The sequence below is a fragment of the Balaenoptera musculus genome, chromosome 1 (assembly GCF_009873245.2).
Source record: "Balaenoptera musculus isolate JJ_BM4_2016_0621 chromosome 1, mBalMus1.pri.v3, whole genome shotgun sequence".
In the NCBI taxonomy this organism is placed as follows: Eukaryota; Metazoa; Chordata; class Mammalia; order Artiodactyla; family Balaenopteridae; genus Balaenoptera; species Balaenoptera musculus.
The window spans coordinates 106,994,655-107,129,182 of NC_045785.1; the positions used below are offsets into that span (position 1 = coordinate 106,994,655).

The 134,528-nt window shown below is 42.6% G+C and overlaps 1 protein-coding gene across 4 annotated transcripts; it reads left to right on the top strand.

The window, feature by feature from the left end:
- Positions 1 to 30,273: 30,273 nt before the first annotated feature.
- On the top strand, positions 30,274 to 114,312 carry BCL9 (BCL9 transcription coactivator). Of its 4 annotated transcripts, XM_036873758.1 has the most exons (11): positions 88,789 to 88,943; positions 92,539 to 92,674; positions 92,791 to 92,835; positions 94,566 to 94,657; positions 98,837 to 99,149; positions 100,118 to 100,434; positions 101,638 to 101,827; positions 103,063 to 103,162; positions 106,946 to 109,187; positions 110,372 to 110,632; positions 111,969 to 114,312. In XM_036873758.1, exons 5-11 carry the CDS (start codon positions 99,097 to 99,099, stop codon positions 113,084 to 113,086), a joined length of 4,281 nt encoding a protein of 1,426 aa, XP_036729653.1. In that variant the 5' UTR covers positions 88,789 to 88,943; positions 92,539 to 92,674; positions 92,791 to 92,835; positions 94,566 to 94,657; positions 98,837 to 99,096; the 3' UTR covers positions 113,087 to 114,312. The 4 variants fall into 4 exon arrangements, with proteins under 4 accessions (XP_036729645.1, XP_036729653.1, XP_036729637.1 ...); XM_036873750.1 differs by lacking the exons at positions 88,789 to 88,943; positions 92,791 to 92,835 and adding an exon at positions 30,274 to 30,539; XM_036873742.1 differs by lacking the exon at positions 92,791 to 92,835.
- Positions 114,313 to 134,528: the final 20,216 nt, after the last annotated feature.

Consider the following 134,528-nt stretch of genomic DNA (forward strand, 5'->3'; position numbering starts at 1 on the left):
CAGTTCCATCTCCAGCTTGGTTCAATCAGCAGCTGCGCCAAAGCCTTACACTCACCCCTGCAAACCTATAGCTCCATGCTGGTCTAATCCAATTCAGTTCTTTAGGCTGATTCTCCCCACCCTTGGGAGTCTTAGTGATTGCCTTTGCACTAAGGATAAGTATCTCTGTTCCTAACCACTCTAACAATCCCTCTTGCTTTCACTCACTCCAGAAACGTTGGAAAGGGGATATTATAACCCGAGGTCATCCTGGCCACTGGAGAAGTTGATGTGGAGAGGAATAGAATGCTGAAAGAGTTTTAAAGCAAACTCTCAATCCATGGATTACAGGGGAGAGAGATTGGAAATGATATGAGAAAAGGGAGAAAGAGAAACAAGGAGTATATGTGAGGGTAGAAGAGTTGTTGGGTGAACAGCATAGTAAATCCATCCTCCCTGGTCATACACTGTTCCCTTGACAACAGTCCATCTCACCAAAGCAGGATAATGTCTCTGGCTAGCTCCAAACAGAGGTGGGTGTCCCATTCTCATCTAGTGCTACCCAACACAGGACGTACATTTGATCTCTTATGATTTAATCTGGAAGCAGAGTTGCTTATTCAGAACCATTCCTGAGCTTAGAGGCCAAAAATCAGAGATAATGTCAAGTGATTTTTTTTTTTTTAAATCACCACCAGGTGTATGTTGTGGGAAAGTCAATCACTGTATCAGTTGGCAGTTTCAAATTATAAAAACAATTACAATAGCCAAAACCCTATTGCTTCATTCACATAAGAAGAGGTTATAGAAGTAAGTGCCTTCTTCTCCACGTCAACACCCCCTCCTTAGATTAACACCCTTTGTGACTTCTTGAAAACTACCCTGGATATTGATTAACCTGACTTTACCTGTAGAAATGTGTGAGGAGAAAGCAGTTAACATGATCTCCCTGCACCATCCATATCAGGAATGGACAAGCTTTTGCTACCACAGATGATTGTTTATCTGGCAGTCTAAACACTGGAAGCATCCAAACACTGTACATATGCTAAATGTCTTTTTTTTTAAAGGTTATATTCATTTGAAATTAACATATCTAAACTCCACACACAGTACCAGTTGGATGCTCCAGGTGAACACTCCTCTCCTATATTCACATGAATGCAGGCACCTTCCCTCAGTCCCTTTATGTCTCTCTTCCCCCGCTCCCCTCTGGCTTCCCTGTGCAGAACCTCTGTCCACCCCTGAACCCCATCCTGGGCCCAGAAGCAGCATTGCTTGTATAACACTCAGAGTGCTAAGCTTACCTTCACCTTTTTCTGTTTTTACCCTGTAATTTGGGGAAGTGACAGAACTGTCATAATGTGTATGTTTAAGTCTCTGAGTTTTAAATTCAACAGAGAAGAAAAGGAGGGGGCTCGTGAAGATGAGAAGGGGAGCAGGTGCATTTTACAATTTTTCAAGATATTCGTCCCAGAGCCTCATTTTTTCACCCCCGCCCCCCAAAATCCCTGCATAACAACTAGATAGAATGATAAGCAGTGACAACTTGGAAGGCAGCCAGTCTAACAGTATTAGAGAGATAATATAATTTTAGAACTGAAGCGGGCCTCAGACCTGATTTAGTCCGATGCTCTCATGTTAAGATAAGGACAGTGAGACCCAGGGAGGTGTTGTGACTTGCTCAAGGTCACATAGGGAGTTTGGTCTATTACCAGCCCTCTGGACAGCCAAGGCCACACTATCCACACTCAGGTGGGACTTGAGTAGCAACAGCAGCGTCTGTGCAGAGGGCTGGAAGGAGGCAATGGTAAAAGAAGTGAGGGTGCAGGGTACTGGAAGAAAAGAAGCCAGGAAAGGTTGCAGGGGAAGATGCTAGAGCAGCACAATTTCAAACCGAATGGTCAAGCTTGAGACATCTGGGCATGAGAGGTACCAGATGGGCCTGGAATGGGCAGCAATCAGGCACAGGGAAATTCACTGGGAGTCAAGGCAACCGGAAGAAGCTGAGTCAAAGAGGCTGATTTGCAAACAGCATAGGGCTCTGCATACAGAAGCTGCAGCTGCAACTCAAGGACAGCATTTAGATTTATGGAGTGTAGATAGGACTTTTGGTCAGCATCAGTCACCTCAGCCGGGCCTGTGAATCACAGCCAAATCTAGATGAGTTGTATAATTGACCATGATAATGGGAGGATGAATGGTGGCTGTGATTGCCTGTACCGCAATCAACCCTTAAGATGGCTAGAAATTTTGATCTGGCATCCCTTGGCCCAGATAATGATGTCCCAGAGACACAATGATCACCGAGAATGGAAGCAGCTTCAAAGACAAAGGCCACGATGCACAGCCCTGTGATGGAGGAGCCCACTTTGTCATGGGTCAGAGACCAGGTTAACACAGACCTTAGTTGGGGAGGGGTAGGCAGAATGAGGAGAGCAAAGACCTGGAGAATGAAGAGAACTGAATTGACTGTTTTCATCTCACGGATGCAGAAGCTATCGGTAGGGCAGTAGCAAAACATTGGTGCTACAGATACTAAAACGGCAAACCTCTAAACAATTTTACTGCCAGTATATTCAGAAGATTTTGTCACAGGTCTTGAGAAAGTCACTTAACTTTGCTATGTGTCAGGCTAAATCAACACAATGCAAAAACATCTGGATGAAAATGAAATGCCTCTGTCAGTTGTCTGGGTGTTTTGTCTACCTGACGTCAAACAGCTGGATTCTTGTAGACATTTGGATGACGCACTGAATTTTTCATTTTTCATTCAGATCACAAAATCATAGACTCTCCAGCTTGGCAGGAACTTAAAGGTCATCTAATCCCTGATATTTGGCATAGCCTCAAATGACCTGTTTTGTATTATTGTGCACATCAAACACTAAGATATGGGGACGTGTTACTTCTAATTATACATATTGTATTTTATTTAAACACATGTTTATTTTAACATTTTGTTCTCCTTGGCTGTTTAATTGAATTGCAAATGAATCATTTACAGAGTAAACTAGATTATTATATGTATGAAAATACAATGAAATTCTGTAATTAGCCCAGACTTGATTAAAAAAAAAAAAAAAAGCTGCAGGTGTGCGTAAATGTGCGTGAACCTGGGTGCCACACTCAGCACAGAGCCAGGAGGCTGCCTGAGTTACCTTCCCTCCTAGAGCTCCCTGCTTAGTTTCAGAAAGAGAGTGGTTTGCAGAGAAGTTTGCTTCACCTCTGTTTCACTTCCTTACTTACTCCTGCCACTTAACGAGCTCAAACCAGGTGTCTGTTCCTAGACTGAGACTGAAAGCAAAGTGAGGGCAAAGGACTGTGAAATTCATTAACTCCAGAGATCTGTTTCAGCGTCTGAATCTTTCTCATCCAGATGGCCAAGGCTTCATCCCACCCCACCCCCCCTCCATATTCAGAACATTCCTTTGAAAACTTTCACCCAAATACAGCTTTACAGAAGAGCTAAGCAAGCTTTCCCTCTCATAGATTCAGCTTATGGTCTAAAGTATGTGTTTAATTTCCCTGACAGTCTGCATGGAGCTTTCCATTTTTTACAAGTGGCTCTTGGAGCCATTGTCTCATTTATACAGTTAGGCTCCATAGAAATGGGTACAGCCAAATTAAGACACAGGAGCAAATGGGAAACATTTTCCACAACTAAATAATGTGTTCATTGACTTAAAATGATAGTCTGGGGAGAAAAACGAAGTTAGAAGGTCCAGGAAAAGGAAGAAAGGGTGAAATGAGATGGTGAGTCAATGAGGCAGGGAGATCTAGGAAGACTGTTCTGGATGGCAGGAGATGTAGATAAGGAGGTTCTTATATTTGCAGTGATGAAAGCTTATAATGGGCTGGAGGGGAGGTGACAGCAAATCACTCAGTCAGCCCGCCAGCAGCCTTTGCTGGGTACCCACTGTGCACAGAGCATTCTTGGTACTAATAAGTGCAGGGAGTTAGCCAGACTGTAAAAGACCTTCTAAGATGAGCTTGAATACTGGTGGAAGAGACCACCGCAGAAAAACAACAGCTCTGTGAATGTGAGAGCAGAATCATATTGAATAGTGAAGATAGCTGTAACCTAAGCAGGCAGCAATACAACCACATGCACAAAAAATAACTCAAGCAATCTAGATAGTATAGGTTTAATATCTATGTATGTCAGAGTTAACGTATATTGAGTGCTTGCTATGTGGCAGATATAGTATTAAGCACTTTATACACGTTACATCTTATATATGAGAAATACGGACAAGCCAAAGAAATCTAAACATCAAGTAATATGCCTGTTCATTTGGTATGAAATGAAGTAAATGCAAGGATATGGATTTGAGGTATAAGAACTTCAGCATTCAAGGATTTGACATAACCAGTTGTGACTATTCATGAGCAGCCCTTGAAGTGGAGGACATGGATTAATTTGTAATTTACTCAGATACCAGAATGACTTATGCTGGGCAATGATTCTCAGCTTTTGAGAGACAATTGTTCACTGCCCACTGTCTACATCTCAGTACAACTTGGTTGTTCTATATGTTTCATTGAGTTTGTCATCATTCTTTTGAAATGATGCTTTACTGCATTTTATGGGGGCATAGTATAAACTATTGTTTTAACTGAGAGCTTGAAGACTTGCAAATATCTTAAGAAGTATAGTTCACAAAGGCAAAGGGTTTCCCGATTTTAAAGAGATGTGGAAATACCCCACAAGTATAGATAAGTTCTCCAAAGTCTTTTTATTATCTAGTTCTAGGGTAGGATGGTGATGGAGTCAGAAGGGCCTGTATGTGCAGTTATTTTAGAGCAGCTGCTGCAACAGCTTTGCCCTTCTTAAGTCTCCGGGGGGAGTAACATCTCAGTATTATTCAGAGTTTGGAATGGAGAATTATAAAATATATTTTGGATGGGTCAATTTTTTCTTCAAAGGACAACTGGCTTCATCCTTCCATTCCTGGCTGTGCTGAAAGAAGAAGGCCCTGGCTGTGCCTTGAATGAGGATGGCCGTGTTCTCTACCACGAGAGCCTTCTCTCTGCCCTCTGATCGAATGCAGAGTTGACTCCTGATATAAAGTCAGGCAATCTGAATTTTGTCAAGTAACCCCAGTAGTACACGAAGTTCTGCAGCAACAGGAGTGATGATTAAATAGGGCAGTAAAGTTCTTTCAGGAATTTGAACTGGGAAACTCCCCCCCAAATCAATCAGTACCATGAGATGCATCAGATGAACACAGAATGAACACAGAAGAGCAGCTGGAGAGAACAGCCTGGTCATGCTTGTGGTGAACAGTACAGAGATGAAGGACCACCTCTTGGGTTAGTCCTCCCACTGCCCATATGGCATTTCACTCACTGTTGCCAGATGCTCCTATGATGTGTCTCTCTTCTTATTGCCACAGGTATGCCTCAATAATCTCCCACTGACTGAGGTATGCTAAGCGAGTGCTGGTTCCTGGAAAACAAAAAATCCCAAGGCTGTCAGAGCTGGTTAGGAATCACCTAGTCAGTGCTACTCAAAGTGTGGTCCAAGGACCAGGGGAATCCACCACCATTCCAGTGTGTGGGAACTAGGAATAGAAACTGAGTAAGCATTTGAAAACTTTAATAGCAATTTGACCTTGCCCCAACATCCAATTTTATGTCTGTTGAATCTAATAATAAAAATTTGAGCTTGCATTTTGTAAATCTGTGGGGATTTTTTCCAGTTCATTTTTCTAGTAATTTACTTTTCTTGTGTTTTACAAAATTATCAGTACAATTGACCTTTGAGCAACAGGAGTTTGAACTGCGTGGATCCACTTATATGCTGATTTTTTTCAGTAAATACGACGACAGTACTACACGATTTGGTTGGTTGAATCCTCAGATGCAGAACCACAGGTAGGGTGGGCTGGCTATAAAGTTATACCTGGATTTCAACTGCGTTGAGTTGGCAACTTTAACCTGGACATTGCTCAAGGGTCAACTGTATATGAAGGACTGGAAATTGTAAAAAGAAAAAAAATTCAAAATGAGTTCTTCACAACAGATAGTTTGAGGAGCACTGATCTGGTCCCCTGTTTTCAAACTGTGAATCTTTGATTCATGAGTGGGTAGCAACCCATTGATGAGTCATGAAATTAACTTGTGTAGGTACCAGCATTAACATGAGAATAGAAAATATCAGGATGCATTGCACGTAGTAAGGCTAAGTATGTACTTAAACATTTTGTTAAACTTTTATTTATATGTAAACACACGTGCACGTGTGTGTGTGTATATATATGTATGTGTATATATATATATATATATATATGTATACATATATATATGCAACAGGGAAAGGATCCTGGGATCCCCATGTTTGTTTGTGAAATGTGTCTCTGCTTTCCTCATAGGTGTAGGAAAAATTTTTCGCATCACTGGAAAACTGTATGTTGTCTACAGCACACCATTTTATGTTATCTGATTTTGATTCAATGGGAGCTGTATGTTATACAACTCTGTACATTATAGATAACTGATAGCATTGCAAATATAATTCTTGTCTATAGACATGCAAATTTCCATCACTTCTGGTAGAGGTTCGAATGACTCCCATGCCCCCTGAGGAAGAAGCTAGTTTTGTTTCTTTTTACACATTCATGTCAATATGCCTGATCTAGAAATGGGTCTGTTCCCTTTCAGATTCTTTTTTGAACCAGTTGTAACATCTACCTAGTTCCCTCACTGACTGAATTAAATAAAATCTCTAATGAGTGTTCATTCTAAATCTGTTAAGAGTCATGATTCTACCTTTCCTTGAGAATCATGTTTTAAACAGAGGACATAGTAGACCTTTCATACCACCATCAGGCTGTGGTATTTGTTCAAATTTAGGTCATTTCTAACGAAATGGGATCCCTTGACAGGAAGGAATGTCTGGGTCCTAAGCAAGGCTGAGGGCCTTTCACCTGGGTTAAGTTTCTGCTGCTGCCCTGATAGGAATCGAAAGGGGTTTCAGCTGTGAAATGTCTTTCACTGTGAACGACCACGTGCCATCAATGATTTTGATTGCTACACGACAAAAATATTCCTCCCATGCGTTATTCCTGTGATATTTTAAAGTACACACCTCTTTTACTACAGTTCAGAAAAATCTGAAGGTACAGTTTGATGCGGACTGGGCACATTAGAAGTACAAGGTTTCAGATACAGCAAGAAAGAACACTAGCTTGAGAATCAAGAATCCAGATTCTAAGCCCGGCTTGACCCCTAATTAGTTGTATGATCTTAAGCAAATTCATCTCTCTGGCCTCGGATTCCTTATCTGTATATTGACCTAAGTCAACAGCTTTTTGCTTTGTTTGTTTGTTTGTTTGTTTGATACAACAGTTTTTTCCAAAGAAAGCTTGCACACAATGTCCCAATTTCCAAACCAATGATGGACACTCTGTTCAATAGAGGGTGTCTGCTTGGTTTCAGTTCCCCACACTGTGGTGGCCTCTATTTACGAGGGCCCCTCAGAACTCTGAGAGGCACGGAACTCAAGAGCACTAAAATTCTTTCTGATGTTGTGACGATGTTACAGTCAATTATTTCGTCTCTGAGTTAAGTGTATTAAAAAATACCTTCCAAGCTGTTCCACCCTTTCCTTCCTTGCCCCACCTCCAACCCCTTGACTGTCTCCAGTTTTAGTTCTGACCTTTGGAGTCATCTCCCATCCTCAGTTCCTTCATCCCCTGGGATCCACCCCATAGCTTCAGTTCAAAAATATATCCATTGTATTGTAATAACGTTTAATTATCTGCTTCCCCCACCAGACTGTGAGTTCCCTGAGCTGCAAGTCATGTGTCCTCACCTTTGCTCTTGGGTCCAGCACAGTGCCTGACCCTCTCTTCTGTCCTCAGTACACACTCTACCCACCACTGCATCTCCTGTTCAGAGCTCTCTCCTGAACTAGACAACTACTTGCCAGACATTTCCACTTTGGGTATCTCACAGACTCCTCAAAATCAACATGCCCAGAACTAGCCTTAGCTTCCATTCAGAATCCTTACCTCCTCCTGAAAAGTCTTATCTCTATGAAGGATGCTGCAGTCTGCTGCCCAAACCAGAAATCCTCAACACCTTTCTTTACTTGATTTCCACATCCAAACAGTCACATGTCCCTTCAATTCCTCCTCCTCCCACAATTTTTAACTCCATCTACTTCTCTCTATTCCCACTGCTTCTGCCCTAGGTCAGACCACATGGATAATAAGAGATAGTTTTGATGGTGTTTTCATGGTGCCAAGCGTTATAAAAAAAATAATAAAATCCTCTTCATACATTAGATCCCTCAATGTTCATGCCTACTCTGAAAGTTTAGTACTGTTAATAGTCCCATTTTACAGTTAAGGAGATTGAAGCTCAGGGAGAATAAATAACTTGCCCAAGCTGGGAAGTTTTGGCACTGGAATTTAAACCCCTACCTCTCTAATGCGAATGCTCTAGCCCGTAACCATTACGTTAAAACTGTGATATTGACTGGTGTTGCGTCCCTACCATTAGCCTGGCCCTTTTAAGTTCTTTCTCCATTCTACAGCCCAGGAATTTTTTTTAAAAAAATGGAAGTCTTATCATGGTGTATCCTCTGCTTAAAACACCTCATTGTTTTTCCTTTGCCTGGGTACAGTACAGACTTGTTAGTAGCTCACCAGGCCCTTCATAATCTGGACCCCCTTAACCTCTTGGGTCTCTTTTCTTGCCTCGGCTTCAGTCATGCTGAATCCTTTGCAATCGTGAGGCTGAACCTTGCAGTGTCTCCCATTTGTACCTCCATGCCTCCTTTTTCTTTTCCCTGGCAAATTCTTTTTCCCACCTCTTTACCCAGCCAGCTCGGAGTCACACTCCAGTTCTCAGCTTAGAAATTTTCAACTCTCAGAAGCCCTCTGTGAGCACCTGTATTCCCAGAACACTGTGTATTTTCTGACGATATCACCGTTACTCTACACTGGTAGTACCTTTGTCGGTATCCTCTAGCGAAACAAGCTCCCGGAGTGTGGAGACTGCTGCCGATCTATTCAGTGTTGCTGTTTGCCTTCGGTCGGGTTCCTTAGAAGCACAGCCTGAGACGAAGATTCTTATGCAAGTGATTTATTGAGGGAGTACTTTCAGGTGAGACCGTGGAATGAGGGAAACAGAATAGGGCAAGGGGAGATTGGCTGTGGGCTCAGCTGAAGTCTAGCTTAAGTCTGATGGGGGGAGGGGGGAGGGGGTTCTGGGTCTTGAATAACAACACAGAGTTGTCCCACCTTGAGGCAAGGGGGTGAGTTTTCACTACTCCCTCCCAAACATCAGTCATTTCATCATCTGCAGGCTGCCCGCTGAGTATGTGTAGGTGGGGGTGGGAATGAGGGGGCATAACCTCCCAGGTATCACTGCGGGCAGTGCTTTCCACCTACGGTCTCCAGTAAAGGGTGCAGCTGTGGGTCCTCAGTGGCTGGCAGATGGGTACACCTTCCAGGTGACGAGGATCTACTACCCACCCCAGCAGCTAGAACATATCCTGCCCCATCACACTCAGTAAATGTCAAAGGAGTAAATGATGGGACTTTCTCATTCATCTCTCAATTTTTTCATTTATTCCTGGCTTCATGATTTTTCTAATGAATTAAATCCCCTAATCTTCCCAGTCTTGATTTTTTTAAAGGTCTCCATTTCTTTTTTGTCAAACTTCTCTGAACTCTAATTACTTTACAGGGTTCCCAAACTTGGATAACTCTAGTTTCTCACTTAATGAGTTTTGTTACATATTAGCCAAACATGTTCATGACTGCATATTTCTACAACTTAATTAGTTGTAAAAGGTCTGACTGGTCCCCAGTCAGAATGTACATATCTTCTCAAATCAAGTAGGATTTGTGGGGAGAAGGTTTCAGTCATACCAGCAAATTTGATTTTTAAACCATTTGTCTAGAACAGTTTGCTCCAAAATATCTACATATATCCTATTTGGGGGCTACCCAAATATATCTGTCAATTCTGCATAAGTTGTATACACATTATCGAGGTTTGGGGTCCCTCACCTAGTGGTTAGCTGCTGCCCATTCAGATGGCCTAACATGGGCAGCCCCCTCCCTGGCTAGGAAGCTAGAGAGACCCCCATGGAGGGAAGAAGAATTATTCCACAAGAAGGTTTGCTTCTGCTCAAGTGGGCTGGGGCCCTGACTTTGTTCCTCAAGGACATTTTTCTCTCTGGGAGAAATTTAGCCCCATCGGGCTCAGCCAAAAATTTAAGAGCCTTAAAGGTAGAGACTGGGTCCTGTTCATCTTTACATAAAAACTAATAATACTTCAGACTCAACTGTTTAAAAGTACTTTCATATATAATATCTCACAAAAATCCTAGTGAACAAAAAATTATTGTCCCCATTTTACCCACGAGAAAACTAAGACATTTGGAGGTCAAATGACTCACCTAAGGGCACGTAGATATTAAGTGGCAGAGCCACCATTCAAACCCAGGAATTCTGATACCAAATATGATGGTCTTTTCAGAGCACCTTCCTGTATAACACAAGGCCTGGCACGCCATACGGTCTCATTAGCTGTTTGTTGAGTTGAATTACCTATGACTTCTATTATTCATGTCCAGGGCTCCCCTTCTTTAGTATAGATAACAAGGAGTGTATGATGGACTAGCCTGTGTCAACTAAGGCATTGTGCCAATGAGGTCAAGGTCATTGGTTCAATTCTCAAAAGACCAGTTACCTTTGTCTCAAGAAGTAGCAATCTTAGTTCCAGTGATACAGGCCACTCCCCTAATCTGCTATTTTGCCCACTAGTGCCTTGGTCAACAGCAAGGAATGGGCAAAAGAATTTGAGTAGAGCAGAGCAAATCCTTCACTAATTCTAATTCTAGGAAGCATGGGGAAGAAACTCTTGTTATTTTTATTTTTTTCCCAGGAGAAGGGACAGAGAATCCATGGAGTTACCTATAGAAGGCTCTGGGTCAATATTCAGTGACTTGAGTAGATCTAGCCCCAAAAAGGCTTTACGAAGGAGGGAGGGAGGGAGGGAGCCATGCTGAAGTGATAGCAAGGGCACAGGAAGAAATGACCAGCTGGGACATTCAGTCCAGCACATGTCATGTCTTCAAAGAGGAGGTCACAGGGTACATTTTCTGCTAGAGATAAAGAATTTGAGGAGTAGGAAAGTGTCACGGTTCCAGTGGCTAAGTTTATAATCTAGAGCCCTAAACAAAACCTTCACCCACATTCACCTCCTCCATCCCTACAGCTTAGTCTATGATGCCAACAAAAAGCAAACGCTTTCAAACAGATGCTTGAAAACTGCAGAGCTCTTATTGCTAATAATGTTTATACCATTCAATTCAACGGACACTGATTGACAGGCCTGTTTTACATCTACTACTCTAAAGGCCCTAGGAGTGGGGTGAATTAAGTCTCTGCCTTCAAGTTATAATCCAAGGAGTGAAAGCTTTATAGTATATAACATAAATCAAGCAAAAAAAAAAAAAAAAGCTAATTAAGTGACTGTGCTCCGGGAGATTAAGGAGAAAAGTTGGCTATGATGAGATTCCTTTGGAAAATCTTCATGGGAGAGGACTGAGCCGAACTTTGAAGGATTTGGGAGATCTGAATCTGAAGGCAGAGGGAGTGGAAAGAGAATTCCTCCTCTGAATTCAGTGCCCCACCTCCATTTCTGGACCCACCTTACTATTTCAGCCATCGCTGCAGCAACCAGCTGCAAGCCAGAGCAATCTGGCAGCGTTGTAGCTTCGGGTGCCCTGAGCAGCACTGGCTTTCTCTTCCTGGCTTCTCTGCTCCAGCCGCCCGCAGGAACCTGCTCAGCCATTCTGACACACAGGCAAACCTGGAAGTGTGTGGATGTTAACACCAAAAGAACAACACTTGATCAACAGGGAGCAGAAGCTTGTGGTCTAATACTTCCTTCTTCCACCCTGCAGGCTGCCAACTCTGAGAGGCATTGTGCAAGGGCTCTTCAGAGGGTCCTATGTAGGACTGAGCTCTGGTTGCCCACAGTGATGATCAGATAACAAAAGTCTCCATGGATTGGCTTCTCTTTCTTCCCTGTTTCGATCTTCACAGACCTCCCTAACCCCCACCCCCCAATCCTATTCCTTAGCATCACGTCCCCTAATTAACCACCAGTACACAAGCCCTGGTCTTGGAGGGAATCTGGACTAAGAGTGAACTCGGTGCTATTTTCTGTATATCCCTGCAAAGTAGCTGTTTCAGAGACAGGAGTAAGTCACACAATATGACACAGGGAGGGGGCGTGGATTCTCTCTACCACACCTATCAGGCCTCTGACCGGCTCCCTCTTTTGCGTTAGTCCTACGGGGACTTGACTTAGAGTCACCAGGGATCTTCAGAGAGCTCCCTGAGACCTGAGTAATGGGGAATACCACATCTGTGGCATACAGGACACTTCACTGAGGGCAAAGCAGCCAAGCCCTGTTCCCTCCCCTCTCCCCAGATGTCTGTGAAAGCTGAAAGGGGTTCTTGTATTCCCAGGCCCAGGATTGCAGGGAGGAGTAAAGCTGAACCTCAGCCTGCCTGCAGTACCCTTTGTGGGACTCCTGTACATCCCTCCTTCCCTCTCCAAGTCTCCAGATCTCAGCACTCAGGAAGGAAGGCTGAGATCGCTCCAGGACCCTCAGCCCATCCTTAGATCAGCACTCGCTCGGGCTACAGACAGCCAGGCTCCCCAGACCCCTGAGCCCTATAGCATCCTCACCAGAAAGTGTGCTCAGAAGGGCCATCAGACCGGCTTCCTCTGCTCTTGGCAATAGGCCTGATTCTTCCTGAATGCAGACCATGTTGGGTTTTGTGCCTCACAAGTGAAGCATGATAATAGGAACTTGGAGCGGATGTCACAGGGATATGAGTTTGAGAAACAGATCTAGGCTGGATGCCTAGAGGAGCAGGAGTGATTCAACTTAGTGAAAAGGAAAGATGTGCAGGGACACCAGCTGTCCCAGTGACTCAGGCAGACTGACTTAGACCAGTGGAATGGGACAGCGTATGAGAGATTGAGGTCGGATGGAACTTCTCCCTTGTAAGGACCATGAAGGTCTTGAATTTGGTGGGGAGGTGGGGGTGGGAAGATTGTCAGGAAGACTGAAGAGAGGAAGATTACTAAATAGTGTTTCTGGTCATATTAAAAAGAGAAAAGATAGTTTAAAGGTGAGAAAAGCAATACCCAGAGTCAGCAGTGGTGCTGGGCTTCTTCTCCTCAGCAATCTCTCTGGCCCTGAGTGCCTCCATCAGAGGTAAATTCTACCTTTGTGCACTTGAAGGTGCAGGAAAGTGATAAGGAGAAGGAGGAAGGAGAGAGGACAGTGGGAAAGGAAAGGTGAAAGTGATCGCTGTGGGTACAGCTCAGTGTCACCACCCATTGCCACCTCCAGTAATCCTTACAAGGTCCTCCAGGCCCTTTGATATGGACTCTGTTCAGAAAAGCAGTGGTGTCTAAGGTTAAGATCATTGGCCTTAGAGTCAGACCCGAGGGTCCCAGCACTGTTGTATTCAGCCTGAACAGCAGTACTCGCCCAGCAAGTACTTCCCAGCCTCAGTTTCCTCATCTAGAATGGAAGCCCCATGAAGACAGGGACTTGGCCTCATTCACTGTAATATCCCTAGAGCCTGTTAGGACACCTGGGAATACCTATTTGCTGAATGAATAAATAAACCTATAAAATGAGAATAATATTAGCACTACTCCATAGGCAATAAACATAGTAATGAAGAACATGGACAGTAGAGCCAGACTCCCTTAACCTGAATTCAAACTCAGCCACTTCCACCACTGTAACTTCAGCAGGCTAGTAAATCTCTCTATGCCTCTCTGTACCAGTTTCCTCATCTGTAAAGTGAGGATAATAATAGGACATCTACCTCAACAGATTATGGTGTGGCTTAAAATAAGTTAATATATGTGAAATGTACAAAATAGTGCCTGGCTATTTATTAGTTAGCTATTATGATTGTTAGGAGAATTACTTGATAAAATCCAGAAAAAATGCTCAGCATTTGATCTTCTTTTTAATTAAAAAAATTTTTTTTAATTGAAGTATAGTTGATTTACAATGTTGTATTAGTTTCTGGTGTACAGCAAAGTGATTCAGTTATAGATATAAATATATATATTCTTTTTTAGATTCTTTTCCATTATAGTTTATTACAAGATATTGAATATAGTTCCCTGTGCTATACAGAAAGACCTTGTTGTTTAGCATTTGGTGTTTTATTCTATATACTCCTAAACGACACAACTCTCTTATGATGAAATAGAATCAGATATTATTATTAAATATTTTTAAATATAAAAATATTTTAAGCAGTTAGCTCATCACCTGTCATGTCATATTGCAAGCTCTCACTAAACGGTAGCTATTATTATTGTTGTTGCTACTGTTTTTGTTATAAGAAAATCATTCTGATCTCACCAGGCCTGCAGGCTGATGATAAGGCCACAGGTTCATCTTCAGGGTTGACTTTGAATAGGAGCAGGCAATGGCAGGCATTAACTGAGGAAGGATCCCCAGGAAAACTGCTATCCGGTATTGAATAGGGCGAGAGTAGTAGGAACTAAGCTGGTTGTAATGTTTAGCCACAGGCTAGAGAAATAGACTTGAACAAGAGTGGAACAGGAGAGAAACAGTGACGTGAAGAAGCACGACACTGGGTAGAACGTGTTGTAATACACCAGACCAATTTCTCCTTCTGTATACAGTCTGTTACTTCCATTACTAGTCAAAGGGGCTGACTCAATTCCCTAAGAAGTATTTACGAAATTTGTACCATTTTTTTTCAGCACAGTGATAAGGGTTACGGGAAACAGAAAAGCAGTGTAAAGCAGTGTGAGTCTTGGGCTTACAATCTCTTGCAGAGAGAATACATGAGATCATGTATGAATATATCCCCAGATGTTTCAAAACAGGTAACTGCTACAATAAGTTAAGACAGGTGAGACATTAATTCATTTGTTCCTCCTTGCATACATTCATTTACTGACTCATCATTTCATGGACACTGAACACCCCTTGTGCTGAAGGCCATAAAGGATAAGGAGCTCAGGAAGCTAAATGCTGCCCTCAAAGAACCGATACTATAATAAAGAATTGGTGGTGATCTGTATGAGAATGGCTCCAATACAGGGCAGAACACGGTCATGCCCAAGAGGCCTGCTTGGTGTTAACCAAGGGGTCTAGTTGAATAGTCTCATGTGGCTTTCTGAGGATGGTGAGACTTGATTTGATTTGAAGGCTTGGTATCATCTAAACGGATGGGGGTACGGGGTGGCGTGCCAAGCAGGAAGTCGCTAGGAGGAAACTCACGTTAGCAGGGATGAACACGGCTTTTATTTTGTTGATTCATCAATGCATTGAACAAAACTTTTTGGAAATATCCATTATGGGTCTGAAAGATGAATAGGACATTATTCCTTCCCTCAAGCAGTTTCTGGTCTAATGGGGGAGGCACACACATGAAGAACAAAAGTATATTAGAGTGTGATGAGTGTAACAATAGAGGTCTATGTAAAGTAGGTGCAGAAGGATGTCATCCTCCTGGGGAATGAGGTGGGGGCTCAGTGGGTCACAGGGGAGCCAAGGCCCTGCATCCACGAGGGACAGCATGTAAAGGCTCTTTAGGAAGGACATTGGAGGCCAGGGTGGAGGGCGGATAATGACTGATGACAAACAAGGTAGTCAGACGGGTAGAGATCAGATCTTGAGGCATTTAGAGGACATTCTATGGAATTGGGGCTTTATTCAGAGGGTGAGGCAATCAGTGAAAGATTTCAGAGGAGATGACATACCACATTTGCACTTTGGAAAGATAATGAGAACAATGTCTCACAGTATTTAGGGCCAACTGCGGTTTATAAACCTCAACCTCATGATGACCTTTATCACCTCCAGAGGTGGGTACAAACTTGCTCAAGGTCACTCAAGCAGTAGGAGCAGTAAGACGATTTTTGGTTTCCAAGACCAAACTCTTAACCCCTACGCTCTGCTACCTCTCTGTCTGCGGGGTGGGAGGGCTGGGGAGGGGAGGGGGGAGGAGGGGAGGAGCCAGAGCCATAGTCAGAATAAAAGATAATGCGGCCAGAGCTTAAGCGGTGGGGGTGGGAATGGAGAGAAAGAAACAGAGTCCAAAACCATTGAGGAAATAGGTCCTACTGGGTGTTGTGATTAATTTGATGTGTAGATAGATTAAAGACGAGAGAGAACTAGCATGACTCCCAGAGCTCTGCTCCTATAGCTGTATTTCTTGTGGGGCCATCAGCAGTGACAGGACCCAGAAGAAGGAAAGGAGGAGTGTATGAGATAATGCATTGAGGACATCGGGGTGGAGACCCTAGTGGGTAGTGGGCTAGCCTCAGCAGGAGCTCAGGAGCCAGGTCTGGGCTGGAGGAAATCTTATGGACTGGCTAGGATGCGTAAAGGGCTGATTAGACAGTAGAGAGCCTAGATGACAGGATGACATATGGACTTGAGTGTGAAGACAGTAAGAAGTCACTGAGGCCCTTTGATTAGGGAAACAACATGGTCAGCAACAGCTTTTTTTTTTTTTTTTTTTAATATTTATTTATTTATTTATTTATTTATGGCCGTGTTGGGTCCTCATTTCTGTGCGAGGGCTTTCTCTAGTTGCGGCGAGTGGGGGCCACTCTTCATCGCGGTGCGCGGGCCTCTCACCATCGCGGCCTCTCTTGTTGCGGGGCACAGGCTCCAGACACGCAGCCTCAGTAGTTGTGGCTCACGGGCCTAGTTGCTCTGCGGCATGTGGGATCTTCCCAGACCAGGGCTCGAACCCATGTCCCCTGCATTGGCAGGCAGATTCTCAACCACTGCGCCACCAGGGAAGCCCAGCAACAGCTTTTTAAATGTCAAGCATCAAACTAAAATATCCAAGAACCAAAACAGAACTTTTATTTCCAGCCCCCCGTTCCACCCCGTGGTGAAAATAACACCTCAGCAAGGATGGGCCAGCACGGCCATGCGCAGGGTGGAGACCAAGTTCTGTGAGGCTTAGCAAGCCCTGGGGATGGCAGCTGATCCTCGGCTGTTGTTACTCTCCATGCTGGGGCCACTGACACATCTCCATTCCTGAGGTGTGCAGGCCCGCTCCACGAGGCGCCCGGCCACATGCTCCTTGTCAAGGCTGTGATGTGTGTCCGGGTTTGGAGATGGTGAAAGGCTGGAGGAGTCCCAGCTTGTCTCTGTTTTTTCTTGTTCCTCATACCACTTAGTGACTGAAAGGTAAAGGATGAAAAGAAATATTGGGAGATGAAATGGAGTAGGAGAGATAATATCTTGAAATATTATCCTGCCATGTAATAAAAATCACATTTTGGGAAAACCAGTTCACAACAGTGGACAAGATCTAACGGAGTGTGGAGAGGATGGAAGAACAGGGGAGCGATCCAGAGGCCACCACAACACCGGGTGTCATACGGTCTGGTGTCATTTACAATGCACTCTTACCTCTCATTTGATCTGCATGGTGACTCTGTCAGGTGGTATTCATTATCCCCATTTTACAGATAAGGCACCCAAGAGAAGATAATCGCATTAGACCAAATCACCTGGCTAGCAGACAGAAGAGCTCAAACTTAAAACCTCAGTCTTCTGGGAATTCCCTGGCGGTCCAGTGGTTAGGACTCGGCGCTTTCACTGCCGAGGGCCCAGGTTCAATCCCTGGTGGGGGAACTAAGATCCCACAAGGCTCGCAGCCAAAAACAAACAAGCAAACAAAACCTTGGCCTTCTGATGAAAACTTCTAAGACAGAAGGAATCCCTTGCGCATTCATCACCCACTGCACATTGCATAACGTCAAGTTGCTTCTCCAGGAATAAGGTGCTCTAAACATCAGAGCCTAAAGGTGCGTTTGGAGGGTCTGTCTTGAGAGAAGGTCCCGCTGGGAAACAAGGACACACGGCCTTACAGCATTCATCTGGGCTTCGGGAGGGACTTCCCACAGACAGCTGCTTCCAACCACACCGTCAGCCTTCCGCGGGGCCCTGTAGAACTTAACCGTGAGGCTCAGTGAAAAGCCGGCTCCGAGGACCGTCCTCTGATTCATGCTGAATGAATCCCTGGTTCGCACTGTCAGAATCTAAGAGGCAGGTGTAGCTCCCCTGACGCTTTCAATAGGAACTTGTTCAAATCATGGAGCCTCTTTAGGAACATTTTTTCAAAGGAGTGGTTTATAATTTCTCATCTGTAGCAGGAGTGAGGGGGCGGATTCGGAGGAGGAAAGAGGAAGTACTGATGGGGAGGCCGGGAAAGAGACCATTCTGGATCAGAGCAGCGAAGATCAAAGGAGGGGGGCGAGTCTCTCTTCTGGAGATGAGAGGCTGGGAGAGAATGCCTGTGAAGGTAAAGGGGAGAAAGAAATGGGATGTGGGAGGTGGAGCCCTGTCTATAGAGAGAGCCAGAAGAGGTTTCTATTTCCCCACAGGAGAGCTGTGTTTAAGGCTCCCTGGCCCCGCCCTCCTCCTCTGCAGGGACCTCCCCTGCGGCCCGGCTGCCGCTCCTGGTTCCCCACCTTCCTCATCCACCATACCCTCTCCCTCCAGCCTTTATGTAGTTTATGGATTCCAACCCCTATACTTTCACTCACCCGGTTCATCCTTCCTGGATCACCCTCTACCCTTCGCTCTGTCTCATTGAATCAGATTGAAGTACCCAATGCCCCATGAGTCTGACCTGATCCTCCAGACCCAGGGGTCCCTGTTGCCTACACCACTGGGTCTCTAGACTCTGCATCAGGATCTCCTGGAGGGCATTTTATTAATTATTAATTAATTAATTAATTAATCTCTAACCTGTTGGTTCCATTTGGCTTAAACTCAGGTCCCACTTACTGTTGGACAAAATTCGAGCTATTGCAGAGTGGCAGCTCCTGCTCCCACACCAGTCATCGTGTACCCGTGTCACACACTAGTTTATGAGTATTGTTAACAATCAAGTTCCCAATTCAATTCAGATCCTTCCTGCTCTTCAACCAGCAGAGAAGTACGATTAAGTTTGGAAAGGATCTGAAATTGTCTACTGGTTTACTGGAGAGCATTTTAAAACACAGATTGCTGGGATCCCCAGTCTCTGGCTCAGTAGGCCTGGAGTGGAGCCTGAGAATTTACCTTGCTAACAAATTCCAAAGTGATGCTGATGCTGTGGTCTGAGGACCACACATTTATATCATTCGTTCAGCCTTAATCACGCACTGCTGGTATTGATACCTTCATTGAGTGTGTATATCCTGCCTCCCAGATGAAACTGTGAACAATCCAAAGGCAGTGATGTGGTAAGTATTACTAGACGGTATCCCCGTCCTGTACCTAGGTGGCATACTCAGAAAAGGTGCCCAGACCAATATAACTTGTTTGTTGGTGTGAAGGGTTAGCATTGATTTTAGGTAAAAGTATGGAATAGGCAGTTTGCCCACAGGGACCTCCCACTTTCCTCTCCTCCTTTCCTCAGCCTATTTCTGTGCCACTTACTCTTCCTGCTCCAGGATGAACCAGGTCCCCCAAAACATATGCCTGCCCTAAAAACCTGGAGTTCTGTGGTCTGCCCCTTAGTGTTTATAGACAATTCTCATAAGAAGTTTGGCTGAGAAGGAAAGAAGCGAGGTAAGGCAGTAGTAGTTAAGAGGGGTATGAGGCCCAGGAGGCTTTTTATTTCATTTTATTTTTTAAAATGAGGGAGACCTGAGCTTATTTAAATACTGATGGAAAGAAGCCAGCAGAGGGGGAGGGGTGACGGTATGGAAAGGGAAGGTGTAAGGGATAAAGGGAGGTGTTTGAGAAGGAGGGTGGGTGGGATTCAGAGTACAGGGAGAAGGATTAGCTTAGACAGGAGCAGGGACACCTCTCCCATTGTACAGGGAAAAAGAAAAGAATGGGTTTAGTGGTAGGAACAATGAGGCTTTAGACTCTACGAGGCTCCTAGCTCTAACATCTTATGATTCCATGAAATTAAATCGCTACGGTGTCAGTGGCTTAATGTGTCACCTCTCCTTGGCAAAGCTTTAACCCAAAGGAATGAATCTTTCATGAGAGATTCTCAGGCTATGGGAGGCCTGCCAGTAGGGCAGCAGGGCCTTCCCCAGGGGCCTCGAACACCTACCATCCTGCTACGCAAGGGGGAATTGGAAAAACAGGACAAATATGCCCAACTGTGACAATGTAAGGTCTAGAACAAGATCACAGAGCTGAAAAGTAGATGCTGGAATCAGACTAGAACCCTTCTTCACTGGACCCCAGCTGCCATTTGGTTCACCTGTATATACCTGTTCATTCCCAGGCCACTTAAAATGGCAAGGAAATGGGGGAGGTATTAAGAACAGCTTCTCCCTAGCCCTTGGAATGGAGACTTGTGATGTCACGCTCCATCCCAGACCCACACAGCCCCAGCCCATCTCTGGGGCTCTGAGAAACACCTGATGGTGATAGGAATAACAAATTATCAAATACCTCCTCAATTAAATTAGCATACAAAGTGCCTGGTACATTGTACCAGAACCTGGATCATAGGAAGAGGTCAATAAATGTAAGTTATCATCATCATCTCCCTCCTTATCATCATCGTCGTCGTCAGCAATCACTATGTGCCTAGGCACCATGCTATATATTTACATATTTATTTATAAAGTATGTGTTTTTCCTAATTACAAAAGTAATAGATGGTCAGAGTTAAAAAGATCTAACAAGAAATACATAGCAAAAGAAGTGCGAGTGTGGTGTGCTGGAAAGAGAGAAAGCACTGGATTCAGACTACCTGTGTTTATGTTATGGCTCTACCAATACTAACTGGGTGATCTTGGACATGTTACTTAACTCTTCTGTGCCTCAGTTTCCTCATTTGTTAAATGAGGGCAATAATACTTCTCATAACATAGGGTTCCTGGGAAATTTAAATAAGATATTATATACATAAAGCACTGAGCACGCTGCTTGGCACACAGTAAGCAGTCACTAAAGGTGATTATTATTGATATTATTAATGTTGCTGTTTTTATAAATAAAGTTCTCCATAATTCACATCTCAGAAGTAATCAATATCAATAGCTCTTTGCATATTTTTTTCAGTTTTTTTCCTATCTATACCGATATCTCTATATCTATGTCTGTATATAATATGGGATCCAAAATACGTAAACTATTTCACATCTCTTTATTCACTTGACAGGTATTATGGATGATTCTCAGAACAACCCTACAAAGTACATACTGATACACCATTTTGTCTATAAATGGATATTTGATGTACCCTCTCTGAAGGCTACAACTTCACATCCCAGATGTTCAAAGGAAACCTCTGGAGGCTGAGGTATAGGACATGGGTCCACAGCCTTTTTCTGCAAACGGCCAGATAGAAATAGTTTAGGCTTTGCAGACCATATGGTTTCTCTTGCAACTACTTAACTCCGTGATCGCAGTGTGAAAGCAACTGTACACAACATGTGGAGGAATAAGGGTGGCTGTGTTCCAATAAAACTTTATTAACGGAGAACAAAGTTTGAATTTCATATGATTTTCACATGTCATGACCATTATTCTTCATTTGATTTTTTCCAACCATTAGTTTAAAAATGTAAAAATCATCCTTAGATTGCAGGCTGTACTGTACAAAAATGCAACGGGCTGGATTTGGTCCACAGGTCATAGGGAGCAAACTAGCTTGCCATTCTGGAGCCTGGTTGAAAATTAGAGAGGCAGTGAAGCGTAGAAGTAATATCTTAATACAACCTTCCTGCCTTCTCAGAAGGAAGCACCCTTTCCTCTGCTTGAAATGCATTATTCCACCAAATCCACTAAAATCCTACTCAAGGTTTAGATCACGTGCTCATCCTCTGTGAAGGCTTCCCAAAATTCCCTTGAAGAAATGAATGCTGTTCCCCTCTCAGATTCTTTTAACACTTCTTTTATAGCACTACATACTGTACTTTTCCCCGCTACCAGAATCCCTACTAGGCCTCAAAGTCTTGTGAGTTCAATTTATTTGGTGTGCATCTGGAACTCATACAGTGCTTGCCAACTGAGAAGGATTGAACCGAATTACTGAGCTTCACTCTCACTCTGTTGGGTGCAAGAAAAAGGAACTCATTAGCTCTAGTCTAGGAGGAGGGAGGGAGGGGGGTGATTTAGAATCAGGAACATCTTAAGGAACCTAAATTCAGGAAGCCGCCACCAGAGCTAAAATCATGGTTTCCAAAGCTGACAACCAGGGATCTTCTTTCTTTCTCAGGCCACATTGACTCCCATCTCTACCGTTCTGACTAGACTGATTTCATTACTTTTCTTTTCTCAGCAGTCCTCTCAGTTCAAGAGCTCACAGATCAACTCACTTCTGAGAGTCCTAATTTTAAATTTCTGGGAGAGAGGATCTTTTGGCTGGGGGCACTGGTTGCATGGTATAAACATAAGTGCTGAAGCTTATCTGAGTGGGTAGTCCAGGAGCTACTCGCCAAGAACGGAGGGAATGTGTTGGGCAGACACCTCAGAAGGCCTGTGATGCTTGCTGACTTCATTTATCACATGATGGCTTGTGGTTACTTGTGTGTGTGTCTCTCTTTTCCATTGTCTAGACAGCGTGCTCCTTTAGAACAGGGGCAGAGCCTCACTCATTTTGGGGTCCCCAGTTCCAGTACAGTGTTTTGCACACAACAGGTAATAGCAACTGCTATTGAATTGAATTGAAAACATCACCTTCTATTCAGTCTTTAAGCATCTTTCATCTTTATGAAAGGTACACATTCCATTGCTAGGCAAAAGACTTGTGGCGTAAAAGATAAGTTTTCTTTTCCTGGCTTCTGGTTTTTTTTTTAATTAAATTGTCTTTAGCTCAGGTAATTGCATTATTTCCATTCCAGGTTTTCAGAGGTCAAACAACCTCAGGTCCAGATGTACTATGAATGCAACTGTAATAGTTTCAGAGCAATTATCTCCTTCCAGCTCTGCAGGGCGGAACAACTTGAGCTCTGGAGCCAGGCTAGTAAGAAATCCTGTTATATGTACCCCTCTCAGAGTCAGCCCAAAGTGAACTCAAGGCCAGTTTGAGCAGAGAATTACTTAGCTGTGGCTAGTGGCCTAGGTAGCTGCTGCCTATGCTGGCTTCTAAGCAGGCCTGGGAGCAGCTGAGTGCCCCAGATCATACCTGAATCCCTCTGCCCTTTTACCGAGGCCAGGGAAGCTCAGCCGCTGCAGCCGCCAAGGTCAATCAGGAGAGGCGGCCCTTTCCTGGCTGACTTGTAACTGCTGGAGAGTTTCTCTCCACCGTTTATTATTTCTCCTCTGATCTGCTCCCTTGGGGGAGAAGTTGGCTCATTGTTTACCAAACCCAGTTGCTCCCACCCGTAGCTCTGCTGCCTCTTTCTGCTCTGATGAGCTGCAAGCTTCACGCAGAAGCTGATCTCAGGGAAGAGGCATTACAGACACAGCCCAAGGCAAATGCACCATGTTCTAGTTTGTGCCTTCCTTGCCTTGGCTGACATTGATTCTTGAGACCTTTCTCAGGCTCTTCTAAGCTCCCTTCTACGTCCTGATTAGAAGGGAGAGGAGACAAGACAAAATGGATTTTACGTCCCACTAAAATGCCAGTTGTATTATTACATATATACTTTGTTCATAACGGACAATTTAAGACTTTCAATGTTGGGGTACTTAATGTAGTTCAAGGCTGATCTTTCTCCCAAGAGGACTGTGTGTGGGTGTGCACATACATATGTGCCACATCTCATGAACTGCATAGAACTCAGTTTATCATTAGTTACCCCACTTAAATAACAATTATAAATAAAATCAAATACATATGAACTCAAGCACATCTCTGACTATCCTTGATCACCTAATCAGACTCCTTTAAAAGCACCCATGGGTCTTTGGCAACAATTAAAGCTTTTTCAGAAAGTTGCCTGGAGAAAAATAAAATAAAATAAAATAACTGTACTTTAAAAAAATGGTGTTAACATCCTGATCTGATTCACAGGCCAGTTCTCATGTCTGCCCTACCACAGCCAGAGTCCTCTGAGAATGGTATAGATAATTTCTTCTGCGATTCATAGTTATTCTGAAAGGTAGTGTTTTCACAAATGTTTATATACAACCTTTGGTAACTATAGCAAATAGCATGTAAATTATGTTGTACTTTTTGGTGTGCAACATCCTTTTTATAGTCTCAAGTATAAAATCTGGTTGTATTACTCTCCTGATTCTGACAATTAAAGTTTCTAATTCATTTAGAAGGACAAAAAAAAAAAATGCCGTTAAGACCTTGGGGCATTTAATCTGTTGGTCACTTCCAGAATGGTTATCCTCTCAGCGTACCCACATGTGGGTCCATTCTTCTGATTTATTGTTGTTTAAAAAGAATGAAGAAGCTATATTCATTTATTCTGAAGGAGAGGGGAATTTCTATTTCCCACTACAATGACGGTCTATTTTTACCTGCTATCTCTCTTCAGAGTTCAATAATGTGTATCTCTTGTTAATACGTGTATTTCAACTTGTGTTCCTTTAAACATTTATTTTTTTTTTCTGGCCTGTAAAAATTGTAGTTCTCAATTTTCTACCCATCTCTTAAAGTTTGGGGGGAGGCATATTATAGTTTGTGGATTACCTGGATACCTTATTTTTCTTTCTTCTATACTGTAGCTTTTGGCCACTAAATGCTCTTTATTGACCTGAAGCTTAGCTAAGAAAAGATGATGAGGGAATTCCCTGGCAGTCCAGTGGTTAGGACTCTGCACATTCACTGCCAAGGGCCCAGGTTCAATCTCTGGTCGGGGAACTAAGATCCAGCAAGCTGCGTGGCACGGCAGGAAAAAAAAAAAAGAAAGAAAGAAAGAAAATTTTAAACTAATAATTTTTAATTTCTAAAACATGATTTGTCACAGTACTTTTCTGAGATGCTTGAACTCTACTCTGGATTACTTTGAGGGATCTTTTCAAGTAGTATTTTTAAATGATAACATTATTTCTCTAAGATGTTCTGTCTGGAAAATATTTTCCCTGAGTGCTTATGTTTGCAGACTAATAGTTCAAGTGGGAAGCTAATAAAGGTAAAACAAATGATGATGCAATTAGTATGTCCTTTCAATTATCTGTGGTTCAAAAAAGTCGATGGTGAGATAGACAATATAAAAGAACAGGAGCTTTGGATCAAACAGAACCACGTTTTGGGCCCCTTATATTTATGAGCTGTGTGACCTTGGGCAAAGCACTTAATCTCAGCAAGTCTGTAAAATGAGAACTAATATAACATCTAACATTTGTTGATTACTTGTTATGGGCTGGGCACTGTGCTAATTATGTCACATGCATTCATTATCTCATTTCATCCTCAAAATAATCCTATGAGGAAGGTACTATTAATATCCTCATTTACAAATGAAGAAATTGAAACTCAAAAAGGTTGAGTAATTTGTCCAAAATCACAGAGTAGCAGAGTCTGTAACTCAATGCCATGTCTGGCTCTAGAGACCAAGTATATAAACACCACACTATATTGTGTCCCTATCGTAGAACTCTACTCATAAAGTGAGTTATGAGGATTAAATGCGATAATGCAGGAAAAGAGCATGCCTGGCACATAGTTAGTTCTCTTATTCTTATTACATGTTATTACATATTACCAGCAAAAAGTTGTATAGCACTTTACTCTTTATAAAGCTCATTGACATAGTAGATCATTACTTCATGATATCATGTGAAGTATCATAAAACTGTGGCTCAGAAAGGTTAAAAGACTTGGCCAAGGTCATTTAGCTTATAAGCACACTGATATGGGAACTCAGATCTTTTAATTCCAGAGCACAGAAACTTCACTGCCTTCTAATCATGGGGGGGGGGTATATTTTTATATAATTAATTTAAATTATTATTAGAAGAGGTGGCTATTTCTAGATTGAGTTCTAAACTTTCCTGCCTCTAAATTGCTGCTTTATCTTAGTAAATCTTGAAACTTGTTTCTTGATTCTCTCCTTTACGTCAGACAATTCACCTTTGAGAAATATGAAGAGAAAATCCTCTTTTTCCTGACTCCCACATTTTTTTCCCCACAGTTAAATGTATTGATAGATATCATGTAGATATCTATTATGAATCATACACATATAGACAGATATCAAATTATGAATGGGCTGGGTGTTTTAGGGTGAATTTGTAAGTTGGATGTTTAGAAAGCTGAGCATTTTTCCTTCATAAAAACCATCTTTTAGATGGAACTTAAGCCCCACAATGACCCCAGAGGAACCTATCATAAGTATGTGCCAGATGCAGGGAAAGGGGGGTAAAGGGTGTAGAGGGAGATAAAGCAAAGTCCTTCTCCCTCCTTTAACTCCAGGCTTGCCCCAGAAGTAATTTTGAAACAGACTATTTGCTTTTAGTATTTCCTCTCTTTCTCATAGTTTATGCCATCTCTTCATGCCCCTTTATCTTCTCTTGCTCTGAGCAACCTCCAGATCAGGCCTTCCTTACACCAAGGAGTCCTCTAAATTCTAAAACTAGCTACCTGCCCCTCCCCTGGTCTTTCCACTTCACCTTCCAATCTAAATGGCTGTTGGATATGAACTAGGTGTTTGGAGGAAAGCAGCCTAATGAAATAATTCACACTGAAGTATAAGAGACTGATTTTCCTTATTCCCTCTAGAGTTTTGCTTTTTAAAAAGATTATTAGTTTTAGACTCACAGACGTAGAGATCAGACTTGCGGTTGCCAAGGGGGAAGGGTGGAGGGAGAGGAATGGACTGGGAATTTGGGGTTGGTAGATGCAAACTATTACATTTAGAATGGATAAACAACAAGGTCTTATGGTATAGCACAGGGAACTATATCCAATCTCCTGGGATAAACCATAATGGAAAAGAATATTTAAAAAAGAACGTATATATGTATAAAATCGAGTCACTCTGCTGTACAGCAGGGATCGGCACAACACTGTAAATCAATTATACCTCAATTAAAAAAAAGGTTATTAGTTTTGCATGTACATTTGTAATTGGTGGAAATTCTAGCAATGGAACCAAACAAAGTGAAAATAGCTACTATGTAGAAGGTATTTTGGAAGTGATGTGCCATAATATGGGGAGACCAGCCCAACAAGGGTCTTTCTTGCCCTATCCTTTTATGCCACCAACCTCTCCAGTACACATACGCACACATGCACACAAACACACATCTCATCAGCTACCTTGGCTGCTAATCTTTTCCTCATCAACTGGACAATTATTAGAATGATGGCATTTCAGTGCTGGAGAGGGTTCTAGAGCTAATGTCATTAGCTCATTTTATAATTGAGGAAACAAAGCTCAGGGACAAGGGCTTGGTGAGTGGTAGAATTGGCACGAGGTCTTCTGCCCAAGAATCTAGGGTAATTTCTTCTACACTCCATGCTTAACATTCAGAAGTCTTGCAGAATAAACTTAGAAACACTCATGATTGACCTTGTTCACTTATCCACTTGGATTCTCTTTTCTCTCTTTGGAGTTGGCACGTAGAAGCCATCACTGCTGGGGGCAAGAGAGTCTGACCTGCTCTTCCTACCAACCTGCTCTGACCCAGAGGCTGGAGATTCTCTGTCCTCTGCCAAGTGGGACTGTGGAGGAATTAGAAAACTGGGGCTGTTTGGGGGCCCTGGTACATGCTTTCTTCTTCATTAGCTACTCATGGAGAACATGTGAAAATATGAGGATTATTATTGCCTCTCTCCCCTTTCTCTCACTGAGCGCTTAGATTTTCACTCTAATAATTGGAACTACTCTTTTCACTCCCTCAGCAGTACAGCAGAGTGGGGGAGAGCACGGTCTCTGGGGAGGCAGGCTGCCTGGGACCATAGCTCAGCTAGCACTTCCTGACTGAGCGAATGTAGCATGTTACTGAACCTCTGTGCCTCAGCTTCTTCTTCTGGAAAATGGGAGCAATAATAGTTTATACTTTATGGGGTTGTTTAATATAGATACCTGCTTAATACATGTTAGCTCTCGTCATCATCGTCATTACCATCAACACCTTGTGGGTGCTCTTAGTTTGCTTTGTAAATTTTTTTAAGGAAGGGAAGCCTTTCTGGTCTTAGCTGCCTTTCTCCATTGCCTGGCAATCTGTAAATCATACAGTCATTAAAGGTCAAGTTGACCCTTTATGCAATTCTTGACTAGGAGGCCTCATTGTATATAGTGAGTCACCACCACTTGGAAGTGGACGGTGACTCAGTAGCCCATTAAGGAGAGGTCAGAAGGTCCCCTGGCTCAAAGTGAGAGGATCCAAACCTAGCTCTGGGGTGCAGAAAGAAACCGTGCACTTATATGGCTGAGTGGACTTGGGGTGCCATGGAGAACCTGTGCTACTCAGGTCAGAGGACATAAAATGGTGGGTAAATGCTGGAGCTTTAGAATCACACAGACCTGAGTCTGATTTCAGCTCCATCTTTACCTTGCTGTGGGACCTCAGGCAAGTTATTTAACCTCTCTGTGCCTCATTTTTTATCATCTGTAGATAGACGTGGTCTTAATAGAAATGACTTCATGGTAAAAAATGCTTGAAAAATGCTGAGAATCAAGTAAATACTCAATCAAAAGGAATTATTTTCATTATCATCACCATTATTATCGTGAATATGGGTCGGAACAGACAGTTCTAGGCATCAGCCATAATGGAGAAGCAAACTAAGGGGAAAAGGTAGCAGGAACAAGGATGTGTCTGATGTGGTGAGTTTTAGGTAGTGACGAGCCATTTAGCTAGTATTAAATGTAAAAAGTCATAATTTATTCTTTATTGTACCCCAACGAAGGAATGAGTGTTGTGTGTTGACATAATTTGCATTTTGTAGAGGAAGCGTCAGAGGACTGGAATATAAATAACCTTCCTGCAAAACACCGATCTGGTAGCTCCAGTTAGGAGCTGAGCTTCCATTCAGGTCTTGCTTGTAGAAGGGTAACCATCCCGGCCCAGGCGAAGAAGACCTTGTCAGATTTATAACTCCACAACTGGCTAAAAATATGAATGTCACATAATCATCCCGTCCTTCTTCTTGATCTCGATTGGCCCTCCTGACTTCATGCCATCTGCAAATTTGCACATCCTTTGTGCTCCTTTTTGCTCACGTTTTATGCCTTCTTTTGCCATCTCATTTACTCCGCATGTTTCAATCTCTGGGCTGCCATTTTTCTTCTTCATTTTTAATGCGGTGGTTTTTCTCCTCCTCTCTTTCTCTTCCCTCCTTTACACCCCCACCTTCCTCCTCCCTCCACACCAATCAAATTCCTGCTTGCTTCTTGCCATGTTCATTATCCTACCTCATTCCCCCCTCATTCCTCGAAAACTGCTCACAGAGACTCACCCTTCCCCCCTCCAACTCTCAGTGCCCACCCTCCATAAATTCCAGCAGCCTGGCAATCAGTAACTTTAGCATCACACTTCACAGCTCCCAGAGTTTATACTACTTGTTACTACTCTCCTTGCTACTGCTCTCTAGGGTTTCTGCTAAAAAAAAAAATTTTTTTTTAATTCCATTTAAAAATATCTTGGGTACAAGTTGAACCCACAGTTAAGTTTACTCACACATTTACCGGATTTCCTGGTTTTATTTTAACTAGTAGCTCGGTTCTAGACTCCATTATGCAGTGAAGAAAGACTAGATCCTTAGGGAACACATTTTTTTTTCTACTGTGAAGAAGAAAACCACCTAAACATTCAACAGAAACCCCAGCCCTGGGTCCACCCACTCTCTTATCTCCCCACTCCCCCAAGCTGCAGCTGACGGGACAAGGCTTTTTCCTTTGTGGAGTCATTGATTTCACTCTTCCTGGAGCTCAGACTGCCTCCCAGTGTGTGTCTGTGTGCACACGTGAGTGGCCTCTGCTGTTTTTGCAGAGGGCTCACCTCTCTTCTGCCATTTTACCAGGACACAGGAGGCTGCTCTCCCGCTCTCCCTCTCGCTTTCTCTCCCTGCCCCCAACTCAGCCTAGGCTTTTTCCTGTCTCTTAACTCCACCAGTGCAGCAGCAACTAGCTGAGCTGCTTGCGTGAGAGAGAGAGAGAGAGAGAGAGAGAGAGAGAGAGAGAGAGAGAGAGAGTGTGTGTGTGTGTGTGTGTGTGTGTGTGTGTGTGTCTGCGTGCGCAGCTAGGCCAAGCCTGCGAGCCTGCCTGTCACTGGAGAGTTTTAGTTTGCATTCAGAAGAAAGGAGGAGGGGAGACGGGGGTTGGGGGGGGGAGGAAAAGGTGGAGGGGGGAGGAGGGGGGGCGCGGAGAAGGGAGGGAGAATGTCTTGTTTGTGGCTTGTCAGCAATTGCTTGAGACAAGCTTCCATGTGTGAAAGCTACTTGGCATGAATGCCTGGGCCGTACCAAGTGTCACCGCAGCAAGAGGGGGAGTCAGAAGAAAAACAGATCAGACCAGAGCAGACAATAGGCCCCTAAAGTGTTCCCCCTAAGTTGCTTTGATGTTGTCCTAGTGTCTTGATACCAGGAGGCCAGGGATTGCAGGAAAAGGGTCTTTTTTGTCTTCATTCACTTTCCCCCCTCAGTTTCTGAAATGATTCTCCAGAATTTCTCCTCATAAAAAAGGTAAGAGCCCTAACAATTCCTTCTTCTGTGGCAGGCTGGTTCGCCCGTGCCTGGAAGTCGGGGTCTCATTTCTGCGCTGCTCAGGACGAGCGCTGGGGTCCTGCAATTGGAGCTCTAGCCTTGCCCCTGGAAGTCTTCGCAGGCGCTCAGGGCTGGGGATGGCCCCTCTTTCTAGGGAACCCCAGTAACACGATCTGTGCCTCTGGGTTGTTGGGGGAGAAGGGGTGGATGGAGAGGGATGGGAGGAGGGTGTGAGGGTGGAGGGTGTGAGGGGGAAAAAAAGAGAGAGAGAGCAGCCTGAAAGAGAGCGAGAGAAGGGCAGAGCCCTCGTTCAGAGCAGCCCCAGCCCGGAGCCCAAGGAGGCCTCCTTGCAAGCTTGAGCTGTGCCTTCTCAGGCTGAGCAAGGGCCGTCTGAGGCTCTGCCGAGTGCCTGCAGAGATTGCACGGAGCTTTGTGTGTGCGAGTGTGCCTGTGTGCGTGTGCGTGTGTGCACTTCCCACACCCTGCCCTGGCGTGGCTCGTCGTGAAGGGGAGGTACCCCAATCCTTACCACCCGAGCCCAGACGCTCCGAGGAAGAGCGGCATGGCAGGCTAGGAGGGAGGGCAAGAGAACTCTGCCACCAGACAATCCAGAAACTTTTCCCGTCTCAGGGATTTCTCTGGTGGTAGGGACCGTGAAGCAGCTGTGGGCTGCCCCGTGCCTCAGTTTCCCCGGCTGTAAAATCCAGAGAGCCGACTGGGGATGCTGCATGCCTCCCTGGGATTTGGTAAAACGGAACACATAACCATTCTGTCTCAAACGCGTGGAGAAAGCTTCGAGCTAGAAATGCTGTGGAATCACAAAGTAGAAGTGTTATCATTGTTCTTGATCATCATCATCACGATAATAAAACCATCATTAAGACACCCTGAGACAAATAGACCGGGGAACACAGATCAAGTGTCTGAGCATTTCTAAGGAAACAAAAAGCCTTTTTCCACCTGTTGGCTTCTGTCCTTTTCTCTTGTGTCTTTTCGTTAGATTTATCGGCCGATTTGTACAGAGAATGGGGTGGGAGGGGTTGGGTTTTCCCCTTTCCTCCTCCTTGGTACATATTTTTTTTAAAAAGAAGGTCAATGTAAGATGCTTGAGACAGAAAATATGCCTCCCGTTATAGGAGTTTATTCAAGACCTTGTGTTTTCTGGCGCTGGCAGGGCATTTAGGCACATCTATAAACTCTACCTTGGAGGTTAAAGATTTTTATTTTGGCTTTTAGAGATTAAACAAGATTTATTTACAATTGCTGTTTATCAGAGAGTAAATATCTTACTGTGTGCGTGAGGGTAAGAATGTGAAGGCTGTTTACTCGCTGGTGGTTTTGTGGATAAAACCTGTGCTTTTTAAAGTGACATCTTGAGAGATGGGAGTAGAGGACTAAAATCGGTGCCTAATAGTCAGATAAAAAATTTTTTTAAGAAAAAAAAATGTCTGCTTATTTTCTTGAATTGTGGGTTTCCCTTCCTCAGTTCTTATAACAGTGATTGTTTCAAGGCTCTCAGTTGTAGCTCTCTTTGAATTCTCTGAAGGAATTTTGCTTTCTTACCTAATTCTAGGTTTTCTGTGACTCTGCTACTTGTCCAAAAAAAAAAAAAAAAAAAAAATCTGTAAAAGTCTGGGAGGCTGTGCTTCCTTCCATTCTAACTGCAAATGTTTATCAGACCGACTCCCTGTGATAGCTAGAGATTGAAGCAAAGCGCCAGCCCTGGTTGAGAATATTTATGTTCTTCCCATTGAGGCCTAGAGAACCTGACTTCTGGGTGTGGGAAAGGATGAAGGGAAGGTATTAACCGGCTTGGATCTGGCAAGAAGCCACCCCTACCCCCAAAAAATGTTTCATTGAACTAGAACGGAACTTCATAGTTTAGAAATTAATTGTTTTCTACTTTGTAAGCAGAAGGTCTTACCATGGTTTGTCTCTGGCAAGATTTCAGGGTCCAGATATCTTCCTAAATGGTTAGAATTTCAGAACTGCAAGGGAAAAGACAGGTTATTCCTCAAGTTTTAAATGAGGGCACTAAAGCCCGGGAAAGATCAGCACCGATCTGAGGGGGCTCAATGCAGCTGTGGTTGCATCTGGATCACACCCTGGGGTTCAGAGTGCCCTGCGTGTCAGTCGTTATGCCAGCCACCCTTACCTGGCCTCCACACTTGACTTTGCCTACCCCAGCATTGGGCCAGCCAAAGATAGGCACCTTTTGGAGTTCTTTTTGCTGTGCTCTGTTATAACAGCACACTCAGCCCTGCTCAAGGCACAAACGTGGCAAACATGTGTCACAACATGAATTTGCATGAATTCATTCGTGTATTCATTTGTTTATTCAACTAGTATTTTAGGAGCACTTGCTATGTATCAGGCACCTTGCTGAGCACTGAGGATGTAGGAAAGAACAAGGCAGATGCACCCTTGCTCTCAGGGAGCTTGCAATCTTGGTGGTAGAATCAACGTTAACTGCATAAACAAATTAGTAGTTAGAAGATTGATAATATACATTGAACAGCATGCAGATACGATAATGCAGGGCATAAAGTTGTATAAGTCATTGACCTGAAGTTTGTAACTAGGCATAAGCTAACTGTCTTTTTGCCGTTGTGGTTGAGTTCTTCTTGCCCTGGCCAACTTGCATTCCGCTGGTAGCATTCCTACTCACATGGAGTCCAGTGTTTCCAAAGACAGCGGAAAATTCCCTCTCTCTCTTTCCCCCCACCCTCCTCCGCACAATACAACAGAGACACAAATAACGTCTGCTAACCCTTTTACACTTGTACTATTAAACAAGTTCACACTCATTGTGAGCCAGCCTATATAACTGTCATTATCTGGGTGATTCACGTTAGCTATAGCCTCTGTGCACTGTTAAACCAGATGCGCATGGGCGGGGGACATGTGGTTAGTGAGGCTCTTGTCTCACTGTACTTGTTCCATAGTTCTTCCAGTTGATACGAAACACTTAGCTGCAGGCCACTCCACCGTTATCACTGTCATCTTGGAATTGCAAAGATAGTAGTGTAATGAAATGGCTTTGCCCATCCCTACCAACAAGGACACATATCTATAAAGGGAGAACATTTTTAAAATCTCTTCCATGGGTCGCCTTTCGGTTGGGTTATGAAAATCTTACTCGTTTTATGAGGTCAAAGGTAGGAGCACCCCGACACCCCACTTACGGTCTTGTTTGGAGAGAATATTTGATTGAAATGCCAGTTATTTCCTTGCAGGCAGATTTGTGTTAACGCTTGTATCACTATTTTCTACATCGTGTCTTTCTCAGTACTCAGAGGTGTTGTCTTCAATGTTGTCAATCCATTTTTTTAAGATTAATTTCATAGTTTAAAAGGAGGACAGATATGCCCCCCCCCCCCCCCACATAAATCATTAGGTCTGGCGCCTATACTTTGAGACCACACACAGGTTGTGTGGTCAAGTCGTGTGAATAAGAGTCATTTCTACGCACCCAACATTGTTACGCAGTGAGGTTGCTGACCCACATTGTCGCAACTGCCCTGTCCGGCGCTTGGGTAGTCGCCTGCATTTGGCACCTGTGGCCACTGCCTTCTCCTGTGAGCTGTATGACTTCATCTGCATGTATTTGATCACTTCCGAGACACTCCCCCCAACCCCGCTTGTTACTCACTGGGGAGCTGCCTTTGGGGGAGGCGCTCCGAGTTGCCTTGGAAGAGTAATCCAAAGAGAGGGGTAATCTGGGTGGGGAGTTAAGAAGTGAAGAAAACAAGAATCTGGTTGGGGAAAAGATTGAACAGAACTGGGGAGCCAGGCAGCAGTGATCCCAGTCATCCTTAACTCGGGGGGAATAAGAATGAAGACTGTGATGCTATTGTAAAAGGTACAGAGTGTGGATACTTGTATAAATAAAAGTGCTAGAGCCTCTAGTCCTACTGAAGTTAAGACCAGTACAACATGGAAGACAGTACCAAAACTCCTTGGTTACAAGCACTGCTTTTGCATGTAGTTTTACTGAAGGAAATTTTGTGGCCCCGCCCACTCCCAAAGAGACATACATATAAGATGTAAAATGGAAATTTTCTACATTTCCTTTAAGTCTTGACATTTTAATGCACTTTAAAATGATATCGCTTAGTCCTTTCTTGTAATTAAATAACATTGTTTAGTTAAGTATATTGTTATCCTTCTGTTATATTTGAGTAAGGTTATGTGTCTCATCCAAGGACTCACAAGAACATAAGGGGCAAGATGGCCAACTGATTAAATCTCCCCATTAGGTTAAATCTCTTCAAGAGTTGAGAAGCAAAGGAGTGAGGCAGTCACCAAATCACCATGATATTCAGGTCAAAAGTACTGTGTTGACATGGCATTAAAATAATTGCTTTAGTTTTGGCCCCCTTTTTAAAGACTAAGATTTAGAATGTTGATCAGAAGAGAGGGATCCCCAATTCTTATTTAATAATTACATGTTTTTTTACAAAGTACATTGGACCAGTTTCTGGTTTTGGTTTTGCCAATCTATGACCTAGGACTCCCCATTCTTCTTCTCCGGACCTCTTTTAGAATGAACGGGTTGGACTAAATCCTCTCTGTTTCCTTCCAGCTGCATTATTGAGTATTTCTCTGATTCTATGAATAGGATCTTCCATGAATCCGGTCTTTTGGTCACCTTACACAAGGCCCAGTTCAAGAACTATGGTTACCACAGGGGAAATGTGACTTTTGTGGATATATGGGATTAATTCCTCTACACCCAAACTATGTTGACATTTTGAAGTGAAAAGCACAATAGGAAAAAGTGGGATTTTAACTTATGGATTTTAAGAGAATTTGCCAGTCAGCATGCAGGCACATGTGCAAGGAGACTTAAGAACCATTTTCAAAAGAATCAACTATTTTGAATGCATGTCTTCCTGTATAATAAGTATGAATTTAAAATGGACGGGCACTGGGTACATCTCTTAGCTTCACCATTCTCACAGCTTTTTCACAGAAATTGTGCTGTTCCTTTTTGCATTATGCTTACATGTTGTTTTGAGGATGCAAGGGACCAGTTTAAGCAATTATAGTGTTTATGATACATGCTGTATGTTTAATGTTATGCTTTTGGGGATGACAGGACTGTTGATGATCTTTATGATATGCAACTCCTGAAGGATATTGCTGAAGACTTGCTGATAGAATGATAAATAAATAAATAAATGTATGTGTGCATATATATATATATACATATATATATATATATATATATATATATATATATATATATATATATATATATATATGATGCCTTTAGGATGTGAGTAATAAATTGCTTCTGAAATGTGGCCAACAGTGGGACAAAGAGCATTCAGAGTGAATGACATTTTTATTAAGCATGTTTTCTATGCGTAATTCCAAGCACTATTCATTTGAAATTGGCTAAAGCTTTGAAAAGATATAATTTAAAAATTTTACATGGTAGCTTTTAATGCAATTTTTAGAACCCCAGAGTAAATTCTTCTGCCATGTTTTAGAAATATCATCTTCCTTGTAGCAAGGGGGACCAGTTCAAGGCTGCTTTGATGATTAGTAAATCACTGACTCTCTTTGAATTGGTCTTATTTCTATCTGGAAAAAAATAGTATATAATATATAATTACTTTCTAACTAGGGAAGAGAATTTTGAAAACCACATATAATAATTTTTTCACTTATATTGTTCTTTTATTCTTGATAGCTTAAAATTTCTGACATTGGATATCTTACTTAACCTTATATAACAATCCTTGGAAGGAGATACATAAGAGAAAGACATTATTGACTTTAAAGATGGGAAACAGGAATAGGTTTGTGAAATAGTATACCGGCACGCTTTTTAGAATGTAAGAATATACTCTCTAGAAATATGTGTAGTGTTTGGTTATTGATAAATGATAAACTATGATGGAAAGTAATACTCTATGTATTATTGCTGTCAATCTAATTTTTAATGATATAAATAATTATCAAAAGCATTTTTATGCTATTCACTTAAAGATTCAGCATGCCTCTAATCTAAAGCTCTGGAGAACTGAAATGATTTCCATGAAAACCAGAATCACTCTTTTTCTTGAAAAATAAATTCACAAACTCAAAATTAACAGTAATGGTGGTTGAAAGAAGCCAAGCCATCATTTGCTCAGAAGAGAAACTTGTGAATCTTGAGGTAGCTTTATCTTGCCTAATACTAGATATATTGGACTGTCTATTATTACCCTTGGGGCTTGTGTAGTCAGTATATGTTTGAGGAGGAAAATTTCACTGAGGGTCTGTGGACAAGGGACTTTTTGAATGCAGGTCAAGGGCACACTTGCTCTGAGGAGTGGTGATTTATTGTATAGAAATCCATGACATACTGGGCTGTTTAAGGCAACCATACTCTAAAGAATGCAGGATTTTAGCTCTTGTGCTGGTGCCCAGGCACCTCTGCCTGCAACATTCTTCTGCCTTGTCTTTTCCAAGCCAACTCCCGCTACTCCTTTAAAACTGATCCTGGGCATTTCTTCTGGAAAGCTCCTTAGACCCAAACCACCCTACCTCTGCTCCACTGTTCCTGGGCTAAGCATTCACTTATGTGGCCCTTATCACGCTGCACTGGAATCATCTGGCTCCCACTCTGGTCCGTGGCCCCATCAAGGATTGGGGCTGTCTTTGGCTTTTGTACCCCTAATGCCTAGCATAGGGTGAAACAGAGCAGGTGATCAATAAATGTTGTTGAATGAATAAACAGTTTATATTGAAATATAGCTTCTTAATAAATTTAAATACAAAAAGAATGACAGGTAAAAATCTTAAATTATACAATCTTATGTCCCACATTTTAAAAAATGGAAACTTCTTATATTAGGGTATTCACTCTTCTCCCCCTTTGCAAAGAATAAGTTACACATTCATAACGAAGTATTTTTATACCCTTGAATCCTCCTTTTTCTGATGTCCAGTTTTTCTCCCCTACAGCTTATTTGTCATGTTTCCCATTCTTGGATCTTGTGCTTCCCTTACCTAAGAGTTTATTTTTTGTTTCAAAGAATCAGGTGATAAATGAGTTGGTGAAATTTGTCTTGATATTTAGGTAGTAGCTGAAGACAACTTTCTTCTATCTCAGAACAGGGAAAATATAGAAATATTTTGAGGAAGTCGGGAAAATCAGGGTAGTAAGGTGAGTGACTGACTTCTATGAATCCGCAACTGTGACCCATCTGAAACAAAGAAGGGGAACAGTACAACTTAACTTTCATCTTCTAAAAAAGGTTTTAAGTGCTGAACCCTCTAGAAAAGGCATGCCGGTTGCAAAGAACTGACTCACTGAAATTTCCTCAAGAAAAGGGGCGTTCATTGTGAGGATGCTCACAGATGGAACCTGGAATCAGAATTAGAAATCTTTCAGCTACTGAAGCAGCTCTAGGGACAACTTTCTGTCTTCTATCCATCCCGTCCTCTCACTGTGTGTCTGCTTTACTTGGGCTCCTTTTGCTACCTGCTGGTTTGGTCTTCTAGCTTTATTCTGAGTAACCGCTCTCAATCTCATAGCTTTTGCTTACACAGAATTGTTGCTTCTTTGACTTGCCAAGATCCCCCATGTCCAAAACCCTACCATCTCTACCTTACTTCCTTCCTGGCTTCTTCCTCATAGCTTCTGTCCTTATATTCTTTCATTTGTAGTATTCCCTGTTAATTGCTTCATTCTCTCAGAATTCCCTAATTCAGATTCCCAAGAAAGAATCCAACTCATCTTTCCATTGCCCTTCCTTACAGGACTTTAACCAGCCTGTGATTGGAGTTGCCCAAGGGTCAGAACTACATCTCTAGTCCAGGGTGTTATAGCAAAAGGAGGTGGGTGGGAACGGGGGATTGTCGTTCGGTACAAAACTGGATTGCCTTTTAGTAGGAACTATGGAAGGGCCATCTTCCCTTCCATGTAGCTGGCAACAAATGTACTTGACATGTCTATTATGAGTCCATTATGGAAGTCTAAGAAATTAAGGATAACCAGATTATTAAAAATTAAAATGTTTCATGGATGATGATTATTATAACTGAAATAAGAAGACCGTGGGAACAAATAGCAAATTTATAACCAGGAAAGAAATTGAGAGAGGGAAGTGTATTAGAGTTAGTTCTTAATGAGTGACATCATTTCATATATTTATTAAAAACGAAAGTAGGTGAATAGTGAAAGGGAGACTATATTGGTATGGATCCCAGAGGCTAGTTTAAAAAGCAAGCATCAGGACTTCCCTGGCAGTCCAGTGGTTAGGGCTCCATGCTTCCACTGCAGGAGGCACAGTTTCCATCCCTGGTCCAGGAACCAAGATCCCGCATCCTGCATGCTGCAAGGCATGGGAAAAAAAAAGCAAGCATCATCCTGGAATTGGGGGCTAGACGACAAATAGAAATACTAAGGTTAAGGAGTTTCTGCCTATATTCTCTTCCTGTATTTTCTTCCTCTGCTTCTCTGTTCTGTACTTGATTCCTCTTATCTTTAGCTTCTTCTGGAATAATCTGTCATCAACTAGTGATGTGACCTTGGGATGGTTATTTATTCTCTCTGAAACTCAATTTACTCATCTGTAAAATAGGGCTAATGATTATTATTTCAATAGCTTATTATATGAATTAAATTAGATGGCATAATATATTTAAAGTGACTGGTACCCATTACCTAGAATGTAATAGGTGCTCAGTCAATTGTAGCAATTATTCTAGCACACAGGAAGGAAGGAAACATTGACTAAACAATGTGCTGGGCAAAATTTTGCTTGTCATATCATTTATTCCTTATAGCAGTCCTGCAGGTCTTGTATTATTATTTCTATTTTTTATTGAGGTACAGGTACAGTATTATATAAGTTTCAGGTGTTATTTCTACTTTATGAATGAGGATACAATAATAATACTTAATGGAGTATTTGCTATGTGTAAAGCACTGAGCTAAACCCTTCCATGTGTTGTCATATTTAAACCAAGATAGGTGCTATTCATGTCTTCATCTCATAGTAGAGGAAACTAAGGTCTAGAGAGTTTAACTTGCCCAAAGTCATACAACTAGTAAGTGACAAATCAGAGCTTGTGTGTAAGTCTATCTGAACTTAGGTCAGTCTGACTCTAAAGTTTTCCAAAATCACAGAGTTGATGAATGTGAGTGTGACTAAGTCAAGATTCAGGTCTGGTTTAGGGCAATAATTCTGCAGTTCACTACCAGAGAAACATGCTGATTGATGAAGAATAGTGGTAGCCATACACACACTTATGCTGCATCTGAATCTGAGTGCCGTGATTAGACAGCAAGGGCGAATTTTGGAAAGGGTTCAAAGGGAGAATTTTTTTAATAATTAGAATATGTCAAAATAAGGTCTCTCAGACCTGGGGAAATGATTTAACAAACATGTGTTGAATGTCTATTGTGGGTCAGGCAGTGAAAAATAGTCTTGACACTGTGGAAATGCAAAATGCATAAGGCTGAATCCCTCTCTTTAAGGTGCTTTCATTCTGGTGGAGGGAGATAGATGCTCACGCAACAAATGATAAAGCATATAGCAATGGATCGAAGGACTGTGGAATCAAGAGAGAGAACATTAATTTGGTGGTGAAGGGAATGGTGGTAGAAGGAACTTGGGAAGGCTTTATGATGGAGATGGCATTTGCAATGGTCTGTGAGGGGACGAATATCAAAGTACTAGAAGGCTTCTATAGCTTCCTTTTTCTTCACGTCAAGGGTTTTATAAAGGGTGGTATAAAGTAGCTAACTACTGTGGTAATATATTGTCAGACAATAGAGTTTTCAAAGATTAGGCTTTTTGACTAAAAGTGGAGAAACATTTACTCTGATTAATCATAGAGAATAAACAACAAGGTCCTACTGTATAGCACAGGGAACTATATTCAGTATTCTGTGATAAACCATAATGGAAAAGAATATGAAAAAGAATGTATCAATATATATATGTATAACTGAATCACTTTGCTGTACAGCAGAAACTAACACAACATTGTAAATCAACTAAACTTCAATTAAAAAATGTTTTAAAATTTTAAAAAATTAAAGGAAAAAATCAGAGGCATATTGGCATTTTTGTGGTCTATACTTACCTATATTTTTATTGAAGGAATCATAAAATGGAATCCTCTATTCTGTGCATCCTCAGTTGGGGATCTGTAGTTGTCCAGCAAACCAACAAGGGCCTGCAAATCCCTCCAATGGCCAAATGGTACACCAGTATCAGTTCTCAGCTGTACTGAGTGGTATTAAGTAGTACTAAGGTACCGGCAGATAGGTCATTTATCCATCTACACTTTGATTGGAGATTTTTCTCTGTAATTGGGACTTCCCAATTTTCCTTACATACAATACCAGGATTTCTGGAATTTTTTTGAGACATCCTAATTTAAAACATTCTGTCTTGTCTCCATAAGTATATTCATGATTGGTAGTCTATGTGTTCTGATTGTTATTTCAGGTTGTTAATTAAATGGAGTTTCCACATGTTAATCCTGTTTATAGAGGCCAAGTAGACATCTTCTGCATACGTACCTTATCCACTTGCAGTGAGAATGTCCATACTTGTCTTTACGCTGTGAGGTAGAAACCCAGCTAAGATCTATTGTTTTGATTTATTTTGGTTCTTTGCTCAAGTCCCCTTTTCCCAAGCTCTGTCAATGGACTTTATGCTCATCCTTTTTTCAAGGCCTGGCTCAAATGTCACAAAGTCCTCACAAGGTCTTTCTCAATTCCTAGAGCCTGAGAAATCTCTTCAGCTCCATGGTGTCCATGTTACTTGTACTTTTCTTGGAATGATCATAATAGCTATACATATGTGTTCACTATCACAAATCCCTTAACAGGTAATAAACAAGAGGACAGGGCCTTAGGTTCTATTCACCAATGTGTCCCTCAAAATACCCAACAGGGTCCCAGCCTTACAAGTGGTTGGTGCTCAGAGGTGTTTATTGAACTGAACTGAGTCGAATTCTTGGCTTCGTTGGATTGGCTTTGGGTATGGTTAACATTGATATCCGAGCCCCATTTCCCTTTTAGAAAAGAAATGTTGCTTTAAAAAAAAGTATCATCTTACTGATTTTAGAATGAAAGAAACCATGTAATATAAACAGTTATTGTAATTATTATTAATAAGCATTATTAAAATAGCATGAACTGATAGGATTACTTCCTTCAGGCTTGGTAAACAAACTGGTCTTTTCCATCTCCAGTATCTGTGATTCCTTGAAATTTTATGTAGACAAGTACACGCTAATGTACACTGGAAGGAACAATTGAAACAGCTCATACTCACTGATGGGCTCTGAATTACTCTACTTGTAAGTGCTCAGGAAAAAGATCTCGGATTCATTGTGGATTGCTCAATGGAGACATCTGCTTGCTGTGCAGCCGTAGTCAGAAGAATGAATGAGATATAATAGGCTGTATTAACTTTGAGAATGGGATAAAGAATAATGCAGAAAATAATATAGTGCACATAATTTGGCATTGACTATTTCTGTAATTACAATAAAACACTTTAATGATATACATTGATGTTATGACTTCACCTTAAAATCAGAATTCGGCATTGGGTCCTTTCATTTCAAAGAAAACAAAGCAGAAATACAAAGGATCCAGAGAAAAACAACAGACTGTCTCCAAGACATACAAGGGATTTGCCTGTAATGAGAAACTGAAAAGACAAGGACATTTTAATTTGGATAAAGGGGGGAAAATGACATTGTATAAATTTATTTAAAATTAATGAAAGTTTCAGAAAATTGCTAGAGCTAGCTTCTGATTATCCCTGGTAATGGAGGTCAGAGATAGGCAGGATAATTGAAATCCTTGATAATCTCCAACCCTCATTTTAGCTATTAGTTGCAGCATCCTGTCCTATGAAAAGTTTTAACAGATGAATAAATACAAGACATAGCAGCCCATGGTTTGTCAACTAAATGGCTCATGAGAAAGACAGTCTGGGGTGTTGGGAAGCACACAGAATTTGGAATAAGGTGAGCAGGGTTCTATTTTATCATTTCTGTTTATCATCTGTACAACCTTGAGTGATATGCTTAACTTCTATGAGACCCAGTTAGTTCCCTCATCTGTAAAATGAAGGATCTGTAAAATTATGGGTTTGCTGGGAGAACTAAACAAGCTAGTGGAAGTGGTTGGTGAGCGGTAATGTATGAATTTGAGAGCTGGTTGTCAAGTGCTCCTGCTTTCCTACTTGTCTTGCCCATCTCAAGAGCAGACATGGCTCCCAGCACCTGGGGGCTTACACCACACCTTCCCTTCTCTTGAATCTTCTACTGCTTGTGCTCATGGCAGGAGATTTTAGAAGAGGTATGCAACATTTCCATCATCTCCAGAATCATCTGCAGCATGCCTATTCCCTTGCTCCCAGAAAACCTTAAGATAATTTTGCATCTGTTTTTATTAATGCCTGATTATTTAAAGGTCATCTCCGGTAATTTTCTCAATAGCCCTTTGAGGTGCATACTGCAATTATCCTCACCTTCCAGATGCAGACGCTGAGGCACAGACAGCTTGCTTAGAGACAGATAATAATGACAGAGTAAAGAATCAAACCTATGCTAACTTGCCTCTGGGTTGATTTTAAAAGTCTAAAAATAGACTCATGTGACAGTATCTGCCCTGGAGAGTGACTGGCTTTTCCTTATTTCCCTAGGAACTCCTACTCTATCCTCGGGCACACAGTTCAGTACTCACCTCCGTCATAGAGCCCATCCTAAGCCCTCTCCTCCCTTGGAAGAAGTCATCTTGTCTACCTGCACACCCTGTATTATAGCTCTTAACAGGCTGTTATGTTAACAACAGTAGAAACCCTTATACCCTATTCAGTTAATAGTTGCTGACTTAGCTGAACAAGTTAGTTAAAGCAAGAATCATACAAAATGATGGAATCATTCCTTAAGCCTTTATTTCAACTTAAAACATCCCTCAAGTTTTTGATGTAGGGCCAAGGCCTGTCTTTTGAGTTTAGGGCCTCCCATTAGTGCTTTGCATCCTACTTCTCGTATAAGCCACACCTCCGAGGCTTTCACAATCATTTTGTCTCAGTTTCTTTAAAGTGGAGCGAGATCTTAAAGACATTTTGTGAGGCAATCCGATTTTTCCAGATTTAATGATGTTTTACAGTTGGCTCTCCCACGCCTAAGTTGAGAGTACATTTTCAGTAACTCACCTTTTATGTGCCTTTCCCAAACATTCAACTTGGATCTTATAGAAACAACTTATCTCTTTTGCACTCATATTTCATTACTTTAAGTAACTTTAATTAAATTGTGTTAATTACGATAATAGGAAGAACTAGCATAAACAACTTTGGGAACAAACAGATTGGCTTCTGGTGAGCAGACAACTCCACAGGTGGGAGTAGCAGGGTGCAGGCCTGCTAGAGTAGCCACTACTGGCTGTGATCACGCAGCATGTCGTGGGCCTTGTCTTTACATTTGCAGAGGGAATGGAGACCACAGATTAGTCAGTTAAGTGTCAGCCACTTAAGAGAGCCCTGGCTCAGTATGTCTTCTGTTCCATGTCTGGTCTAGAAGATGAATACCTTGAAGGTCTAGCTTTTATCTTTCTGGTTAGTTCCAGAACCTAGCACAGTGGTGGGTGTATAGTGGGCCCTCAATAAATGTTGATAAACTAGCTAACTGACTATACCATCAAAAACAAAACTCAGCTTTGCCGCTGCACATCTTCTGGTGAGGGTCCTAAGCACCAATCCACTGGGCAGAAGTTGGATTAGAGAGAAAGAGCTAGCAAATGAATTCCTAATACTGCTGTAAGATGAGATGATATATCACCATTAAGTAGTAAAATGGAAGGCAGCTATAAAGAAGTGAATTTTGTGTAATATGTAATTAACCCAGGTAACTCACTAACACAAAATAATAGTGAGACAATACACTTGATAACATCTTATAAAGGATTAGATAATATTCTTATATGAGGAAAAATCCACATTTACAACCACAGTATTTGACTATAAAAACCTCTCTGATGATTATGTTCTGGACCAGCTGGGTCAAGAAAAAATTTCCCTGACTGATGTATCCTTGCAGCACTGAGTTTATTATATGCTTCTTGTGACAAAGTAAAGCATCTTGAATTGAGCACCAGAAGAGGAAAGAAGTCAGAGCTGAAGGATATTAAACTTGATGGTAGGTTTTGGAGAAGCGGGTAGAGTGTTGGTGATGGCAGGGATATCCTCTTTCCTAAGATAAAGTGGGCAAAAACATTTAGCCTTACGCTCAAAAAATGTGTGAAACAAAATAAACTGAACAAGCACAGTTGGAAAAGTACAGAAAGTTTATATGACAAGGAAATGGGATGAGAAAGAGTATATATATACATATATAGTATATGTGTATGTGTGTAGAGTAGAAATAACCCTCCATAGGATCTGGTGTAAACCTTCTCATTAATTCTTTTAAATTAATTTTTAATTAATTAATTTATTTTTGGCTGCGTTGGGTCTTCGTTGCTGCATGCGGGCTTTCTTTAGTTGAGGCGAGCAGGGGCTACTCTTCATTTCGGTGCGTGGGCTTCTCATTTCAGTGGCTTCTCTTGTTGCAGAGCACGGGCTCTAGGTGCCCGGGCTTCAGTAGCTGCGGCACATGGGCTCAGTAGTCATGGCTCGCGGGCTCTAGAGCACGGGCTCAGTAGTTGTGGCGCACAGGCTTAGTTGCCCTGCAGCATGTGGGATCTGCCCGGACCAGGGCTTGAACCCATGTTCCCTGCATTGGCAGGCAGATTCTTAACCCCACTGCGCCACCAGGGAAGTCCCAGTATATATTATATGTGTGTGTGTGTAGAGTAGAAATAACCCTCCATAGGATCTGGTGTGAACCTTCTCATTAATTTTCTGTATTGAGAATCTGTAGGCCAATTCCAATAATTAATTCTTGAGGCCCTCCCTTCTCCTCAAGAGGTTTTGAAGCAGTTGTCTAGAAAAGGAAGAATGGAATTAACACTGTATTGAGCACTCATTGTATGCCAGTTATTATGCTAAGTGTTTAATATATGTGAGCATATGCCTTTGAATATAAGTTGCAATTGATTTTTGTAAGATCCACATTACTTTATGTGCCACTATGAAAGAAAAAAAAACTTCTCCCAATTAAACCATGGTGTACCGTCAATGTTAAAATACATCTTGATTTCAGAACTATTGAACGTGAAAAATATGCATCTTAGAATCAGTGAGATGTGGTACCTCATTCAATCCTCCCAACAACCCTTAAATTAAGTATTAATATTGCCGGATGAAGAAAGTGAGGCTCAGAGAGGTCAAGTCATTTGCCTGAAGTGAAGTAGCAGATAAGTGTTAGAGCTGGAGTTTAACCCAAATTAGTCTGTCTCCAAATCCAGTACCCTTTCCATAGTACTATGCTGCTGATGGAAATCAGTGCTTGCCCAGGACTCAGAGATTTTAGAAAATAAATAATAAAAACAATGTATTCTAGTAAAAGCAGTTACTTTTGGACTTGTCTCTCCAAAACCTTTTCTCAGGGGAACACTGAGAGACCCTGGAGTCAAAGAGAGCCATGGATTTCTAAGAGTAGAAGGACAATCTGAGTTCCTCTGGTTCAGTCTCTGTCTGGTGCTTGAACCCCGAACATGACATTCCCCCAAGGAGCCCTGTGACCTCTGAGAAGCACCAGCAGGGCAGGGCCACTTGGGCAGCTCAGTGCACCTTTTGTGAGCTTTGCTTTCATCTACTCACTGGTCCTGGTTCTATGTGTAGAGACATCTAGAGTTAGCCTCATTGTCTTAGCACCACGTGGCCCTTCCCGTATTTGAAAACAAGTATGAGGGCCCCTCCAAGACTTCTTTTCTCTAAGTTGAACAATCTGAGTTCCTTATAGGACATGGTATAGAAATCTCTCTGGCCGCTATTCTGATGTCTGTATTCCTTTTAAAGAGAGGCATTCAGAATTGATCATTTTGTTTCGTATGGAATAGAGAACTATCACCTCCCTTACTTTAGGTACAATATTTCTCTTGGTACAGCCTGTGAGTACATTTGATGTTTCCAGCACCTCATCAGGGAAGTATAAACTCCTCCTTCCACAGCCCCTTCTTCTTTACTCTCCTTCTCTATTTTTTTTTTTTTTTAAACACCTACTGCTATGTAGGCAACCTGGACTTTAAAATTTATTTTGTTAGGGGCTTCCCTGGTGGCGCAGTGGTTGAGAATCTGCCTGCCAATGCAGGGGACACGGGTTCGAGCCCTGGTCTGGGAAGATCCCACATGCCGCGGAGCAACTAGGCCCGTGAGCCACAATTACTGAGCCTGCGCGTCTGGAGCCTGTGCTCCGCAACAAGAGAGGCCGCGATAGTGAGAGGCCCGCGCACCGCGATGAAGAGTGGCCCCCACTTGCCGCAACTGGAGAAAGCCCTCGCACAGAAACGAAGACCCAACACAGCCATAAATAAATAAATAAATAAATAAATAAATAAAATTAAAAAAAAAAATTTAAAATTTATTTTGTTAGAGTTGACTTTCTAAGGATTTTTTACTTTGGACTTTTGTTTTGTTTTGTTTTGTTGGGGTTTGTTTTTTGTTTTTTGTTTTTGCATTTGACACTCATCTCTCCCAATTTTGTAACATCCACAAATGAGATTTTTAAAAAAGGTTTTATAGAGCATTAACAAAAATATTGCTATACAAATTGAGCCAGACAGAGCCAAAGACAGAGCTGGTTGGGAGGTCGTAGGAAATCTTTTAGTTGTTCAGTACCAATCCACCAAATTCTTCTGTCATAGCCTGTATTTCTCTATCTTGTTTATAAGAATATCAGGGGCCTTACACATGCCATCCCATTTAACCTGGGCAAAACGTCCATGAACCAGATATTACTGTTCCTGTTTTACAGTTAGGCAAAATGAGCCTGAGACAGGTGAAAGAGCTTGCCCAGGATCATTTGTTAGAAGCAGAACCAGGATTTGCACCCATGTTTTCACATCACTTCTCCTCTACCTGTGGATGTACCCCTTGCAAATTACTTTGCTGAAATCCAGAAATGGCATTTTTACCTCATTTTCCTGAACTACAGGAGAGTACTTTTGACCTCAAGGAGCCAAACGTCATAAAAGAAATGCACTCTCTTCCTCCTTCCCCCGACGAACCACAGCTAAGAGAGTGGATACCTCATTCCCCTCTAAGCATAGGTAGGACTCACACGCTTTCCTTCCTGTTGATCTCTCTTAGACACAAAAACAGCATTTGAAAAAAAAGATTCTTTCCTGGACCCTCTGGGCAATTGAACAGTAGTTTGTCCTGAAGGCCAGGAGCTAGGCCCAGAGAAAACAGAGATTCTAAGAAGCTGGTAAAAGCTAATTACCTAAATTCTTTGTAATAAAGTCAATTTCCATTCCTCAGCACATGCTATGAGGACTTCATATTTCAAAATAAATTACAGTTGTAAAGTTAAAAAAGAAAGGAAAAGAAAACAACGGAAGTGATGCACAGAAGATCCAGGGAACCAGCCATTCTGCTCAGATCATGACTGGTATCCAGCTTGTTGGTAGGGAAGAAGGTGTGTGGGCACGGATGGGATTCATAAGGGGGCGCCACTCCAGCGTGAGGTGAGCCATACACTGAGGAAGTGTTGACTTCCACGTTGCTCTCTCGCTGAGGGACTGATCTTTGGTGGATTCCTTAACCTTCCAGAAGGAGTCTTTTTAACCATTAAATAGTGATAAAAACAAGGCACCATTAGTTCATGGGAGCGTCATGATTCTCAGACATAATTAATAACCGATGGTTTGCAACTAAACAATGCACTAGCAATATGTATAATTTAAATAATGGGGACATCTGATTATCCTCCTTCATAAAGAGAGTCAAGGTCTGTGCATGAAGCAAAAGATAGTGAATGAGGAAAGGTTGCCCTGTTGCTTCCCAAGCAAGCGTTGTGCCCATTTTCTACGTAAACAGAAGGCTTTGCTCGGTGAGGAAGTTCATTCAGTACTTTTCTTCCAAAGCAATGTCGCTGAAGATAAATGAACTCACCGACACAGCTGATTGAGGTAAACCCCAACACACTAATTCAGTCTTTCTGGAATGCTAATATAGTACAGTGAAGAATTAGGGAATTAGCTGAAACTTTTATCTTTTTTTCTAAAAAGGAACTACTCAACTCAAAATTAATTGCTAAGGGCAATGGTTCTACATTATTTCCCATAAACCTACCTTGGGGATTGAAGGACTGTGGGTAGTGGGAGCCACAGACACAGAATCTGTGTCCTAGGGCACTGTTAACACAGCGCAGGATTTTCAGGCAACTCCCAAGTGACTTTTTCTCACATCCATTCCATGTAAAACAATGGAAACCTATTTCCATGCTTATTTGTGTTTCCCGGGAGCCCTTAAATGCCATGGTGAAGATTAGAGGGCTAGGCCCTTCTTATTCCCTCTAATGATTATTCATAATTTTCTAAAATCATCTTATTGAACGACGCCACCTAAAGATGAATTTTAGGTTTAATTGTCTATTTGTTCATTCATTCATTCAATAAATATTTATCAAGTACCTCCTGTACACTATGTTCTCTGCTAGGGACTAACAAGCATAAAAAATGAATAGGATTCAGTCATCATCCTCCAGGAGCTAATAATTTCGTACAGAGTAAGACATGGACACAGATAACTATAATACAAAGAACAATTTAATAAATGCTTTAAAAAGAGTCAGGCAAAATCCTGTGGGAGGTTCACATCTAGTCAGAAAGAGCAGAGAAAGCATCACGAAGATGGTATCATTTGACTCCAGGGATTGAACAGTATAAGGCATCTCACAGATGTAATTGGAGGAAGCATCCGTTCAGACCCAGGAAACAGCATAAATAAAAGCAAGCCATGTGCCAAGAAGAGTAAATAGACCAGTTTAGCCAAAGCATAGGATGAATGTAGGCACGTATGGAGAGAACAGTAGCTTAGGATACATGGTGAAGGATCTTAAACACTGAGTTAGAGAATTATAATCGAGTTTCTTGGGCAGTGGAGAGCCATTGAAAGTTCTTGAACAAGAAAAGTGACATAAGCAGACCTTTACTTTTGGAAGATTTATCTGGCAGTGGTATGTGGGGTGGAAGGGTCAGTCCAGAGTCTGGAAGACCAGTTAGAGAGCTACTAGAGTAATGGCGAGAAGTGGTGAGGACTTGAATTAGGGTGACGGCACTGGGAATGCGACGGTGGGATTGAACTTCAGAAACACAAGAGGCTGACTTGATAGAATTTGGCAACAGATTAAATGGGGGTGGGCAGAGACTCATGCATGACAGGTAACTGGCAAAATGATGATGCTTTTAAGAGAAACTGGATGCATGCACTTATGTGCTTACATTTATGTGTTTGGGCGAGGGGATGGCAGGATTAGGAATAATCTTTTTAAAAGGCAAATCAGATCCCATTGCTCCCCTGCTTAATAATATCCAAATGGCCTTCCACTGCATTTAGCATGAAATGCTAACTCCTTACCATGGCCTAGTGTAAGCTCTACATGATCTGGCCCCTGGTTCACTCTAACCTCATCTCTTGGCACCCTCTCCAGTACTTCAGCTTTAGCCACACTGGCCTTCTTTCAGTCCCTGAAATGCACCAACTTTATTCCTGCCTCAGGGCCTTTGCATTTGCTGTACCCTATGCCCAGAACACTCTGCCCTCACATAACTGGCCCGTCTTGTCGGTCAGGTCTCAGCTTAGATGTTATCTCCTCAGAGAGGCCTTTCCTAACCAATCAATTACTGTACCCTTTGCCCACAGCCACTCTTTATCACGTCATCCCGCTTTTATTCTTCACAGCACTTGCCATCCATAATCTGAAATGATCTTGTTTGTGTACATTGTATCTGTTCCCCTCTAACAAAAGTAAGCTCCAAGACTGTGTCCATATCATCACTATATCTCAATTATCAGAATCAAGCCTAGCATATATGAGGTGCTTCATAAATAGTTGCCAAATGAATGAATGAATGAATGAATGGATTCTCTTTGGAGAATGTTGGCTTTTTATTCAGGTGTCACATTCGGGTAGAGATGGGCAACAAAGACTTGGATATGTGGGACTAGAGCTCAAGACAGGCCCAGGTTTGACATCTGTCTTCCAGGAGATGAAAAGTCAGGAAACATATTACAGCTCCAGGGCCTTTTTGAGCAAAGGCATCACTTTAATGTTTCAGCCTCAATCGCTGATCCTAAAGCTACAATCTCCGACTCAGCCTACATTGTCCAGGTGAGTGTATTCTGTCCTCCAGAGATTGTCTACTTGGTAGACTTTAGCAAAAATGCTACTTTGTCTGAAATAGTTTTGGAATACCTTTTTAGAGTTGACCACAGAGTCTGTAGCACCTTAATAATAATGCAAAATATTAATAACTTTCATTCACTAAGCACTTGTGCCAGGTACTGTAATAAGTATTTTCACATATTATCTCATTTAATCCACCTTAAAACCTTGTAAAGTAGGTAAAAAGGCTCCCTAATTTTGCAATTGAGGAAACCAAGACTGGAAGCATTAAAATCCTTGAAAAATGTCAAAACTAAAGTTTAAATTTAGTCTCAGTGACTCCAAAGCCTGCATGCTTACCCGCTTTGCAGGATGCTCTGTGGTGAGGTGTGTGTATGGGGAGAGTTTGTGGGAGGGTGGGAAGGGGGTGGGAATCTTTCTCTTCCTTTGAATGTGAATGTGACTTCTGAAAACAGCCAGGAGCTGTAGAACAGAATCCCGGTTGTACCACTCTATAGGCGTGTGATCTGAGACTAATAACTTTATCAACGATAAAATGCTGCTGAGAATGCTATCTCATAGAATTTGTTCTGTCACGTACAATCTGCAAAACACTTGGCACACAGTGGGACTTAACTTTTCACTCCTTCCTTTTTCTCACAAGAGACACAACTAACTTTTGATTCTTTTAGGGTTTGATGGTCTAGTTGGTAGATTATTGAGTCCCTTGCTTTTCCTCATCTTTCCTATTATCATATTTAAGAGTATTGTATAATTTGTTACCACTTCCACAATGAAGTTAGGCAAGAGGTAGGTTTGGAGGTTGTACTGTCTGTGAAAGGAACCAGAGAAATGAAGTCTGTATTGATTGATTTAAATTATTGCTTCATTACTGTTTGAAATCTGTGACCTTAGACAAGCATCCGGGTCTCAATTTGCTCCTCTGTAAAATGAGATCATATTATTTGTCTTCTACATCACAGGGTTGTTGTGAGGACCAAATTATTGTCACGAAAGAACTCTGGAGAGCATAAAGACATATATAAGTGTAAGGTACTATTATTGCCTTCATTACAAAATGAGAGTCCATCCTTCTTTTTAGAAGGTCTAAAACAATAATAGTGCTCTGATTGTAAACTGCCTGAATTAAACTCATGCCTTCTTTTATTCTTCTATTGAAGTAATTCTCAAACCACTCTCTTATTCTTTTGTTTTTATAAAGTTCTGGCTTAAATGAAGTTTACATCTCCCCTATCCAGTATGGTAGCCAATATTCACCTGTAGCCATCTACATTTGATTTAATAAAATTAAATTCAGTTCTTCAGTCACACTAGCCTCATTTCAAGCACTCAATAGCCAACATGTAGCTAACGGCTACCAAATTTGACAGTGCAGATAGAGAACATTTCCATCTTTGCAGGAAGTTCCATTGGGTAGCACTGTTGTTGATTTTCTTGAGTTCCATTTTTCCATTCTTTCTCATAGCCCTATAGCCATGATAAAACCAAGCTAGATGTTCTTCAGATGAGGAAATTGAGACCCAATGTAATTGCAAACAACCATATGATAGAATATCAAGGATCGAAAGAATGTTGGCCATCATCTATTCCAACTTCCTAATTTTATACAATAGAAAATTTAAGCCCAAGGAAGTGAGATCACTTGCTTGAGCTCATACAACTCTTCAGTGGATTTCCACTGTTCTTTTCACAGTTTAACTGTGGACACAGAAGTAGTAGAGTAGGCTTCTTTTCCTCTTGCAGGGATGCTAATACCATCCATCTCAGAAGAAAATATGCCTGAGACAAAATTTACAAGTTGCTTGCTATTGTCATTCAGCATCCTTCTCCTGCCTGGCCAAATGCTGCTGGTGAGCCCTTCCTATGTCACAGTGAAGATATGCTGAAAGCTGGGGAGCACACCCTTCCATGACTGCCTCTGTTAAGTTACATGGGCCCTAGAAGGCTGGCTGCCTTGAGAACCAGAGTATTCTGTGATTGAGAACCAGAGTATTCTGTGATTGAGAATTTGAATAAATTCCCCAGATCAGCTCAAATTCCATGAGACTGGCCTCACTTCCTCTACACTCATTTAAATCATGAAAATATTGGATCTTTAAGCAAAGTGCAAGGGAATTTAAAATGGGGATTGTTGTTCCCAGGGTTATATGCAATATGGTTGTAAAATGGTAAACAGCTCTTGGTATATGGTAGGTGCCCAGTAGACGTTTAATTCCCTTCACTCCAGCTCCACCCACTTCTACCCCCATCCGCTTACCAGCTGCTGGCCCTTTCCTAGATAACCAACATAACACTTGCAATTTCCAAGCTGCTAGAACCCTAAACTCCTGTTTCGTTTTGTTTTTTAAATTCTTATCCCTTTGATCAACCTTCTTTGAGAGCCTACAATCAAGGGCCCTGTATATGAACAGTTGTAAAGGTATGCAGGGGGGAGATAGTTTAAGAATTTATCAAGGCAAAGGATGTGGTTGGTATAAAAGCATGTCTAGAAACAAGAGGGTACATTTGAAGTAGGAAGCATACCAGAAAATCTGCGCTGTGTGGTTGCCCTGCCCCTTCATACATCTGTGTGGATTAAACAACTGTGGGTTCCATTCTTCAGGTGAAATGGCCATTGGGGCCTTATTGGGAAAGGGGTTAGCTGGGTACTTGAGAATCAAATATATGTATAGGCAGAGGTGGGTCCAGGTTTGGGGGAACTTGAAGTTTATTCAATTTGGGGGACTCTCCTGAAGAAAAGAATATTCAAAATTAATTAGGCACAGGACCCTGGAGGGGAGCTGTGAAAGTGAGGCTAAAGCTTCATTGTCTTTTGTCTTTTGTTTATAGGTTTAAGACCTAACTATGAGGGTTTCTTTATGTTTCTGATATCCCATGGGGGAGGGGGAGGCGTAGTGGGGATGCTGGGAGAAAGCTAATCAGAGAAGGATTCTGGATATGTGAGGTTATTGCATCAGGCATCTTTTATTAACTAATCTTGTATGGAAGCTAGAAAAAAAGGCTGAATTGGACCCTGTGGGAAATAGAGTCTGGGTGGTTAGGAAGCTGAAGGGGTGAAAAGAACATCTTTCAATGTGGGAAAGGGGCAAATACTAACATTGTCTGTTTGCAGTTGTGTTTGACTCAATGAAGTGATATTGTATTCTTTTTTTCCTCTCTTGTTTTCTAAAAAAAGCAACCCCTTCCTAACCCTCCCTCACCTGACAGACACACACACACACACACACACACACACACACACACACACAACTCCAACAAGTGGATTTTACAAACCCATTGGCTTTGATAATGAATTCTTGTAAAAGTGAATTCATTGACTGTACGGAAGCTAGGAAATCAGGGTAAGATTTTTAAAATCTCCTTAACATGTTACTATTACAATAGCAATTCTACTCTGGCCTGCTTTTCACCATCATAGATAATTTATTTCCAAAATATTCTAATTGAGTTGACATTTCACACATACTTGATGTATGTCTAAGGGAAATTTAGGAGGGAAGACCAAAATGGAACCCATTCATTTTTTTTTCATTTATTTTTGAGTCCAGTAAGAGCAAGGAGAAAATATTTTATTTTAAAAAACCAGATATGTTCAACAATTAGTGGTACAAAAATCAATATTTTTTTAAAGCATCAAACTTGGCTTGTAACTGACACTCAGTAGGGAATAATGCCTAACTCTGTTGAAAGAAAATATGTGAGGAAATAATGAGAATCTAAGAAGTGAAAGCGGGCTTCCTTGGTAGCACAGTGGTTAAGAATGCGCCTGCCAATGCAGGGGACACAGGTTCGATCCCTGGTCCAGGAAGATCCCACATGCCGCGGAGCAACTAAGCCTGTGCACCACAACTACTGTGCCTGTGCTCTAGAGCCCGTGAGCCACAACTGCTGAGTCCACGTGCCGCAACTACTGAAGCCCACTTGCCTAGAGCCCGTGCTCTGCAACAAGAGTAGCCCCCACTCGTTGCAACTAGAGAGAGCCCGCGTGCAGCAACGAAGACGCAATGCAGCCAAAAATAAATAAATTAAATAAATTTATTTAAAAAAAAATGAAGTGAAAGCAAGTAGTGTTCCTGCATAATGAAACCTAAATCCGTTCTTGTCCTACGACCTCCACCCCCACCCCAATCTCAAGAATCAATCTCTTCCTCCTCCTAATGCAGAGATACCCTTATTTACTTTGAGGGTGGCATTGCTAGTGACCCAGCAGGTCTGACTGCCTTTCTGCTCAACTGCTGGCTATCTATTTCAAATTTTATGTTTCATTTCAGCTCTAATAATCTCGCACTTTCAAATTGCACGCATACTGCTCTGTAACTCACTTGTGCACACGAACACTGGTAAACCCCATTCACTCTCCTTGATAAAGCCTGCTGTCTCCTTTCTTTTGGAAGGCCTTGCGTATCAAGCTTTTGATATGCTAATGATCCCACTGACCTCTGTAGCCAATGCCTTATCTTTTTAGACTTCCAAGGGACCCACTCATCCCAAGAAAGTTCTAGTCACGTTACTTCTCCCAATAGGGCTCTGTTTTAAGTGCTTTAGGGAAAAAATGTGGTCGAATTATCTCGTAAAAGGTGAGTTCCACAGCCTTTAGAGGCTTTATAACCTAACAGAACAAATTCTTCCTAACAAATACCCTGTTGACCATTTAACCTAGAATGCTGGACTTCATGGAATCACAAAATTTCAGAGTTGCAAGGAATCACATTTGGTCCAACATCTCACTGAATGCTTAAAACCCTTCTCTCATTAAATTTCATACCTGGGCAATGTTGAACCAGAAAGCTTGTTGGGGAAAAAAGGCAAAAAAACAAGCCAGTCTCTTTGTCATTTTACTTGGTTCCAAACAGAACAAAAATTAATAGTTTGTGATTTCTATACACCTATCTGAGTGGGAACCTTTTACTTTTTTTTTTCTTTTTTTCAAATATAGAAATGGATCAGATGAAATGGGAGGGCAAATTCAAGAGGACTTTTAGCAGACTTCTTTTACTCGAAGTCCCTTTTACTTTAGCTTCCCTCTTTCCCACAGTCTTTCTAAAAGACATAGTAAGTGAAATAATTAGACTTGAGGACATCTTTGAAGAAAGGCCACCTTCTATCTAGGCCCAGAGCAGAGGTTTTCCAAGAGAAGGTGCATTTCTTTATGTGTATCGTTGTATACATGCTTACATTTCTCCCACGGCTTTTTTATACGTGTGTCCCGTTTCCCATCATTCTCGTCCATTCATTCATTTATTCAGTCATTCCCTGAGTACCTACCACTGTTCCAGGTGCTAGGGATCCCTAGGAATCATAGATAAATTGTCTTCCCTTCAGGGAGAGTACTGTGTAGTGTATGAATAAACAGTCCAATATAAAGTGGCAAAAATGATAAACAGAATCCTGGAGGAGGGAAGGTGACCACCAGGCAGCTGGGGGAAGCAGGGGAAGAAGAAAACTCTTACAGTGAGCTTTACAGGTCTAGAGGAGCCTTCTGGGTGAACAAATGGGGAAGGGAGGCAAGTGGAGGAAGGGCACCCACTAAGGGGGAACAGAATGTGTGAGGTCATAAAGCCACTCGAGAACCAAGCCTTCTTAGTAAATAATTATTTTCTTAAAAAGGATTCTTTTTGGGGAGAGTAGACAGAAATGAGCAAGGGGCCAGTAGAGAAAGGATCTGTCCCACAACAAGGACTTTGAAATTTATCCTGTAAGATCATTCTGACAGCACTTTGGACCAAGGCAAGACTACAGCCAGAGATATTAAATAGCCGACTCTCACAGTGAAACTGGGGGGGAAGGGGTGAAGGTCATTGGCAGTGAGAATGAGGAGGAAGGGGTGTATTTAAAACATTTTGGAGGTAGAATCTGAAAGACAACGTGGTAGTGAGACAGTAGATCCTGGGATGACTCTGGACGCTGGTTTAGGTACCTGGGTATTAAAGGTACCATCTTCTGAATTTAAAAAAAAGAATAGGGGTTAAAAAAGGAAGATCAGCCGCAGGAGAAGATTACTTCTGTTTATGCTGAATCTGAAGACTGTGGGACATCCTGATGTCCTAATGCAGCCTGTGGTTGGGAAAAGTCCAGCTAAAGCTCAGTTAGTTTCCACAGACAAATGTTGATTATATACTTTCTATATGTCACCTATTGTGTTCAGAGGATGTCTGGGATAGAGATATTGGTTTGAGAACCATCTGTTTGTAAGTGGCAATTGAAGCTATGGGATATCACCCAGGAAGAGCATGTTGACTGAAAAGAGAAGTCTTGAGATGGAAGTCTGGGGATCCCTGATACTTCATGAAAAGTAGAAGAAAGCTGGGAAAAAATGGGAAGTGAGAGGAGAATTAGAAAGGCGGCATCACAGAAGCTACAGGGAGACAACTGCAAGAGGCCTTGAGGAGTCAATAGTGTGAATCAGGCAGGAGATAGGGTGGAAAGTGCCTTCTGCAGTTGACAGTTTGAAGCCATTTGTGACCTACATGAAAGCAATGGGGTAGATGGGAACTTTGCATTATCTTCTTAGGGTCAGGGATCATGTTTTCAAATTCTTCTATATTTATGCTCTATGTTTGCCTCTCTTCCTCATCCTATCCCTTTGCACCCCCCTCCCCAAATACAACATTATTTTCTGATTTCTCTCCTGAATTCCAGACACATTTACAACCACCCATGGACACCACGAGCAAAACAAAATGCATGCACTTTCATCTAAAAAGCCAGAATCTCTTCCTGTATTCCCTTTCCTACTTAAATAATCCCACATTTCATCTGGTCCCCTAAGCTAGAACTCTTGGGCTCATTGAATTCTTTCTCTTCCTCACCTTCTACTTCCAAACAGTCATGAGAATCTACTGACTCTACCTTAAAAATATATCCAAATTCAGCATTTTCTTTCTCTATCTAGCACTATGTACATATTTCTTCTAGAACTTATTTCATTTCATCATAATGTTGTATATGTTCATGTTTCTTTCTCTAAATCCTGGGATCCTTGAGAATAAGGTTGTCCACTTATTTAATCTTATAACTCTGCCCCTAGTGTAGTATCAGGCACCCGGTAGATGCTCAACACGTGTTTGTTGAATGAATGAATGGCAAGACCTTTTCATATTTGACATTTGCTTCACTGTCCAGAAGCTTATGGAACCCATCCTCTGCCTGTGGTCTGTCCTTTTTGCTCTCTGATCTGCCTGCCAACCTCCCTCTTCACTTTAGCTCCAATTGGATGACATGTGACCTTTGCCTGAAGATGATCAGATGCATTAAACCAACCAGTTAAAATTTGCCCCTCTTCACCCCTCCAACAGAGGAAAACGTTTCTCAGATAAGAAGAGGGATAGATAATCTAGTCTTCAGGGGTATAGAGGTATGGGTAATTACTGGAGAGTAATGACCCCTTCATTTCAGGGATTCTGTCTTCCCAAAGTTACCCTATTTTGTGGCTCAGAATAGAAACCCAGTAAGTGCCAGGTGGATGAATGAGCAAAAGCTTGAATACAGAGAAATGTCAGTCAGACCCCCAACCTCAAAGAAGGACCACTTTCTTTCTACCAGGGAAGACTAACTTCAAGGACTTTTAAGGAAGACCCATTTTAAAGTTAGGCCTCATGGTGTGGTTCTTACTAGGGAGATTCTAGCCCTTCAGTCCTCCAGATGTGTGATCATATTCTTTTAACAGATACTTGAAGCAAGAGTGGACCATATTTTCAGGGACAGTCATAGTCGTTAAAGGGGAATGGATGGACATACGTAGTCCTAAAGATACCAGCCCCATTTGGGGCTTTTCCTGGCTAAATGGGGTGAAAGAATAGACAAGACACGGTCTCACTGACACCTCTGCCTCAGGCGACTTCCCGGTACCTCTGTCGTTTGTAGGAACCAGTCTTGGGTTGCTCGGAGGCCCATATTCACTGGGCCATTTCTCTGACGCCTTTAAATGGGAGGCCTTGTTTTTTGGCAGCTTCGTTGATTTTTGTTTTCCCTTCTGTAGCAACAAATGTGAAACACTTTTGTTTTTTTTTGCCTCAGATGAGGAAAGCTGGTATGTTTTCTCAGGCAAATATCCCAACATGCTGTCTTCAGAGGGGCATAGTTCTATGGACCTGGGCACATCATGTAAACTTTCTGATCCACAGTTTTCTTTCTTTTTTTTTTTTATAAATTTATTTTATTTATTTATTTTTGGCTGCATTGGGTCTTTGTTGCTGTGCACGGGCTATCTCTAGTTGCGGTGAGTGGGGGCTACTCTTCGTTGCGGTGCGCGGGCTTCTCATTGTGGTGGCTTCTCTTGTTGCAAAGCACGGGCTCCAGGCACGTGGGCTTCAGTAGTTGTGGCATGTGGGCTCAGTAGTTGTGGCTCACGGGCTTAGTTGCTCCGCGGCATGTGGGATCTTCCTGGACCAGGGCTTGAACCCATGTTCCCTGCATTGGCAGGCGGATTCTTAACCCCTGTGCCACCAGGGAAGCCCCACAGTTTTCTTATCTGTCACATGAAGGGGTTGGCTGACTTACCCAAATTCTCTCTTAGACCTGCTATGCTGTGATTTGGGGATTCAGAATATTTCCCTCACCACCCTAGCCACAGAGGCCCTGGCTCTCTGTCTGGCATGCCCTAGATAGCACCAGAAGCTGAGTTATCTCAGCTGTATTAAGAAAACAAAAATGATACATTGAAACTGTATTCACACAAAAGACAAAATGAGAATCAGGAGAATGGCATGATGATTCCTCTTATAAAAGGTTTCTTCACTTTACCCAAATATTTACTTATTCATTAATATATTCATTTTTCATGCTCAAATTAATCACCTATTATGTCTTAAGGCCTGTGCTAATTTTTGCTCCCTTTCAGGATTCCTTAAAATTGTGCTCTTCTAATATGTCAAACTGGGGTTCCCTGTGACCAAGGGCCTTTCTCTAAGTCCTTCACTTGCTAGGGTTGCCCATGCTCTTAGGAATGGTAAGGAACCAATCCTTGTGACCGGTAGAAAATAAGGAAGGACTCCTTAGCTCCCATAGGTCTTCAGCCATATAAACCCATCTCCAGCAAAGTAAGAGATGGAGGCCAGGAAGGCCTTGTGTGTGCCATCGGCTGCTTAGGTGTAAATCTCTGGAAACATCCTGCCAGATGAGCAGCCAAACCAATCTCTGGCAAAGACAGACTCACACTTGGTCTCAGGGAACCTGCCTGCGCATCTCCCATCCACCAGCTATACACCATGGGGCCCACCCAGGTGTCCCTGAGGACACAGTGGGTCACAGACATTCCTAAGCAGGTCCCATTACAATTAGAGACAATTAATTAGTGGGCAAGAGGTAATAACTCACTGTTATGTGACATTTGCAGTGTGCGGTCAGTTGTAGCATTCATTACCCCTTTTGGTCCTTATAACTGAAGTGGGGAGGATTGCTTTTATTATCCCCATTTTACACAGGAAGAAAGTTAAGCTACCCAGTCTGAGACTTGAGTTTTCTGCTCCCAACTCCATTGTTTCTTCCTTCTCTTTTTGCTTTCTGACCAACCATAACTAAGGCTCTCACCTTGCAAGTGAGGAACCAACTTGACATTGCCCCTGGGCAGTCTATTTCAGACAGAGGCAAGGGTAGTTAAGTGTTTTTCAATCTCCAAAGAGTTAGCTGCAGACAGAGACCCACTTTTCCATCAAAGCCAAGCTCCTGGGTTGCGAAATGCTCAGTGTTCTGGGCATTCAGGCAGGGTCTACCCACCAGCCTCTCCGCAGGGTGATGTTGAGGTCCTTGGATTCTTCCTCAGCAGGTGAGAAACCATCCTCTTCCCTCATCCCATGCCATTTTACTCCACTGAGAGACCCTGGAGCGAGGGAATCAGACCCAGGGACTGCCTTCACCACAGGATGTGGCCGTGGGCAGCTCTGCAGACATAGGAGTCAAAGAACAGCCCAGACTATTTAAGGTTACCTCCTGAGGAGATGCCAGAAGCGTGCACTAAAGGGGAGGAAAGATGCACCTTCCCAGAGCTCCACATGTCTGAAAAGGTGTAGAAGCTTCTTTGGTTTTGCCCCAAACTCCTGCACTGGAACCCAGTGCTCCACATACATTTATTGAGCATCTACTATATGCTAGTCTCTGTTCTGGGTACTGGAGATGCTAGTCTCTGTTCTGGGTACTGGAGATGAGCATCTACTATATGCTAGTCTCTGTTCTGGGTACTGGAGATGAAATTCTGTCCTCCTGGAGTTTACATTCTAGTGGGGTAAAGACTGGAGGCCAGGTTTAGAGCAGGCTTTTGCTGCAAAGGCCCCTAAGAGTCAGGTGGCCAATGTGTTTCCATTCCAGGCTCTTCTGGCAACAACAGAAATCACTTCCGAGATAGGCTGCAGGAAATTCTTGATCTGAGCTGACCATAGGTGACCAGCCAGCCTTTGCATTTTGATCACCTTAACACTTCTCTAGAAGAAAAGGTGCCTGGTTTGAAGGTTTCAATTCTCTCTATTATTTAAGAACAGAGGTTTGGGCTTTATTTATGGGTTTTGTTCCCCCCAATAGAACGATCCAGCAAAGATCTGTCTGTGTATAAGTACTCAATATTTATGGAGTCTCTGATTAGACTCTGAGGATAAAAGAGAACCAGAGTCCCTGGTTTCACATGAATTTTTTTCTCAGAGGGAAAAAAACAAAAGCCCCAGTGGCAGAGCCCAAAGAAGATAGCATAAGTGAGGATTTTCCACAAGATGGAAGTTAGTTTCATTGTTGTGAAAAGAGTTAAGATATGTAATTCTGATAGGAGCAAACATTTGTCAAAGCACAGGAACTCTAAGGCAGGTAGTCTAATAATGAAGTTCGTCAGGTGTTTGTGTTGGGGAGGGAGCATCTTATTTTCCCTAGAATGCCGTCTATATTAGACACACAATAAAGACTTCATAATTGATTAGTATTGCTGTCTAAGAATAAGGTGGAGAGGCTCACCCCATTGGACAGAACCACAGATTCTCAGAGAAGCCTTCTCTAGTTGCTTCAGTTACAAATGGGAAGGAAAAAAAAGGCAATTCAGTGTAACAGTGATTAAGAGGGCAGGCTCTAGAGTAAGACATGGGTTCAATTCCTGACCTTGTTATATAACAACAGTGACAGATTGTTTTTGTTTTTGAAAATTATTTATTTAGGTCTCAGATTCCTCATCTCTAAAATGAGGAGTATTGCTATAAAGGTTAAGTCAAAAAATTCATGTGAAACAGTCAATACTGGACCTGGCTCAGTACATGCAGCAAATGTCGTTATTTTCCAGGAAGGAGAAGTGACTTGCTCAAGTCACACAGCTAGTTAGAGATAAACCTGAAAATAACTAGGTTTCCTAACTCCCTGTCATGTGCTTTTTCCACCATCGCTGCACCATGCCAGAAAAGAGTAGCAAGACAGGTAACATGAGGACTTAGATCAGAAGTGAGTATTATGGTGGCTTAAAGAAAAAAAAAAGTCCTATTGCTTATTGAGGGCTACCATGTGCCAAGTACCATCCTACATTCCGTATGTGTTACCTTATTAATCCTCACAGAAATGCTGCATGGCATTATCATTAGCCCTACACTAGAGCTGTCAAACTGAGACTTAGGTAGAATAAATAAGTTACCCAAACCCATGTCATACTGTATGCTCTGAAGACTGTGGTAAGACTGTTGATTGTACATGAAATGTACGTGGAAAGAAAAAGGGACTCTGAACAAGGCTGTGAGTAGTCACCCTTTGCTACTGTCACTGATCTCAGTGGCTGCCCCTTCATGGGGAGATGACTGTCATCTATGGAAGGACACAGCATGATGATTTGAGTGGACAGCATTTTTACAGTATTTGTTTCACTGTGTAGGAGAATCCGCGTAGACAAATGAAGAACCTGCTGCCATCTGGGACCAGAATTCCAGAGGAGTAAACTATCTGCACACCTTGGTGGCAGGGGATGGTGTTTCATTTCCAGTGTGAAATGCCAAATAGTCCAGGAATGATAAAATCACCCTAGTTTTTCTTATGAACTCCTAGAAGTCATCTTTGTTGGTATAAATGAGATCATTTAGCCTAATTAGTTCCAAGCTTAATTAGCAGTAATTATCCCAACATGGGAGTAATATCTGAGCAGGAAGTGCCGAGTCCTCGATTAGATAGATCTCTAATTGGTGTTACAATATTGTAATTAAAGCGTGTTTGTACGCCTCTGCCGCAGCACGCCATTTGTTTCATGTCTGATTAAACAGGGAGACCCAGCAGCCTTTTAGGGGGCCAGGACTTCAGATCTGACTCATATAACATGTTAACCCTGTGACAAAGAAGATTTGGGCCCCTGCCTCCACGGTCACGGCGAGCGTGCTGCCCTGAGCCTGAGGGCATTCCTGCCGAGAGGATGTGTACTTGGCCTGCTTATCCCTTCCCCTCCTGTGTAGCACGTGCAGGAGAACATAAGTATTTGGCTGAAGGTTCATTTTGTAAGTTTTACACTTTTGAGCACAGCCTCATATATAAACTGGAGAAGGCTGTACAAAATGAACAAATAATAATAGCTATCGTTTATTGAGCATTTACTATGTGCCAGATGCTGCACCAAATGCTTTAGATATCAAAACGCATTAAATCTTCAGAGAAAACCTCTGAGATAGCAGTCATAATCCCTGTTTTACAGACAAGGACCTGAAGATAAGGGAGTTGCTTCACCTGCTAACTCCAGGTCATCCTTCAGGTCTTACCTTGAACATCACTCCTCCAAAAGGCCAACTCTGACCCCTAGACTAGGTTAGCTCCTTGTCACGTTCCCTCACAAACTTTACTGTAATTTAATTGTCCATCTTCCCCACCAAATGATAAACTCATTTCTCCTTTGTTCTCTGCTCTATGCCCAGTGCCCAGCACCCAGCGAAGTGCCTGCAGTATAGCAGGCATTTAACAAATAAGAGCTAAATGAATTGTCAAAGACACCCAACTAATAAGTTGGGTGATTTAGACTTAGCTCTGTGTGGTCCTGTAGTCTGTGTGTTTTCCATTGCATCATGCTTCCTTTTTTTAGTTTTTAAAATTCCAAGGTTAAGTCTCTAGGCGGTACAAGTACAACATTGGAGGGGAGGGTTAGGGGGTTTTCTTTCCTCTCATTTTAAAATGCTGTATTACAATTTTGCAATAAGTCCCTTAACCATTCACCATATTTATCTATTCAATGCTTCAACCTTATCTTACAATTTAGAGATTTTTGCCCATAGTCAAATAATTGGTAATTGAATCTAATAAGCCCAAGAGAATTGGAGTAAACCAGATAAAATTTATGTGCATTTATATACCACTGGATTCTGCAAATTTTTTAAAATGTAACTAGCACTTTCAGAATCTGTATTTCATTGATTCCTGACTACAGTTTTGGCACACTCCAAGAATGTCCAGTTATTTTGAACAGTGACACACAATTCTTGGGATTTTTTTCTTCAAGTTAACTTTGCTGGATGTTTAAAAGGAAATGTGGCACAAGAAACATTGTGGAGGAATAAGAGGCAAGCTAGATCAGAATGGAGCCAATGCCTTTAAAACTTTGGAAATCAACTGCTATTTAATCTTGGTCACAGCTGCAACATATTTGGGGATTAAGAAGCTCGACAAGAATATTTGTTTATTCATTAAAAAATTTTAAACGTATTTTTCAAATGAATAGATGATACTTACCCAAAGTATAAAATTCACAAAGAGATAAAAATGAAAAGGCCCCCTTCCACCTTGTCCCATCCCCCAGCCACTTCAGAGATAACCAGTTTTCCATGTTTTTCTGGAGATAGTCGATGAATATGCAAATATATACATTTTAAAAGGTATTATTTCTTTTTTTTTTAATTTATCTATTCACTTATTTATTTTTGGCTGCGTTGGGTCTTTGTTGTTGAGCGCAGGCTTTTCTCTAGTTGCGGCGAGTGGGGGCTACTCTTCGTTGCGGTGCGTGGGCTTCTCATTGCGGTGGTTTCTCTTGTTGCAGAGCACGGGCTCTAGGCACGCGGGCTTCAGTAGTTGTGGCACATGGGCTCAGTAGTTGTGGCTCACGGGCTGTAGAGCGCCAGCTCAGTAGTTGTAGCGCATGGGCTTAGCTGCTCCGTAGCATGTGGGATCTTCCCGGACCAGGGCTTGAACTTGTGTCCCCTGCATTGGCAGGCAGGTTCTTAACTACTGCGCCACCAGGGAAGTCCTTAAAAGGTATTATTTCTTGATAAAACAGCATAGTACACACTGAATCATAAAAGTGAATTAGCTCATTTCCTAGTCAAGGCAAAAACAGGAAGTGAGAGGGAGGAATTCAATATATAGAAACCAAAAGCACAAAGCTCTGTAAGTCTATTTTCTTAGAAACTACTACTAAACATCACGGTTATTGAAATTTGAAATATGGTCCTAATGAATGAGAAATGCTGCGTGACTTAGGACAATAATGACATCATCAAGTGTGAGTCCTGCATCGGCCTGGGTGTTCTGTTCTAACTCTTAGGATGATGTTTCTATATGGCTGTTTATTCAATATCAGCATAATGAGGCAGATGCCATGGGTTCCAGTCACTTAACGTTAGCAACTTAACTTACTGCTGGTCTCTGTCTCTAGAGGAGTTAGGTGAGAAAATGAGTATGAATTCATACAAATCTATTATCATCGAAAGAGAAATGTCTATATAAAGGACATCATCATTATATATTATTTTGCAAGGACAGGGCTTGATGCATATCTTGGATGACTTATTTTAGTGCAAGAATAATCCACAAATCTCCTGGCAGTTATTACACTAATACTGGGGAATTTTTTTTGTTTTGGCTTTTGAATAATGAGAAATATCTAACCATGATATTAAAATAATTGGATTTGCATTTGTACAAGTAACAGATAAACAGGGTTAAAATTGCTGCTGTACGAGTATCTTATGATGCCCAAGGAATGCCCTGGCCAAGGTCATCATCAGTTTACTTTAGTTTATATTTAGAATTTATTGAGCCCTGAGCATGTTAGGCTTTGCAGAAAATCTGATGCCCTGGGAACCGATACTCTTATGTTATTTATCATCTCATTTTGTTTATGAAGGACTTGCCTGTAGTCCCTCTAGCATTTCTTTTCATCAAGGGCTCACCTTGGGTGGAGACAGACTCTGTCGCTTCTCTTATGACTGTGGAAGTCTCTCATGACTCTGAGTAGTGTGTGATTCCCTTCTGAAACGTGCCTTTGGCAAACAAGAGGACCAACGCAGTGGAATGTTCTGGAAGCATCATCAAGGACCACCGTAACCTTTTGTTTTTATCTTAAATATTCTGTTCCATTAGGCCTATAAATGCTCTTGTATTTTGTGTCCCAATTTTTGGCTTAGAAAATATTAGCACTAGGGCTAGAACAAAGTGGCTCTAGTTTTGGGCCCAACCCTTTCTCGCTTTCCTTAGTGAAAAGGTAAGTTTTTGCTTTGTTTCTCTGGACCTTAATCTTTCCATTTGTAATGAGACGTTGGACCAAGTGATCTCTAAGTCCTCTTGTCTTTAGCATTTTACTAGTATGAGCTTTGGAGCAGTGCTTCCAAAGTTTTCTACCTATTGTCTCATTGTGGGTTTTAAAAAAAATGTCTCCATGATAATCAATCTCTGAATGAATCTGGCTACGATCATGTGATGAATCAAGACATTATGTCTATAAGGACAAACTCCAAAATTTCTGAAATCTAAGTTAATTGATTGTTTCCCTTTTACCCAGCTTAAATTTAGAAAAACTTGCCTGTCTGTAAAACCTTAATACAATCTGAATTCTCCCTCTCACTGTATATTTCCTCATGGTTCCTGGCCAGCTTTTCTTTGCCATCACAATATTTCCAAGAACCTGCTTTTTCCTCCTGCTGTCTTATAACTGTCTGTGTAACTTACTTCAGTCATTCCCCTTTTACCATTAATAAGTTTAGTTAGTACTGCTGTCTTTTAGGGCACGCACTGTGATATTCATTTTTTGGGCTTCCTCCTCTATATGCCAAGTGCTTGGTACACATTAGGCACTCAGAAAATTGTTGTTGAATTAAACTGAATTTCTGACAATTCCTACCAAACACATCTTCAGAACTTCCTCCAAAGAAACCTTTCTGGACTAAGTCAATTCAGACTTTGCATTCCTTTAATTTGTCTTCCACAGTACTTCTGTACACATGGTTTGTATCATATTAACTTGTGTAGTTATTTGTTCTAGCTGTTCCTTTTGAAGTATCAAAAATGAACCATAAGGGAATGGTACCCAGACTTGGAGTTAGGAAACGTTGGTTCTATCTCTGCTAATTTACTGGTTGAGTGACCAAGGACAGTCAATCAGCCTCCCTAGGTTTCAATGTTATTGTTGTTGTTTAATCTAAAAGATGGAGGGAGGGAAAAGTTGAGAATGAATCAAATGATTCCAGCCTTAGAACTCTGATATTTGGCATACTGGTTCCCTAACAAAATTATAGACTTCTCAAAGGCAAAGGATTTCCTTTTTCTACAATATGGAATAGATAATACTGCCTGACATTGATGGTGCTTAATAAATTCTTCCTTAGAAAATGACCGTTATTCTACGCCTTCTGGCAAGAACGTTAAACCCGAGTGTGCCCCTCTCATATCACAGCCCATGACCTGAAAGGGCTCTCAGATCCGCTCTGGGAATTTCTATTCTGGACTCAGGACATCGGCAGCTAAGACCAGCACACGGTATTAGTCATGAAGTTAAGGGGTACACCTAACAGCTTTGCCTTTTTAAGTAAATGTGTTTATGGTTTGTGCTGCTTTCCTCAGTAAGATCATTTCCTTACAAGTAATGAGAGCTGTGTGTGATATGGTTGAAATCCCGTCCCTCGGCTGAGATGGAGAACTCACGTGATGCTGAGCGGGGCCCATTATCCCACCGGCACTCACAGGAATGCTCAGTCTGGCAAATATTAACTCAGGAGCCACAGCAGCAGTTAGGAGACAGCAGTCTGCCCACCTTCCTGAACCTACCACTTTTGGGGTATTTTTTGATTATCCTTTACTTGGCTTGAACATTGTGCTTATTTCCCCTTTCATTCATTCTTCTTTCCTCCTTAAAAAAAAAAAAAGCAAAAACAAAACAAGACATTCTATTTCCTCGATTTGTCCCCAACTGAAAGCCCTGATGTCCTCATTCATTTCAGAGCAAGGCTTTTCCTCTTTTGCCTAAGTGATGTACAGTACATGTATTCACCCTCCCTGCCTCCAAGCCACAGGCCCGGGCTTTGGAAGAATTCTGGAGTCTTCCAGAGGTCTCTGGGAACAGACCGGCTCTGGATAGAATAGATGGGTTGTGAGAGCAGCTCAAAACCATTCCTGTGTGCTGGAGAAGCTTTCTTTGGAGGGAGAGAAGCATATGTTGTTTTTCCATATGGCAGGGAAGGGAATGACATATTAGGTGGAAGAAAGCTAACACACATCTGAATGTATGTAAAGAAAAGACATAACTAACAGGGAGGAGTTGTGGTTTAGGTTAAAACCACAAAGGAAGTGAAGGACGTTACCACCTTCCTCTTTGTGGGTAGAAGATTCTCCTTTGGCTCATCTCATGGGCTCTGTGAGACTGAGTCTTCCTATAGGAATATGTTTATTGCTCCTACCCTTCTAGAAAAGCACCATGCACCGTAGTTTGTGGTCTTAAAGAGTTTAGACTTGCTTTTTAAAGCATGAACCTGCCATTTCCAAACTTGCTGTCCCAAACATGCTTCCCTTATCTTAAATAGAAAAGAATTAAAGCTCTCTGGGAAATGAGGGGAAGGAAAAGCCTTTTCCCAGGTTACCTTAGCAATTTCCCTACTTTACTTTAACTCTCCTTTGTTTTCCTAGAAGAAACCTTCTGATTAAGCTTTGACTTAGCAAAGGAAATTAGTAGTAGTTGTGTTCTCCTAATAGCAACCATTCATTGAGCACTTACAATGTGCTGGGTATTTTCCTTATATTGTTTCTGAACTTCCAAAAGTTTTGAGAAATAGGTTTTATTATCCCCATTTTTATAGGTGAGAAAACTGAGGCTAAGAAAAAATCAACTCATACTATGATCTTGAACCTTGAACTCAGGTGTGTTTGATGGTAACACTTGAACTCTACCCTGCCTTTCCTTAAAATCTGGCTTTAGAAACATTTCAGCCACCAATGCCACAAACTTAGAAGATTTGAAACCAGGCTCTGCCCCTTATTGCCTAGATGACCCTGGACAAATTATTTGATTCCTCTAGGCCTTATCTGGTAGGTCTTGACTGGTATGACAATTGCTTAGATAATGTTGGGGAAAGTCCTCCTTATTGGCTTCTTATTAGAACTAAATGAAGCAACCAACATAAAGGGGTAGAATATCAAGTGGCAAACAGTAACCTCGCCAAAAGATAGCCATACACTAATTGTGTGTAGGTCAGGTTCTGGACCAAACTGAAAGAGCTGAAGTTTGCCTGGGAACCTTCCATTTCCTGCCCTAACTCCCCACTCTCACTTTCCAGCAAAAGATGCATCCGAGTGTAAATGGCTAGTTAACACTTGGAGGAGCAAAAGCCATACCTCTTTAAAAACAAAACGAAAGAAGCAAGCTTTCCTTATAGAATTCTTTCTTTCTAAAGCTTGAGACAGGGGTCGTTTTTTGGTTTATTGTTGGCAATGGGGGGGGGGGGCGGGGGGCGGGGCGGTTGTTGGAAGAGGAGGAAAAAACAAGCATCTGAGTGCCCCCATCCACACCGTGCACAAGGACAGGTCCTTTAATCTATGCTTCTTTTGGGGGATATGTTCAGTGTAGGGTCAGTCATAGATTCCAGGTCTCAGCTGCTTTCGATCAGAACTTTTTTTTTTTCCTCCTGTGGTGATTTTGCTTGAGTTTTAGACCCAGGCGAATTGCAGTTGCCTGGGTCTGTTTTTCATTGCAGATTTTGTCAAGATTTTACATCTAGGTTGCATTGGAAAGGCTTTTCTCTTTTTTTTCTTCTCTGACTATTCTGTGTAAACTTCAGATTCTGGATTTTTTTCCCAGTTTATTTTATTTTAAATATAATATTAGTGTCTTCCTAAGTACAAGGGTAATAACTATTTATTGTAGAGAATTACTAGAACAAAAGAGTAAAGAAAAATTTAATCACTCATGAACCCAGCATCCAGGGCACTATTCACATTTTATTGCATTTCCTTCAGTCTTTTCTCTATGTACATATATATGTATATTTCTATCTATATAAATTGTATGTACATATGTTTTGCGAAATTAGGATAGGACAATGTATACATTTTATATCCAGCTTTTTTCACATAACTTTATCACGAGCATTTTTCGAATGTCATAAAATACTTTTTGCAAAAGATTTATGGCTGCATATTTCATTACGAACGTACCAAGGTTTATTTAACCATTCCCAGTCTGCTGGATGTTTAGATACTTCTTTGCATAAATTTCTGTCTGAGTTTCCTCATTTCCTTTTTCCTTATAAATAATTCCTAGAAAGGGAATTACAGGGCAATTAGGGAAAAGAGTACAAACTTTCCACTCTTCGTTTTAAAAATTATTTGTACCAGATTATTTTAATACTGGCAAGCCTGGGTATGGCCTTTTTAAAGGCTCTTGATATATAGTGCCAAACTGATTTCCAGAAGTGTTGCTCTAGGACAGGGTAAACTATGACACATAAGCCAAATCGGGCCCATGGTCTGTTTTTGTACAGTCCATGAGATAAGAATGGTTTTTACATGTTTAAATGACTGGGGAAAAATCCAAAGAAGAATAATATTTCATGACATTAAAATTATTTGGAATTCTCATTTCAGTTTCCATAAATAGCATATTTTTGGAACACAGTCATGTTCATTCATTTACATATTGTCTCTGGCTGTTTTCATCCTACGATGGCAGAGCCCAATAGTTGCAACAGAGATTGTACGGCTTGCAAACCCCCGAATATTTACTGTCTGCTCTTTACAGAAACAGTTTGCTGACCCCTGCTTTCGTATGTAATCCTACAGGTTGCATGTGAGAGCACTCTTTTGACCAAACACTGAACATTGGGATTTTCTTATTTTTTGTTAATTTGAACAAGTCAACAAATATTTACCACGTGTTTATCCTGTGCCAGGCCTGCATAGAAAATATGATTTATGTATTATATTACTTTTTTGAGTACTAGCTAGAATGAATTTTTTCTCGTAAGTTCAAGTGATTTTTTTTTCTGTTAATTTTCTGTGTATATGAAGTGTTAAATTTCAACTCAGGTATTTACATTTTTCATATTGCTTTGTGTTAGTTCTTTATATACTAAGAATATTAACTTCTTTTCAGTCATATCTGTTGAAATCTTACTTGTTGGAAATATTTTGTTTTCATTAGGTTGTTTGACTTTTAGTTTTGTGATTTTTTTTAACATACAGAATTTTACATTTTTATGTAGTCAAATCTACTGAATTATTTATTTTTTTCCCTTGATTTTATTCTAAGAATATCTTTCCCTGTCCCCAAGGTGAGATAAATATTCATCTATGTTTCTTCTAGTTTTTTTTAAAAAACTATTTCATTTTTATATTTATCTCTTTAATCCCTCTGGAATTTTGTATTATATGATGTGAGATAAGGATCTGAATTTTTTTCCCCAAACAGTAGGACAATTATTTCAACATTATTTCTTGAGCAAGCCTTCCTTTTTCTACTTATCTGTGATGTCCCCTTTACTAAATTCTTATGTATCCTGAGATGTGTTTCTGGCCCACATTCTAGTTATCTTTAAGTGTGTGTGTGTGTGTGTGTGTGTGTATTCCTTGTGGATGTTCACTTTGTTGTTCCTGATTAAGTCTGTACAGTACACACATCCTGGCTGGATTTCTGGCTTTATATTTTTTTGTTCCTCCAGTGTTTTACTCCTTTACCATTGTAAATTTCAGTAGCATCTCCCCTTCTTGTGGTCAATTTGTCAGGAATGTGGTATAAGCTTATCTCCTAAAAGTACACAAATGGTAAGGAACCTTCCTACCAAACAAGAGATAAAGGCCAAAGCCAGGCCTTGCACCTATGTGACCCCAGAACCATAGTACTCATTTATAACCACTCCAGGTGACAAATAGCATTTGTAACCTAGGAGGTTGGAGGTTTTCTGGCCGAGTAGTATCAACTGGCATAAAAGGAGCAAATCTCTGGAAGGGGTTCCCAGAAGAGCTGCTACATGATGCACAGCCCCTAACCTTCCGTTAACGGCTCACCCCAACCCGACCTTGGTTCACAATGGAGTTATTTCATTTACCAGGTGTGAAAATTGGATTTTATCACAGAGGAGGGGAGTTATTACCTATCAGGTCTGCTCTTTAGAGGAGCAGAGATTGTGGTGGGATTTATTAAGAGATTTGCTATGCATGGAACATATAATTAGAGATGTGTTCCTTTAAAATGGATTTCCTATCTTTGTCATTTTAGGAGTGCTGTTCTTTTCTGTCTGACAGCCTTCTTTCCCGTGTAGGTTGCGCATATCCTACCGAGGATCTGAATATTTTATACGGCACCCTTCTGCCAAGAGAGGGACCTCAGGGGTGTGACAAAGAGTACAGCTTAGGGGGCTGGTGGGGACTGCCTATAGTTTGGATGCTGATATTAGTCACATATTGATACTAAGAATGGGAGGGGGGATGATAAAGTAATTTTCATGTTTATTCATTGCTGTCTGGTCCAGGCCTCAGTTTGATAGAGATATTAGGGTCACTCTGAGACTCTCTGATGAAGGAATTCTTGAAAATCAAGAGTTTAGATTTAATTACCTGTTGTTAGAGACAGCCTCAAATTTAGTATCTGGTTAACCATATCTGCTTTTTAGAAAGACACCTTGTTTACTATCATGACGAGGAAGTGGCTGAATTTATTATTGTTTAGCGTTTCCAGCACACTTTGTTCTTGCCGAGTGCCTTGGACTTATTTATGTATGTATATTGGTTGCTCTCCACAGCACTCCCATGAGATGAGTGGGTGATAAGTTTTATTATCATCTGCTTTTCCAACGAGGAGGAAACGGGAGCTCCTGAGAAGAGAAGGGGCTTGCCTGGGTTTACAGCTCAGATTGCCCTTCACCTTGTTAGGGGATCCTCAACAAAATGGTGATAAAGGCAGCCCTTGCAGCCTTCCTTTGCCCCATCCCAGTCTTGGTGTGCGACCTGCGCCTCATTTTGTACACCACTAACCAGTGGCTGCTCCCTTAAAAGAAATATCATCACTATTCTTGGCCCCTGACTCTGTGCCGCCGCTTTACACCTCAACACCTTGCTTCCTCACCTGCTTTATAGTAAAGGCGTCTTCCTCCCCTGCTTTGCTTTTAAAGGCCTTGCTGTTTTCCTCACTGCCCAACTCAAATCCCTGGCGTCCTCTGTGACTCAGCCCCTCCACCCACTTCAGTTGCCCAGTGAGCCATGTAGAGTCTGTCATCTGGACGTCTTTCCGTTTGTCCCTTCCCTCCTCTTCCCCCTGCCACTGCCATACTTCGTAATACTCCCTACCTGGACGTCTGTAACAGCCCTTACCACTTTCCAACCTCATCTCTCCTGTCTCTAAATCTTCGTAAGCACGGCTTTGATAAATACCACTCTCCCTCTGGGTCCATTCTCCGGAGCTCCCCACCGCCTTCCGATTTAAATGCAGATTCTTACCGTGCATTCAAAGCCTACCATCCTTTTAGCCTTCTCTCCTATTAAGTCACTAAACAACTGCGCGTCAAGATATGGGTAACCAGGCGCTTGCCGGCAGAGGTCCCGACTCGGCGGGTCTGCGTGGCGGCCGGGAACCTGAGCTGTTAACACTCATCCCCCCATCCCCCCATCCCCCCATCCCCCCACCCCCGTCAGGTGCGCCGCGTGCCGCGCACTCTGGATCACGCGCGGCTCCAGCACCGTTCTGACCAAGCCATATGCTATCGGCCCTGTGCCTGGCTGTGCTGTTCGTTTCTCCTGAAACACTCCCCTCCCTGCCCCATCTCCACCTGTTGAAATTTTTCTCAGGCTTTCAGGCCCAGCTCAAATGTCTCCTCCTTCAAGAAGCCTTTCTGATTGTTCCAGAGGGAGAGGATGCAAACTCCTCAGCATTAAATGTAAGGTCCGTTCACACAGTACAGCCCGGCTATACAATTCCAGCACCCCCCCCCCTCCCCCCACCCCCTGCTGCCTGGTTCCTCCACTATCCCTAAACTCCTACTGAAAATGCATTCTCAGAACAGGCCCTTTTACACATACCTCTGCCAGGAATGCGGTGCCCCTCCCCCTCCTCCTCCCTTCCCCCATCTCTCTCTCTCTCTCTCTCTCTCTCTCTCCCTTTTTTTTAAAACTTATCCTACTAGACTCAGCTCATATGTCACTTCCTCCGTGCCACATTCATCGCAACCAACAGTCTTTCTAGGCTCTCCCCACCCCCACCGGCACTGCGTTACTCCCTCCTCTGTGCTTCCCCGGTCTTTTATACCCCACAGTGAACTCAATGCCAGTAGCTTACTTCGTGTTTTACCTGTTTAACTTAACCCTAGGCAGTGACCTTGACTAAGGTTGTATTCTGTGGACCTGGCACCGAGTGAATACTCAGTCACTCTTTCTGGAATGCAAGCATGAGGGAGTCTCTTTCCTCCCGAACCATCCCTCCCCCAGGACGATCTTTGCTCTTTGCACTTTCCGCGTAGCATTTCTCTTTCCCCTGTCTTTTCTGTACTTGTTTTATGCCTCCTACTAGATTGCTGGCACCCTTGAGGGGAGAAACCTTGCAGAGTTTCGCTTGCCATCCCCAAGCCTGGTTCCTTACCCGTTGCAGGAGCTCAATAAATGTTTGCTTAATTGAATTGTAGGGTGTTGTGCTCAGCTAGCTGCTAAACAACCCCATTTAAGGGGTTAACTAATAACACTTGGAGAAGTTCTTCTCATTTGGGGGCATTTGCAATTTAATGGGAATCTTAAAAACCCAAAGGAAATGTTCACTAATGGTGGGACCGCAGGCACAGCAGGAAGGCTCATTTTTGGTGGTGCTGGATGAGGACTGGGGAGTTTTTCCAGCCAGGGAGTCCTTCACCTTTTTTGTGACATGGACCCCCTTGGGCAGTCTGGTGAAGCCTATGGACAGAATAATGATTTTAAACACATAAAACAAAAGACATTGTGAACAAAAATAGTTATAATGAAATATCAAAATATTAAAGGCATCAAATTTGTGATATAGTATTACATGTGTTTCTTTATTAGAGCATTAATAAAAAAGGTCTACTGGCAGATCTAATAACTACTGTAATTTTGTCGTAGTGATGCATGTAAGCGATATTTAGGATATCTGCCACAGCTGTAAGATGATGTGAAAATATCTGTGATTCTATTGGTAAAAAGTCATGAATTGCTCTACCTTGATCTCTTGCTTACATTCAGAACTGCAGTAAATTTCAGTTAGAAGCTAGTGAAAATAAAGGTTTATTTTCCCTCCATCTAAATTCTACCTTGGTGTCCACCTTGCACCCAGGACTGAGAACCCCTGCTGAGCTGACTCCCTCCCCCCCATATGATGTGGGTGGTAGGTGGTCCTGAAGCCAGTGTTCTTCCAACCTTGGGCTTCCTTTTCTATCTTGAGCTCCCTGATTTTTTGAATCTTTTTTTTTTATCCTTTATTTTCACAGCCAAGGTCTGTCGTCTAAGTTTGCTTCATTTACACCAGAAATGTGACAGAAGGAGAAACAAAAAGGATTGTCAGGCCTTGGGGGAGGGAAGACATCTTTGGTCCCTAGCCTGGGAGGGTCTCCTCCCCAAAGTTCTAAGCTTTGGGTAGGGATGGGGTGGGGGCAGGAGGAGGAAGGGTCCACTAATTCTGAGGTGAGAAAGCAGTTGTAGAGTTTACCTGAGTCTCTGCTGGCTCCTAAGTTCAGAAGTCAATTTTGGGGCCAAAGAGTCCAATTCCAGGGGTGGTCCAGCATAATATCCATCCTTCTTGGTTGTTAGTGACTAAGTGAAATATCATTGTTCTTGAAAACTGCACTCCCTAATGCTGATGTTGCTTCTAATTTGGGTAAAAGTGTTTGTGCAGTTCTCTTTTTAACATCAAAATACAGGGAACATATTCAGTCCATTCCCAGTTATCCTTATGTATTTTAGTCACTTAGAGGCAATTTTCCCCCAGGTAGATTTACCCTACTGTTTGCCATGCTATGGGACACGTACCTTTGCTCTCAGTGGGTGTATGCTTAGAGAATACAAGTAAATCTGAATATTAGCTAGATGCATCGCTACCAGGGTAAATACCACATTAGCCCAGATAAACCATCATCCTTGCCCCTAAATGGTAGTGACACCAAACGTTTGCCATTGGCATCTTCCTTTCTTCCTTTCGTCTTGTGTGCTTTTTTTTTTTTCTTTCGTGATCTTATCCATTTTTATTGCTTTGGCTCTCACCTCTGCACCTCTAGCCTACCCTCTTACCTGGTGGGACATCTCCACTTTAGTGTTTAATGGTCACTTATGATTCTAAAACTTAACTCTCTTTCTTCCTTCACAAACCAGCTTCATCTTTCTAAAGAACATCTTTATTGAGATATAATTTGCATACCATAATTTCACCCATTTTAAGTGTATGACTCAATGATTTTTTGGTAAATTTACAGTGTTGTGCAGCCATCACCAAAATCCAGTTTTATAACATATGCTTCACCCCAAAAAGATTCCTCATACTCATTTGCAGTTGATCCTTACTCCCAGCCCCACTAATCTGCTTTCTGTCTTCATAGATTTGCTTTTTCTGGACATTGCATGTTAATAAACTTATACAATATATAGTCTTTTGTGTCTGGCTTCTTTCACTTAGCATAGTGATTTTGAGGTGCACCCATGTTATAGTATGTATCAGTACTTGATTATTTTTTATTGTTGAATGTATTCCATCGTATGGATATACCACATTTTTATTTATCCATTCATCAGTTGATGGATATTTGGATTGTTTCCATATTTTGGCTATTGAGAATAATGCCGCTGTAGAACATTCACATACAAGTCTTTGTGGACATATAGGAGTGAAATTGCTGGGTCATATGGTAAATTATGTTTAACTTTTTAAGAAACTACTAAACTGTTTCCAAAGGCGGCTGCACCATTTTCCCTTCCCACAGCAATGTATGAGAGTGACAGCATCTCTCCATGGTCACAACACTTGATATTGTCTGTCTTTTTTTTTTTTTTTTAATTTCTATTTATTTATTTATTTTTGGCTGTGTTGGGTCTTCGTTTCTGTGCGAGGGCTTTCTCCAGTTGTGGCAAGCGGGGGCCGCTCTTCATCGCGGTGCGCAGGTCTCACTATCGCGGCCTCTCTTTTTGCGGAGCACAGGCTCCAGACGCGCAGGCTCAGTAAGTATGGCTCACGGGCCCAGTTGCTCCGCGGCATGTGGGATCTTCCCAGACCAGGGCTCGAACCCGTGTCCCCTGCATTGGCAGGCAGATTCTCAACCACTGCGCCACCAGGAAACCCTGTCTGTCTTTTTTAAAATCCATCCTAGGTTGGTGTGTAGTGTTATCTTACTGTGGACCAGTGCCATTTTTGAACCACTCTCATTTCTGGCCACAATGCCCCTCTTTTCACCAATTTTATGGCTAGAAGCCAAACTTAAGCTATTTTTCCTTCTATATTTACATGCTGCAGAAGTGAGCTGCTATAACCTTCCTCAGATAGCCCCTGGCTTTGCCACCTCTTCATTCCCCCTCACACTATGCTACCTGGCTCTGCATCATCTCTACACACTAGTCTTCCAGCTGCTCTTCTTGCTGGTTGTAGCTCTCTCTTCAAATTATCCTTCCTGTAGCTGCAGATTCATTATTAGAATAGTAACATGAAAAGGGTGTGTGTGGATGTGGAATCTGGGGATCTGTGCTCTAGTCCAGGAATCACACTCGTTATCACATGACCTTGAATTAGTTCTGTAACTTATCTGAGCCCAGCCTCCTTCATTAAGTTACTTAACCTCTCTTAACACCAGTTAGGAGAGCCCCAGTTTCCTCATGTGCAAGGAAGGATAATAATAGAGCCTATCTTATAGAGTTGTTATGAACCAACCGTACAATCCATGTAAAGTTCTTAGCATAGTGCCAGGTGTATGGGGAACACTCAATCAGTGCTGGCTAATATTATTATTCTAATGATTATTATGACTATTATTATTATTCACTATGCTGGAGGTATCTTCCAAACCTGTCACATGATCATCATAAGGACCAGCTGTTACTATGAATGTGAAAATGCTTTGAAAAATACCATGTATGTTGCAGTGGTGTTATTTTTACACAGTTTTTCCCTTGCTCAAGGAGAGAGGCTGTGTAGGATAGCAGCAAGGGCACAGGCGTTGCCGCCAGCCTAGCATTCAAATCTGGACTGAGCTGTTTAACTATTGTGAGGCTTGGGCAAGCCATTTAACCTCTTCATTTTGGTTTTCTCACCTGTAAAATGGGTGTAATTATAAATCACATTCAGGATGATACTGAAAGGAAGGTGCCTGTTCCACGAGCAGTGTTCAGTAAACTATGACTTTTTCTTATTAGTAAAGACTTAGAATGTTGTTTTAGCTATATAAATGCATATATACACGTGTTTTGGTTCTGTTTTGATAAATATAGGCATCTATTGCAATATTTGCTAGTATTTTCAAATACACATATCTTTGTTAAATGTCTACCAGTAAATGACATTATAAAAATTATTCATAGAAAAGCTGTAAATTTTTAAGCACGGTACTTTTCTTTTTACAATATTATTTTATTTAGAATGAACAATCTTTTGGTTGAAAGTTACTAACAGAATAAACCATGAAGAAAAAGTAAGCACGTTACTTTTATAATACTAGGGTTTTTGTTACTCTTTTTTTATTGAAGTATAGTTACCGTATAATATTATATAAGTTACAGGTGTACAATATAGTGATGCAATTATTAAAGGTTATATATACTCCATTTATAATTATTATAAAGTATTGGCTACATTCCGCATATTGTAGAATCTATCCTTATAGCTTATTTTATGTGGCTTTTTTTTAAACTCACAGTGTACCCTTCTTGCATGCTTTCTCTAAACTATATTTTGTGTCATGAATTCCCAACTTATTTAACCAATTGTATTCCCACTGCATCCTAATACCCGCACTGAAGAGAGGCTGTAGTGTGGGGTGGTTAAGAGCTTTCACCTCAGGTTGACTTGGGTTATAATCTCAGCCCCCACTTAGCTGCATGATTTAGGACAGTTACATACTCCTTGAAGCATCTGAGCCCTCAACTGTAAAATGAGAATAACAGATCATACCTCATGACGTTATTATGGGTATTAAGTGAGACAATATAAATGTAGTGCTCAGAATAGTGCTTGTTACAGGCACATACTAAATACTCAATAAGGGACAGCTGTCATTATGGTTGTTGGAAATGACCTTTACTGTTGTAATTTTTGGTCCACACATATGCTGTTCTCTTTTCAGTCCCTGGCTTGCTCCTTGTCTCTCTTCCTCTGGGGTCATTGTCCCCTCCTGGAACTGCCCAAATCCTGTTCTTCAAGGCCCAGTTCAACTTCTGACCCTTCAAATTATTGCTTGCTACTCCAGACTTTCCTCACTGCTTTTTTTTTTTTTTTTTTTCCTGCAAGTCTAGAGTTTGTGTCATGTCTGTAATACAATTTAGGAATTAATTGTTATTGAAATCTTTTTGCTTCCTCAATTGGACTGTAAGGTCCCTGAGAGGGATTATTTCTTCAGCCTCTAATGAAATTCTCACTCTACTTAATTTGGCACTAAGACAGATAGTAGGTATTTATTAGTTACTGTATAATATTATATAAGTTACAGGTGTACAATATAGTTTTTGATCATGAAGAAAGCCAACATGTAAAATCATTATGAAATTTTAAAACCAGGGGTACTTGGTCCCCTGTATAGTCTCCTTCATTAATATGAATCAAGATGTATCCTGAAAAGAATGATTTATTCCAAAACACAGCACAGAGTGGAGAAAGGAGTGGTGGATGAAGAGTTCCAAAGTCAAGGTCAGCACTGTTTGTTAAGTTAGTAAAGCCTGTCTTTACTGACACAAATTACCTTGTTTTTGTTGTCCTCATTACTTCTTGTCATCTCTCTCCTACCTCACCTCTTTCTCCAATCCCAGAGGACCTACTGCCCTCAGAAAGCCCTCTGAGTATCTCCTTCTAGCTTAAGTTTCTGGGGAAGGTTCTCCAAGCTTCAGAATTAGCCTTTTCTTTTTTCTCCATAATATTTCCTCAGTACAGTTGACAGTTAAGAAAGATAGAGGTCTGGCCAGATAAATTATTAAAATAAAACAGGGCGAACGCCCTATTATATTCCTTCCCAAGGGATTGGGGAAGTGACATCTTAAATCCAAAGGTATGAATTTCTTTCTTTCTTTCTTTGCAGAGCATGGGCTCTAGGCATGTGAGCTTCAGTAGTTGTGGCACGTGGGCTCAGTAGCTGTGGTGCACAGGCTTAGTTGCTCCGCAGCATGTGGGATCTTCCTGGACTAGGGATCGAACCCGTGTCCCCTGCATTGGCAGGCAGATTCTTAACCACTGCGCCACCAGGGAAGTCCCCCAAAGGTATAAATTTCTAATGATAGAATTTAAAGGAGTGTATTAGGAGAGTTGAAGAGATACCAGTGAGTGAGATTTGATGTGGGAATAAGCGAAGTATTGAGGAGATGGCCTTTTCAGTGCTCCTAAAATCTCTCTGAAGGCCAATCCCATTGTGAATAATCCAGAGATGAACAAATGTAATAATAATAACCAACATTTATCGGGCACTTACTGTGTGCCAGGCACTATTCCTAGACATCTACATTAGTTATTCATTTGTTCCTCGTACTACCCTGTGAGGAAATACTATCATTACTCCATTTTATGGAAGAAAAAATTCGACCCTAGAGAAGTTAAGTAATTTTTCTAGAGTCGCACAGCCCTCTAATGGCAGAGCTGGGATTCAAAGCTAGGCAATCTGATTGAGAGTCCCTCCACCCAGAGATGGCTTTTTTGTATCATGAGTCTCCCCTTGTAAACATTCTAGGAAGAGGGAAGAGGCAACTTCATGAGAAAAACCTAGGTATCACCATCATCATCATAATCATCACCATCATCACAGCAAACAAGGCACTGTGCCATTGTGTACAGGGCACTGCATAGAATGCTGAGAAGGCAAAGAGGCCTCTGGCCCCACTGCATGTCTGAATCTGACCCCTGAACCCTTCAGTTTGCTTCAAATGCCTCCACTTCCACAAAGCAGTTTCTGCTCACCTCATAGAACTCCCAATAATGTATCTCCTCTGACAGCCACTTTTTGCCTCTGCTCTGCCACTTATTTATTACTTTCTCTCTTGTATTGTGGTTATTTATATACATTGTCACACAGCTGAGCCTTTGCACATTGCTGAGTCCTTTGCCTGGCTGACTCCTACGCATTCTTTAAGATTCCACTCAGGTCTTATTGCATTTCCTGACTCTCCTGTCTGGATTAGATACCCCTCCTCTGTGTGCCCCAAACTCCTGGTATTTATCCATATCACAGCATTTACTATACTTGATTATAAATGTTTACTTGTTAGTATTCCTAACTAGATAGATCCCAGATCCTAACATCAGGGAACATGTCCTCTTATTTGAATCTTCAGTACTTTGCACAATACCTGGCACAAATTAGGCATTTACTAAACTTTTTTTTTTTTTCCCAATGAATGAATCTTCCATATAAGTCTAATTATACTTTGAAGACAAAATTGGATATCTCATTCATTTTTTTTGTCCCCCTCAAGATGCCCTGCACCGAGTAGATGCTCAATAAATATAGCAATGACTAAATGACTGCAAAACACAAAGAGGTGTCAGATGCTGCTCTCAGGATATAGGGGAGGACTGGCAACTACAATAAAAGGTAGATGACATTAAAAGTTTGCGTGTCTAGGCTATGTTCTGAAATTGGTGATATAGACATCTACGACTGAAATAAATGATAAAGAAAATAACGTTTTTTCCTATTGAAGTTTGAGGTTATTTGACCAGTAAAATACAGTCCAATATTCAAACCCAGGTCCAGGTGACTCTAAAACCAATATTGTTCCTGCAATACGACATTGTTGAGATGTTAGGGTAGAGGGGCCCTAGTTGGGCCCAGAAGAACCAGTAGGGCTAGGGTAATTAGAGACGAATAGGTACTGCACAAATGATAATATACATATTATATATATATTATGATAATTATATCACATATATAATGATATCATATATGATATATCATATATCATTATATATGATGATTATATACATATATGTGTATATACACACACACACACACACACACACACACACACACACACACACACACGTCTTTTAGGAAGCTCTACCTGGAAAGAGCATGGAGAATTGACTGATAAGGGGAAAAGCTGGAGGCAGGAATGTCTACTTGGAAATTATTACAAAAGTCTCAACTTGGGAACAGAAAACAAGAAATTGATTTAAGTGGGAATTTGTGGACATTGGTGATTGAGAAAAATACATAGACAGCTGGAAACTTTGAGTCAGGATTACTCCAAAGTTCTGAGCCTAAGTGAGAGACAGTGAATTCAGAAGTGAGACAATTTTGAAAGATGGTGAGTTTTGTTTTTTGATGTGTTAAACTGACTTCTAGATGGGCAAGCTGAGTGGATAGAAATGCAGGATTTAAGCTCAAGAGAGGCCTGAGCTAGACCTGAAGATGTGTTGATCATCTGCAAAGAGGTGATGGCTAAAGTTAGGAGAGTGAGAGAGAGAGAGATCCTAGGGAGAAGTGGAGAAAGAAAAGATCAAAGAACCAAGGAGTTTAAGGAACATTCAAGGAATGTTCAGGTCAAGGAAGTATTAAAATCAATAAAGACAGACCTCTGGCTTCCCTGGTGGTGCAGTGGTTAAGAATCTGCCTGCCAATGCAGCGGACATGGGTTTGAGCCCTGGTCCGGGAGGATCCCACATGCCGCAGAGCAGCTATTGAGCCTGTGCTCTAGAGCCCGTGAGCCACAACTACTGAGCCCACATGCCACAACTACTGAAGCCCACGTGCCTAGAGCCCAGGCTCTGCAACTAGAGAAGCCCGTTGCACCGCAACGAACAGTAACCCCCACTCGCCGCAACTAGAGAAAGACTGCGTGCAGCAATGAAGACCCAACACAGCCAAAGATAAATTAAATAAATAAGTTTAAAAATTAAAAAAAGAAGACAGACCTCTAGTTATCTGTTCGAAGGAAATGAAATTACGATCTTGAAGAGATATCTGCACCCTCATGTTCACTGCAGCATTATTTACAACAGCCAAGACATAGGAACAACCTAAGTGCCCATCAAGAGATGAATGAATAAAGAAAATGTGGCGCATATATATATATATATATATATAGTATATATATATACTATATATATATATACTATATATATACACTATATATATATATTACACACAATGAAATATTATTCAACAATAGAAAAGAAGGAAATCTTGCCATTTGCCATAACTTGGATGAAACTTGAGGGCATTATCCTAAGTGAAATAAGTCAGAGAAAGGCAAATACTGTGTGATCTCACTTATATGTGAAATCTAAAAAACCCAGACTCACAGAAACAGAGAACAGATTGGTGGTTACCAGAGGCAGAGGGTAGAGGGTTGGGGGAAATGTGTGAAGGTATTCAAAAGGTAGAAACTTCCAGTTATAAGATAAATAGGTTCTGGGGATGTAATGTACAGCATGGTGACTATAGCCAACAATACTGTATTGCATATTTGAAAGTTGCTAGGAGAGTAGATCTTAAAAGTGCTCATCACACACACAAAAATTGTAACTATGTGAGATGATGGATGTTAACTAAACTTAGTGTGGTAATCATTTCACGACATATACGTATATCAAATCATCATATGTACATGTTAAACTTATACAATGTTATATGTCAATTATATCTCAATAAAGTTGGGGGGTGGGGAGGGAGACAAAACCAGAATATCATCGTATCTTGGAATTCAAACTGTAAGAGAGTAAGGAAAGGATATTCATTGGATGGATTTGGTGATTAGGTTTGGCCATACTGGAGAAAGAATTTTGGTAAGTGGTTGGGTTAATTACAGAGGAAGAAAAGGAATTGTGGTAGCAGAGAATGTAGGTTACCCTTTGGATAAGTTGGGAATGAAAAGAAAGGGGAAAAAAAGAGTATTTGTGTAAGAAAGGTTTTACTGAAGATACTAAAGTAAAGAGAAAGTAAATGGAAGAGAGAGAACTGAGCAAAACCCTTCTGAGGTGAGATGAGATGACAAGGTTGGTCCTGCAATGTAGGAGTAGTGGATAAAATTTGGAATATTTGCTGTGGGAAATGATATAGGAGGCAATGAGGATGCATAAAAGGATTGCCAAGTAAAAACTAATAAAGTTCAATTGAAGTTTCCATCACCTGAAATTTGATTGAGATCCATTTTCTTGGTTTCATGGTTTTTTTCTAGTAATGTCTGCCAGCCCAGGAGTGGAAACAAATGTAGGTACATCTCAGCCTTAGGAATTTCCATTGCTGGGATGATGGGTGGTCAAGGATTCCAAAAGACAACATGGCTGATAGGAGCAACCTGGATGCAAACCATGGAGGTGAGGTCAAAGCTGCAGTAGTTGGGTACCAATCACAGAGAGGCCGGGAAGAGATTGTGGGAAGTGGGAAGAGTTCAGCAGTGAAGGCAGAACCCAGGAAAAATAACATAGGTGTATCTGAAGGGCAAAATTCCTAGAGAAATGTCTAGTAGAATAAAATGAAATGAAGTAGTAGAAATACTTTCCCAGAATTATTCTTGGGAAAGAGGTTAAGAATAAGAAATGAAATAGTAAATTAGTGGAAACTGAAGAGGAAAGGGGACATGAGACTGTAAGGACAGATGTGAAGAACTGGCCTGAAGACCAAGAAATCTGGGGAGAAATGGTTAGAGCACGTGGAACACATAGGTTGTTAAGCCATGATGGACTATGGCTAAATTGGAAAGCTGGGGAAGGGGATCAGCATTTAATATATCAATCAATTAGGGCTCAGGAATTTGCGGGCTGAATGTCACAAAGTTTGACTTAGAAGGCAGGCAATGAGGGTAGGAGGCACAACCATGTAGGTTTGAGTGTGAAAATGAAGGAGAAACATTGGTGGTACCGTCTAAAGGGATCTGAGTGTCACATCACAGATCTGTCAGAGCTTTTACAGATAGGGTGCCTCTAATTCCCGGGTTGTGGAAAGCAGATATGTGGGGACACAGAACAAGACCCAAGCTCACATCAGAGTGCCAATGGCCCCAGGTGGAGCTGCAGGAAGGCAGGAGGTGGGAATTCTGATTTTTTCCTTCCAAAAGAGACACTTAGCCCTCAATTTTCCTGGCAGGTATGAAGCTCTGGGACTCCCCATTGGCTTAAATGGACTGGTGAAAGCTAGGATAGGGAGATTTTTTTCTCCTCCATGGGCAACCTAAAGAAGAAATCCCTTCCTGACTATTTTATTACAGCACTGTGAAAGTCAAGATGCCATTCCATTCTAACCCCTCATTTTCAGTCATAAATGATTATCTTGGTAGTATTCCTTTGGGGTTGAAATTTGCCAGTTTTGCTTTAGACAATGAGGTAGATGAATTGGTAAGAAACAGTATAAGCAGCAGGAAATCGTGGACAAACTAAGGGCTTTGACCAAGGCAAGGATTTATTAGGGCCTCTTATAAACCTAGCACCAGCTGGCTGAGTGGGTTCAACCCTTCTGAGTCTTGATTTCATCATTCCTAAGGTAGAATTTCATGTTCTCTCCTACAATAGTAAATATTGTTAGGAATGAATAATCCTTGGAGGTTAGAACAGTGCTGTAGAGTGCTGGACTTAAATTCTAGTCCCTAAAAATGGGCATAATTTTGGCAAGTCATTAAACTTCTATGTCTTAGATTTCTCATCTGTAAAATAGGAGGTGGTTCTTTCCAACCCTAAAATTTAAGTATACGTTTATCAAGAGCTGAGAGAACAAAAGTGTTTCGAAGGTGGAGTTCACAGGTAGAAAAGACTGGCGGCACACTTAAATAACAGATGCTGTGATTACTTGAAGAACTAAGAAGCCAGACATACAATCAATGTTTGTATCACAGTGAGTGCATGTCATCATTATGAGACGCAAATTTCAGAAAGTAAAAAATCAAACCCAGATCTCTTTAGTGTTGAAAGCTTTTATTTTTAACAATATTACCATTTAGATTTTAAAAAATGATTTATTTTAGAATTTCTAGAGTGACAGAAATAGTTTGAAGCTTTTATTTATAGGATGCTTTTAACAATGATTTCATCATTATCCATTAGTATTTATGTATATACAGTGTACTAGATCCCTGTACAGCAAAATAGAATTCTTTCCCAAGTGAGATGGAAATGCATGGAAGTTAGAAAATTCAGAGGAAAAAATTCTAGTAAAAATAGATAAACTATTTCATTACAATAAATAATATTTTAAAGTGCATTTCTATCCCATGTGCAAGGTAGCTAAATTAACATGACTTACAGCTTGCTTAAATTCTCAGTATTATTGCTCTTTTAGCCTAGTGTTGCACATTTAATATTCATTTGCTTTTTTCTTCTGGTTCAATAAATAATTCCGAACTTTGACACATATAAAGTGTCAAAGTTAAGTGAGGGTGTAAGGCCTAGTAAAATGGTTAAGACTTTTTTGCATGTGTGTCATTATTATAATGAGCTTGTTTTTTGAGCTCTCTGAGCAGAGGTGATCTGGTATGGAACAACCCAGCCCAGAATTTATGTTAGTAGTGGTTTTCTCTTACAGATAAGTCTGTGAATCCCTTCTTTCCATCTACCTTAGCAATCCCAAATGCTTCTTGCATATTTCTGGATTTAGTTGTCTTTTCATATGTCCATACCTGACTTTTTCCTCCTGCCTTCTTTTTACAGAGGTCGCTACTATGTTTCATCAAATATTCTATCACCAAAACTTGACAAGAAAGCATTTTAATTATTTCCCATTTGGAATCCTTCAACTGATCCTAAATTTATATTGTTTATACCTGCTTTTGTCTTTTTTCTTTATTTATATGCTCAGTTATAACAGAAGACAAGGAGAAAACATCTTGCTATGAAAAAACAGTTTTTCATAGAATCTAAGCTGCGGAGCCATGGTATAGAAACTTACATGACCAGCTTACAGTTTTAAATGGTTTCGAAAGCTTTATCATTTTGGGCTCTCCTGTACCATCCTTTACAACCAGCATCATTCGTTAAAAGATTGCCCTAAGGAAGGTTTCCTATTTTCTAGACAGGGAAAGTGACATAGAAATAAGTACCTGGTTAAAACCATGGTGATAGAAGCAAAAGCAGAAAAAAATTTATCTACTTCTCTTGGCCATGTTGCCTCCATCTATCTTCGGGGAGAATACGCAGTACATTATAACATAAGCAGTCTTCGCTTAACTGATTCAGAAAAGCTGCCGGGCCAGTGCATATAGTTGCAGAAACATCTTAGATCAAGACTCTACAAACACAGAGATGTAACACTGTGTTCTGGGGAGGGCTGTGGAGCAGACAGGTCTGTAATAACAGTTGGGCAGGGCAGCAACAAGGGCCACAAAGATAAAACAGGAGTAGTGGGAATCTGAGCTTTATTCAGCAACATGCGCTCACCATGATGCCATCATTTTTCCTTCTAAGAAAAAGTGCAGTCTAATGGGTTACCCTCCCACTTCACAGGGGACAGTGCCGGGATGCCCGGGCTTTGAGCTCTCCAAAGCACAGGCCTTCTAAAAATCAGGGAAGTGATGCTGCGATTAAAAAAGCGGTTGTGAAGCGATTCGAGGATCTAGGCAGAGGTCCTCAATGGGCACTAGGTAGCGATGCGTGAGCGGGGCTGGGCCAGGCCCCATAAGGAAGAGGAAACCCTGCACCAGCCAACGCATCTGCAGGACCTGGCGAGAATGTGCTTTGGAGAAGGTGGAGGAGAGTTCAACCCCAAGAGGGGCCTGCACCCTTGGGAGGGGAGAAAGCCGGCAACAGCAAAGGCAGTGCAGAGATTGAGGGGTGAAGACAAGGGACGGGAGAGGGGATGGGGCAGGGTGGAACCGCATCCTGGAGGTGTGCGGGGGTCGCCTTGAAGACTGAGGACTAGGCCGGGACCAGGACAGCAGGGAAGTGTGAGGGAAAGACCCCTTCCTTTGGCAGCTCCTAATGTATTTCTGTCAAAGATGGCCAAATTCCACGCTGCCCTTCCCCCCTCCGCGCCTTTTCCACTGGGCTGCTTCTCAATGCTGCGAGAGGCGGTGGGGAGGTCCGGGTGAGTGTGCGCGTGGGGAGGAAGGTGCGGGAAAGAAGAGACCCTCCCTGGCCGCCCCTCCCACCCCACCGGCCTTTCGGGAGGTTCTTTTAGTTGAGAAAGGGGGCTCTGCCGCTTTAAGGTGGAGAATAGGCGTCACCTCTGGCCGGGTGACGAACTGGGGCGGGGACCTGGTGGGCGTGTCCATGCAAAGCAGGAGGTGGTGCCGGCGGTGGGCGGCCCCATAGTAAAATATTGGAGGGAGGGGCGGGGTCGAGGAGGCGAGGCTACTTGGTGGGCGGGGCTCAGGGGGCGGTGCCTCTTCGGGAAGGCAGGGGAGGGGGAGGAGGAAGCGGCCGGTTGGTACCATTACGCGCGTTCCGGAAGGGGGACAAGTGACATTCCCTTGGAGGGGGGCGGGCCCTTCCCGGCGGCGGGGCCCTTGCTGAGGCGGGGAGGGGCGTTCCCCCTTCCCCCGCCGGGCGGGACGTCGGGGCCGGGGGGAGGGGGCACTTCTTCGCTCGCGTCCGAGGCGGGGCCGGCGGTACCTTTCGTGGCGCGGTGCGGCTGGGGGAGGGCCGAGGGGAGGGGGAAGGGGCGGTACCAGGAGGGGGGTGCCGGAAAGGGGGAGGCGCCGGCGGACAATGGAGCCTATGTGTGCCTGCGGGAGTGGGACGGCGCCGCCGCCGCCGCTGCCGCCGCCGGGGGGAGACGCTGCGCCGCCGCTGCCGCTGGCCCCGGCCCCGGCCCCCCGGGGCTGAGAGCCGCCCCGGACCGAAGCCCCCTCCCCTACTCTGCTCCTCCTCTCCCCTCCCCCACTCCTGCCTCGGGGGTAAGTGGCACCTCAGGGGGAGGGGGAGGGGAAGGACCGAAGCCGGGGTGGGGGGGCCGGGTCCGCGTCCGCGTGTTTTGAGCGGGTTTGAGGGCAGGGGTAGCGAAAGCCGCGAAGGGCTAGGGGGGTGGGGTGAGGGGAGAGAAGCGGTGGGGGTCGAGGTTGTAGATTTAGAGTTGAGTCTAGAGAAACCTGTGGGGGGAGATGGGGGGGCGTCCTCTGCCCACCGCTCACTGAGCGGTGGGGAGAGACGGAGGCATCTCTCGGTTTATTTTTTAGAGGTTGTGTCCCAGGCGGTGCTTGGAGAGACTAAACGAGGAGATGGGACGGTCCCAGGGTCCTGGGATGAAGGGGCATTCGAGGGGCGAGATGGAGAGCTAAATGAGGGAATTCGAGTTGAACCTGGTGGGGTCTGTTAGACCCCGGAGATGGATAGTGAGGTACAGGGGACTTTGCAGGCCAGTGACTTGTTGGAGGGTTGGGGGGAAGTGAAAGTGAAGAAGAATGTTCTTGTAGTAAAGGGCTCCAGCAGGTGAGGTGGGGGTGTCTAGGTCACTGAGTCATTGTGGGGGTCGTGGACACACCAGTGGTTTCCAAAGTGGAGCTGTAGCCATTAACCTTTGAAAGTTGCAAAGACTATTAAGATGTCACTGGTTAGTGTTGGGCGAGCCTGGTGAAATGGAGATATCCCAAGGAAAAAACAGTGGGGTTGGTTATTATGTTCAGAGAGAAGGGCCAGAGGCCTGTAACAGTGTTGCTGGGGGCCTTATGTGAAGGCTCCCAAGCCTGAAGGAGGAGGCCTGAAATCTGTCCTCCAGAGCCCTGCCCTGTGATAGAGAGGAGTGACTTAGAGCCTAGATTGCAGACAGTTGGGGACTATTAAAGTTACTAGACAAAGTAGAGAAATGGACATAACTATGTGTTGGTAGCGAGAGACTAAGGTGGGGTAGAATTGGTGCAGAGTTAGACTGTGGTTAGGGCAGACATGGACAGATCCCTGGCAATGACTTTAGTGGGAAAATGATTGAGTGGCTGTGTAAAGAGTTACATTTTGATCAATGGTGTGTGATGGAGTATTTGTTAGCATTTGATGTATTCAAGAATTAAGTGTTTATTCTTAGGTCAGAGATCTGGACTCTTGTACACTGAGCACAAAGTGATGAATCAGAATTAGCAAGTAGGAAGGATACGTAGTTGAGAGTAAGGGGTAGGGGGTGCAAATGAATATTGATAGATAAGACTCCTGTGTAGACAAGAACTTTTCACTCTTCATGGAGATTGTACAACATGGTTGTTCTGTTGACTTTGGTTTTTGACTGGATACTAATGATATGGGAAGGTTTAACAAGGAGTTAGTGTGAACAATGTTATGGTCCCAAGTACAAATTTAAGAAGGACCTCCTTACTAACTATTGAAAAAGACCCAATCTGTAAGACACAGAAATGTGTTAATAAAAGCAGTTAGATGGCATAAGGATGCTTTGGGGAATGAGGATTCCATTAATTAGTGGTTTGGATAAGAAGAGAAAATTTAATGCAAAGTTGAGATAGGGATGACCTTTAATAGTGTTAGAATCTAGGATCTAATGGTATTGAACCATTAGAATATTATTTTGTAATAACAGTGCTGAATGTAAGATGATAATAGTTCCTAAACATAACGGTAGATCGATAAGAAGGTCATTGACTAAAAGATGAAGGAACAATTTCCATACTGTTCTCTTCTTATAAGGCAGGTTTTATGTAGTAACTTGGCTCCTGAGCTAAGGATTCCTGACCTGGATTCTTAGATGACTAGTGTAAGTGAAAAAGCACTTACGTACTTTGGAATTTATTCTATGGGATATTTTTCCCATAGCCTTCAGAAGTGTGTCTGCTCCCGTGGATCAAAAGAAAATGCTCTCTGGTTTGTAGGGGAAAAAAGTACAGAGGTTTCACAAGCATTATAATCAACTAAATATTTGATCATGGTGATTTGGTATAGTGGTTAGAGCCTTGAACTTGGAATCAGGAAGCTGGTTTTACCATTGACTTATGTGTGACTTTAAACAAATCTCTCATATTTATTCTCCAGTTTTGCTATTTATGAAGTGGGGATACCACTGCTCTAACCACTCACAACGCATTGCAGCGCTTAACAAGTTAATGCTTATCTGCACAGTGCCTTGGACACTTCTGGGAATGAAAGTTTACGTAGCCCAACTTTTTTCTCACTTGTAAAAAACTGCTATCTCTGGAACAGACCAAATTCAGCTTCTGTAACAATTACAGCAGCATGCTTGATCAAGGAACAAAAAGGAGTACCTTATACATCTGCCTTGTTCTATTGTCCAGGTTTTGGTTTTATATTAGTTTTGAAAGGTGATACCTCTTCCCCATTTAGTGGTAAAACAGGATAGTGATGACAATTGTAGAAATGTAAGCAAAGGTCCCCATGGGAGAGTGGGACTATACATGCTGTGAGTGTTAACCTAGGCTGATGCCGACTCTAAATTTGTGTGACCTTGGACATGTTACTTGGCTTCCTGGTGGCTTAATTTTTTTCAACTATGAAGTACTGCTAATGGAATGACTTACTTGTCTGTATGCCTTGGTGACTATGTTAGGGTCTATAGAAACTTTATGTGCTCTAGATCAGAAGTTCTTAATCTTCTATGTCCCATGTTTTCCTTTGGCAGTTTAACAAAACATAGGACCCCTTCTGAGAATCATGTTTTTTAAATGTATAACATAAAATATATAGAATTACAAATGACACGGAAACAGTTATCAAACTGTTAGACAATTGTAATACAGTAGTTTGTATGTTTATAACACATTAAATAACAAAATGTAGCTTAAGGTCTAATGATACTATAATTTTGAAGTAGTGATGAGTGTAAATATTATGTTGAGAGATCTGCAATAACTGTAATGTGATGTGAAGTGTTTTATGGTTCCTCTTGGTGACATAGTCACGGAATTGCTAATACTGCTGTGGGTTGTTACCTACATTCACAGTTAAAGGTGGTGCTAACTTTTACTTGGAGGTTAGTGAGTATGAAGATCAAAATTTTCGCCAGTCAAGTCCACAGGTGCCACCCCTCCTAAGTCTCTCCAGAGACCCCTTAAGAGGTCGTGGATCCCAGGTTAAGAAAGAGGTCCTGCTCTAGACCAGCTGATTTTTGAAAGTTGAATTATCTAATGGCCACTTGGCTTTTAAGCTTTGTAATATTTTTTTTCAGCATCTTCACCATGCTAAGAACAAGGGCATAGAGAAGATATGAAATAAAAGTCTATTTTACAACCTGTGATAACTGTTCTTGGTTGGGGAGAAAGTTAAAAACAGTGATTAGAATGAGGCTTTTGTGCCTGATGGATTTTGCTTTTCTAAACTTCCCAGTCTTCAGTAGGATAGAAGTAGGCTATAGTGCTCCAGCTTCTTGCATTTTGAGTTTTAGTGGTTTTGCCTTCTTTCCCCATTTTTGACCTAATTATTTTCTTACTATTCCTTCTTCCAAATATTGTTTTGGTCACAGAGCATTGGGGAATGGGTGGTTTTCTTTGCCGATGGTGTGATGGGGTATGAACTTTTCCATTCTTCTCATTCCTGTAGGACTGAATGTGGGACTAGCTGGTGTTACTCCACTTTGACCTAAAAATTCCTTTCTGTTTGGGAGGCAGAGATCACTCTTGGAAAGTTCCTCTGCGTCCCAATGTTAGAAGAGAGAGCAAATTGGACATCTTGAAAGGTAAAGAGCCCGATGATGAGCACGTAACTTCTGTGATTCAGTCTGTGCATTTGGATTTTGTTTCTGCTTCTGTAGGGTCTCTTGTAAGTTAAAACTATATTTGTTCATTATTGTAGCAGTTCCCAAGGCAGAGGTCATCAAGTTAAATGCAAGTCATAAATGTAAGTGCAATTACCTTATACTTTCCTATGAACAGGGACTTCTGCAATAAGTTATTTCCTAGGAAAGGCAGATGGTAAGAAGTTAAACAAGTATTTATTGTGTCATCATTGATTTGTATGAATGTGAGGCAAGAGTAGCAATACACAAGCCTCAAGCTCATGATAATACACGAATCAACCAGCATTTATTGAGTTTCTTTTGGGCCCTGAGATGATGACCCTTTCCTCAGGGGGTTCCCTGACTATATATAACAGGGATACAATTTTTAAAGTGTTCTAACAGTGTCATGAATGTAATGCTGTGGGGCCATGGAGGACATTCCTGGGGATAGTTTGGAATCAAGGAAAATTTCACAAAGAAGGGATATTTGTGCTGACATTTTACTTTGGGTAGCCATTACTCTAAATGATGATAGATGACGTTCATTTTTGAATGGTTAAATTCTGTCGAAACTCTTGAGCTTGATATAAATTTATTTGCTTGCTTGAAGTTTGTTAGCTTGAAGGACAGTAGGTGAGTTTTTACCCTTCGAGTACGAAAACATATATTAGCATTTTGTTTGGACCAAAGTTTTCTATATAAGTCCATAGTATAGTTTTCTTTTCTCCACATGTTTTGGAAAGATTGGTTCTTCCTATTGTGTGCTTTTTCTGAGAGGAAGCCTTTTAGTAGTTGGCATGCCAGAAGTTAAGAATGAGCTAGGAATGGAATCCTGAGGCCTTTTAGTTCCACATTCTAAGTTTGGTACTATGCCTTTTATGGTGTAGTGGTCATAGCATAGAAGTGAAATTTGTTAAACATGACATAGTTGTAATAAACTTGACTTCTTAGAGCAGGAGAGTGGAAAAGGATCATTGGAAAAGTTGAAATCGGAATTATAGAGGTGATTCTGACCTAAGTTAGACTAATTTGTGAATTTATTTACAACTTTGTGGTAACCTTATAGAGTTTCCTTTTAAAGATTCCTGAATAATTTGGCCTTAGGACAATCTGGAACTTGGTTCTTCCTTGCCATTTCAAAACTATAAATTCTGGGCAAAGGGGGAGGCTTGGTGTTATAATTCTAGTTTACAAGGACTAATGTTGGAAATTGTTCTGCCTGGTGAGTTACTTAGTGTTTTATTGAATTATCTAGCTCAAGTCAGTATAGCATTTCACACAGAGTAGGCTTTCAAGCAAAGGAAATCATATGGTCCTGTTGTTCAGTCATATGTTCCCCCAAAAGTATGTGAAAATAAATTTTCTTGCTGCATGCTTGCCCTGTAGAGTTACAGTTGAGAGTAGGGAGGAACTGTGAATGGTATGCACTTTGTGAATTCAAAAGTGTATCTGGAATTTTGAATCTTTCACCTTTACAGTCAGCTCTCAATTCTCTGTACTAATTAGGAATGGGAAGAAGCAAAAATGTGAGGGTTTTTTTCCTACTAAATGTTCAGAAAAGTAGAAAAATTGATTTTATTTGCTATTAATATTTTTCCAGTTTCTAAAAAGAAATTATGCAGTTGGGAAGGAGGGAAAGTCACAAGGCCCTTGAGATATCTACAGATTGGATAATATACCCTTTAATAATTGGAAGGTGATTCTGTTTACATGGGAGGTGATAACTTCCTCCTAAACTAATACTCTAGAATAAATAGGAAACCTGTTCTTCTCTTAAGATAGTAACAAAATGATACTATTGATTTTTTTTTTAATCACTTAGAAACTCTTCTTCTTTATTTTCATCCAGGTGAGGGTCACCTTTGAGACAGGGGTTCCTGGACTCCGCAAGCTCCTCCCCTCCAGGATGAGCACTGCCGTATCGTGACCCTTGGGGTTTTGGTGAGTAGCCTGATGGATGATAGCACTAGAGAGCATGCCTGGCTTAGAAAGATGATCTTGGGGAAAAGCTTCAACTTTTATTCAACAGATATTTTTTGAGCAAATAGCATGTGTCAGACACTATAGTAAGTGCTAGGAATACAGGGATGAACAAATCAGTCTTGATCCCTGCCTTCATGGAGCCTAACATGAGAGATGAATGTTACGCAAATGATCACATAATCATACAACATGGGAAATGTTGTGAAGGAAAAACACAGGATGCTATGAAAAGAGTGTAATGGAGAATTTTGTCTAGATTAGTGGCTTTACAGTATCCTTTCTCTCTGAAGAAGAAACACTGAAGCTGAGCTTTTCTTCACTCAGCAAAAATATTCAACTTGATATGGAAGGTTAGGGGTGAGGGAGAGAGATATCAAGAATGACTCCAAATTTCTGTCATGAGCAGCTGGGTGGATGAAGGTGCCATTTACTAAAACATAGAAAACTGAAGGGAAAATACTTTTGGGAGGGAGGCTATATACAGATGAAGAATTCATCTTTGTCTTTGTTAGGTTTCAGACATCTAGGGAGATGTCAAGTTGGCAGTTGTGTATACAGGTCAGCAGAGCAGAAGCTGAGCCGGAGATGGAAATTTGGGAGTTGTTGGCATGTAAAGAACTTACAGAATAAGAAGAGAAGAAGCCCCAGGGTAGAGTCGTGAGGAACTCAAAATTGTGGAGGTTGGATAGAGAAGGGGCCAGCAAAGGAAGCAGATGAAGAGTGACTTGAAGGAGGAAGACTGGGAAGGTGTGGTATTATGGGAACCAAGAGAGGGGAGCTTCAAGAAGGAAGTGATCAACTGGCAGAGTCTACGAGATGGAGTAAGATGAGGTTAGAAAAGCGGTCAGTGGTGACCTTAACAAAAGTCATGGTTTTTGTGATCTGTGGGTAGAAGTTGGTTTAAAATGGTTAAAGGGTGAATGGCAAGTAAGGAACTGAAGACTGTGTCTTATCAACTCTGGTAGAGAATCTTGGCTCCAAAGGGGAATAGAATGCCAGAGCTGGTTTTGTTTTGCTTTAATTTTTTTTTTTTTTAAATCTGGAAGATACTACAACATGTCTGAAAGCTGATTGGAAATATCCAGGAGATGCAGGACATAGAGAGGTGGCCACCGGCGAGAGTGAGGGTGCTCAGTAAGCTGGAAGGGATGGGACCTAGACCACCTGTGGTAGGACTGACCTTTGGGGAGAAGTGGGCTATTTTTTTCGGTTTCATTAATAGGGAAGAAAGATGGGATAGGTACTGATAAAAAGAGATTTGCAGATTTGGTGGTGAGGAATCCTGCCTGGTGACTTCTCTTATCCCTGTTAAGTCCTGGGCAAGGCCATGCACTGGGAGAGGAGGATGATGGTTGGAGACGGCGAAGGTAAGAAATGCCATTAGGCAGGATAGATGAGTGAGCTTGCTAGAGGATGGCAGTAGTCATGGTTAACCTGAATGTTTATGTTGTGCTGCTAAGCATTTTCTATGCACTGGCTCACCTTGTCCACCAAGTCCGTGCTTAGCCAGGCACTGCAGTGATGAAGAGCATGGCCAGCGTGTCTGGCTGAATGCCAGCTCCACCACTTACTAGGGTGTGACCCAACATACTTGGGCAAATTACTTACTGTTTCAGAGCCTCAGTTTCCTCATCTCTAAAATAGGGATAGTAGTAGGACCTGCCTTCTGTGGTTGTTGTGAATGAGTTAGTATGTACACATAGTAAAAATTTTAAGTATTATTTAAGAAGAAAAGAGAGAGAAATTATATAAGCAGATCTTAGAGTTAGGAGATTTAGTTATACTGGGGAAATATCTCACTCTGGATACAATTAACCTTTCTGTGGAAGATCTTTTCTAGTCCTTAAAGGTAAACAGTTGAGCACTAACCTGAAAATGTAGGAGCTGCAAGAGTCTCATTTTATTCTTTGGGGTTGTATGATAAGATACCTGGCAGATTTCTTGCTTGGTTGTTTTTGGTGTCAGGCTAAAGCTAGGGTGACTTATTTCAACAACTCCCTTGGATTAGGGGTTAAAACACCTGGATTTTATTCCCATCACTGGGTGAGCCCACAAGCTTGTTTCAGCCTTCTGTGCTGTCTTTCCACCCATAAAGTAATGGTAAGGAGATGGCTTAGAGGAAAGAGCAGGTCAGAGAGCACTGATGCGAAACCTGGGAGAAGCCCGTTCACACCTGTGTGCTCCGTCCATTCATCTGTAAAATGCCGTTGATTATTATTATTAGAAATAATCTTTGCTACCAGCTCATCAGAAATGCCTGGCAGATTGAGGTGATTTGATATTTGTAATATGTTTAGAGTTTCTTTGGAAGGAGAGTGCAACACAAGTGCCAGGTGTTTCTGCTCTGAGAGGAGCTGGGTACATCACCAAGAGTCCAACCACATTCTTAGTACATCATACTGAGTATTACAGAAAAATCAAAGAACTTGAAAAGAAGGTTCTTGTCTTCGAAGAGCATAGTCTACGTAGGGAGATAAAAAATACACATGGGACTATTCAATTCGACATATGATTGAGTGCTAGAATGTGTGATGCAGACAGAAAGTACCAGAAGAAGTTACAGAAGGGGACTATATAGGTGATAACTTCTTTTTTTTTCCTGAGGTAAATGTTTTCTTATGGCTTTGTCCATGCAAGATTCATTTACTACTTCTGTTTTACCAGTGATTCCCGACGTTTAGTGGGAGGTTACAATATGGTTTATGATCATATATTATGTTGAACTTGACAACCACAATCAGGTTTATAGTCTAAACTGGAAAAAAAAAAAAAAAGCTAAAGGTGGTGGGGGATAAACGTACAACCTTAAATATAATCAAGACCAAAATGTTTTCAGGATGCTTTCTCCCAAGATCAGCACAGAAACATTCCATAACATTGTATTCTAGTTCTTTTTCCTGACTTCTTCATTTAAAAGAAAAAAATGTGATTGTACGCACTCAGAACTTCCATAAATTCCTTTCATGGTCTCAGGTAAAATCGCTGGGACTGCTGCAAATTTCTAAATGAAGAAATAGACGTCTAACACTTGACAATGATCATATTCAGTGCCAAGTCCCAGAATATAATGGACCCTCCCAATTTTAGTCCAGTTCTTGAGCCTCTCAAAGTGTATGTAACACCTAAGCTACTTCTAACTCCCTTTGATTCTTTAGCCACTAATCCTGCATCTAATATCCTCATTCAGTCCTATACCCCATGGGTAAAATACCAGAAGGTAGAGCGGGAGGTGCAGGGGGACAGTGGTTACCAAAAAACCACATTGGAACTGCCCTGGAAGGAGCAGTGACTGAAAGTGTATCTTGGTTTTCCCTGAACCAGTTTAGGCTTCCCTAAATAAAGGGCTTTCTCATTTGTTCTCTGGCTAGGTTTGGGAATATTTTCTTGACCTTTTATGCTTCAAATTAGCCTTGCAAATTGGCTCAAAAAATATCTTAGCCTTCAAAGATGTTCTTTTACCTTCCGCATTATGGCTCATTCCCATGCTTACCCATGCCTACAGCTCCTGTCATTAAGCAGTGAGAACACAGGACACATACTCAGCATAATTTAGTAGAAAGATCATAGAAATCAGGGGACAGAACTGATTGTATTTGGTATTGGCTCAATAGTTGATTTCAGAAGTACCTCCTTTAATGTCTCCCCACCCTGAGGCCCTGAGAATATAAAGAGAGAGTAATTTGTTTCATGGTTTGAAATTGGGATGGGTTGGTTACATTTCAGAGCCATCAGAGGTGAAACACCAGATAGTTGCTATGGATTTGGAATACTCAGTGGTTTCAAAGCATTGTTTTGAAGAAAGAAAAACCCAGGTTTTTGAGGGTTTTGTATCTGGACGTAGAGCAATGTAAGGGAGGATATATGGCTAAAGATAAAAATGTCTTTCTCATCTGCTTACAAACGCCTGGTACACGAAGATTGGGTGGGAGGCTTGTATGCTTGGCAGAAAGTCTTAGTCACTCTTCAGCTGCTTTAGCACCAGGGCCTTTTGGCCGGAATATGCACATCTCCCTTTCCTTTAACCCTGATGGAAGCTGAGGAACCATCTAGCTCTGCACCATCAAGTTGGCGGTGCTTTAGCCTCGGTCCTGCTGTAAAGGTGTTTGATGTCTCCATTTTTGCTCTTTTTGCTCCCAGTGTGCCCTGGAGATGCGAGATTTTCCTTTGGCAGCAGGAGGCACACACCCAGAGAATGCTGGAGCCGCAAGGGGACAGGACCCACTTCCACAGCGGAGAAAAACAAAGAGGAAAAAGGCGTGCAGGTGGCCAGCGCTAAGGGACTCGCCCAGCAAACAGTGGGCCACTGCCGCTGTCCTCAGCAGCTGTTTCTGCTGCAGCCCGAGAGGAACTCGGTGAGCCCGTCCCTGTTGGTGGCTGCAAGCTCAGGATTTCAATCAATGCATTCCAGTAACCCTAAAGTGAGGAACTCTCCGTCAGGAAACACACAGAGGTGAGGGCTAGGGCCTGGCCCAGCTGCCCCTTGGGGATGTCATAGTGGACCATGAACGCTCATTGGTGGAACAACATGTTGAATTAGAAGCGAAGGGGGAAAGAAAAAAAGATAAGTAAATAGTGATAGAATAGTGAATCAGAGTTTAGGTTAGAGTTTTCCTCTGTTATTATTTGTCCATTATTACCTGGCCGCTCCTATTTACCACCCCTCTCCTCACCAAAACATAAAGAAAAAGACCTTAAAGACCAGCCAGTACAGTGAGCTAAACTTGGCACATGAGGAAACCGAGACCTGGAATGGTGAGGAGGCCTAAGGTCCTAGAACTAAAACACCAGCCCCTGGACTCCCACCGTGAGGCCTTTTCCTCTGTTCCGTGGAAGTTAAGCTGATGCCCTAAAAGAGTTTTTTCCTTCTCCCCTGGCGGCAGTGGTTAGTGTGTCTGAGCTGGTGTGATACTGCTTGTTCAGGGAGTAGTGTCCTGGAGGGTTTCCCTAACCTGCCAGTCATGGGCAGGTTTCCTCGCACTCTCCTGGACCTGCTCGTATTTTCCAGCAGGGAGGCTAGTCTCTTGTTACAGCTGTTCCTTGTCATCAGCCGAGGGGCGGGTGGTATTTTGATCTTAACGATGTCTGTTTGTTTACTCTGAGCTAGTCTTAGTGTGAGAGTCATTTCTCTATGTACATAGAAACCGTTGTCCTTTATTGACAGAAGCCCTAGAGATGGGTCCCCATGTGACTCTAGGGTTCCCAAGACCTGGCAGGCCACTCTGCTTGATCCTCCTCTCTGTTGAGAGCTCTGAAATGAGAGCAGGGGAGGAGGGAGCAAGCAAGTGGCTGAGGTGAAAGGTGGGGTGGTTACTTAGTGGTCCAGGTCTCCTTGACCTATGATAAAAATCAGTCCTCCCTCATTTGTGCTGCCCAGTTGTATCCAGTGTCTGATCTCCCTTTGTTATTTGTCTCTTTTAGTAGCCCTAAGTCAAAGCAGGAGGTGATGGTCCGTCCCCCTACAGTGATGTCCCCATCTGGAAACCCCCAGCTGGATTCCAAATTCTCCAATCAGGGTAAACAGGGGGGCTCAGCCAGCCAATCCCAGCCATCCCCCTGTGACTCCAAGAGTGGGGGCCATACCCCTAAAGCACTCCCTGGCCCAGGTGGGAGCATGGGGCTGAAGAATGGGGCTGGAAATGGTGCCAAGGGCAAGGGGAAAAGGGAGCGAAGTATTTCCGCCGACTCCTTTGATCAGAGAGATCCTGGGACTCCAAACGATGACTCTGACATGAAAGGTATGTCTATAAGATATTTGAGACTCAGAGGGAAGTAGGTATTCCTGAGGAAAGGCCTCTGACGTTGGTGGATGCCAGAGAGCCTAATAGCAGCCACGTGGTGAGAGTAGGCGCATCAGATTCAGGAGTTCTCGCAGTTTAAGATGGAACTCTTTCTGGTTGTTTTCCTACTGACTGAAGAATAGTTTGGAACCACCTTGTTGACTTCTTGCTCTTGAGGATGCAAGCGTTTTAGGATGTTCCACGGCCCTAGCCACGTTCTTGTGGATGTTCCTGGCCTCCATGCTCTTTGTACTTAAGTGTCAAGCCGGTAGCTCCAGTTTGTCTATGCCAGGGTCCACCCTGGAGCGGTCTTTCTGACACTCCTCCTCTTCTCCATCAAATTCATCCTTCAAGACTTGGGTTTTGTGCACTCTGGCTGCCAGAGTTGTAGGCACAAGAGGCAGCCCTGGCACAAGTCCAGGTTTGTCACAGCCAATTTCAGTGTGGCAGGAACGAGTGGCTACATGTAGTAGATACAGTAGGCACCAAAATGGAGCGAGCCAGAAAGAGTATGGGACCAATGGCTGTGGTTTTAGGCTTTTTTCCTCCTAGTATAAAATAAAAAATCTTAACTATAGGCCAGAACATGAAACTAGTATTCAAGCAGTGGAAGTGTTACTTCCCGACCCAAATTTGAAACGAGAACCTGGGTGATCGTTCCCCTGTCTTTCCTTTCTTCTTCAGGTGTTTGTAGGAGGCCTGTTACGAGCGCCAGCACTATGCTGGGGGCTGGGGGTGCCATGGTCAGCAAAACAGAAACAGTTGCTATCCTCAAGGGTTTGAATGCACCTAGACAGCAGATCATTAAACAATTACAGTAAAATTTGATAAATGCTGAAATAAGGGGAGTTAGGGGGCTGTGGGTTCAACTAGCAGGGGCAGCCAGTCCAGGAGGATCCAAAAGGGGTTTCCAGGAAGGAGGGACATTTATGCTAATATCTGAAGAATGCATAGTAGAGAAGTAAGGAGGTGGGGGGAGAGTGCTTTGTAATTAGTCATTTAGGGAGAAGTGTATTTGTGTTTTTATGAATAGAAGAGGTTTTCTCTTAGCAAGGTACTTCCTCCTTGAAATTCTCAAGGTGTTTGCATTATGATGCTGTAAATGCTGGCAGAAAAAAGAGTTTTATTCTTTCTATGACATGACTCTTTTCATTCTTTTAGAATGTAATTCTGCTGACCACATAAAGTCCCAGGATTCCCAGCACACGCCACACTCCATGACCCCGTCAAATGCTACAGTCCCCAGGTCTTCCACCCCCTCCCATGGCCAGACTACTGCCCCAGAGCCCACACCTGCTCAGAAGACTCCCGCCAAAGTGGTGTATGTGTTTTCTACTGAGATGGCCAATAAGTAAGTTGCTGGCTGTGTCTTGCTGTTGGCGTGGCTTGCGTGTTTGGGCGTCTAAGTTCTTATTCCCTTTGAAGATTGATCCTTTTTTGGCCCACTTGTATTATTACTTAAAGTTAACCCTACAGAAAGAGGTAAAAGAAAATATAAAACCTCCCCACCCCTACTCCCCAGAGGCAACCACTGATGATACTTCCTTGGCTTTCCTTCCAGAAATTTTTTGTGCTTGTACAAATATACATATATATACTTTTTTAAACACAAAAGGGATTGATTGCACAATATACACTTTTCTGCAACTTAGTATTCTTTTTAAAATGACACAAGTAATGTCCATTTTGGAATAATTAGAAAATGTAAATAACTAAAAAAAAATCTCAGGAATTTACAGAGATAACTACTGTGAACATTTTGGTACATACGTCTCTAGTGGATGGATGGATCAATGGATATTTATTTATTTATTTAAAATGTGAATATACCCTAGTTTTTTTTTTTTTTTAAACAATCTTTTCTCCTTCTCATTTTTTTTTTTTTAATTTATTTATTTATTTATGGCTGTGTTGGGTCTTCGTTTCTGTGCGAGGGCTTTCTCCAGTTGCGGCAAGCGGGGGCCACTCTTCATCGCGGTGCGCGGGCCTCTCACTATCGCGGCCTCTCCTGTTGCGGAGCACAGGCTCCAGACGCGCAGGCTCAGCAATTGTGGCTCACGGGCCTAGCCGCTCCGCGGCATGTGGGATCCTCCCAAACCAGGGCTCGAACCCGTGTCCCCTGCATTGACAGGCAGATTCTCAACCACTGCGCCACCAGGGAAGCCCTACCCTAGTTTTTTTCATTTAAGATTTTTAAAATTAAGATATAGAATGAATCTTGACAGCCTTTAATTATTATTAGGTGTGAGAATTCATTTTACCCTTCTTGGGTTGGGATTTTGAACTACGATTCTCTATAAAACACCTACTAGAGTGGATGGCTTTGAAGGAGAAAATCCTGGGGGTTTTTAATACCTCTTTTGAGATTTGCTAATGGCTATCTTTTAATTTCAGAAGTTTGATGGTAAATGATAGACAAATAATGAAAACCTTTTTCTCTTGATTTCTTCTCATTCAACATTGCTGGTGGTTCTTTATACTTCTCCTTCCTCTCTTATACCAGTTTAATCGGGTTAAAGTGCTTTGGATTTACAGTTAGTGAAATAGGAACAAGTCCTAGTGTGTGCATCTCTTTTGTCTTTGCAGAGCTGCAGAAGCTGTATTGAAGGGCCAGGTTGAAACTATTGTCTCTTTCCACATCCAGAACATCTCTAACAGCAAGACAGAGAGAAGCACAGCCCCTCTGGTACGTCATTTTGGAAATGGAATAATGGTTTAAAGGTTCTGCAGTGACCGTAAAGGTGGGAGATGGTGAATTTCACTGATAGGGAGATAGTCTTTTTTTTCTTCTCCCAGTTTTATTGAGATACAATTGACCGACAGCACCGTATAAGTTAAAAGTGTACAGCCTACTGTGCTTATACTGTATACTTTAACTTACATACGTGACGAAATGATTACCATCATCTCATATAGATACAAAATTAAAGACATAGAAAAAATATATATTTTTTCCTTGTGGTGAGAACTCTTAGGATGTACTTTCTTAACAATTTTTATATAGAACATATGGCAGCATTCATTATATTTATCATGTTGTACATTACATTCTTAGTACTTATTTATTCTATAACTGGAAGTTTGTGCCTTTTGACTACCCTCCTCCAATTCTCCCTCCCCCAGCCCTTCCACTTTTGGTAACCACAAATCTGATCTCTTTTTCTATGAGTTTGTTTGTTTGTTTGTGGTCATTGACCTACAACACTATGTTAGTCTGTGGTATACACATAGTGATTCGATATTTCTATACATTTCAAAATGATCACCATGATAAGTCTAGTTACTGTCTATCACCATACAAAGATATTACATAATCATTGACTGTATTCCCCACACTGTGCATTTCATACCCATGACTTATTTATTTTGTAACTGAAAGATTGTACCTTTTAATTTTCCTCACCTATTTCTCTCCTCTCCCCAACCCCCTCTCCTCTTTCAGCTACCTGTTTGTTCTCTGTATCTATGACTCTGTTTCTGTTTAGTTATGTTTGTTCATTTGCTTTGTTTTTTAGATTCCACATGTAGGTGAAATCATACAGTATTTGTCTTTCTCTGTCTGACTTATTTCCCTTAGCCTAAACCTTCTAGGTCCATCCATGTTTTTGAAAATGGCAAGATTTCATTCTTTTTTGTGGCTAAGTAATATTCCATTGTATATAGGTACCACATCTTCTTTATCTATTCATTTATTGATGGGCACTTAGGTTGTGTCCATATCTTGGCTATTGTAAATAATGCTGCAGTGAACTTAAGGGTACATGTATCTTTTCTAATCGGTGTTTTTGTTTTCTTTGGATAAATACCCAGGAGTGAAATTGCTGGATTGTATGTTAGTTGTATTTTTAATTTTTTGTGGAATCTCCACACTGTTTTCCATAGTGGCTACACCAATTTACATTCCCACCAACAGTGTATGAAGGTTCAATGGGAGATAATCTTGATGGTATAAACTACATTCTGAGCATTTAACCTAATTGTGTGGTTTTAGGCATATCACACTGCATTGGCCTTTTCTACTAACATGCTGATACACGGATGAATTACTAGGAGAGAAGAGGTACAAAATAGAAAAGGAGATATTTAGATATCTTAGGATTTCCATCATGTAGCCATCTCTGGGAAATTATGAATTCAGACCCTCTGTACAGAGCAGGATTTTAAAAAATAGCAAACACTCTTGAGTTACTTGAAGAACAGAAAAAGAGCAGCAACAAAAACTACAGTACTGGAGTACATGCTGATGATACCATAATTAAGGTCTCAGTGACTTTCAAAATGATTCTTATTTATTTCAAAGTGAGAGAACCATTGAATGCTTTTAATTGCTTGATATTTCCAAAATTATAGTAAACGTTAGTCTGTTTCCTCTCTGGAACTTAAGCACCTACTATAAATTACATTAGAAAATGCACATAATGGTTGTTTTAATACATGTAGTGTTCCAAATTGAACCAAAAGATATTTCTTGTGTCTCACATTGTCAAGGCATTGCACCAAATGCTGTGGGGACACTAGAGGTTCAAGATACAGTCCCTGCGTTCAGGAAGCATAAAATCTAAAACTTGGATGAGTCTTAAACATGGGAAAAGTTAAATGACAATAAACGACTGAAGTGACAATTCAATACAGAATGGATGACATTTCATCCTTGTTGTATATGAACATAGAAGTCCCCCCTGTGACATAGCAGGCTTAGGCTTTCCTAGGCCTAGAAAAAAAATTTCATGTCCCTCTGCATCTCTGCTACTCAAGGGTAGACGATGGATATATATAATATTTTAAATGTATATATTTTTAAATTTATACTTTAAAAATATTTGTTTATTTATAATTTATATTGTTTTGGAATGCACAGGGTACCTTGCAACTCAAACCGACATTTTATTGACTTAATGACAGATCTTAAGTCATTAAGACAGTTTTCACCTCCACATTCTCTGGTACTAAAATGAAATCAGAAAAGGAGTTAATAAGGAGGGAATTGGGAATAGTCCAATCACCATTGCTCCAAATCTAAAATAAAAAGGGTGGTACTAAACTGTTTCTTCTGTCACGGTCACCTTGTAGGAAATCAGTGACCACCCTTAACAACAAAACCAAACTTAAACTGGCACTGGAGAGAAAATTAAGGTGACCTCCACACCCCAGTTAAGGAGTCAGAGAGACAGAGGACGCTGCAACATCCAGAGTCATCCAAGTTCAGCCAGTCTTACCCCCACCAGTCTCGGTCTGCAGACACAGATGCATGGAGAGTACCAGCAAGTGGAACACTTGCATACATACCCACGGAACGTGAACTGTTCGTGTTCAGGGATATGCATGATGATTCCTGTACAAATCTGCGCCTTGATAAACGTTCCAGAGAGTAGGTGGGGATGTAAGTAAGAGCGTTCAGGGTTTGGAAATACAGCCTTGATTAAGCGAACAGGTAGGAGCAAGTGAACATCAAAAAGGGATCACGCGGCTCACTGGAGGCTGGTGAGAGATCCCTTGATGGAGTCACTAGACTGGGCCCGTCTGTTCTTCAGTACTGCCCTTCTCTAGTACCAGTACCTCCAGCAGTGCTAAGGTGTAGACCCAGAACATTACGAGTCCCTCTTCCAGACACTGACAGCGTCCGTGTCACCTATTGTAGGTGAGCGTGCCTTTACCCAGGACTTAGCATCGGTACTTAATAAATAATAATAAGGCGATCATCCAGCCTGTAGAAAGGGCCGTGTGCTGTCTGTTGGAAAGAACAGATCAAGAGACACCACGAGCTAGATAGCCTCAGATTTCTCTGCCGACCCTTCCTGCCTACAGATGATCTTACTACAGTTAATGTACAAATTCTCGTATGGAATCAGTGATCACAAACTGAAAACAGAAATCGGAGATGTCAGGCCCCTGGAAACTCAAGGAGAGGAGTACTTCACTAGTCACCGTGCCAGGGGAAACACTGAAGTGGAGCGGCCGTACCTCCCGCCTTTGATGGGCAGAGTACAGAGCTGGAAGTGACAACGACTTTCAGTTGAAAACATTAGACTTTTTGATTGACAATGAGAAGTCTACATACCCAGTTATACTTTCGGGGAAAGAAAAAGGTGTTAGGTACAGCCTCCCACATACCAAGAAACTAATCTCTCCCTGAATCAGAAACACATAGTAGACATGTGATATCAAACCTGTTCCTCGAAATAGATACTCAAATGTATTCACTTTGGCAGCGTGGCTTTCCCTTGGCATGCTTTAAAGTTATTGAAACCTAATCTTCAGCAAGGGAAAGAGGATGCCGTTTGACAGCAAAGTGTGAGAAAGAAATCAAAATGTCTGCATGTCCAGAGTGGGGTTGTACATGAGCAGTTTCTACAGCAAGTGTCAGTGTAGATTTATGTGGCTGGGACAAGTCCTTTATAACATATCTTGCTCTTTTCATTGCCCTTCTGTTCAGTTCACCAGTGATTTTTAAAATCTCATTTATCTTCAGAACACACAGATATCTGCCCTTCGGAATGATCCGAAACCTCTCCCACAACAGCCCCCCGCTCCAGCCACCCAGGACCAGACTTCTTCCCAGAACACCAGACTGCAGCCAACTCCACCCATTCCGGCACCAGCACCCAAGCCTGCCGCCCCCCCGCGTCCCCTGGACCGGGAGAGTCCTGGGGTAGAAAACAAACTGATTCCTTCTGTAGGCAGCCCTGCCAGCTCCACTCCACTGCCGCCAGACGGTACCGGGCCAAACTCGACGCCCAACAACCGAGCAGTGACTCCCGTTTCCCAGGGGAGCAGTAGCTCTTCAGCAGATCCCAAAGCCCCCCCGCCTCCACCGGTGTCCAGTGGAGAGCCCCCCGCACTGGGAGAGAACCCCGACGGACTGTCTCAGGAGCAGCTGGAGCACCGGGAGCGCTCCTTACAAACGCTCAGAGATATCCAGCGTATGCTCTTCCCTGATGAGAAAGAATTCCCAGGAGGACAGAGTGGGGGACCCCAGCAGAGTACTGGGGTGTTAGATGGACCTCAGAAAAAACCAGAAGGGCCAATACAGGCCATGATGGCTCAATCCCAAAGCCTAGGTAAGGGACCTGGGCCCCGGACAGACGTGGGGGCTCCCTTTGGCCCTCAGGGACACAGAGATGTGCCCTTTTCTCCGGATGAAATGGTTCCACCTTCCATGAACTCCCAGTCTGGGCCCATTGGACCCGACCACCTGGATCACATGACCCCTGAGCAGATAGCGTGGCTGAAACTGCAGCAAGAGTTCTATGAGGAGAAGAGGAGAAAGCAGGAGCAAGTGGTCGTGCAGCAGTGCTCCCTCCAGGACATGATGGTCCATCAGCACGGGCCGCGGGGCGTGGTCCGAGGGCCTCCCCCTCCGTACCAGATGACCCCCAGCGAGGCCTGGGGGCCTGGGGGTGCAGAGCCCTTTGCCGACGGGATCAACATGCCCCATTCTCTGCCCCCGAGGGCCATGGCTCCCCACCCCAACATGCCAGGGAGCCAGATGCGCCTCCCTGGATTTGCAGGAATGATGAACTCTGAAATGGAGGGGCCTAATGTCCCCAACCCGGCATCTAGACCAGGTCTTTCTGGAGTCAGCTGGCCAGACGATGTGCCAAAAATCCCAGACGGTCGAAACTTCCCGCCTGGCCAGGGCGTCTTCAGTGGTCCTGGCCGAGGGGAACGTTTCCCAAACCCCCAAGGATTGTCTGAAGAGATGTTTCAACAGCAGCTGGCAGAGAAACAGCTGGGTCTGCCCCCGGGGATGAGCATGGAAGGCATCAGGCCCGGCATGGAGATGAACAGGATGATCCCTGGCTCCCAGCGACACATGGAGCCGGGGAGTAATCCCATCTTCCCTCGAATACCAGTGGAGGGCCCGCTGAGCCCTTCTAGGGGTGACTTTCCAAAAGGAATGCCCCCACAGATGGGCCCCGGTCGGGAACTCGAGTTTGGGATGGTTCCTAGTGGGATGAAGGGAGATGTCAGTCTAAATGTCAACATGGGATCCAACTCTCAGATGATACCTCAGAAGATGAGAGAGGCTGGGGCGGGGCCCGAGGAGATGATGAAACTCCGCGCCGGCGGTGCAGACATGCTGCCTGCTCAGCAGAAGATGGTGCCCCTGCCCTTCGGCGAGCACCCTCAGCAAGAGTATGGCATGGGCCCCAGGCCGTTCCTCCCCATGTCTCAGGGTCCAGGCGGCAACAGTGGCTTGCGGAATCTCAGAGAACCAATTGGGCCCGACCAAAGGACTAACAGCCGGCTCAGTCATATGCCACCACTACCTCTCAACCCTTCTAGTAACCCCACTAGCCTCAACACGGCTCCTCCCGTTCAGCGCGGCCTGGGGCGGAAGCCCGTGGATCTCTCTGTGGCAGGCAGCCAGGTGCATTCCCCAGGCATTAACCCTCTGAAGTCTCCCACGATGCGCCAAGTCCAGTCGCCAATGCTGGGCTCGCCCTCGGGGAACCTCAAGTCCCCTCAGACTCCATCGCAGCTGGCAGGCATGCTGGCGGGCCCAGCTGCTGCTGCTTCCATTAAGTCCCCCCCTGTCTTGGGGTCTGCTGCTGCTTCGCCTGTTCACCTCAAGTCTCCATCACTTCCCGCCCCGTCACCTGGATGGACCTCCTCTCCAAAACCTCCCCTTCAGAGTCCCGGGATCCCTCCAAACCATAAAGCACCCCTCACCATGGCCTCCCCAGCCATGCTGGGAAGTGTAGAGTCAGGTCAGTATGCTTTCATCCTCACAGTTGCATCTTAAAGCCAGAGATTGCGAAAGCCTGATTTACGTACTTTAAGAAAACTGGTGTCTTAACCTGATTATGCAACCAAAGGAGGTGGCTTTTGCCAAGATGGACGTATTTGTGGCAGAGTGCATAATCGGGACTTCCATGGGGTTCTGCTCTTAGTGCAGACTATGTTTCTCAGATAGGACTGGGAGAAAGATGGGAAATGTGCGTCATTTCACTGAATGATTTACATTTGCACAGTGAACTCACGGTGGTGGAATAGAATGTCTCAACAGTGGGTAAATGTGGCCTTAAATACTAGACCCACCCACTTCAGAGGGCTGCCGTCATCATGTCAAGAGAGTCTGAGTATCATCCCAAGCAAAGAGGGGAGGCTGCTGAGAGACTTGAGTGGTTCTCGTAAATACGTGTTGACCATAGAAACTGTTACCGAAACATTCTCCCTGGTGAACTGCTGTTCTCACAGATCAGCTACAATTTATTAGTATTTTCTTCCTAGGAGAAGCTCTCACTGATGATGGTGGTTTTGTGAACGGGACCAGAGGTGGTCAGTGGAAGATGAGCACTGAGGTATAAATACTAGGTCTGTGCTGTCTCCACTTGAGAAAGAATCAGAATAAGATAGGAGATTTATCCTACCAAGCTAAAGTGTGTCTCTCCGTTGGGGAGCAGTTCACAAAAGCAGTACAGTGGAGTTGCCCCCTCAGACCTTTTCAGTTCAGACATCTTGGTGGCAGAAAATCAATCAAGAGCATGTGTAGGGTGATTCTGTTAGTACCTGGGGTGGGATTGCTAATCTGGCTTCCTAGCATACTAATGCCTGAGTCGAATTCTAAATTGTGATTGGCAAGGGAAAGAGATCCATAAGAGTTGCCTGTAACCCATGGTTTTCCCAAGTTTGAACTAATATTTCTTACGCATTCTTGGTGTGTTTGTCTTCCCATCTGCTGAGCTGTCACCTCCATCTCACACTGCAGTTTCCCTCTGCACACACACGGAGCTTGACTAGAGACCGATGATTCATGTCCTGGGTCTCATAACACTGTCCTGTTCATCTGTCTCATTCCTGGCCCTGCTAGTTCATAATGATATGCCCAGTAGCTTTCAAGAGAAATCTAATTCCCTGCCCTTTTTTGTTTTGTCTTGCTTTCTTCTCCTAGGTGGCCCCCCACCTCCTACAGCCAGCCAGTCTGCCTCTGTGAGTATCCCGGGAAGTCTTCCCTCTAGTACACCTTACACCATGCCTCCAGAGCCGACCCTTTCCCAGAACCCACTGTCTATTATGATGTCTCGAATGTCCAAGTTTGCAATGCCCAGTTCTACCCCGTTATACCACGATGCCATCAAGACCGTGGCCAGCTCAGATGACGACTCCCCTCCAGCTCGTTCTCCCAACTTGCCATCAATGAATAATATGCCAGGTAAGAAATCAGGAAGATAGGATATGGAGCTAGCTCTGGACAAAAGAAAAACTTCCTGAAGTCTTTTCCTGATGGCTGGACGTTCACCGAGTTGAAAAAGTATACCATCTGAGTTAGTTTCAGTAAAACTAAAGTGTCTTGCCTAGAGGAAGAGAATGATCACAATATTTTTTATTAGCTTAATTCAGTATTTGTTGATAAGAAAGCAGGTTTCTTTGTAGTTCTTGTCATTTTCTTATGGAAGTTTTGATGCTTCTGTGTACCTAGATGCTTTTTTTTTTTTTTTTGGTGGAGGTTGGGGACGTCCTCCTGGCACAAAACTGAGAGCGGTATCTTTTTAACATGCTGATCGGAATGTCTTTAGTCTTCAGATATTTTCCTGGAAGGGCAGCCTCAAACCATAAGCAGCCACAGGATTTCAGACAATGGAAAGCCCCTATTTCCTAGAGAATCACTTTCTTTAGGACTAGAGAGAGAATAAAATTCCTCCCTTCCCTACTCATTCTGTTCTCCTTCACTCCTACACCTCCCGTCTCCCCAAATCTCACTAGTAGGACATGATCTGGTATGGTGAAGGTGGTCAGTAAAGAGACCATGACTTTTGAGCCATGGGTTTCTGGTTCCAGTTTCGTTCTGATTGTTAGGGATGCTCTTTATCATCAGGCAGGTGAGGGCATGCTCTGTGGGTGGCACAAGCACCATCCTTACCATTCTCAGTGGTTAACTCCATGGAGAGACCAAATATTTAAATGTCCCAGAGACCAGAGCAGAACCTGTGCGTTTTCCTTTTCCATTAAAAATTAGCTTTTCTTTACCATTTCATACAACGTAGAGTTCAAAATGCTCTCTCTGTAAGGTAATATAAAATAGTGATGCCAAGTATCAATTGAAAAAGGCCTGTTTGGTTTCCTTGTCCTTACTGCTGATTCTTAGACTCATAGGACTAATTAGTCCTCTTTCTCCAAAAAGGACCATACTGAGTCATCCAGGCAAATTGTTTTCTTCTATATTAAATGTCTCCAATGAAGAAGACTGTACTCATTTGCATATTCACTTGTAACTTTTCACACAGGAGACTTCTTCCTAGCTGTCTTCTATATACCTTTGTGTCCTACAGTTTAAGACTCAATAATATATTGTCTTGTAGAGCTGTTGGTTTGTGTGCCCCAAAATGTATTATAATCTTACTGAGGGCAGAGATTGTGCATTGTATGTTTCCCCAGCACAGTACCGTGCGCACTTGATGCACAATAGTTTTTTTGTTAATTTGATTTATGATAGTTTTCCTGAGTTGCTTTTGGTTAAGTTGATTCCTTTGATATCTTTATTTTTCTAGGAATGGGCATTAATACACAGAATCCTCGAATTTCAGGTCCAAACCCCGTGGTTCCAATGCCAACCCTCAGCCCAATGGGAATGACCCAGCCACTTTCTCACTCCAATCAGATGCCCTCTCCGAATGCCATGGGACCCACCATACCTCCTCATGGGGTCCCGATGGGGCCTGGCTTGATGTCACACAATCCTATCATGGGGCATGGGTCCCAGGAGCCTCCGATGGTACCTCAAGGACGGATGGGTTTCCCCCAGGGCTTCCCTCCAGTTCAATCTCCTCCACAGCAGGTTCCATTTCCTCACAATGGCCCCAGTGGGGGGCAGGGCAACTTCCCAGGAGGGATGGGTTTCCCAGGAGAAGGGCCCCTTGGCCGCCCCAGCAACCTGCCCCAAAGTTCAGCAGATGCAGCACTTTGCAAGCCTGGAGGCCCAGGGGGTCCTGACTCCTTCGCTGTCCTGGGGAACAGCATGCCTTCAGTGTTTACAGACCCAGATCTACAGGAGGTCATCCGACCTGGAGCCACCGGAATACCTGAGTTTGATCTGTCTCGCATTATTCCATCTGAGAAGCCTAGCCAGACACTGCAATATTTCCCTCGAGGGGAAGTCCCAGGCCGTAAACAGCCCCAGGGTCCTGGACCTGGGTTTTCGCACATGCAGGGGATGATGGGCGAACAAGCCCCCAGAATGGGACTAGCATTACCTGGCATGGGAGGTCCAGGGCCAGTGGGAACTCCGGACATCCCTCTTGGTACAGCTCCATCCATGCCAGGCCACAACCCAATGAGACCACCAGCCTTTCTCCAGCAAGGCATGATGGGACCTCACCATCGGATGATGTCACCAGCACAATCTACAATGCCCGGCCAGCCCACCCTGATGAGCAATCCAGCTGCTGCCGTGGGCATGATTCCTGGCAAGGATCGAGGGCCTGCCGGGCTCTACACCCACCCTGGGCCTGTGGGCTCTCCAGGCATGATGATGTCCATGCAGGGCATGATGGGACCCCAACAGAACATCATGATCCCCCCACAGATGAGGCCCCGGGGCATGGCCGCTGACGTGGGCATGGGTGGATTTAGCCAAGGACCTGGCAACCCAGGAAACATGATGTTTTAAGCTGCTAAGATTGGATGTGCCGATCCTTGTCAAGATGAGATTCCAGGTCCTGAGAGCTGCTTTGAGGGAGTTCCAGGAGTACTGTTGGTCATGCAATAGGAGAACAGAGACCCAAGGGCTGCTTTGGGGGAGGGGGGAACTCGAGAATGTATGGATTTATCTGAAAACAAATTATTCATTTAATCAACAGGTGTGTTTTTTTTAAGATTTATTTTTTAAAAATTATTTTTGTGGACTTGGGTATCCCATGATGGCACCTACTTTTGGGAATCTGTAGCCGTGCTTTGAGAATTGCCATGGGTCATGTGTTGCACCATTCTCTGTATGTTTACGTCCTTTGGACTGGCTTCTCCCAGGATTCTTTTCTGGTTTTGTTTTTGCTTTGGGCTTTATTTTTTTTGTGTGTACTGTACTATATTGTAAAAGGGATTTTAGCAGAGACTTTAGTCTTTGGGACAAGAGAACAGGAATGCTGGGCTGTTTACTTTAGGTGGAGAATCCATCTTCAGACCTTTGGACTATTTTCTTTCAACTCCAGTGTATAGAAAAACCAAACTACGACCTCAGAGCAGAGTATTAATGAAAAGCACAAAAAGAGGAACTAAGTTCAGCGAGGGGTGGGGGGAGGGGGGAGATTTTTCTTTTTAAAAATAATGATGCTTAGGACATTTGTTTTTCAGTTCAAGTGCTCTTCAGCACTGTCTGTCTCTCCCAATCTGAAGACCCACCTTCACATTTTTCTCTTGTTTTCCCTCCTCTCTCCTTCCCTATCTTCTTGGTTAAGTGAGTTTCCTCCTGTTGTGTCCCCCACTGGTGACCCCCTGCTTCCCTCCTCTCTTTTTCCCTTTGGCAGCTGCAATACACGGTGTTATTTGGGGGAAATAAATCTAACGAAGCCTCGCCTTCCATGCCGAGCGTTGTCCCGGCTCTGGGAGGGAAAGGTCTGTCTTTGGGATGCTCGATGGTCTTCTTTGCCCTTCGTCTTTTCTTCCCCAGCCTACCCTTCCCTGCCCGCCTTGTTTTCTGTTCTCTTTTTACTAGGAATTCCCAAGTGAATTTTATTAATGTGGGAGTGGAACAGATGCTAAAAGCTATCCAAGATTTTGTTTTTGTTTTTAATTTTGTGTTTCCTTCCCTTTCCTCCCCGTCCCATGCGTCAAACGTTCTGTGTAACCTCCATTAAATTTGGTACAAAACCACTCACCAGAGCTGTGGTGTCAGAAAAATAAAATATATTGTTTCTTACAAAATTGAATTGCCTTTTTTGTCCATTTGGATTCCTGTTTGTTCGGTATTGGGCATATTAGTTGCCATGTGACCCAGAAGCATAGTAGCTTTGTATCGGAGTTGATCTGGGTGAAGGTTAGGGGAAGTACATAAAAGCGCCTTTGCAGATGAAGCGTATTGCTTGCTGTTGAGGCGTAACTACTCGTGTAGACTGATCCTGTGCTGCTTCTGTCCCAATCAGGAAATCCTAGCTACAGGCAGAGGAGCAGCCCTGGTCCCCATGCCCCACCTCTAGAGGAAATTCATGGTCTTTACTGGGAATTTTTGTGAGAGCCAATGTAATGGTGTGAGGTAATTAAGAGACCAAAGGTATATTTTTAGTCATTTGAAAAGCCATGAAATGTCCCTGGAACTTGTCAAGGTGAAGTATTCTTACTGCACCCGCAATCGTGGGTCTCTGTCGTCCGTTCTGCTTCCCCACCTCGCTGCCTGCCCGCATCCCCCCTGCAGGCCCTGCTCAGTCTACACAGCTCACTTCCACGCACACACCTTCGGCACGCCAGCATGTGTCCCGCAAGGTACGCCTCTAAGGGACCAGCTGTTTGTGTTTCTGTGCAGTTAGGTTTGTTCTGATGTGTGTATTTGAGTTGTAGGCGTCTTTAGCTAAGCAAGTGGGCGTCCGTGTGCGTGTCTGTTCTCAGGTGAGAGAATCTAAGCGAGGAGCAGCAGGTGCAGCGTCGTCTGCAGACAGGCTTGTACAGATTGGGCTCTGCCGGTGTTCCACAGTCTGAGTTTTACCTATGAATGTTTCTCTCTCTCCCCGAGAGTGTTTTGAGAGTCACTTTCTCTTCCACCTTCAGCAGCCCTATCTTCTCAGTAACACAAGAGCCCCAGACCACAAAAGTGAGATTTAATTTGAGCACCTCCTCTACCAGTCACCTCCACTCTACTTGCGTTCCCTTGCAAATTCTTGAGGGGCCCTAGGAAGTAGGTTGTAATCATCTCATTTGCAGTTGAGAAATCTGGGCTCACTGGTTTAAGAATTCTGACACAATCAGATCTTTACAGAGGGTCCTGGGCGGTGAAAATTTTACCTTGTGGAGAAATTAGGAGAGTACAACGAGCATTTTGTTTCATGAATTTAGCCCTGTTCCTAGGTTCTCTGGCTTTGAAGTAACAGAAGAGGACAGGGAAACAGCTAGGCATGGGGAGCGTGAGATGAGAGCCCTGAAAGGAAGGCTGGGACCTGGCGTTTGTCCACTGGTCTGGCTTCGTGGGCAGCCCCACTTCCTGCTGCATCTCATAGCGCTGTGGTCACTAATGCTGTGTGGTCCCTTTGCGTCTGTCCCAAGGAGGGAGCCAAAGGCAGGCAGGAGTCTTGTGGACCCTTGCTGGGAGAGGCTGGGGATGTGGCACTCTGCGCGCTGCCCCCTGCTGGAGAACTTGCAGCAGTGCAGACCAACGTACCCGTTTCAAAGAAGCTGGGTTTTGAAAAGACCCCTTCATAAATCTTCATTCATTTACATTTTCAGCATATACATTTCATCATGATGACATCTGGTAAACTAAGTTCATTTGGGGTTTAAATGTAACAATTTCTAATTTGCCACTCTTGCTATGAAATAAAATCACATTTGAGAGATTGGATGCTTTTGCATGGAGAACTAATGATGCAAGATTTTTTTAAAAATCAGCGAAGGGGTGATAAAGATGTTTCATGTTAACATAATCCCGTGAAAGCCAAGGCAGTCTCTCCCACTCCTGCCCCTGCCAAAATTTTGGGATTAAATGAAGGAGATACAATAATGATGTGTAACTTCATTTCTGGGCCAAGTGGTGAGGTGTGGATCATAGCATTATTTCTTAAGGACTAATGAAGCCTATGTGGTATTTTCCCTAAAACAATGTGAAATAAAATTACTTACTTTTTTAAAGGATCTGCACTTATAAATGAAAACAAGCAAACATAACTGGAGGGACCTTATGAAGGGTTGGGGCAAGAGAAAATAAGTTTTAAAACAATTTTACATATTTTAAAGCTGTGATCCAAAAAATTGATCCAAAATTTCTCCCAGCCTCCCTGCTCTCCTGTACTTCTTGATATTGTGATCGTGATGCAACTTCTGTCATCAGGGCAGCTTCCTGGCCATGTGACCTGTGCAGCTGCACAAGGCCCGGCTTGGTTTAATGCTCTGCTGTCACATGTGGAAATTCTTAATAATCTTTGAACAGGGGCTCCACATGTCCGTTTTGCACTGGGTCCCACAGATGAAGTAGCCAGTCCTGGCTGTTATGAAAAATTCCAGCAGCTCCACAGCAGAGCTGGGATCCTGGTCTCTGTCTTTATTCTTGCTTTCTCCTTCCCAGTGGCCAGGAGTACCCTAGACAGGGTGGGTACTGTGTTCTGTATAAACTGTCTACACTTTAGCCACTTCCTTTTCCTTTTCTGACTACTTTTAAAGTGCTGAGAGGAGAGGAAAGCTGTATTTCACCCAAAGACTCATTTATTCAGCAACCAGCAACCATTTAGAGAGTGCCTAGTGTGTGTCAAGAACTGTGCTAAGGCTGGGACCGGGAAATGCGTGTGTGAATTGACCATTCCGTGTACTAATGATCGTTGCCATAGTGAAGGTGCGGACAGAGTGCCACGGGCCAGAGAAGAAGGTACGGTGAAGACTCCACGAAAGGTGGTTTTGAGTTTACTCTTGAAGGAGGGAGTACTTCCTGGTGGAGGGTGGTGGTAGGCTTTTAAACAGGAAGTGGGGGCAGCAAAGGCCTGCTTGTTGCAGCCTGCTGGGCTCTTCAAAGGGGGTGGAGAGAAGAAATTAGCCCAGAAAGAGAACAGGCCACGGGAGAACCTGGGGTGGCCCACTGAGGAGTTTGAACTTCCAAGGTTTAAGCACGGGAATCTGGTGATGAGATTGGCTCTGCGGAAAGATTACTGCCCTGGGGTGTGGAGGATAGGCTGGGGGAGGGGTGAGAGAGCCACAGGAAGATCATGTGCAAAAACTTGCTTATTCTACGAAATCTTTAAACTCACAGACTCATCTCTTTTGCTTTAAAAAACATCAAATTGCATCATATTTCTTCTGCTGCTTAAGTAAGTTGAGCCTACTGTCACTTTCTTTTCTCTAACCCAGACCAGTCATGTTTTTCAAAATCACAAACACTTATGTTTAAGAAAAGTCAAGGAATCTTAATTTGGTGGTAAAATTTTAATGACACATTTAAAGCAAACAGTTTATAGAGCCCAGAAGCCAGTTTGTGGCCCAATATTTTATATTGGAGAGAGTTAAATCATAAACTAGATTAAAAAGAAGGTATGCTATGAGGATTGTGTAAATAAAAAAGCCTCTCTCTCTCTCTCTCTCTCTCTCTCTCTCTCACGGCTTCTTATCTGGGTTACTGTAACAGACCCGATCTGTTTTCTGACTATAGGTAACCACACTTCAACTGTTAACTTTCTGGCTCAGTGCTTAGTTGTGCTTGGCAACCAATACTGCCAGAGGAAGAAGGTGAGTATATGATCACAGAAAGAAGATAAAGAGAAGCTTCAGATATGAGTTCCTCACATGTATTTAAAGCATGGAAAAATTCAGTTATTTCACCAAACATACAAGAACTCAGGCTTCCCTTGCAAAATCCCCCCTCAGAGCCTGAAGCAATTATGAGGGACCCCGGGGTTCCAAAGAACAGGTTAAAAAAAAAATGACAAAACCCAGCCTTAGGAAAGTGAAGGTCTTCCCCATGGCGGGGAGAGGGGGACAGGACTGGACTGGTTTGATGTGTGACTCCAGGAAGTTTGGTTCTTCATACTGTACAACCTGCCCACAGCTCTGTGCTAGACTCCCTCTCTCTTTCTCCTGTGGCTGGAGCTAGGGTCAAAGGCAAAACGGACTTAGAAATCTCAGTGGTATTCACTGTCCAGCTAATTAGTGTTGAGGGTGGATTTAACTTTTCAAGTTTTTTGTTTTTTGTTTTTTTTGTCAGAGCCTAAGTTTCTTCCGTTGAAGACTCCTGGGAGCCTGTGTTTATTTCTCAGCCTTTGCCAAGCTTTCAGGAGCTTTCATTTTCCCCACATAGAAACCCCACAGCTCCGCCGAGAGTTTCTTTTCCTGGAGACTCTCTCACTTCCCCATGAATCAATCTGATCTAAGCATGTGCTTTCGGCTGGGCGTTAAGATCTCTGGAGCGCTGGCCTCTGGCTGCTCAGTTCCCAGCATCAAATACAGTCCAGCCGGGCCCAGCACCTTGCTAGACACTGAGTCATCACCATTGCCTTCACTCAAAGTGTATTTGGTTACAGGGAATCATGGATTACTGTGATTTATTTTGTTCTCCAAACTGCAAAAGTTCTTCCAGGCTTTGGTGAAGTTCTCTGTTACAGCTGTCAGTAGTTGAGCTATTAAAAAATTTTATACACACACACAGATTTATTTATACAAATGTATATGTACTTTTAATATACTACAGTATGTAAATAATTAAATGCTAGTTTTGAAATGTCAGTACACTGTCGTAAAGATTAGTTTGTCTTTTCCTTGTCAATGAAGCTAGAGAATTCCTACAATCCTCTTCATTCCTATTATACTTAGTGTCTGCAAGGCCTTTAAAATATAATCATTATTAGTTAAAAGTGTAATAATACCAATAAGGAAATACAAGGATCACATCCATACAAAGTATGAACTAGGCGTCACTTGGCCCAGGAAAGAAATGGTCTTTAGCATTATATAACAGAATCCATGGTTTCAGCAAGGGCCTTATAAGAAACACTGAGCATTTATCTTATATCCTGCACTGGGCTGGGCACAGTGGAGTAAAAGGAAAGTATAACAGCTGCCTACGAGGAGCCTACATCTAATTGAAGACATATATCCTAGCAATGGCTGTAAGATAGAACTACATTCTATTCTCAGCATCACCATATTCCATATTCATAGTCCGTATTGAAATAATTACTAAATTAGCCAATAAAGACAGACTAGGGCCATATAGAATGTAGTTACTTGTGATCATCTCTCCTCTGCCTTTAGATCATTCCCATCAGCATGCAGACATGCCCTGGGATTGGCCCTAGGCCTTCTGCTTCCTGTTCTAATTCATCCAGTCACAAATCACTAAATACCATCTGTATGATCGTAAGTCTAGAATTTCTATCTCCCTCTCAGCCTATCCATAGGAGTTCTAGACTCGTAGTCAACTGGCACCTTTGACACTGCCTTGCGAGTGTCTCTCCGGCACCTCAAACTTAAGTCCCAAATTTAACTTCTGAATTTCCCCCAAGTCTAATCTCCATACCCCATTTCCCCATCCTAGTAAATGATACATGTCCATCCACCTAGTTATCACGTCAGATACACGGGAGTCATTTTTAATTCTTTACTCTTCACGTAAAACCATAAGCAAATCCTTTTACGTCTATTTCCAGAACATATCTTAAATCTATCTACTCCATTGCTCTAGTTGAAGTTACCATCTTTCACCTCGTCTATTACATTCATTTCTTAACTTCTACTTCCACTCTTGCTCTCCGTCAATCTATTCTCCACATAGTAGCCAGAGTTATCTTAAAAACTATAAGTCATTTACATCAATTCCTTCCTTAAAACCCTTTAATGGCTTTCTAGTATAATTCATATAAAATCCAAGATCTTTAAACAGGGCCTACCAGGCCCCAGGCATTCTCCAGCTTCACCTCATGCCCTTCTCCCCTCACTCACTATGCTCCAGCCAAACCATTCTAACTCCAGTACCTCCAACACACCAAGCTCTTCCTGCCTCAGGACTCTTACACACACTGGTTTCTTGCACTGGCATGCTCTCGACTCTGGCCCTTCCCAATGGCTGACACCTTCACATCCTTCAGGTCTCAGCTTGATTGCTACCTCCTCAGAAAGGCCTTTTCTGATTACCCCATCAAAATATCCACCCATCCTCAGCACATGCGCGTGCGCACACACACACACCATCATTTTGTAGCACAACATCCTATTTGTGTCCTCTGTAGCAACTGTTTATTCTATCTCACCCACTCCATGAAGTCAGGAACCGAATTTTTCTTGCTCATCACTTGTTCACCAGCATCTAGCATAGTACCTGCATTCTAAGAGCAATCAGTAAATATTTGTTCAGTGAATGAAAGAAAGGAAGGATCAGTGTGAGTTTCGGATATTTTGTATGGTTGTGGTACATGAGGTGGTCTCTATAATAAAGCGGGGGGCGGGGGCTACACAGAAGGACAACACACATGAGGGAATGGAGTGGGAATGAACCGGCGAACACAATCAGGCTAGTTGACATTGAAGTGAACAGCTTAACCAAAATAGATCATTTGGGTAATAGAATGTGAGATGGAAAAGAGAGGGAAAGAAGAATGGGCCCAAAAGGCAAGAAAAGAAATTTCATTTTGATGTGGAAGGCAGTGGGAAACCACTCTTTGGTCTTGATCAGGGGAATTACATGGTAAATATTCTATAAAATAAGTCTGGCAGGAGCATGCAGAATGGATTGAAGCAAGCAGCCCCAAAGCTGGAACAGCTGACTGGCAGCACGCACAAGTCATCCAGGGATGAGGAGGTAAGGCTGCTGGCAATGGCAGTGAAGAGTAAGGGGTAAAGCCAAGAGGGCTGTGAAGGAAGAGCCCTTAAGACGTCATTAGATACTGGGGGAAAGAAGAAGGAAGAGTCAAACAATGCCAAGACTGAGAAACTGAAAGGAAGCTAGAATCATGGTGTTGGAAAGGACCCACCTACTGCCCTACAGCGTTCCTGACAGGTGGCCACCCAGTACCGGGAGGCCACTCTATTGAATGTCATCAGTTCTAATATTTAGAAAATTCTGCCACACAAAGAATCAGGCTTCTTTTAGCTTTTTGTCTATCCCAATTCTGCTCTTAAGAGTAAATACAGAATAAAGACCGTCCTTATTTCACACGCCAGCCTTTCAGATAATTGAAAACAATTATTCTGTCCCTCTTAATTTTCTTTTTCCCAGGCTAAATCCCCTTATTCATCAATCAAAAACCATGAGATCTGGTTTTGAGTTCCCTAACAGTCCTCACAGTTTTATCCTGCTTTATTACAGCTTATAAACTCCTTGAATGTACAATACTGAGAACGGAAGAGAGTGGTGCCCCAGTCTTGTCTGATCAGCACTGAGCACAGTGAGACTATTACTTCCTTTTATCTGAACACGGTTCTACTAATAGGGGAAAGTTATCTTTAAAAAAAATATATTTCTGCTGTGGGGTTACTTTGGAATTTTAGGAAATGAAAACGCCAAGATCTTTTTCATGTAAAATAAGTCATTGCCCTAATCCTATATAAATTTTGCTTATTTTATATTCTGCATTCAGAATTTTACAGTTATTCCTCCTTAATTTCAATATTAATTTTAATCTATTATTCCAGAATCTTAAAGTCCTTAGAAAATTGTTCTAACATTGTTTGTATTGGTTCTCTCCAAGTGATGAAAGGGCCCGGAATAAAGTCCTGAAGCTCACAATTAGAGTTACTCCTTTTTTTTCACCTATTTCTTTTTATTGTGGTAAAAAAGAAATAACATAAAATTTACCATTTTAACCATTTCTAAGTGCACAATTCTGTGGTAGTAAGTATATCATCGTGGTTCAACCATCACCACCATCCCTGTCCAGGACTCTTCATCTTGCAAAACTGAAACTCTGTACCCATTAACAATAACTCCCTGTTTCCTCCTCCCTCCAGCCATTGGCACCCAACGTTCTACTCTCTGTCTCTATGAATCTGACTGCTCTAGATGCCTTGAATACGTGGAATTATCATATAATATTTGTCCTTTTGTGACTGGCTTATTTCACGTAGCATAATTTCTTCAAGGTTCATCCGTGTTATAGCATGTATGAGAATTTCCCTTCTTTTTAGCACTGAGTAATATCCATTGTGTGTATATATCCCATGTTTTTAATCCATTCCTCTGTCAATGGACACTTGGGTTACTTCCATCTTTTGGCTATTGTGAATACTGCTGCTATAAACGTGGGTATACAAGTATCTGTTTGAGTCCCTGCTTTAACTTTTTTTTCTTTAATTAATTTTTAATGTAAGTCAACTTCATTAACTTACAGAAGTAGAATTTCTGGATCATATGGTAATTCTAAGCTTGATTTTTTTGAGGAATTGCCACACAGTTTTCCACAGTGGCTATACCATTTTGCATTCCCACCAGGAATGTGCAAGGCTTCCAATTTCTCTGCATCCTTGCCAACACTTGTTATTTTCTGTTCGTTTGTTTTTTTTTTTTTAATAATAGCCATCCTAATGGGTGTGAAATGGTTTGGGTTTGCATTGTCCTGATGACTAGTGATGCTGAACATTGTTTCATGTGCTTATGGGCCATCTGTATATCTTCTTTAGGGAAATGTCTATTCAAGTCCTTTGCCCTTTTTTTTTTTTAACATCTTTATTGGAGTATAATTGCTTTACAATGGTGTGTTAGATTCTGCTTTATAACAAAGTGAATCAGCTATATATATATACATATATCCCCATATCTCCTCCTTCTTGCGTCTCCCTCCCACCCTCCCTATCCCACCCCTCTAGGTGGTCACAAAGCTCCAAGCTGATCTCCCTGTGCTGTGCGGCTGCTTCCCACTAGCTAGCTATTCTACATTTGGTAGTATATATAAGTCCATGCCACTCTCTCAGGCTCCCTGATTTCAGACTATACTACAAAGCTACAGTAATCAAGACAGTATGGTACTGACACAAAAACAAAAATATAGATCAATGGAACAGGATAGAAAGCTCAGAGATAAACCCACGCACATATGGTCACCTTTGCCCTTTTTTGAATTGGGTTGTTTGTGTCTGTTGAGTTGTAGGAGTTCTTTATATATTCTGGGTATCAATTCCTTATCAGATACATGATTTGTATCTCCCATCCATGGGCTACCTTTTCACTGTTGATCGTGTCCTTTGAAGCACAAACTTTTAAAATTTTGATGATGTCCAACTTATCCATTTTTTTTCTTTCCTGTGCTTTTGGTGTCATATCCAAGAAATCATTGCCAAATCCAATGTCATGAAGCTTTCCCTCTGTTTTCTTCCAAGAGTTTTATAGTTAGAGCTAATCTTTAGATTGGCATCAATTCAGTAATTCATTAATATTTTAAGTATATTTTTGCAATCACTTATAAATCTATTATCATCCAGTTCACATTTTCTACCTACCCATTAAGCAATTAATCCTTTTATCTATTATTTTAATGAGTACCTACAAAGCTAAGAATTATGGATATAGCAGTGAAGTGGTCAGGAATGGTCCCACCCTGCCCTCACCAAGCTCATAGCCTATTGATTGAAGAAGCCAGACACGGAACAGGTGATTACAAGCACAGGTATGACATGAAAGAAAAGGAAACTGCCAACATGTAAGACTGAGAAACATAAACTAACCAAAAAGATTTTATCAATTTCTTGGGAATCTTTGACTTATTGGTCTATTAGCCCATACAAAAGAAATACTTTAGCTAACTACTGACTCCGAATGGTAATTATTGCTTTCTTCTCTAAGTGCTCACAAACTTTTATTAGTTTCAGAGTCCACTCTAGGCTCTACCAGGGGCCAAGGAGCTCTTGGTCTTCAGATTCTGGAGTCTAACATTTCACGGGTTTTAAAAAACTAGGACCACATTTGCCTTTGTATTTTTGGCTCTCTGAGACTCAAAATCTGAAAATATCTTAATTTCTCATAGATAATTCTCTGAAGTAACATTTATAACTTCTTTATCTACCTCGGGGTATTATTCACTGGATATGAAGATCTGAAGTCATTAAAAGCAACCCAGTGTTATGTGCTCACCTCTTTAAGGTTTTGATCCCTCCTAACAATGTTTGTTTGGCCATTTTTGGCTTGAAGATTGGTTCCCTTTATAGCAAAGAGAGGAGAATTTGGAGTTAAATGATTTCATTTTGTCTCTCCCCTTTATTAAATCTTTTCCTCCAGATACTTGGATCTATATTTTACTTTTTCATTATATTCTCAGAATATAGTTTAAAAGCAGTTCGCTTCCCCTCCTCACCCCACCTTACCCAAGCCTCTGGTATCATGGATAAAAATTGGGGGAGTTGGGGAGAAGTGCTTGTTGGGGGTTGAGGAAGTGCTGAGTATGAAGTGAGTGATGATGTGGCATCTATGTGTGCACAGCTGGAAGTAAAGGCAGGGGGATGAGAGGTTTGGATTGGTTATGGAGATGTGAATTTTTCCACATGGAGGTGAGTATAGATTATCTCTCCATGGAAGTGGGAGAAAAGAGAGTCACATGGAAGGCCAAGAACTAAGTCATGAAGGATTGGCACAGTCAGAAGCGGGGAAAAGTTTCAGCCAAAGAAACTGAAATTCATAGAATAGTAAGAAAGCTTAGAAATGGTCTAGCCCACCTCTCTCATGTAACTGATGAGGAAATGGTTGTCCAGATAAAAAAGAATCAGTCAATGGAATAGCTACAAAGGTATAGAGTTGTATAAATCCTGAGAGGGTGGGAAAGTGGTTTTCAAGAAATAGGAGATGGTCCACAGGGCCAAATGGTACTGAGGAATCGAAGAATGTGAGGGCACTAAGGATGGGCCTCAAAATTGATTAAATGATGCTTTGGTCTTCCAGAGTAGTTTTGATAAAACAAAAACAAAAACAAACAAACAAAAAAAGGAAGCCAGATTGCAAGGGTAAGTATCAGGGAAAAGGGTTTGAGTGTGAAAGAGACAAGGAGATAGAAAGTGAGTTATAATACACTCAGTAGGTTTGGCAATACTAGGCAAGAGAAATAAGATGATAGCTAGAAGGAAAGGAGAAATAAAGTTTAAGATAATGGAAATATTACTATTTAAAGACAGAAAGGAAGGAACCAATTGAGTGGAAGGGATTGAGGATGCAAGAGAACTCCTGCCATCCTTGGCAGGAAGATCACAAGAAGCAGAAAAGGAACCAGAGCACAGGTGGATGTAAGCCTTGGAGAAAGGAAGATACTGGAAAGTGAAAAGAAGAAGGTACCACATGTGGTGAAGGAGGCAAAGCAAAAGGAAAGCCACATCCCAGAGGACAAGTATGGGGATATGGGGAGAAAACCAAGCTGACCTCAAGGTCCAAGGTGGGACTCTGAGTCCTGCCTCTGCCTCTCCCTGGAACACTGACTTTGATCCCTCGGAGCCAGCAGCTTTACATTTGGATGTCACAGAGTTTTTATGAGACTGATATCAGGTAACATACATGCATATGCCTAGTACAAGCTGAGTTATCGGAGCATTTTTGAGATTCATCCCGGGGCTCACAATGCAAAAAGAGAAGATCTGAAATGGCTTCTCTAGTGAGTAAATTCAAAAGTTCACAAGATGTGTGCTGGCTGGGCAGTAGGGAGGTTCTAGCTGGAGCTGGAAATTGTGTTTCTTCTTTCAGAAGAGAGACCCAGGGAGCCCTCTTGCCGCTCTCCTGGGCACTGAAAGGCAGCACAGAAAAGCCTTAGAGAAAGAAGCACCAGAGTGTAAATTCTGAGATGGGATGGTGGGAGCAGTAGCAAGAAGGTACTATTTCAAGAGCCACTATTCCCTGGAGTCTCAAAGCCCAACCGGCCCAAGGTGATGGTAGCAACACTTTTAACAGGGTTATACTGAGGTCATCAGATTCTCAAGCACTCCCCTCTTCTTTAAAGTTCAGAACCATCAAATTAGAGGACCAAACCCCATCCTTGACCACATGAAAAACAAAATGAGGCCTGCCTCTGACTCAGACTGTTCACAGGGAATGAAGGCTGCTGTGGAATCATAGGAGCAGAGATTCTCAGGGTGGGTAGAGACTTTAAAGTCCATTTATTCCACCACCTGGCTGGTGTGCGACCCTTTTCCATACTCTGGCAAAATGCCAGTGTAAACTCAAAATCCTCCAGTGATAGCCCACTTCATGCGTGGCAGCTCTGATTATTTCACTATGATAGTCTATGTCCTATCCATCCTTATATTGATCTAAAGTCTATATGTCCCTATACTATCCTTATATTGATCTAAAGTCTATATGTCCCTATAGCTTACGTACTGGTCTGAGTGTAGTCCTTGGGATCCACATAAAAAAATCTTTGATGTGCCCTCAGCGCCTCCATTCCTCCCCCTTGATGGTCCTTTTCCAGTTGACATGTTTGTCTGTCTCTGCTACCAAGTCTGGCTCTCAGATCCGAGCACAGCTCTCTGGGTGTGCTCCGGGCTGCGTGGGACAAAACAGCGCCATCACCTCCTTCATTTCAGGGACCAGCGCAGACACAGCACATTTAGAATTTTGAGGAACACATCATATTATTGATTCACACTGAACAAATTGCTCACTACAACCCCTATACTGTTGTGGGCAACTGATTGTGAGATCAAGAACTCTGTATTTATCCCCAGTAAGTTACATCTTGTAATATTTGGCCCAGGAACAAAAGAAAGATATCAACATGGACATATCTGGACATATCTAACATACTTATCATTTATTCACTCTCATTCATTCATTCATTCATTCAATAAGCTGTTCCTCCCAGTTTTATGCCCTTAGTAAATGTGACTAGCCTGCACTCTATGTTTATTCGGTTGTATTTTTACGCAAACGATTGAAAAACATGTCCAAAAGGGCAGAGGCCTACAGTACAACATGAAACACCTCCCTGAAGAATGATTGACCACTGATTTAGTTACTTTATTAATTCAGCAAATTCACTCAATTAATATGTGTTGAGGCTGTATGTGCCAGGTCATGATCTATGTGCCGGAGAAACACACAGCAGTGAACAAACCAGACAAGGTTCCTGCTGATTATAGAGGGAGAGACAGGATAATACTAATACTACTACTAATAATAGCTAACATTTATCCAGCATTTCCTATGTGCCAGGTATTTTTCTAAACACTTTACATGTTTATTCTTCACAAAATCTTATGAAGTAAATACAGTACTATCATTATTCCCATTTTATAGATTAAGTGTTCGGAGGCACAGAGGAGTTAAGACACGTGCTCAAGATCACACAGATCCTAACGGATGGAGCATCAGCCTAGGCTGTCTGGCTCCAGAGCCTGTCTGTTTAACCACTGAGTTTCTATTGGGTCTCTGCAAAAATAAACACTAACTTAAACATACGAGGGAGACAACGTCTCAAGAACTGAGGGAAGAGCAAGAGGTAGGAGAGGTGGGCAGAGGGCCTATCATGAGGGGCCTCTAGTACTAGGGGAATGCTAGGGATATAGCTATAGGAATTCAAGCGTTTATAAATATGCCTAATTGCTTCAGTATCCAGCCTACACATGATCATTTTTTCCACAAATATAACGTGAATGATTTCCATTCCTAATCCCTACACATGATCAAAGATGCCCCCTTTACATTCTGACAGTTCCCTTCTAGCTGTCACCATCACTGGTGTATACCAAGACACACTCTGGACCCACAGTCAAGATTCAGCATCCGTTGAATCTGCATCGTGCTATGTGATCTTGGCCAAGTCACAGCCTCTCTGATCTTCAGTTTCTGGGGATTTTGCCCATTGCTCCAGAATGCTACCTTACTCCTAGAACTGAACCACTAGGGTGTTAAGCGTCTGGGGACACTTTGATCTAGGGAGCAATCACTCTTTCAACCTTTCCCCTTCCTGATCTCTTCCATCCTTCTCCCCACAGGCCCAGGTAAGCTGTGTCTAACATTATGCAGCTGGCTTCCATTACTAGCAGCTCCAGGGACTGCTCTCTCATCTCCCAGAAGCCCTGCTGGTTTGACCCCATCAAGTTCTACTTACCCAAGTGTTATACAACCCTCCCCTTAATTACACACTCAATCAGTTCCTCCCGAGCTCAGCAATTTGTGGTCTCTGGGCATTCCCTGGCTGCTTTTCTGGAGGTAGCTCCCAGGCTGGGCCTTGGCAAGCCTCTGAAGCACTGACTGGGTTTCTAAGGCCACGGTGCCCAGAGTTGAAAGCCCTGCTGCTATTTCACACTCTATTTCCTTCCAAATTAATTCTCTGATGAATACTGTCCTTTGCAGTGATACAGTACAGGCCATTTTCTTACATCTTTCCTTTACCTTTGAGACTTTTAATCTCTCTTGAATCCAGATTTTCCTCCGTGGAAAACCTGCCTCAGGGAAAAATGCCCTGCTTTCCAACCAATATAAACAGACCTACCCCACAGCACACTTCCTTTACTGGTTTACCTAGGCCCTACTTCTGATTTCAAAGCACATGCTTGCACTCTCTAAACATCCCTACACCACAAGGAGCAACTCAAACTTCAGGGCATGTAACAAGCTGCTGAATTCTAGTTTCTTTAAGCCCCAAATACATGAAGATGCAGATTCAAAGTTTGTACTTAAGAAGCTACCATGTTCCAGACCCTTTTATATAGTTATTTTGCTTTACACTCTCCACCACTTTCCCCCTCCAACGTGCAGAGAGTATCATCATCCTCAATATACAGATAAAGAGAGACTTGGCCATGTTAAGTGAGTGGCCCACGGTCACAAAGCCCAGGAAAGTGGTAAAGCTGGCATTCAAGTCCCTGGTTCTTTACTCCAAGGTGGGTGCTCTCTTACCATCCCACAAGTGGTTTAAGTGCCTCTAAAACAGTCACCAGGATCTTACCACCAATGGCAGGCCATCTAGGATGGGGCGCCCACTGCCACAGCTGCCTGAGGAACACTCAGAAGGAGCCACAAAGAGGCTTTTCTGGCAATAATTTGAGCAATGCCTCACGTTTGTATAACACTTTTTTACATTATGAAGTGCTTTACATATGTGATCCCTGGGATAGTTCTGTGAGGGAGGCGCTATATTTGAGTCCCACCGTACAAATGAGGATACGCAGGCTTGTTAATGGAAAGTGAACAGAATGTCCAAAGTCACACAGAAAGTACATACAGAGGTAGGACTTGAACTCACAGCTCGTGACTCCAAGACCAGTTCTCTCTCAAGTCCTTACACGTTAGTTTGGATTTTTGCTTCAGAAATGGAGATTCCACGCCACCAGCCCTCTTCCACCACCTCCCACCTTCAGGGAAGTGTACACTTCAAAAGCCAGGTGGAGAGAAAGGAGCTCAGGGAAGACCAGCTTTTTATTGGGGAAAGTGTTTCTCCCCTCTCTCCACTCACCCTTGGGCAGGGACCAGGTTCCTAGAGGTTGGCGGGGTGGACCGGGAGGGTCAGGGCTGCATGGCTGGTCCCCTTGGCCACCAGAAGGCAGGGTCTGAACAGAGCACACAGCCCTCTCCCCAGAGAATTCTCCAGCCAGCCAAAGGGACTCACACTTGCCCTAGCAGACCCAGGGTGCACAGCGAACCACAGCTCTTGGCCCCAAAGCTGAAGAATGATACTTCCCTGGCATATAGTAAACAAAGTAGTGGCTCTTAGCCCCTCCCAGCCTCCTTCGCAGGTACATGGGCAGTGCCCTAGCGGAGTCTGGCTAAGGAAAAGGGGTGCCAGGTATCACTTACAAAGACCCAAGTTTCTTATAATAAATACAAACAGGTCAGCGTACCAAGACCCAGTGCTCTGAGGTCTGGGGGTGGGGTGGGATGGGAACTCTTTCTTCCTCCCTCTCTCCAGGTGGAACTTTCAGAGTTTTGACATCCTTGCTGTTCTTTTAAACTGTCTACATGAAACTATTAAAGGGGTGCCGGCACGTAGCAATGCCTGGCCTTGTCTACTAACAGCTATTTCATCCCACCACGTACCAGACCAAGAGCTCTTGAGTAAGATAAGCCGTGAGGCCCTCAGGAGGGTTTGACAGGTGAGTTCCCCATGAAATCAGCCTACCCGAGCAAGCCCGGTTATAAGGGGGAAGAGGAGTGACCACTCTCCTCTATCCTGGGAGGCCCTTTATTTTGCCATCCAAGGATGAGATCCCCTCTGGAAATTATTTTAACCTTAACAACACTCATTTTCAAAAGCACTAAGAGAAAGGACTCAAGGGCAAGGGCTGGTTAGGAGTTTATGAAGTGCTTTTCACATCCATCCTCAGAATAAATCATCAGGTAGGCAAATAGCAACATCAGTGTTTTATAGTTGGGAAAGCATAAGCTCAGAGGAGTTAAATGACTTGCCCACAGTTGCACAACTGGTGGGCGAGGGGCCAGAGTTCTCCTGCACACACAGGCTCACTCTTCTCGGTAACGGCAGGCAGAGGGGAGGCACTGCCTACAGAGGGGGTGGCTGGAAAGAACAATCCCAGTTTCCTACTAGTTGAGGAAACCTGTTACAGCTAAGAATCTAGTGGGGAAGAAGTAGCCAAAGGGCAAAAAGGAAAGTTTGAAGGCCCTTATATTTACTCAATTCTCACAACGACCCTAATTAGTGGGTATAATTATCTCCATTTTACATGAGAGGAAAAACAGGCTCAGAGACACCTGTCCAAGGGTCACAAATACCAGCTTCAGAATTTGAACCCAGTAGAAGCCGCGTGTTTGCTTTACTCCATGCTTCCCCCTGGTGGTGAGTGGGGAAGAGTACATAGAAGCCCCTTTGCGCAAAGCGGAAACAAGGAGAGGGAGAGGTCAGAATCCATTCAGTAAATCCTGGCTGAAGTCCACTTTGTGCCACGTCTTGTACTAGGCTCTAGGAACACAATAATGGACAAGACAGGCAGCCCCCTACTGAGGGACAAACAGAAACACAGGAGGCATACAGATGAGAGGGATAGGGACTTCCCTGGTGGTCCTGTGGTTAAGATTCCATGCTTCCAATGCAGGGGGTACGGATTCGATCCCTGATCAGGGAACTAAGATCCCACATGCCACAAGGCACGGCCAAAAAACAAAAAAGAAGAAGAAGGAATTCTCAAGACAGCAACATAGAAACCCTGCCTGAGCTTCCAACCATCAGACTCAAGGTGGCAACACCAGCTCTTACCTGAGCCTCCTTCCTAAAGACTTGCTGGTCCCCAGGATTGTGTGAGCCGACTCCTTAAAATAAACGTCTCTCTTTCTCCTTAAAAAAAAATTGCTTAATTAAAAAAAAAAAAAAGATGAGAGGGATACATGGGCAAAGGGAGGGTGTGTCGGGGGCCAGGGGAGGAAACAGTGTGTCACAAGGGCCAGAGGAGCGGGACTAACTTTCCTTGAAACAGTTCAGTCTGCCCGGGGGGTGATGCATGAGGGGGCGTGAGGGACGAGGCTGGAGATATAAGCAGGGGCCACGTCTCAAAGGGTAACGGAGCACAAGAAAGGGAGTGACCCATTAGGAAGGCACTGAGTAACCTGGGAGGATGATTATGGGCCCAGGAGAGCAGTGCCAGAGGTGCTCACTCACTCAACAAATCTGTGAGCACTAGCGCGTGCTAGGCACTATTCTCAGTGCTGGGGACACATCGGCGAACAAGGTAAAGTCTGCCTTCATGGAGTTTACGTTCTCATCAGGGAGATAAACAAATAGATACATAGATGTGTAATATCAAGCACTGAGAAATACCACAGGGGAAAAGAGACAGGACAAGGTGGATGGATTTGCTTGGGCTACTGTGACAGAATATTACAGATCAGGTAGCTTAAACAACAGAAATGTATTTCCTCACAGTTCTGGAGGCTGGAAGTCCAAGATCATGGTGTCAGCAGGATTGGTTTCTTCTAAGGCCTCTCTCCTTGGCTTACAGATGCCCATCTTCTCCCTGTGACTTCACATGGTCTTCCTTCTGTGTCAGAGTCCTAATGTTCTCTTCTTTACCCGGTCATATTGGACTAGGGCCCACCCATATGACCTCTTTTTTTTTTAAGTCGAGAAATATGGTTTTTCAAAATTAATTAATTACTTTATTTATTTATTTATTTTTGGCTGCGTTGGGTCTTCGTTGCTGCACGTGGGCTTTCTCTAGTTGCAGTGAGCGGGGACTACTCTTCGTTGCGGTGGGCGGGCTTCTCATTGCGGTGGCTTCTCTTGTTGTGGAGCACGGGCTCTAGGTGAGCGGGCTTCAGTAGCTGTGGTGCATGGGCTTAGCTGCTTCACGGCATGTGGGATCTTCCCGGACCACGGCTCGAACCTGTGTCCCCTGCATTGGCAGGCAGATTCTTAACCACTGCGCCACCAGGGAAGCCCATATGACCTCTTTTTACCTTAACTGCCTCTTTAAAGGCTCTATTCCAAATACAGTCACATTTGAGGTACTGGGGGTTAGGACTCCAAAATGTGAATTTTGAAGGGACATAATTCCACCCATAACACAAGGTGATAGAGTGTAACTAGGCTGGAGGTAGAGTGAGGGGGTGGATCTGAAATATCTTATGTAGGACAACAGGGAAGGGCCTCCCTGAGATGACAGTGAGCTGAGATCTGAATGAAGAAAGGGCTCTAGCCATGCCCATGTCTAGGAGAGCATTGCAGAGAGGGGAAGAGCTTGTGCAAAGAGCCTGAGGTGAGGACATGACTCGGGGCTCCTTGGCAGACGAGAACGGTAAGGCGGCTAGTGCAGCCGGCGTAAAGTAAGAAGAGACAGGTAGGAGAGGAAGTCACATAAAGGCCTTGACGACCATTATGACTGGCTCCTTCTTTGAGATGGGAAGCCCGGGGAGAATTTTGAGCAGAAGAGTGACATAATCTGACTCATATTTTATTTTTTATTTTTTTTGACTCATATTTTAAAAGCAACACCTGTGTTGAGGATAAATTAGCAGAGAGGGAAAGGGCAGAAACAGGAGACTTTGCAATAATCCAGGTGAGAGGTGATGCTGGGATGAAAACAGTAGCAATGGAAGTCTTAAGAAGTGGTCAATTCTGGATAAAGTTTGAAGAGAGGTGCAATAGTATTTACTGACGGATTAGATGTAGTACACAAGAAAAAGAGAGGCATTAAGGGCAACTCCAAAGTTCTTGGCCCAACCGACTGGGTTAATGGTGGTGCCATTTACCTCAATCGGGAAGCATGTGGGAGAAGTTGAAGAGGCATGAGAATTGAGAGTTTAGCATGGACAATGGGAAGTTCAATACATATTAAATAGCTTAAATATCCATGCAGAGATGTTGAGTAGACAGTTGGAAATGGAACCAGAATTCAGGGGAAAGGTCCAGATTGAAGGTATGAATTTAGGAGACATTATGTAAATAATATTTTAAATTATGGAACTGCTTGAGATCACCTAGGGGGGTAAGTGTAGGAGAAAAGGTCCAAGGACTAAGCCTTGAGATACTCCAACACTTAGAGAGTTTTAAAAGGTAGATTCAGCAAAAACTGAGAATTTGAGAAGTGAGGAAAACCAAGAGAGTATTTGTCAAGGAAGCCAAATGAAGAAAATATTCCAAGAGTGCTGATGAGAAGCTGAGTAAGAAGACTGAACACTGGCTACTGATTTAGCACTCAGAGGTCACTGATGATTTTGACAAAGCTGTTTCCATGGAGTGGGAGGGGTGAATGCCAAATCACAATTGGTTCAAGAGAGAAGGGGAAGGGAAGAATCAGAGATGGCAAGTATGAACAACTCTTTTGAGCAGTTTTGCTACAAAGTGAAGAAGAAAATAGCATAGTAGTTCAAAGATGTGGGAAAACTTTTTAAGACAGGAGATTTTACAGCATATGTGTAAGCTAATGGGAATAATTGGGAAGAAGAGAAAATTAACAATAGAGGAACGAAATAATTGTAGGAATTAATGCAAAGCTGCAGGGTTGGCCTTGGATAGGAGTAGGGATGGTTCATTCTTAGTAACAGGAAGGAGGGCCTTATAGGCACCAATGCAGCTGGGTTAGCAGGTTGGGGGTGGGGTGATGGATATGGAAGTTCTCTTCTGATTGCTTTTACTTTCTTAGTGAAATAAGAAATATAGCAATTAGTAGGGTGAGGGGATATTGAAGATCGAGGGAAAAAGATATGAGTATATTCAAGAAATAAACAGGTAGGACTGATAGAACTTAACTGATTAGACATAGAAAAATGTGAGAGGAAGGAGACAAGGATAGATTTCTGGTTTAGTAACTGAGTGGATGGTGGCGGCGTCTTCCATTCAAATAGGGAAGGCTGCAGGAAGAGCAGGTCTAGGAGGAGAGGGGGAAAATTTTGTGGCTGTGGGAAATCCAAGTGGACATAAGTGTCTGAAGCTCGGAAGAAAAACCTTGAACTAGAGAAGTAGATCTGGGAGTCATCAACATAAAGATAGGAAGCAGAGAGGTTTTTGTGCTTGCTATTTTCTCTGAGAAGTAAAGGGGTTGGTGGCTCGAGATCAGAGAAAGTTTGAAATAGATTC

What these genes read in the sequence shown, in the direction of transcription:
- BCL9 (XM_036873750.1), top strand. Translation starts at nt 99,097, where the DNA reads ATGCATTCCAGTAACCCTAAAGTGAGGAACTCTCCGTCAGGAAACACA. An exon ending in CCGTCAGGAAACACACAGAG is followed by an intron (nt 99,150 to 100,117) that starts GTGAGGGCTAGG and finishes TGTCTCTTTTAG; the next exon opens with TAGCCCTAAGTCAAAGCAGG. An exon ending in ATCAATGAATAATATGCCAG is followed by an intron (nt 110,633 to 111,968) that starts GTAAGAAATCAG and finishes TTATTTTTCTAG; the next exon opens with GAATGGGCATTAATACACAG.